The sequence below is a fragment of the Colias croceus genome, chromosome 11, assembly GCF_905220415.1.
Source record: "Colias croceus chromosome 11, ilColCroc2.1".
NCBI classification, from domain to species: domain Eukaryota; kingdom Metazoa; phylum Arthropoda; class Insecta; order Lepidoptera; family Pieridae; genus Colias; species Colias croceus.
This window is the reverse complement of record NC_059547.1, coordinates 2556790-2700968: the sequence shown is the minus strand read 5'-3', so window position 1 is coordinate 2700968 and position 144179 is coordinate 2556790. Positions and strand designations below refer to the sequence as shown.

The 144179-nt window shown below is 33.0% G+C and overlaps 4 protein-coding genes and 1 long non-coding RNA gene across 5 annotated transcripts; 4 read left to right on the top strand and 1 right to left on the bottom strand.

The window, feature by feature from the left end:
• Positions 1 to 20917: 20917 nt before the first annotated feature.
• LOC123695512 lies at positions 20918 to 22359 on the bottom strand. Its single transcript, XR_006751942.1, has 2 exons — positions 22086 to 22359; positions 20918 to 21330 (listed from the first exon to the last, which is right to left on the bottom strand). It is a non-coding gene; the product is annotated as an uncharacterized LOC123695512 (long non-coding RNA).
• A 34586-nt stretch (positions 22360 to 56945) lies between these two features.
• On the top strand, positions 56946 to 76996 carry LOC123695579 (ETS-related transcription factor Elf-3-like). Its single transcript, XM_045641473.1, has 2 exons — positions 56946 to 57903; positions 74915 to 76996. The coding sequence occupies exons 1-2, from the start codon at positions 56993 to 56995 to the stop codon at positions 75159 to 75161; spliced, it is 1158 nt and encodes a 385-aa protein (XP_045497429.1). The 5' UTR covers positions 56946 to 56992; the 3' UTR covers positions 75162 to 76996.
• A 12738-nt stretch (positions 76997 to 89734) lies between these two features.
• Positions 89735 to 103134, top strand: LOC123695572 (cytochrome P450 9e2-like). The gene is made up of 11 exons (XM_045641462.1): positions 89735 to 89799; positions 90160 to 90362; positions 91389 to 91552; positions 92774 to 92911; positions 95461 to 95663; positions 96741 to 96876; positions 99889 to 99984; positions 100311 to 100532; positions 100922 to 101022; positions 101431 to 101599; positions 102577 to 103134. Exons 2-11 carry the CDS (start codon positions 90163 to 90165, stop codon positions 102741 to 102743), a joined length of 1596 nt encoding a protein of 531 aa, XP_045497418.1. The 5' UTR covers positions 89735 to 89799; positions 90160 to 90162; the 3' UTR covers positions 102744 to 103134.
• A 5332-nt stretch (positions 103135 to 108466) lies between these two features.
• On the top strand, positions 108467 to 128160 carry LOC123695650. Its single transcript, XM_045641556.1, is given in 22 exon segments — positions 108467 to 108528; positions 109656 to 109858; positions 110407 to 110570; positions 112498 to 112635; positions 113559 to 113758; positions 114324 to 114459; positions 115485 to 115583; positions 116240 to 116461; positions 116687 to 116787; positions 116865 to 117033; positions 117315 to 117477; positions 120310 to 120319; positions 120602 to 120804; positions 121058 to 121221; positions 121504 to 121641; positions 123026 to 123225; positions 125049 to 125184; positions 126294 to 126392; positions 126809 to 127030; positions 127265 to 127365; positions 127457 to 127625; positions 127913 to 128160. Coding segments are annotated over 21 exon segments (3282 nt in total). The 5' UTR covers positions 108467 to 108528; positions 109656 to 109658.
• Positions 128161 to 131010: 2850 nt separating this feature from the next.
• Positions 131011 to 142910, top strand: LOC123695571 (cytochrome P450 9e2-like). Its single transcript, XM_045641460.1, has 11 exons — positions 131011 to 131147; positions 131666 to 131868; positions 132264 to 132427; positions 134807 to 134944; positions 137207 to 137406; positions 138763 to 138898; positions 140178 to 140276; positions 140609 to 140830; positions 141058 to 141158; positions 141248 to 141416; positions 142243 to 142910. Exons 2-11 carry the CDS (start codon positions 131669 to 131671, stop codon positions 142407 to 142409), a joined length of 1596 nt encoding a protein of 531 aa, XP_045497416.1. The 5' UTR covers positions 131011 to 131147; positions 131666 to 131668; the 3' UTR covers positions 142410 to 142910.
• Positions 142911 to 144179: the final 1269 nt, after the last annotated feature.

Sequence of the window (144179 nt, the reverse complement as noted above, 5' to 3'; positions counted from 1 at the left end):
AGGGACACACCGCGCGCCATCTATTGAGATGATTTAACAACCATTTCAACCAATATGAAGCACTTTTCAGTGAATACAATATTGTAACGATGGAACACGACCTTTTCTTGAATTTATATTTTTTGGTTTTTATGGCATTCAAATGCTTTATAAATATAAATTTATAAAGGATAGAAAAAATTCGATCACGAGGCGGGACCCGAACCCGCATCCTTCGCGCCATTCCGGGGCGGATGCCTAACCAACTCAGCCACTCGTGACCCGCCTGAGCAATCGAATTTATTCTATCCTTTCAGTTTTATGTGTCTTAAGGGACACACCGCGCGCCATCTATTGAGATGATTTAACAACCATTTCAACCAATATGAAGCACTTTTCAGTGAATACAATATTGTAACGATGGAACACGACCTTTTCTTGAATTTATATTTTTTGGTTTTTATGGCATTCAAATGCTTTATAAATATAAATTTATAAAGGATAGAAAAAATTCGATCACGAGGCGGGACCCGAACCCGCATCCTTCGCGCCATTCCGGGGCGGATGCCTAACCAACTCAGCCACTCGTGACCCGCCTGAGCAATCGAATTTATTCTATCCTTTCAGTTTTATGTGTCTTAAGGGACACACCGCGCGCCATCTATTGAGATGATTTAACAACCATTTCAACCAATATGAAGCACTTTTCAGTGAATACAATATTGTAACGATGGAACACGACCTTTTCTTGAATTTATATTTTTTGGTTTTTATGGCATTCAAATGCTTTATAAATATAAATTTATAAAGGATAGAAAAAATTCGATCACGAGGCGGGACCCGAACCCGCATCCTTCGCGCCATTCCGGGGCGGATGCCTAACCAACTCAGCCACTCGTGACCCGCCTGAGCAATCGAATTTATTCTATCCTTTCAGTTTTATGTGTCTTAAGGGACACACCGCGCGCCATCTATTGAGATGATTTAACAACCATTTCAACCAATATGAAGCACTTTTCAGTGAATACAATATTGTAACGATGGAACACGACCTTTTCTTGAATTTATATTTTTTGGTTTTTATGGCATTCAAATGCTTTATAAATATAAATTTATAAAGGATAGAAAAAATTCGATCACGAGGCGGGACCCGAACCCGCATCCTTCGCGCCATTCCGGGGCGGATGCCTAACCAACTCAGCCACTCGTGACCCGCCTGAGCAATCGAATTTATTCTATCCTTTCAGTTTTATGTGTCTTAAGGGACACACCGCGCGCCATCTATTGAGATGATTTAACAACCATTTCAACCAATATGAAGCACTTTTCAGTGAATACAATATTGTAACGATGGAACACGACCTTTTCTTGAATTTATATTTTTTGGTTTTTATGGCATTCAAATGCTTTATAAATATAAATTTATAAAGGATAGAAAAAATTCGATCACGAGGCGGGACCCGAACCCGCATCCTTCGCGCCATTCCGGGGCGGATGCCTAACCAACTCAGCCACTCGTGACCCGCCTGAGCAATCGAATTTATTCTATCCTTTCAGTTTTATGTGTCTTAAGGGACACACCGCGCGCCATCTATTGAGATGATTTAACAACCATTTCAACCAATATGAAGCACTTTTCAGTGAATACAATATTGTAACGATGGAACACGACCTTTTCTTGAATTTATATTTTTTGGTTTTTATGGCATTCAAATGCTTTATAAATATAAATTTATAAAGGATAGAAAAAATTCGATCACGAGGCGGGACCCGAACCCGCATCCTTCGCGCCATTCCGGGGCGGATGCCTAACCAACTCAGCCACTCGTGACCCGCCTGAGCAATCGAATTTATTCTATCCTTTCAGTTTTATGTGTCTTAAGGGACACACCGCGCGCCATCTATTGAGATGATTTAACAACCATTTCAACCAATATGAAGCACTTTTCAGTGAATACAATATTGTAACGATGGAACACGACCTTTTCTTGAATTTATATTTTTTGGTTTTTATGGCATTCAAATGCTTTATAAATATAAATTTATAAAGGATAGAAAAAATTCGATCACGAGGCGGGACCCGAACCCGCATCCTTCGCGCCATTCCGGGGCGGATGCCTAACCAACTCAGCCACTCGTGACCCGCCTGAGCAATCGAATTTATTCTATCCTTTCAGTTTTATGTGTCTTAAGGGACACACCGCGCGCCATCTATTGAGATGATTTAACAACCATTTCAACCAATATGAAGCACTTTTCAGTGAATACAATATTGTAACGATGGAACACGACCTTTTCTTGAATTTATATTTTTTGGTTTTTATGGCATTCAAATGCTTTATAAATATAAATTTATAAAGGATAGAAAAAATTCGATCACGAGGCGGGACCCGAACCCGCATCCTTCGCGCCATTCCGGGGCGGATGCCTAACCAACTCAGCCACTCGTGACCCGCCTGAGCAATCGAATTTATTCTATCCTTTCAGTTTTATGTGTCTTAAGGGACACACCGCGCGCCATCTATTGAGATGATTTAACAACCATTTCAACCAATATGAAGCACTTTTCAGTGAATACAATATTGTAACGATGGAACACGACCTTTTCTTGAATTTATATTTTTTGGTTTTTATGGCATTCAAATGCTTTATAAATATAAATTTATAAAGGATAGAAAAAATTCGATCACGAGGCGGGACCCGAACCCGCATCCTTCGCGCCATTCCGGGGCGGATGCCTAACCAACTCAGCCACTCGTGACCCGCCTGAGCAATCGAATTTATTCTATCCTTTCAGTTTTATGTGTCTTAAGGGACACACCGCGCGCCATCTATTGAGATGATTTAACAACCATTTCAACCAATATGAAGCACTTTTCAGTGAATACAATATTGTAACGATGGAACACGACCTTTTCTTGAATTTATATTTTTTGGTTTTTATGGCATTCAAATGCTTTATAAATATAAATTTATAAAGGATAGAAAAAATTCGATCACGAGGCGGGACCCGAACCCGCATCCTTCGCGCCATTCCGGGGCGGATGCCTAACCAACTCAGCCACTCGTGACCCGCCTGAGCAATCGAATTTATTCTATCCTTTCAGTTTTATGTGTCTTAAGGGACACACCGCGCGCCATCTATTGAGATGATTTAACAACCATTTCAACCAATATGAAGCACTTTTCAGTGAATACAATATTGTAACGATGGAACACGACCTTTTCTTGAATTTATATTTTTTGGTTTTTATGGCATTCAAATGCTTTATAAATATAAATTTATAAAGGATAGAAAAAATTCGATCACGAGGCGGGACCCGAACCCGCATCCTTCGCGCCATTCCGGGGCGGATGCCTAACCAACTCAGCCACTCGTGACCCGCCTGAGCAATCGAATTTATTCTATCCTTTCAGTTTTATGTGTCTTAAGGGACACACCGCGCGCCATCTATTGAGATGATTTAACAACCATTTCAACCAATATGAAGCACTTTTCAGTGAATACAATATTGTAACGATGGAACACGACCTTTTCTTGAATTTATATTTTTTGGTTTTTATGGCATTCAAATGCTTTATAAATATAAATTTATAAAGGATAGAAAAAATTCGATCACGAGGCGGGACCCGAACCCGCATCCTTCGCGCCATTCCGGGGCGGATGCCTAACCAACTCAGCCACTCGTGACCCGCCTGAGCAATCGAATTTATTCTATCCTTTCAGTTTTATGTGTCTTAAGGGACACACCGCGCGCCATCTATTGAGATGATTTAACAACCATTTCAACCAATATGAAGCACTTTTCAGTGAATACAATATTGTAACGATGGAACACGACCTTTTCTTGAATTTATATTTTTTGGTTTTTATGGCATTCAAATGCTTTATAAATATAAATTTATAAAGGATAGAAAAAATTCGATCACGAGGCGGGACCCGAACCCGCATCCTTCGCGCCATTCCGGGGCGGATGCCTAACCAACTCAGCCACTCGTGACCCGCCTGAGCAATCGAATTTATTCTATCCTTTCAGTTTTATGTGTCTTAAGGGACACACCGCGCGCCATCTATTGAGATGATTTAACAACCATTTCAACCAATATGAAGCACTTTTCAGTGAATACAATATTGTAACGATGGAACACGACCTTTTCTTGAATTTATATTTTTTGGTTTTTATGGCATTCAAATGCTTTATAAATATAAATTTATAAAGGATAGAAAAAATTCGATCACGAGGCGGGACCCGAACCCGCATCCTTCGCGCCATTCCGGGGCGGATGCCTAACCAACTCAGCCACTCGTGACCCGCCTGAGCAATCGAATTTATTCTATCCTTTCAGTTTTATGTGTCTTAAGGGACACACCGCGCGCCATCTATTGAGATGATTTAACAACCATTTCAACCAATATGAAGCACTTTTCAGTGAATACAATATTGTAACGATGGAACACGACCTTTTCTTGAATTTATATTTTTTGGTTTTTATGGCATTCAAATGCTTTATAAATATAAATTTATAAAGGATAGAAAAAATTCGATCACGAGGCGGGACCCGAACCCGCATCCTTCGCGCCATTCCGGGGCGGATGCCTAACCAACTCAGCCACTCGTGACTGAATTTTTTCTATCCTTTATAAATTTATATTTATAAAGCATTTGAATGCCATAAAAACCAAAAAATATAAATTCAAGAAAAGGTCGTGTTCCATCGTTACAATATTGTATTCACTGAAAAGTGCTTCATATTGGTTGAAATGGTTGTTAAATCATCTCAATAGATGGCGCGCGGTGTGTCCCTTAAGACACATAAAACTGAAAGGATAGAATAAATTCGATTGCTCAGGCGGGTCACGAGTGGCTGAGTTGGTTAGGCATCCGCCCCGGAATGGCGCGAAGGATGCGGGTTCGGGTCCCGCCTCGTGATCGAATTTTTTCTATCCTTTATAAATTTATATTTATAAAGCATTTGAATGCCATAAAAACCAAAAAATATAAATTCAAGAAAAGGTCGTGTTCCATCGTTACAATATTGTATTCACTGAAAAGTGCTTCATATTGGTTGAAATGGTTGTTAAATCATCTCAATAGATGGCGCGCGGTGTGTCCCTTAAGACACATAAAACTGAAAGGATAGAATAAATTCGATTGCTCAGGCGGGTCACGAGTGGCTGAGTTGGTTAGGCATCCGCCCCGGAATGGCGCGAAGGATGCGGGTTCGGGTCCCGCCTCGTGATCGAATTTTTTCTATCCTTTATAAATTTATATTTATAAAGCATTTGAATGCCATAAAAACCAAAAAATATAAATTCAAGAAAAGGTCGTGTTCCATCGTTACAATATTGTATTCACTGAAAAGTGCTTCATATTGGTTGAAATGGTTGTTAAATCATCTCAATAGATGGCGCGCGGTGTGTCCCTTAAGACACATAAAACTGAAAGGATAGAATAAATTCGATTGCTCAGGCGGGTCACGAGTGGCTGAGTTGGTTAGGCATCCGCCCCGGAATGGCGCGAAGGATGCGGGTTCGGGTCCCGCCTCGTGATCGAATTTTTTCTATCCTTTATAAATTTATATTTATAAAGCATTTGAATGCCATAAAAACCAAAAAATATAAATTCAAGAAAAGGTCGTGTTCCATCGTTACAATATTGTATTCACTGAAAAGTGCTTCATATTGGTTGAAATGGTTGTTAAATCATCTCAATAGATGGCGCGCGGTGTGTCCCTTAAGACACATAAAACTGAAAGGATAGAATAAATTCGATTGCTCAGGCGGGTCACGAGTGGCTGAGTTGGTTAGGCATCCGCCCCGGAATGGCGCGAAGGATGCGGGTTCGGGTCCCGCCTCGTGATCGAATTTTTTCTATCCTTTATAAATTTATATTTATAAAGCATTTGAATGCCATAAAAACCAAAAAATATAAATTCAAGAAAAGGTCGTGTTCCATCGTTACAATATTGTATTCACTGAAAAGTGCTTCATATTGGTTGAAATGGTTGTTAAATCATCTCAATAGATGGCGCGCGGTGTGTCCCTTAAGACACATAAAACTGAAAGGATAGAATAAATTCGATTGCTCAGGCGGGTCACGAGTGGCTGAGTTGGTTAGGCATCCGCCCCGGAATGGCGCGAAGGATGCGGGTTCGGGTCCCGCCTCGTGATCGAATTTTTTCTATCCTTTATAAATTTATATTTATAAAGCATTTGAATGCCATAAAAACCAAAAAATATAAATTCAAGAAAAGGTCGTGTTCCATCGTTACAATATTGTATTCACTGAAAAGTGCTTCATATTGGTTGAAATGGTTGTTAAATCATCTCAATAGATGGCGCGCGGTGTGTCCCTTAAGACACATAAAACTGAAAGGATAGAATAAATTCGATTGCTCAGGCGGGTCACGAGTGGCTGAGTTGGTTAGGCATCCGCCCCGGAATGGCGCGAAGGATGCGGGTTCGGGTCCCGCCTCGTGATCGAATTTTTTCTATCCTTTATAAATTTATATTTATAAAGCATTTGAATGCCATAAAAACCAAAAAATATAAATTCAAGAAAAGGTCGTGTTCCATCGTTACAATATTGTATTCACTGAAAAGTGCTTCATATTGGTTGAAATGGTTGTTAAATCATCTCAATAGATGGCGCGCGGTGTGTCCCTTAAGACACATAAAACTGAAAGGATAGAATAAATTCGATTGCTCAGGCGGGTCACGAGTGGCTGAGTTGGTTAGGCATCCGCCCCGGAATGGCGCGAAGGATGCGGGTTCGGGTCCCGCCTCGTGATCGAATTTTTTCTATCCTTTATAAATTTATATTTATAAAGCATTTGAATGCCATAAAAACCAAAAAATATAAATTCAAGAAAAGGTCGTGTTCCATCGTTACAATATTGTATTCACTGAAAAGTGCTTCATATTGGTTGAAATGGTTGTTAAATCATCTCAATAGATGGCGCGCGGTGTGTCCCTTAAGACACATAAAACTGAAAGGATAGAATAAATTCGATTGCTCAGGCGGGTCACGAGTGGCTGAGTTGGTTAGGCATCCGCCCCGGAATGGCGCGAAGGATGCGGGTTCGGGTCCCGCCTCGTGATCGAATTTTTTCTATCCTTTATAAATTTATATTTATAAAGCATTTGAATGCCATAAAAACCAAAAAATATAAATTCAAGAAAAGGTCGTGTTCCATCGTTACAATATTGTATTCACTGAAAAGTGCTTCATATTGGTTGAAATGGTTGTTAAATCATCTCAATAGATGGCGCGCGGTGTGTCCCTTAAGACACATAAAACTGAAAGGATAGAATAAATTCGATTGCTCAGGCGGGTCACGAGTGGCTGAGTTGGTTAGGCATCCGCCCCGGAATGGCGCGAAGGATGCGGGTTCGGGTCCCGCCTCGTGATCGAATTTTTTCTATCCTTTATAAATTTATATTTATAAAGCATTTGAATGCCATAAAAACCAAAAAATATAAATTCAAGAAAAGGTCGTGTTCCATCGTTACAATATTGTATTCACTGAAAAGTGCTTCATATTGGTTGAAATGGTTGTTAAATCATCTCAATAGATGGCGCGCGGTGTGTCCCTTAAGACACATAAAACTGAAAGGATAGAATAAATTCGATTGCTCAGGCGGGTCACGAGTGGCTGAGTTGGTTAGGCATCCGCCCCGGAATGGCGCGAAGGATGCGGGTTCGGGTCCCGCCTCGTGATCGAATTTTTTCTATCCTTTATAAATTTATATTTATAAAGCATTTGAATGCCATAAAAACCAAAAAATATAAATTCAAGAAAAGGTCGTGTTCCATCGTTACAATATTGTATTCACTGAAAAGTGCTTCATATTGGTTGAAATGGTTGTTAAATCATCTCAATAGATGGCGCGCGGTGTGTCCCTTAAGACACATAAAACTGAAAGGATAGAATAAATTCGATTGCTCAGGCGGGTCACGAGTGGCTGAGTTGGTTAGGCATCCGCCCCGGAATGGCGCGAAGGATGCGGGTTCGGGTCCCGCCTCGTGATCGAATTTTTTCTATCCTTTATAAATTTATATTTATAAAGCATTTGAATGCCATAAAAACCAAAAAATATAAATTCAAGAAAAGGTCGTGTTCCATCGTTACAATATTGTATTCACTGAAAAGTGCTTCATATTGGTTGAAATGGTTGTTAAATCATCTCAATAGATGGCGCGCGGTGTGTCCCTTAAGACACATAAAACTGAAAGGATAGAATAAATTCGATTGCTCAGGCGGGTCACGAGTGGCTGAGTTGGTTAGGCATCCGCCCCGGAATGGCGCGAAGGATGCGGGTTCGGGTCCCGCCTCGTGATCGAATTTTTTCTATCCTTTATAAATTTATATTTATAAAGCATTTGAATGCCATAAAAACCAAAAAATATAAATTCAAGAAAAGGTCGTGTTCCATCGTTACAATATTGTATTCACTGAAAAGTGCTTCATATTGGTTGAAATGGTTGTTAAATCATCTCAATAGATGGCGCGCGGTGTGTCCCTTAAGACACATAAAACTGAAAGGATAGAATAAATTCGATTGCTCAGGCGGGTCACGAGTGGCTGAGTTGGTTAGGCATCCGCCCCGGAATGGCGCGAAGGATGCGGGTTCGGGTCCCGCCTCGTGATCGAATTTTTTCTATCCTTTATAAATTTATATTTATAAAGCATTTGAATGCCATAAAAACCAAAAAATATAAATTCAAGAAAAGGTCGTGTTCCATCGTTACAATATTGTATTCACTGAAAAGTGCTTCATATTGGTTGAAATGGTTGTTAAATCATCTCAATAGATGGCGCGCGGTGTGTCCCTTAAGACACATAAAACTGAAAGGATAGAATAAATTCGATTGCTCAGGCGGGTCACGAGTGGCTGAGTTGGTTAGGCATCCGCCCCGGAATGGCGCGAAGGATGCGGGTTCGGGTCCCGCCTCGTGATCGAATTTTTTCTATCCTTTATAAATTTATATTTATAAAGCATTTGAATGCCATAAAAACCAAAAAATATAAATTCAAGAAAAGGTCGTGTTCCATCGTTACAATATTGTATTCACTGAAAAGTGCTTCATATTGGTTGAAATGGTTGTTAAATCATCTCAATAGATGGCGCGCGGTGTGTCCCTTAAGACACATAAAACTGAAAGGATAGAATAAATTCGATTGCTCAGGCGGGTCACGAGTGGCTGAGTTGGTTAGGCATCCGCCCCGGAATGGCGCGAAGGATGCGGGTTCGGGTCCCGCCTCGTGATCGAATTTTTTCTATCCTTTATAAATTTATATATGTAGCTTTGTGAAGACATACGTGATTGTGTGCCGTGATTTTAAAATTGTTAAAGTTTTTCAAATGACTCGAGTGTACATGTACTATTTTTGTTTTATTAACATTTATGACAAGACCCGCGTCGTGCGACCACATTAGGATACGCGTAAAATCTTCCTGTAACTGTTGAGCTGCAGTATTAATATTTTTGTCTGAGGCTATTAGACAGGTGTCATCAGCATATTGATAGATAGAACAGTGGTTGATCACATGTTCCATATCATTTACATACGCCAAGTACAATAAAGGTCCTAACACAGAGCCTTGTGCTGTACCCTCGGTGACGGTCATTTCATTGCTCATTTCATCGCCTACTTTTACACGGAATTTTCTATTAGCAAGATAATCTTTAAACCATCCCAGAAGAGGTCCACGAATACCAGAGTTGTCTAGTTTATGTATAAGAGTGTCATGCCTGAGTGTATCGAATGCCCTACTATAATCGATAAATAGTAGCAGTACATGTTTTTTGTTATCGAGACATGAGTTTACTTCATCTGTAAATTTTGACAAAAGTTGTGAAGTTGACTTACACGGTTGAAATCCAAATTGGGAGACAGATAAAATTTTATTTTCGGCATAGAAATTCTGCATTTGTTCGGCTATAAATTTTTCCACGATTTTGTCTAATACCGGAAGAATGGTTATCGGGCGATAATTTTCATACTCACTTCGCGTACCCTTTTTGTGAATAGGTCGGATTATTCCAGTTTTCAACTCGACAGGATATTTAGCATTAACAATAGATGCATTAATAAATTTAACTATTATGTCTACGATTTTAGTGCATATATTTTTTATGTCAATACATCGAATGTTGTCGAATCCGGGAGCATTATTGGTATTAAGTTTTTTAATTATACTACATACTTTTTCTCTGGTAGCTTTTTTAAGTAGCATTGATTTATTTTGTGGATAATAATAATCATTTTCACATAATAGACGCTTATTGCATTTAGGAATAATTTTTTTGATACTATAATAAAATTCTTGTGCAAAATTATTAGCAATTGTTTTAATGTCTATGTTATTTTTATGAAATGCTTTTAAGATACAGTTGTCTATTGAATTTTTGCAGCGACCTGTTAGTGAATTCAAAATTTGCCATAAAGCGTGACTGTTGTTGTAGTTTTGATTAATTTGATTATGATAGTAATTATTTCTTGATTTTTCTATGAATTTACGCGTTTTATTACGTAATTTATTGTATTTTAATCGAAGTATTTTATTAGTCGGGTCATTTTTCCAGTCTATAAAAGATAAATCTTTTTTTTCACACATAGTTTTTATGGTGTTAGTAATCCAGGGGTCTTTGTTTCTTTTACTTGATGTTGAAATTATTTGTTCAAATTGTGATTGATTATAACAATTTTGGATGGTATTTTTTAAGTTATTATATAATTTATCTGGACACTCTGTATTCGTAAAGTCATCCCAGCTAACATGATCAAGCAAATTATTAAGTTTAATGTTATCTATTTTTCGAATGACTTTAAAGTCATCCTGTACATGTGTTAATGATTGTCCAATGCACGACAATACGATCATGCGGTGATCAGCCATTGCAGTGCCGAGCGCGCCCGAGTACACGTCTAACAGTTGCGTCCTTACAAAAATGTGATCGATTACGCTACGCGTTATCATTTGGTTTCTTATTTCAATTCTTGTATAATCGGTTATAACACTTGTTAGACCGCACTCGGCCATGCTATTTATGTAAAAATCTTGAATGTTACCCTTTATTTTTATATCTATGTTCATGTCTCCTATAACAAAAATATCTAAGTGTTTAAAAGGCTTACTAGATAAAAGATCCTTTATCTCCCTTATGAACAAGTATTTACTTTCGTTGGGTGGCCTATATATTGCACAAATTGTTGCAGCGTATTTGTGATTAGTCGTTAAATGACCTATGATTGATTCACAGTGGTTTAAAGTGTGATATTTGGATGTAAATACGTGAACGTTCCGTATGTATATTATAATACCTCCACCTTTTTTATTCTTACGTAACTTTTTGTGCATTATATAGCCATTTACATTGAACATATTTGCGATATTATCTGTAATGTTTACTTCAGTTAATATGAGAATATCTATTGGTGAACATGAACTGTTTATTAATTCTAAAACATAGCAAAAATTTTTAATTAGTGATCTTACATTTATATGGACTAAATTTAACTTAAATTGAGATTTCGCTAACGATGGAACCTTTTTACAAAATGAGTTATATGTACTACAATTAAAAAGTTCTAAATTATTGCTTGGGATATTCGACTGAACTATAGTGACCTACTTAAAATACTATATCTATTACCGCCGATGATGTGCTGGTCCTGCCTGGTTGAGGAGATTTTCAATGTCTGTTTCGCTTCTGATCACAATAGGTTTATCATTCTCTGATTTACGGATTAATATATTCCCATTCTGGAACCACACATATTTATAATTTGGTGTTAATTTTTGCTTAGCTTGCCACAGCAGGGTTTTATTTGTTTTAGTTAGGGCTTTGCGTACTATCACTTTGGTTTTAGCTGCTGGTACTGCTGCATCACATACTACCTGTCCCACGAGTACCTCTCTGCGTCTGGAAGCACGTATCCACAAATTACATAATTCCTCCTGTTTGAACTCCAGTTGGATACATCCATCCTGTCCGTTTTTTTCCTTCCAGGCGCTTCATGTTGGAGATTCCTTCTTTGGTTAGATTTAGGTTATCAGCTAACTTGTTACATGAGTCATGAAGGTCTTCATTAGGACGAGACGGAATGTTGGCAACTTCTATGACGGTATCCAGACGCTGCTGTTCCATATAACGCACGTGTTGTTTTAATGCATTTATTTCTAGATCGAGGTGTGATTTTTCGTTTTTGAGGTTAGTATATTTTTTCTCTAGTTCTTTTATTTGTTTATTTTGGGCTTCAACAGTTCTCGTTAGTTCGTCGATTTTGTCACAGCAGAAGGTTAAGGATGTTTCGATGGGCTGAAGCTCCTTCTTAAGTATTCTTTTCATTTCTAAAGTAATATCTTTTAGGAATTTGTTAGTGTCTATACAACTTGTACCTTGGTTCCCTTCTGAGATGTTATCATCTTCTTCCTCCTCTAAAGGTATTATAAAAGATGATTTTTTGTGAGGCGAGTTAATTTGACACTCCTCACAGGTCCATTCAAGGCTCCCGGCGCCACGCAAGGCGGAGAGCTGTTTGGAGGACAATCCGGTACATGATTGGGTTGCATGAACAACCTTTCCGCATTTGCTGCATTCCAATCCTGGTGTTCTTTTCGTTAGGCCCTTGTTACAGTTATCGCACTTTGACATTGTAGTTGTAGCACGAGATGTATTGCACAGCAGAACCGGTCAGCGTGACGGCGCGTACGCGACTGATCTTATTGGGGTATCTATTAACCAATATGAGGTCAAAACTAAAATCCAAGATGGCGCCGACGAAAATTTTACATCTTTTCGACACTGGTGTCATTTTCATGGTTTTTGGGGTAGCTATTAACCAACATGAGGTCAAAACTAAAATCGAAGATGGTGTCGACGAAACTTTACATCTTTTCGGCATGGGTGTCATTTTCAAAGTTTTTGAGACAGCTATTACCAAATCCCCAATGTAACCGTCGATAATTAGGTATATTTTTCTTACTCCTTTAAAGTAAACTTAAATAAAATAACAAAAACGTTAACAACCACAGTTTTGTAGAAAGTCTTAAAAAAAAAACAATTTTAAAGAACATTGAAATGCATATTTAGAAATTTAGTATAAAACGCAACTCTGTGGCAATAATGTTAATATTCTGACAGATATTTTTAACTTTAAATATATTCGCTAAACTTTATTTAAAAAAAAAATTATCTAAAACATTTAAACAAAGAGAATAAAATAAAAAAGAACGTGTGTGCCGAGAAAACGTGTCAGGAGTGAAACTTCTTGGGCGAGATTCATAGATACCAAAATCGCCGCCTTGCTCCATAACGCGACAGTATTACCATGACGCCATCTTGAAATTCGACGACCATCTTGGATTTTAGTTTTGACCTCATATTCGTTAATAGCTACCCCAAAAACCATGAAAATGACACCCATCACGAAAAATGTCAAATTTTCGTCAGCGCCATCTTGGATTATAGTTTTGACCTCATATTCGTTAATAGCTATCCCAAAAACCATGAAAATGACACCCATGATGAAAAGATGTCAAATTTTTCGTTGGCGCCATCTTGGATTTTAGTTTTGACTTCAAATTGGTTAATAGCTACCCCAAAAACCATGAAAATGACACCCATGACGAAAAGATGTAAAATTTTTGTCGGCGCCATCTTGGATTATAGTTTTGACCTCATATTCATTAATAGCTACCCCAAAAACCATGAAAATGACACCCATGACGAAAAGATGTAAAATTTTCGTCGGCGCCATCTTGGATTTCAGTTTTGACGTCATATTGGTTAGTAGCTACCCCAAAAACCATGAAAATGACACCCATGACGAAAAGATGTAAAATTTTTGTCGGCGCCATCTTGGATTATAGTTTTGACCTCATATTCGTTAATAGCTACCCCAAAAACCATGAAAATGACACCTATGACGAAAAGATGTAAAATTTTCGTCGGCGCCATCTTGGATTATAGTTTTGACCTCATATTCGTTAATAGCTACCCCAAAAACCATGAAAATGACACCCATGACGAAAAGATGTAAAATTTTCGTCGGCGCCATCTTGGATTTCAGTTTTGACCTCATATTGGTTAATAGCTACCCCAAAAACCATGAAAATGACACCCATGACGAAAAGATGTAAAATTTTTGCCGGCGGCATCTTGGATTATAGTTTTGACCTCATATTCGTTAATAGCTACCCCAAAAACCATGAAAATGACACCTATGACGAAAAGATGTAAAATTTTCGTCGGCGCCATCTTGGATTTCAGTTTTGACCTCATATTCGGTAATAGCTACCCCAAAAACTATGAAAATGACACCCATCACGAAAAAAAGCCAAATTTTCGTCGACGCCATCTTGAATTGTTTTACCCCACCAATCTATTCAACAACCCATAAAAAAGAGGATCTCAGGCAAGGTAATTTTAAAAACATAATTTTAAATTACAAATAATTGGAATATGAAACTTATACAGAACTTTACTCATATAAAGTATCAAATATTTCAAATCACGAAAAAGACAGTGCACGCACAATAATCTTTTTTATTTCGTTTTTATTTTTGGCACGAGGAGCGATACACCCGTCCTTCCAAGAGCGCTTCTGAGCGCGGTCTGACGAACCGCGAGAACAAAATGTATGAAGAAATCGACAAGTATTTTTAATTTAGCTCATTATTGAAATAAAATTTTGATTTAGATTCATAAAAATTACACCATATATAAAGGACTATATATCCCTCAATAAGATATAGTTAAGAAGATAGATTAGGCTCTTAATTTTCCTAAAATGGTACCGGTTTAGACCCCATTTTTTTGCATTTTATGCGTTTATTGTGATGGAAAAAACGTATTTCAGCGACAATTTTGTATGACGTCGTACAATTTTTATAAGATGAACGTAGAGCTGAATATATTATCTTTAAATTAAGATATTACTATGTTCTCACGTGTAATTGCTTTAAGTTAAAATGGTACCGAAAAACAGCGTGTTTTTGTAAAAATACGTTATAGCGTCCTTAAAGTACCTACCTAGTACCTAAGTACTACAGTATACAGATAATTAAATTGCTTATCTCAACGCTGTTAACATGTAACAATTATATTGATTATGGTTGTACTTTACATTTGCAGCACGCATTTATGCACCAGAGATCATTCAAGGAGCATCAGGTGATTACACTAATTACATCAAAACCTGTTTATCCGGTCTGATGTATCGTTTAAACCGTGAGCTTTGCTTGATAAATCGTTTTTAGGGTTCCGTAGCCAAAATGGCAAAAACGGAACCCTTATAGTTTCGTCATGTCCGTCTGTCCGTCTGTCCGTCTGTCCGTCTGTCACAGCCGATTTACTCGGAAACTATAAGTACTACAGTGATGAAATTTGATGGGAATATGTGTTGTATGAACCGCTACAAAAATATGACACTAAATAGTAAAAAAAAGAATTGGGGGTGGGGCCCCCCATACATGTAACTGAGGGATGAAATTTTTTTTTTCGATGTACATACCCGTGTGGGGTATCAATGGAAAGGTCTTTTAAAATGATATAAAGTTTTCTAAAAAACATTTTTCTTAAAGTGAACGGTTTTTGAGATATCAGCTCTCAAAGTCGTAAAAAGTATGTCCCCCCCCCTCTATTTTTATAACTACGGGGTATAAAATTCTAAAAAAAATAGAGGTGATGCATGCTAATTAACTCTTTCAACGATTTTTGGTTTGATCAAAGTATCTCTTATAGTTTTTGAGATAGGTTGATTTAACTGTAATTTATTATATTTGCTGCTACGGAACCCTTTGTGCGCGAGCCCGACTCGCACTTGGCCGGTTTTATTTGTTATTTCATAAATCCAGTAAATAATAATGGTTTTGGAATTATATATTGTATTTGTTTTGATATTTATTTGCATGTTTTGCATGCTTAGTTTTTGTTTAAATTTTCAACAATTAGTTTTGAATATGACTTTGAAGGACACGTTTCATAAAAGAGTTTTTGATAGATAAAATCTAGGTAGTTAGCTAGGGCCGCGGCCCCATCAAAGCGGCTCGACGGAACACAGTGGGGTTTTAGTCGGTAAGAATCCGACGGCTCCTTCCCCGGGGGCCGTGGGACGTGGGTATCTTTGGAATATTTCCCCACTATAAAAAAAAGGTAGTTAGCTAGGGTCGCGGAAGAATTCCAACCAATACCCGCGGCACGGAACACAGTGGGGTTTTAGTCGGTAAGAATCCGACATAACCTACGGCTCCTTCCCCGGGGGCCGTGGGTATCTTTGGAAGATTAAAAGGTAGTTAGCTAGAATAACTAGAATAAGCTAGGTAGTAGCTTTTAATAACTAGGTACCTACTCGTACTTCTAATTTTAGGAGAAATTATAAACAAACACTGACAAATACACACTTATAAGAGGTTATAATTAAGTAATCTGAAATCTAAATTACAAAAAACTATTTTGTTTAAATATAAATCTTATTAGCTAAATCTTATTAAAATTTAAAATAAATGATTATAATATTTTGTTAAACTGACATGATTTAAAAGAGCAACTATGAAGTTTCTTGCCGGTTCTTCTGCGTAGATAGGGTCATTGCGCTGGTTTTCGTCCAATTATAGGAGTTGCCAACTTTGTGATACGAAATAAATATTTTGGAGCACCCTTCCTTAAGAGTGGGCATAAAGGCAGAGAATTTCTAAAGTTATGGGCCCCGCCCTAGCGCGCCATGCCGCGCGCAATCTTTCTTCCATCATACACTCCGCACCCGGCTCATCGTACTTACGTAAAGTTCATCGGACGCTAAATTAAACACAATATTCTTCGCTCGTTCTACGCGTATTTTCGGTAGTTAGTATATTAATGAAATAATTATATAAAACAGTGAAGTTGAAATCATGGCAAATTATGTAATATGATAATTTATTATTATTTTTTATTTATAATTATTGATGATAATCTATACGTATATAATAAAACAGTAAAAAAGTGTAAGTATGTATGTAATATATTCAAAAAAACAATATTAGGGAAACAGTATAGAGCACGAATCCGTAAAAAAATTCTGCCTGTGTGTTTATGTCTGTTTGTTTGTATGATTTGAATGAATGTTATATTGTTGTGTTTATATTATATTTATTATATACTAGCTTTCCGCCCGCGGCATCGCCCGCGCAGTCAAAGAAAAACCCGCATAATTCCCGTTCCCGTGGGATTTCCGGGATAAAACCTATCCTATGTCCTTTCTCGGGTATCAAAATATCTCTATACCAAATTACATGCAAATTGGTTCAGTAGGAGTGATTGAGTAACAGACAGACAGACAGAGTTACTTTCACATTTACAATATTAGTACAACATTAGTATAATATTAGTACAAGGTAAATTAGCTTGGAGAAATATTTGCATATCTAGTGGTGTGTATGTCGTGGTCATATTGTAGATTTGCTCATTTCATGAAATGGCCAACATAGTTTGGTCAGATCGTTAAATCGTCAACGTTTCACGATTTGATCATCGACATTTGGCCAGAACGTATAAAATATAGGTTAGGTTAGACTTTAATAAACAACGCACGAGCCGAGCGAGCAAAGCGAGCGTGCCGCGGCAGCGGCCGGCGAGTGCCAGAAGCGAATCGCTTTAACAAAAATGGTCGAATTTCGTGAAATGGCCATCCACGTTTGGCCAGATCGACGATCTGGCCAAATGTGGATGACCAAATCGTGAAACGTTGGCAATTTAACGATCTGGCCAAACTAAATTGGCCATTTCATGAAATGAGCAAATCTACGATATGGCCACGACATGTATATTACTCAGATCTTAGAGCGCGTTTCCACTATAACGTTCAGGCCTATACAAAAATGTTTCGATATCCTAACATTACTATTTAATGTTATACTTATTCCTAGCAACACTCTGATTTTTGTTTTCAATAAAAACAAGTTTTTATTTGAAAGAAAATGGTTTTGACTTTATAAAAAAAAAATAATTATCATTCAATTTCACGTTCTTGAGCAAACGACAAGACGACTACCGTGAAACAATAAAATATCGAGTCCATAATAATTTGTTTCGTTATTAATATTTGACCATAATAATTACGAAACATAACAAATAAATAAATCGTCACTTGATAGTTGAAAGTGGAAACACGCACAAAACCAGAATTTGCATTCGCGAGTGTATTCATACTTAGGGTTGCCAAACAGTATTCTACTGTTTTTCACTAAATTATACTTTTTACTGTTTAACAAAAAAAAAGTACTTATACAAAAGACTGTTTTCAGCATCAGTGAGAGAGTGCAGACACATTATTATGTGTTACATTTAGACGCTCACAATTTTTTTTATTTAGTCAGAGGGCACACACTACAATAAATAATGTTTGTTTTGCTAAAATACTGTTTAATAATCTTCATAGACCTGAATAATGAATTATGAATATACGTACTTTATTTCTTGTAAAAAAAGTTGGCAACCCTATTCATAGTGTTTGTCTACACTCTACACTAATCTACACTAATATTATAAAGAGGAAAACTTTGTTTGTTTGTTTGTTTGATTGTAATGAATAGGCTCATAAACTACCTACTAGACCGATTTTAAAAATTCTTTCACCATTCGAAAGCTACATTATCCACGAGTAACATAGGCTAGGTTTTATCCCGGAAATCCCACGGGAACGGGAACTATGCGGGTTTTTCTTTGAAAACGCGGGCGAAGCCGCAGGCGGAAAGCTAGTGAATGATATGTATTTTATTTGTAACTAGCGGTCCGCCCCGGCTTCGCCCGTACATATTTACGTTTTCTCTACATGAGAACCATCCTTGTACTTCAAGGGATACAATAAAAAAAGAATTGAAAAAACACGTGATAACGTGACAACGCGAAACGCGAAATTTTATTGACACTAATTTTACGATAGATTTCAAATAATGAGCAGGTATAACTTTATAATTATTTATACATACACTAATATTATAAAGAGGAAAACTTTGTTTGTTTGTTTGTTTGTTTGATTGTAATGAATAGGCTCATAAACTACTAGACCGATTTTAAAAATTCTTTCACCATTCGAAAGCTACATTATCCACGAGTAACATAGGCTAGGTTTTATCCCGGAAATCCCACGGGAACGGGAACTATGCGGGTTTTTCTTTGAAAACGCGGGCGAAGCCGCAGGCGGAAAGCTAGTGAATGATATGTATTTTATTTGTAATTAGCGGTCCGCCCCGGCTTCGCCCGTACATATTTACGTTTTCTCTACATGAGAACCATCCTTGTACTTCAAGGGATACAATAAAAAAAGAATTGAAAAAACACGTGATAACATGACAACGCGAAACACGAAATTTTATTGACACTAATTTTACGATAGATTTCAAATAATGAGCAGGTATAACTTTATAATTTACTAGAGGTCCGCCCCGGCTTCGCCCGTGGTACATATTTCGCAATAAAAGGTAGCCTATGTCCTTTCTCGGGTATCAAAATATCTCCATACCAAATTTCATGCAAATTGGTTCAGTAGTTTAGGCGTGATTGAGTAACAGACAGACAGACAGAGTTACTTTCACATTTATAATATAAGTATGGATTATAATAATTATTTATGGGAGTTCACTCATCACTGCACCAGTGATTAGTAATACAGATTGTGAATATATTATATTATATATACCTACTATTCACAACCTATTTACGTTATTTACTGGAACAACCATAGGAATCTACAAATAGGTAGTAGGTAATCATAGTAGTAATGGTAATAAGTAATAATATAATAATTCATAAAAAAATATACCATAAATCTTTCTTGATTTTATTGATGTAACACTATGAATGAAATATTTGTATCCATATAATATATATATATGTTTGTATACCTAAGATCGTCGCGTCAATACTCAGCCCACGGAAACGAATTTATGCATAAATTCGTGTGAGTGTGATTAGATATTACATATTTATGTAATATCTAAACTCACCTGCATAAAGTTTCTGAAATGAATCGAAAGTCGTATTTTTTATTAATACATATTAATAAATAATAATTTATTATTTATTATAAATAACTAATAATTATTTATTAATAATATGATTACAATACTATATTAACTTATCTTCGAAAATTAGTTAGATATCATTTAAATGTGAATCTCTTTTAGTTCTCGTTTCTGAAGTTTCAATGTTCTTTTGTTGTGTACCATTTTCAAAAAAACAATATTGAAACAATATTATTAAAAAATCGGCGCGCGGCACAGCAATTTGAGCATGGTCTACTCGTCTCAACGGAGCGATAGCGTCTGATGTATGAAATAGAATTATGTTTTTAGCTCCCGGAACGTGCGATGCAAGATGATTTCTTGCGTAATTAAAAATATAGTAAGCGCCAAAAGTGTTTTATCGTGATTAAACTAAAACTATAAGTAATTACAAAAAAGTGGTCGGACAAAGTTCTCACAAATGTTTCAATATAATTGTTTATGAAAAAAAGAACATAATAGGCATTACCATGTCAAGTAAAAAACTTAAAAGTGTGAAATTTAGAGGTAACTTCGTGAATTTTTTCTATCGAGTCAATTTCAATATTTTATGTTTTTGATCTGACAGTATTATCGAAAATATCATCAAGTTTTACATATATTTTATTTTTTTATATTTGGTCTTGAATATTACACGTATCAACTAAATGTTGATTGGTGATTTGACTTTATTCGCGTTCTTAAACATATAATATTTTTTTTAAGTCCTTATATAGTCTTCTTTAAGATAATATTAAGGGAAAATAAATCATTTTGATGTATCTTTTTACTTAAATTATTTTCTGCAAAAGTAGGGTAAAAAACTGGTTTTCGTCCTAGTGTATGCTAGTTTTCGACCACCGTGTAGAAAAAGGAGGGTAGGTCAACTATTAAGTTAAAAATCAATTACAGGTAAATATATACGTTTATTTAATTAACATTACAATTTCTCACTACCTTACAGGTTTAGTTTTACTTGTGGTTTTACTAATAATAATCAATATAACTAGTCAACACTGAGATCTATGTAGCACTTGGCAGTCCTTATAGGCGTTAGTGATGACTGTATAATCATTCGTAATAAAGAAAGGAATGCGTTCCTTACAATTTAAATGAAACAAGTAATAATTACAGGACTAAGAAATAACATCAAAAAACAGAAATATTCATTCTAACAACAAAAATTTTCATTCTAATACTTTCTTTATCAAATGAAACGTACTATACACACACAGCCATAATAATAAGTTTTAGCTACAGAATCTTCAGTGTACGCAGCGTCTTTTTTTTCTAGATTTCTTAGACTCCTTCGAGGCCATCTAAAAACAATAAGATCTTTCTGAGGATACGTTGAGTAAGTATAATAAAAAAATACTGCATTGGCAAAACAGACCTAGAATAAAAGATGATACTCAAGTGAATGATAATCAAGAAAAATACAGTGTATTATGTCTGACCTACCCCCATTTATGCTACGAATAATTGACTCTACTTCACATAAGGAGAATGATACATGACTGAATGAATGACAATATTAGGTACCTACAACACTCTGGCCCTCACCAATTATTTATAAGGAAGATACTGAATAGAAAACTTTTCAATACGTAAAAATAGACGAAAAGTAATGCAAAAGAATAGCTATATTTAATTTTTGTCTACTCCAATACTCATTCATGGACGAAAACTAAAACATTTAAAGCTTAATTTAGTTTTCGTCCACTTCTTTAAATATTTTTTTATTTTGGCAGCACTGACATAGCAGTGGACGGAAACCAAAAAAACTAAACTAATAGCAATAAAGATCACTTCGGGAGAAACTATTCAGTATTTTAAAGGTCCGATAAAGTAAAATGACCCTAACAAATATTCACGTAGCTGTTTGAGTTTCCGTCCACTTGGACGAAAACCAAATATTTTGAGAATTTGGTAACCTAGTATCCGTCCACTTAATATTTCGAAAAGTATTATAAAAAAGTATGATAAACACTTATAATTGCGTTTATTATGCTTATAAATAAACATACGTACCAAAAACATTACGTAAACTAGCTAAAACAGTGATTTAGCTTACCATGAACTTTTCTCGCCGGCAAATTTTTCTCTCGCGCGATGACATCTGCAAGGTACGGATGCGAAGCGGCCACTTTTACGTTAATTTTTTGAACTCTCTTCTAGTCAAATCAAATTTTCATGTTGATAGTACTGTTGCTTAAACATTATGGACCGTAAAAAGTGCAAACTTGCGCGGGAAGGTAGGTTTGTATTCAAGTTTTACGCACGTGATTGTAGCAGGTCAGTCAAATGGACGAAAACAGAAGCTGGACGGCAAACCAGCGCAATTACCCTACTGCTTTCCGAATCGGTGGTAAATGTTAAAAATATGTAATGACGTTTCAAAAGTGCTTCTAGAAGAAGTCTAATTGAATAAATAAATGTTTGAGTTTGAATCTCTGATTACTAGTAATTAATATCCTGTGACATATTTCCCATCTGAAACATAATTTATGTAAATGTAAATGCAATTATTATTCTAATTTTAGGTAGATTAAAAATATATATGTTTATATGTATACCTACCTGAACGTGTTGCTAAGCCCCCAAATATTAATGAGCTCCTCCCATTAATTTTTTGTGCAGCTACTTTTTATAGGTATATAAATGATAAAACAAAATGGCGTCCAGTAGGTTTTTATTTAACCACTTTTAATAGGTACGTTATTTTAAGATTTATCGTTATTATTCTTTTAGTTTTTAGAAGTAGATATTGACAGGTAAAACATAATATAAAATATATGTGTCGATGTTTTCGAAATTTTCAAAATTAATATTATCTAATTTGAAAAATTTCTTATGATTAAGCGATATACGAATAATAAAGAAAACGCACAAGACCAGTTGGGCAACAATTTTAAAGGTAAAATTTTGAAGCAAGCATTTTGAAGGTTGCCGGTTTCACAATTTCTTGAAAAGTTTTATTTACCTTTCGGTCTGTTAAAATCACAAGAACTGTATGAAAATGTGCGCCATAAAGTAACAAATGGACTTTCATTTGGAGACTCTATACCTACATTTCAAAATCGATTCATGGAAATTTATGGACGTACTTGCCCATTGAGAAATTCTAAATCTTTATATACTAGCTGTGCCCCGCGGTTTCACCCGCGTGGCTTCGCTCCTGTCGGTCTTAGCGTGATGATAATATATAGCCTTCCTCGTTAAATGTGCTATCTTACACTTAAATAATTTTTCAAATCGGACCAGTACCTAGTTCCTGAGATAAGCGCGTTTCAACAAATAAACAAACTCTTCAAAACAAGCGTTTGTCAAAATTGTCATGAAATATTATTTATTTATTTAATTCTGTTCAGCTGAAAATGGTAACCGCTTATACCACTTGGTGGTGGTGGAAAAGGTGGATATCATTATGTCTTGAAGCAATATTATCACCAGTGTGGAAAAATGACAGAGCTATATAGACCGTCTAGCGCCATTTCTTTACCACAGTGGAAATAAAACAGCTGTTTTAAGCATGTTTTAAGACATCATCATAACTGATATGTTAAACGAATGTCGTGGGCACTTTTATTCGTTTTATATTATCTATGATATGACTAATATTAAATCATGTAATTTATTTAAATCAATCACATGTTATCACCTCCCTTGTGGAGATATCATGATAACTTTGGCAATTAAATTGTTAATCACTGTTTTGTTATTATTTTTATAAATTTCTCCTTGTCATCGTTCCGAAACACATAAAACATGAAATGCTTCTGAATCTGAACTGAACCCATATTATTAGAAGTGAGTAAAAATAAATAATATTATCTGTAACCATGTAGAGACGTGGCTAGACTTTGATTAATTTATTCCTATTCAAACACAGTAAAAAGCAAAATCTTTTTAGCAAGTTAAAGTTTTAATAGTAGGTACCTAAGTGTACAAATAATTTTCGTACCTCAGGGTGTCCCACTGTTGGTATAAAGCTCAAAGGAGTATGTAAAAATACTTTTAAAATTCCAGACACATTTTTTTTCAAATAGATGAATTCGTAAAACTCTATGTTGTACACCCATAACAAGCAACCCGCCCAACTTTGCCACGATAGCTCGATTATGTTTTCCTAGACAAAATCTGTGGACAAAATGCTCACATTAGAGAAGCGGTATATGCAGGCTGCGCGAAGATAGAGAAGAAAACATGAATTTTCAGGAAAAATTTAGAAAAAAAATTTGACGTAATTTTGTTGTTTAAGTATTTTTTACGTGAATACACTGATCAAATGTTACGTGAAAACTAATTGGGATGTGTGAACATTTTGTCTCATTATAATATATGATAATCCTTAATTTTGTTCATGTCGTAATTAAATGAATGTAATAGACACTACCGAAAAATGTTAAAATAAATCACCAAAAATTTGTATAATTATGGTCGATAATTTTAATACTAGATTTTCAAATTTACTTTTTTCATTGCCTACCATACATTTAAAATCGCTATTATAATCGAATAGGTATGGGTTTCATTTAAAAACGACTCATATTTTAACAGTCTGGGAAATACTTGTTACTATTCGTTGAGTTAAACTAAATTAAATCTTATACTATTCGAGTAAAGTTGGTTTTAGAATAATGATCGTGGTATAGGTGTTTTAGAATGTTATTAGTCTGGTAGGTTGGTGTCTAAATTGACCAATGGGAGACGTATAAAATCATCCGAGTGCATAAAATTTAATTTATTATATTTCACACGTGTTTGTAGCAGGATGTACGCTAATTATAATATTTAGCCTTTAAACTGAGATTTGTCTGCGTAATTTTTTACGTGAGTTTTTAATTTGAAGGCAGAGGCGTATAATGTTTTCATAACTAGAAATATTTGGCGTAATAAATAATACGCCTTATAAAAAATTTAAAACTGGAATATTTTTATCTTTACAGGTACCCATAGTGATAAAAACGGCATAGGACACGGCATATACATTAGGTACCATTATATTATGTATTAATTATCACCATTAGGTACCATAGCTAATAAAAATTCATGAAATGATTCACTTAATCTAGTTATAATCTAAGTTTTAATTTTGAAAAAAAAAAACAGGCTAGATACTTTATTACACTACATTTTATTCATGTATTCAAAAAAACTTCAATAAATGCAAATATTACCTCGCTCCATAATTAGTAATTAACATAAATAACAATACCATTGTTTGAATAGACAAAAAATTAATAATAAAAGTAAGAAAAACGAGGAAGTTGCATTTTTAGAGTCTTATTCCATAAAACAGACGCACACACATACAGATCATTTTTTATGTGTGATAAAACTACCCTTAGATATTATGTTAATGAAAATTCACTTTTTAAGCTATTGCAAAGCTTCTATCGCGGGCCTTGAGCGCGGGGACCAAATCGAGAAATTCCGTAGCGAAAAAAACCTCTCCCCCCCACGGGGACGGGCATGGAGGTGTGGCATGAAGGCATAGCATGCAATAGCTTTACCGCAGCAGTCCCCGAGTGCCATACGTCTTTTTTTAAGAAAGAAAGAAAGAAAGAAAGAAAAAAAGCTTTATTGCCACAAAAACTTAGATTAACTTAACTTAAAAATTATATATAATATTAGGCAATCGGAACAGACTCAGCCATGCTGTGGGCTATAGCACCCGAACAGCGCTGATTTTCAGTCTGCCCGCGTATTTTCCGAGGTCCTACATTTATATAAATACTAATGATAAAATTACATCTATAACTGTTCCTATCACTAAAAGTAAAAATTTATAAATACGTCCGCATATTGTGTACATATAATATATGCATATACCTAAATACTATAAAATAAACAATATTATTATACTTAACTACATAAATATTTAAATAATTCGGATAGATAAGTGGGTATTTATATTATTTATGAATGAGAATATATAATATATGTATTGTAATATGTATATGGATGGGAATATTTGTAATCAACAATTTTTCTACCTGCGTGATGATTCTGCTGTCTGTTTGTTCAAGAGTATCCTTTTGTATTTATACTTGAATGAAACATAAGACATACTAAGCTTTAAGGGTGGTGGAAGGTCGTTCCAGATCTTTGAAGCAGAATACTTGAATCCACCCTTAAAACCTGATGTGTGGTGTTTCGGTATGATTAAGGCATTGTTGCTTCTACCTCGTGTATTTTTCGTATGGTACTCTTGAGTCCATATTAGTTTTTTATAGAGGTAGACAGGAGTTCCCGTGTGCACCACCCTATGTACCAGACCTGCTAAATGTAACTGCCTACGACCCGCCATCTTGAGGATTTTCTGGCTATTCAGGTAAGGTGTGATATGCGCACGCTTTGGTATGGCGAAACAGAAACGAGCGCATGCGTTCTGTACTCGCTGAATTGCTCGCTCGGTTTTGGCGTATAGGCGGGGGCCATAGACGGTATCGCAGTAGTTAACGCGAGGTATTTCAACGCGAGGCAAGATTTTAGGATGTGAAGTGTGGGGGGCCGTTCGCGTGACTCGCGCTCCTCGCGCTCCTCGCGTCGTTTGTTTTTCGTAACGTGCGCTATGCCACAGTGTAAAATATATCAAAAGTAAATTGTGATCAATTTTTATTATGTAAGCAATGTAAAAGTGTTTGTGTCAGATTGTAAATATAAAAGTAAATAAAGTAAGCATTTACAACTTTATAAACTGAGATAAGTAGGTACTAGGAATTTATTAATTAGCACAACATAATTATGGAAGTACTTGGTGTAACTAATAAATATTACTTGCTGCTACCAGTAGAAGCTTAGAGTATTATAATATTAGAATAGTATAGAGCGCGTGTATTGCACAAATTGCTTAGTGCGCATCGAAGGCAGATGAGCTATAGATACTATATAAATGTGTGTGTGACAAATAGGGATGGGTAGGTATCAATTGCGTGTTGAGCTATCGATAAGTTATGTAAATAAATATGTAACATAAGAAAATATATTGTTCAATATGTTATTAAAGGAGAAATGTATGAAGAAAGTATAAATATATGTAATTTTAAATAATAATGTAAAGTCTTCTATTAATTATAAGTAGTTTAAAAAAAATGTATAATTGAAATATCTGAAAAAACGTGTGGACTTCTTAACTATTAAAATTAAGAAAATAAAAGATCGGGTTTAGTACTATTTTTTAATAATAAATCAAATAATAATAGTATTTAATGTTAAATAAAAATAAGAATTAATTAATAATTTAAAATGAAATAATATACAATATAAATATATATCAATTCTATACCTACCAAAACCTTCAAAAATCAATTTAGCGGTTAAAATATAATATCGTAACATTACATACTTTACATTTACACTATAATACATTCGCATTCATAATATTAGAAAGTGTATGATACAAAACACAACACAAAATTATTTTTAATATATTTTTAAAAGAGTTTTAATATTAAAGTCAAATATTAATATGTTAAAATATAGTTTTTCTTGTAAACTATCGAGTACAGCGTTGGTCAAGTCACATCACTACGATCACGTGGCGGCAGTAAGGTGTGCGAAGGGTGCGCGAGCGAGCCTGCGCGTGTCCGCCTCCCACTTCCCCTTGTATTTATTATCTAATATCTATTTATTTAATCAGGCATAGTATGGTGCTGAAACGAGACATAGAAGGAGCGTAAATAAACAGAATGGAAGCAACCTTATAACTCAATAAATAAAGTATATTTTTAAATGTAGTTCCGTTTATAGTAAAAGCCGCTTTGCGTGTTTTATTGTTTCGTCTTTCACATTCGTTACAAAAATTGTGATCGAGTAACGTTTACTGCACTCTTCCTAGTTTATAATGTCAACTAAAAAAAATGAGACACGAAAAAAATCTCAATCGTCACCTAGGAACGTATAACGTAGAACCTATAATCCCATATAATAATTACGGTTTCTGTATTCGAGGCATATATTTTATGGAACATATACCCCGCCAATAAGGAACTTTTACTGTAGTGATTAACAATTATTATAAGTCAATAATCATTATTATTTGACTATTATCAATTATTTTTTAACTAATAATCATTATTGTTTTTTTCCTTAAAATAAACAACTGTAATTAATAATAATACCCCAAAATTATGCAAATAATACACCAATTACGTAATAATAATCCATACTAATATTATGAATGCGAACGTAACTCTGTCTGTCTGTCTGTTACTCAATCACGCCTAAACTACTGAACCAATTTGCATGAAATTTGGTATAGAGATATTTTGATACCCGAAAAAGGGCATAGGCTACCTTTTATTGCGAAATATGTACCACGGGCGAAGCCGGGGCGGACCACTAGTATTATATATATAAAACAAATTATTATTTAAAACTAAACTCTTATTTCACAGTAACGCAGCTTTTATCGTTTTGAAATAAAAGCATACGAGGTGAAACTTTATGACCAACTGATATTTTTATTCTATGTCATCAAGTAACTACGTTTTTATCATATTACCCAATTTACATAACGTTTCTTATAGTTTACTCTTTTTTTTGATACTGACACTGCTTTCTTCCGAATTTTGTTTGTTTTGTTACCCATTTTCAATAATTTATCGTTACTCAAAACGTAAAATCGAGCGGAGATAATTTGACACAGGTCCTACGTTAGCAAGCGCCTGATCAGGACTGGCGGGGTAGCGGGCAGCGCGGTTTGTAAAGAAAACGCTGGGCAACGTTAAGTTCTGAGATATAATATGTATTTAATAATTACAGGGCTTCAGTAGAAAACCAAAATTTAGCACGTTTTCTGCAGTACATCAAAATACATATCCTTATATAAAAATTATTTCCAAAATCAGAAATTTCATTAATAAATAATTCGTTTTCGATCTTTATTTTAGCCTATTTTTATGATTTTATATGATCGATCAAAATACACGTGGTTGTGTAACAAATTAGCACACTTTTTAGGAAATATCTTGAAGTGTATTTGTTATTTTTTCTAGAAGCGTCATATAATTGCAAATACATGAAAAATTTGATCTTGCAAACCAATTTTACTCCGCTTCGCTGAAAGGACTCCCCTTAAGATGTGATAAAACTAGTGATTTTGTCAGCATTACTTTAACGCTCTCTGATAGATCCTGCCTAAGACCATACAGTACTTTCAGTCTGTAGAAGGCATTTCTAATTGTGATGCTTATGTGATCCTCATATTTAAGCTGCCCATCCAGAATCAAGCCGAGATTCCTAACCTTATCCACTCCAACTAATGGTACATTATTAATTTTTATATTAAAATTAAGATTTTTTATTTTTTGAATTTGATTTTTTGTACCAAGAATTATGTATTTAGATTTGGACGCGTTAAGTACCAGGGCGTTTTGTTTAGACCATAACGATACTTGAGCGATACTTCTCCTGTATCGTATCCTTTTTGACCCCAAGACCCCCTCCTATCTCAAAATGAAATTTAACTTCCTGCATTGTGAAAGCTATTCTCTTCGTTCGGTCGATAGGCTTGTTCTGTCTACTCCTTTTCATCGAACACATTTCTTTGGTAATTCCTTTACAGTCACTGCCATAAACCTCTGGAATGAACTGCCGATAAACATCAGACAAGCTCAATCCCTAACTTGTTTTAAAAATCTCATCCGAAATCATTACTCAAATCTGGCTTTTGACTCGGTATAGCATATTTAGCTCATTATAATATGTATTATTATATGTATGTATATTATTTCTCTAATGACTCCTTGTTCTTTGTCTTTTATTATTTTATATGTATTATTGTATATGTATTTATAATATGTATGTACATATATATATTTTACATATGATATGTTTATTTTTTTATGTATGTTTTATTTTATAGTATTTAGTTTATAATCTTTATTAAATAATATTTTTATTATCTTTGTATAACATTATTATTTATTTATCTTTGCGTATACTTTCTACCAACCTACCTCCTATTTCTAGTTTATTATTTATCCTTCTATCAGTTGGTTGCCTGGAAGAGATCACTCTTGAGTGATAAGGCCGCCTTCTGTGCTGTTTTTCTTTTAGAATAAGTTTTGTTTTATTGTATGTATTTTGGCAGCACAATAAAGAGTATAAATAAATAAATAAATAAATACTTGTTCTAAATCCTCGTTAATGTGGCGTTCTGTGACTGTAGAATTGTTGGAATCTATAGGATAATATAGCTGTGTATCGTCGGCATATAAGTGTACCTTACCGTGTTTAATGTGTTCTATGAGATCGGCAGTATACAACGTGAACAAAACCGGGCTGAGTATAGAGCCCTGAGGACAGCCACGCAGAGTCGGTTCTGTTCTCGAGAATTTCAATCTACCCTCATTTTCGGTTACGACAAACTGTTTCCTATCCGACAGATACGATTTGAACCAATCACAAGAACTTGAGTTGACCCCGTAATATTTTAATTTAGCTACAAGAAGTTCTTTATCGATGGAGTCAAACGCCCGAGTGAAATCCAGTAAAATCATAATATTACCCATTCCGTTGTCACTATCTGATATGATGTCATCCGTTACGTGCGCCAAAGCTGTAGCTGTGCCATGCTTCGCTCGAAAACCAGACTGAACATTTGGTAAAATTTGTTCACACTCTATAAATTTGACTAATTGATTAGATACAACTCGCTCAATTACTTTTGATAGTACAGGTAGTATACTGACAGCGCGTAAATCTTTCAGTTCCTTTACCACAGATTTTTTTGGCAGAGGTTTTATTTTAGCGATCTTCCAATCATCCGGAAATGTTTGGATGAATATAGAACTGTTCACCATTAGCGTAATAATTGGAAGAGTTACCGATAGAGTCATCTGTATCATATCAACAGTAATTGTGTCATGGCCAGCCGCGTTAGTTTGAATACCTGATATTATTTTTTTAACTTGATCTATTGTGCATGGTTTAATATCAAATTTATTGCGGCCAAAACTATTATGTTCATAAAATTTAATTAAATTTTTATCCATAGTTGGTTCTCCGGGTACTTCTAGAAAGAATTTATTGATTGCATTGGCGTCGTTTAGATATTGCGGTATGTTATCTGTCTCCCTATTTTTGCCAGTAATCGAAATTTGACGAAGAAAATTCCACATTGCTTGTGGATTACGTTTATTATTATTTACATATTCATTGAAGAAAGCAGTTTTTTCTCGTCTCATTGCACTAATGACGGAATTACGTAAATCTTGGTAATAGCGATAGTGTGCGGCATTTTTTGTCTTTCGCGCTTTTATAAGAGCTCTGTCTCGCAGTAACATCATTGACCTGACCGTATTTGTGACCCAAGGACGCGGCGATGCATTTATCTTAAATTTCTTCAATGGAGCATGTTTATCGAACAACTTATTTAATAGTTGGTTATATGTTTGTCATATCGTTCACATCTTTCGCATATTGTACAGAGTTCCAAGGTAAGGTAACTAAATCTTTATTAAAATCATCTAAATTTATATTTTTTAACAATCTCGTATATTTATATTTGAGTGGCGGTTTTATTTTTTTTATTTTACATTTAAAGAAAATGAAAGCATGGTCACTGAGGTCTTGATTGTGTACAATGTTGATACTTTCACAGATGTCTGGGCTGTCGGTAATAATGAGGTCCAAGAGAGTTTGAGAAGTTTTTGAAATCCGAGTGGGTTCCTTAACTAGTTGATATAAGTTTTGCTGTGTCAAGAAAGAGAGGAACTCATTCGCTGCTCCCTTATCTACTCTCGCTAAATCAAAATTAAAGTCGGTCAGCAAGAAAATGTGAGTGCAGTATCCGAATGAGCTCACGGATTCACTAAGAGCATCGATAGCAGCTGCAACTCTCACGCTCTCAGGTCGGTAAGCAGTACCAATTGCGATTCGCCCCACGCCAGCTACCGTCAGCTCGACCCACATCTGTTCCAACACAGCAGGAGGGTGTGCTCGAGTTCGCACTCGCAAGCCTTCACGGATATAGAAACCCACCCCTCCCCCTCGGCCTCCGAGGGGCCGAGGTGTGTTTAAGAATTTGTATCCAGGCATGGTGGGTGCAAACTTCTCCATTCCCTCCTTGGTCCATGTCTCATTGAGAGCTAAAATGTCCAGACCGTGAGTTTCGAGCATCACCTGTAATTCCTCACAACCGGTAAAAAGAGACTGCACATTCAGTAGTCCCAAAATCAAATTGGTGTTCCGTTTATTATTCATAACAACAATAAATCATAAACAGAATAAACAGAAGATAATAAGACCGGGGTTCTTGGAGTGTATATATATGTATAATATGTATTATTATTTTTTTTATTAACAGCAACCGAATTAAAACTTTGTTTGGCAAGCGTGTGGAAGCAATAATCATTAAAAAGTATAATATGTTGTGGTGTTTACTGTGATTTGATGAATTGCAAAAAGTTAAAAATTTATAATAAAACATATAAAAAAACATAATATTATAGCTTTTAAGTAAAAAGTTGCTATGGTGATTATTTGCTAGGAATAGGAACTTATGTTTTGTCGATAGTATTCGAATAATTAATTGAATGTACATGACAATATAATACATAAAATAGATATACATATTATATAGAATAAATAGTAATAAAATATAATATTTTAAATTAAAAATACATAAGGTTATATCCAACCTGCTACGTGAACTTATCATTATCATAATAAAAACAAAAGCTGTGAAACTGACCAAAATGTAACATAATAATATCTTAACAACCAGGCTACAATAGACACATTCTACATTATTATTTAGACGATTTCTGACAGTAAGAACATAATAACATAATAATTCTACCAAACAATAATCAGTACAAGTTAAAAGTTTACATAAAAAGAAAGACAAAATGTAACATAATATCTTAACAACTAAAGCACAATAAAAACATTCTGTATTATTATTTAGAAGATTAAGAGATAGTGATGATTCCAAAAGATAGACTACCTTACTTCTAACAATGTAGAGCCTATTGCTTTGCTAAATGCTTTTGCTGTATTAATTTTTATGTATATTTATATTGATTGTGTGTGACTGTATTAATTTTTATATATATTTATTTCTTATTACTTTTTATGTATTAATCAGAGATCCACACATAAATGTATAGGAAATAACGAGTCAAAAATGAAAGGACAAAATTAAAAAGCACAAAAGTAAAAATACTGTTATAGGAAACTAACTTAAAAATATAATACTTACTAGCGGTCCGCCCCGGCTTCGCCCGTGGTACATATTTCACAATAAAAGGTATGTCCTTTCTCGGGTATCAAAATATCTCCATACCAAATTTCATGCAAATTGGTTCAGTAGTTTAGGCGTGATTGAGTAACAGACAGACAGAGTTACTTTCGCATTTATAATATTAGTAGGAATGAGAGTAAAAACATGTAACTTTTATTTAAATATTAATGAATAAACAGAAACTTATCGCTCAACCCATTTCTTAAGTGTATAAATCTAAAATGTATAAATATTCTCCTTTTTTTTTCCATTTTCATCCCACAAAAATCAATATTAAGTAACAATTACGTGCTAAAAGTTCAATTTCATATTTCGCGACATCAAAAGGAAGGTAAGCCGTTAAATTACGCAACACTAAGTTTCCTCAATCAGAAATATGTCGCTTAGGATTTCCTCGTGCAATAATTAAATCGACTGCTACCTACTGATTTATAGAAGTATAATTATTTATATGTGTATGGTAATTATAATGGGTATTGTATCACGTGGCCCTTTGAGCACGCGTCTTTATATTTTTTTATAATTTACAATATCTGAGTCATCTAAATAATAGTAATTTGTTCTACAATGTTTTACACTTGAGTGATTACGATAAGGTGATTTGATAAAGCCGTGTAATACAAGATTATAGAAGCTTGTTGTTGTTAATTATTTATTAGATTCCCTCCCTTTTTCTTAAATTTAATATGCTAAAAACTTCCTAAAACAGCTCTCTCTCTCAACTCAACTCACGCTCTATCAAATTCCGTTGTGTAGTTTCAAAGGTTTAAACATACCTACATAGGGACGGATAGACAGTGACAGCGACTTTGTTTTATATACTATGTAGTGATTTCATAAACAATTTATTGTAACACCAATCAAACATTTAATTCATACTATCCATACTAATCCATACTTAATATTATAAATGCGAAAGTAACTCTGTCTGTCTGTTACTCAATCACGCCTTAAATACTGAACCAATTTGCATAAAATTAGGTATAGGGATATTTTGATACCCGAGAAAGGACATAGGCTACTTTTTACCCCGGGACATAGGATAGGTTTTATCCCGGAAATCCCACGGGAACGGGAACTATGCGGGTTTTTCATTGACTGCGCGGGCGAAGCCGCGGGTGGAAAGCTAGTTATTAATATTTACAAAACAGGGATTAATAAAATTCGTATGCTCGTGAGCTTGACAACAAAATTTAATTACCAAAAAAAAAGAAACTGGTTTTATATCCGGGCTGAATTTTGAATTAATGTTTTCAAAAAAATGATATAATGATAATATCTATAGTAGATAACAGTATACATAGATAAAGGATGTCAAATATTTATAGGGAATTTCAACCTTTCTACTTTATTGAAAAACAAACAATTACTTATACTAATTTGAAATATTCCAGTACCTGTAATAAATATTGTAATTGTATGTGTTTTACATATTTTGCTTAATTCCCACAGTAGAAGTTTTGTTAAGTTTGATAATAGATGGCGCTATATTAAATATCAGCGTATATTTCTTTTTATGAAAGAGCCAAATGATAATAATATTATAAGTTACTAGCTTTCCACCCGCGGCATCGCCCGCGCTGTCAAAGAAAACTCGCATAGTTCCCATTCCCGTGGGATTTCCGGGATAAAACCTATCCTATGTCCTTTCTCGGGTATCAAAATATCTCTATACAAAATTTCATTCAAATTGGTTCAGTAGTTAAGGCGTGATTGAGTAACAGACAGACAGACAGACAGAGTTACTTTCGCATTTATAATATTAGTATGGATTATGTAGCCAGCCAGGAAGATTTCAAATACGTTTTGAGGTTTTGTAGTGGAGATTTCTACCAAGTACCTTCTTACGTTGTTGTTGCCATATAATTAGGAATAAAAATGATTTAGAGATCGAAAATGATAGTGACCATATAAATTCTCGAGAGCTCTTTGCAGGAAAAAGTTAAACAATGGATCAATTTCTACCATTTTCTACCATAGCTGTGTCCTGCTCTTGCTCACATGGAACCTTCATCATAAAAACAAGACAGGTTATTGCAATAACTAATTCATTGCATAGCGAATGGGTAACATTTTATAGGTAAGGCCGTTAGTATATAAGAAGTCTTGCAAATTGCTGTACACGTACAGTGCTACCATGTCCTTTGCACCACTTATTTAATTATAGTTTTTTGTTATACATAGTAGGTATAAAACAAATTGTCGCTTTCCACCATCTGTGCGTCTGTATGTCTTTCAAAATTAAGCAACAGATTTGGATGGTGTTTTTTTAATAGATAGAGTGATTCACGAGGGAAGATTTAAAATATAATTTGTTAAGTTTAGATAAAGCGAAAGAAGCTGCGGGCGGGAAGCTAGTTTGAATGCAAAACAATATGTACCATAAAAATGTTCTTTATTTGCGTATAAGATAGCGTTTTTTATATCGATCAACTTACACGTGGGCTGTCAGATTTGGATCGGATGTGTAACTGCGTCAATGGAGTAGGTAGAGATTTCTTGTTCGATGCGCAGTTTGTTTTTTTGCATCTTTTGTTTGCGTATATTCAATAAGTAGGTTGGAGTATATGGGATGGAATGGGAAGTTATATTTTAAGGTCTAACGATCTAATTATCTTGTATTAAACTATGTCTGAGCGTCAAATTACAATCATACAACCACGGATGATACACTTCAAAGCTGAAATTACACGAAAAATGATATCTGTATCTCGTAGAATAAATGAAATAGAAAAAATATCGAAATACTAATAAACATTATTATTACATGTTCCTATTCACAGATCTAATTTCTATGACTGTTCCTTTACGGTCCGTGCTATCAGGCTGTGGAACAGTTTGCCCGACAAAATCAGAAGGGCAGGGACATTAAATGAGTTTAAAAAGCAGCTAAATATTTACTATTTATCTTTATAATATCCGTATGTATGTATATGTATAATATATGTAGTCTTATACTTATTTATTTAATGATTTTTGTGTTCTGCACCATCAACCTCATCATAAAACGTAATTCTCATGATCCTCGACTAAAGGTTGCCTGGAAGAGATCGCTGCTTTAGCGATAAGGCCGCCTTTTTGTACGTGTTTGTTTGCATGTGTTTTTTTCATATTGTCTCCTTGTGTTGGTGCAAATAAAGTATTTTCATTCATTCATTCATTCATTCAAACATAAGTCATATTTAACACCATAACAAACTTTCACGTACCTATGACGTATTAAATATAACATAATATCTATCTACGTCATAATAACGTGTTTGATTATCCCAAATAATTATCGTTACGTCCATATAATGTAGGCGTGGTCTAACTGACGTCCATTTTAAAGGTCAGAGGATAGGAATTTCGATAGAATACCTGTTTGGAACTAATCTGAGCGTCATCAGCGTCCGTTTTGCAAAATCAAAAATATTCACTTTAAATTCGTATACGCAATTCGCGATCAACATTATACTTTTAAATGTTTTCGAGTTGTTTATGATTTGTAGGAATTTATGGAATTGTTACATAATAATAATATGATGATGCATGCATAAGGAGGCAAGGTTGATAATAAGTTTTTGAGTAGGCATGATTTAAGTTGATCTGCCTAAAAGTTTCACAGCTCCGTTCCTGCTACCCAGAAAATCTGTAATGACCAAGATGCTTGTGGTATGCGATGACACCCGCTTTAAACAATATTACTAACTTTTAACAACTCTAATAAAAACTCGAAAAGGAATGAATATCTTTACATACAATCAAAAATTTTGAGAAAATAATTCGACCCTAGAATATTCTCAAAAAATTATCTCATAGGATATAAATCTAAGTCGTTAATTAAACATCTGCATACACATGAATATTTAAAAATATTAAAACAAAGCAATAACAAAAAACTGTTTCATATTCGCCAACACATTTCGATGTCTGCCGACCTTAAAGTGGTATGAAGTCGCGTGCCAACTATAAACGTGAATGCCGCTAAAATGCCGCTTGATTATTCATTTTCTTAAGTACCATCTGTTGCTAGAATAATTAATTTGCCCTCCTGACAATCGGCAGTGTTGGGCGAGAAAAGGCAATCACGATAGTGTAGATGGCTTAAATGTCGTTAAATGGTCGGCCGTCATTGTATGATTATTCATAATCGCCGAAATGCCGGCTAGCGTCGATGATGATGAAACAAATGTGTTTGGCCAACGCTCTCGATTGTGAAGATGACCCAAAATCCATAGCATGATGTTGATTATAATCAGCGTCAAGAATATAAAAGCAAAGTTGAATATGCAAAAATGTTTTGTAATTTACATTGATAATAGTATGAAATCATCACGGATGTATATTTTTTTCCAAATGCTTGATAAAACAAGCATTATGTAATTTTGAGATTCGGTGAACGAATATTTTACATAAATTTATTTTTATCATACTCAAAAGCTAGTCTTATTCTTCTAAAGTAGCACAAGAGTGTTACTATGGAAAATTTTGGTTTCCTGATATTCTTATATCTAATACATTAATAATATTTAAAGTTTTAAACATTAGTACCTAGACATATCGCTTTCACACACCGGACACAAAATCCTCATAATTATCTTTCAACAAGCTGTGCCTTCCTCGATGAATGGGCTATCTAACATTAAAAGACTTTTTCAAATCGGACCAGTAGTTTCTGAGATTAGCGAGTTCAAACAAACAAACAAACTTCAGCTTTATAATAATAGTATAGATTATTCTTATCAGCATGAGAACACAACGCTTCTGATTTTTGATGCGTGACCTTATAGGCCCTCATTAAAAATTGTAATAAATAATAATAGTAGAGCGCAATTTTAGCGCTACACCGGTTTGACGGTAATCCCCCCGTAGCTGTATACTAGGTTTTTCCCGCGTTTTCCCTTGAAATGTTATCAAATGCTTGAGTAAGGTAACTTTCATAATAGTGATATAGTTGCTTATATTATGACCTTTATACATTAAATCCGTATTATCTCATTAATTTGTTTCCATTTGCATTTAGTTCTTTTTAGCGATAGTGATGTCATTAAAGTTTCTTCGACTATGTTTCCGACTCATATGGCATATTAATTATAAATGTTATATTGAATAAGGCATAGCGGTTATATTGCAGTAAATTAACAAGTAAAGTAAAAGAGAAATAATATTCAATAGTATTATGGGACTGCCTCGTCTAGATCCGTTAAGTTCGCAAAAAATAAATGGAATCTCCATTTTCAATTAATGGTTTCTGTAAAGAAAATCTATGAAATCTGGCTGTCTTTAAGTCATAAAAATAATCGTAGAGTCAAATTATAATATATTTTTACTGGATTCTTGCTCTACTAGATTAAGTTGTAAAATGTGTGATTGATAATTAAAATTAAACACTACTATTTATTCTTGTAAAGTCGTCATTATAAATATTTATCAGAACAAATGCAATATTTATGAGCAGATGGACATATTGTAATATATTTTAAATGTAATTACGTCGCAAATATCTTAACAAAACGCAAATTTTAAAATTGTTCTCTATTAAGCAGTTTTGTGGTTTCTGCAAGTAGGAGAAATGCGAGTAAATAATGAAATGGTTGCATTGAATCCTAACCAATATATTTTACATATCTATACAACGTTTGAACGCGCTAATCTCAGGAACTACTGGTCCGATTTGAAAAATTATTTCGGTGTTAGATATAAGAGCGGAGCACTGCGGGTAAAACCGCGGGACACAGCTAGTTGTAAATATAATAGCGTATCATGTAGATAATAACCCTAAAATAATTTATTATGTATTATATTTATTTAATAAAAGTTCAAAAGTCTTCAATATTAGGTACGTTGTGGCTTTTATGCAATCTGACGAATGTCAAAATGAATTGTGCTGATTCATTATAAAACGAAAATTTTATGAAATGTCATTGTTTTTATGCTATAATATTGCTTATAATTTAATCGACTAACTATTAACCGCGGCTTCGTTCGCGTGGTCAAAGGCAACAGTAAAGTAGTAACAGTAAAGTAAGACTCTCTAGCCTCTAAATTATCTAGATACAAGAAACACAACATAAGAATTATTCCATACAAATAATTTCTTCGATACGAAGGTGAAGAAAGACAAACAAACATAAACTTTCTCATTTATAATATTAGTAAGAATAAGGATGAACTTAGGTATACATAATAAAGATAAACTCATACTTATTTAATCCATGTAAGGTAATTGTGATACTAAACTTGATATAAAGCTATGGCCGTATAAAACATGCAAAAAGTATAAGTAATAAATAATTAACAATCCAATCTATGGCATTAATGGCCGACAATAGTTTAAATTCTTTAAACTAGGATTAAAATGTAATGAGGTTTGCAAAATAAATATGTCAATCTAAGTGGTGAGTAAACTTGTATAAAGACTGAAAAAATGTTTTTATGTATATGTTTTGCACTTTTGATCAATGTTCCCAGACGATAATTGTTATCATAATGGGGTCGCATTTCTCCTATAAGAGTTTAGGCGACAATCAAGATCCTGCCGATGATATTGTATCGATAAAATAAAAGTAAATAAAAGTCGAAATAGTGAATTGTGTGCTTCATTAAAATATATATATACTTATTATACGTACCTACCTATAATCAAGAACTTTGGCAAAGTACGAGTTGTTCTTAGTAGTTTTTAGTTTTTACTATGATAGTGTATGTCTTGTGTTTTGTGATTGACATGTCGTCTAACATTTTAATTCTTGAAGATGCCGATTTTGTATTATTTTTCTTCACCAATTTGAAGCATTGGTAATGTAGCTTAATAATCATAATAATTTTGGCACGCATATCAATTTTCGAAGTATCAACTTGTTATTTAAAAACGGAGAGCCTAACAACAGCATTTGTTATTTTTGATTCAAAACGAAGGTCACAGTATAACTGGGCAATCATTGGTTGGTTCGGAGGTTCCCAAAAACGACGATTCATTTTCAACCTGTAATTTAGTGTTATAAGTATTATGTGGTATTATAAAAAGTGTTTTACTCTGGGTTCCTTTTCATGTCTTTTTGGAAAGACCGAAAAGGTCATTATTTGCCGAATGAATTAATTATATTGTACACCAAGAAAAACAAATAAGCTGAACATAACATAGAGTTAGAGGAATAATTATGAGATACTGTTTGAATACAGACAACGATTGGGCACTTTAAGATGAAATATTAATGAGGGTACTTCTGTGTACGTAAATATTCGAAATTATAAAACCAAAAATTTAAATTAGATTGTCCTGCCTTGATTATTTGCACTTATTGAAAGCTTCACTACAAAGTATAAAACAAAAGTCGCTTTATCTGTGTACGTACCTATGCTTAAATCTTTAAAACTACGCAACGGATTTTGATGCGGTTTTTATTTAATAGATAGAGTGATTCAAGAGGAAGGTTTTAGTTTATAATTTATTAGGTTTTAGACAAAGCGGGCGAAGCCGCGGGCGGTAAGCTAGTCTTAATATATATAAATCTCGTGTCACAATGTTTGTCTTCAATGGACTCCTAAACCACATAACCGATTATAATAAAATTCGCACACCATGTGCAGTTCGATCCAACTTGAGAGATAGGATAGGTTTTATCCCGGAAATCCCTCGGGAACGGGAACTATGCGGGTTTTTCTTTGAAAACGCGGGCGAAGCCGCGGGCGGAAAGCTAGTTTAGTATAAAAGTAGGTATACCAGTTCAGTCTAGAAGCTATTTTGTAATTATACACAAAATCCAAAAGTACCCCATTAAAACCACATACATACCCATAGTGTTGATTATTATTATGTAAGGTATTCGCACGCTATAGTAGTAAAAAAAATTGGCACGTGTAAACTTCGTGTAAATTTAACAGTACCATGCTTGGCGAGTTATGAACCGGTTTGAGATGATTAATCTCTAAGGTTAATCTATTTTATATTTAAAATATATTCGATTACATTATACCTACTATAATTTATTTTATACTAGTCATAAAAATGCCCATGACTTTGTCTACTGATATAGTACGTCTAGGAACAAGTTGATGATTATGTAAAAATAATCTGAGGAATAAAATTCTTTCTTCATGTCTGTCTGTGTCTTAAAAAATGCTGAACCAATTTTGGTGAAACTGGGAAAAATTTTATAAAAAAAAAAAACATTTACTAAATTAAAATATGCATGAAGAATACTCGACTCATTTAAATTAAATATTAAAAATAAAATAATGTTTTTGTTTTAATTATAAGTTATAACTAATATTAAAAGGACTTGAGAAGTACAAAATTGTATATTGACATGAGGTTTAATCGATTACGATTTTTTTTACGATGTACGATTTTCACTACTGTTGCAATAATGGTAATCTATGGCATTAATAAGCTACTATATAAACCGAAAAAAATTAAGAAAATTAAACATATTTAGCTCTACATTTTTGACATCTGTACATAATATTTCAATTTAATATGAATGATGTCATTTTTGGGTATTTTTTACTACCAAAAAACGACGGAAAGTTTACAGTTGTTATGTCCTTCGAATTTTTAATAACCTTTGTATTCAAAATGGTCAAGTTTTTGTGAATTAAACATTAAGGAACGCAATTAAAAGACAGTAAACATTTTATTGTTTTTAACTTCACTTAGCTACATACCTAATCATGTCTGCGGCTAAGCGAAATGTAGCTTTCTTAACGAATGCATAAATAGGCATACTTAACTAGACGTGCCCCGCGGTTTTACACGCTATTTCCTATTGCCCTTAGCGTGATGATAATATGTAGCCTATAAGCCTTCCTGATCTATCTAACAGTGATATAATTTTTCAAATCGGATCCGTGGTTCCTCAGAATAGCGCGTTCAAGCAAACAAACAAACTCTTCAGCTTTAGAATATTAGTATAGATGCTAAAGCAATAAGAAAAGGGTCTAAATTGAAAGGGATTTAGAAAAGAGCGTCAGAAGTGAAACTTCTTCGGCAATATTCAAAGATTCCAAAATCGTCGGCTTACTCCATGACGCCGGGACGGTATTGCCATGATGCGACCTTGAAATTACTCTCAACGCGCTTAGAAGTTTCACTTCAAAATAATTAATATATTTTACATTGCTAGTGCAGTGATCTTTCAATTCACAGAGGTCATGTCACTCCCTTTAGTATATACATAATATTGTGTTTTAATTATATTATTATCCTTATTATTTATTGAAAAGCCTCTAACTGTAACCAAAACACGTCATTAGTTATTGACGCAATAACAATAATATCGTCTCATAGTGTATTTGCAGATTCCTTTTGTTTTAATCATGTTTTGTTGTTTTTATATGGAACAAACATGTTGCTGAAAAATAATGTATTTTATGAGCATTTAACCTGTTTAAAATCAGTAGTAGAGCAGAAATTAGGTTATTAAGATCTATGAATATTAATCTATTTGCCAAATTTTATTTAGATCCTATTAATGGTTACTACTTATTTAGAATGTGAATGGAACTCTTTTTCACTTGTGTGAGATATTTGCATAAACTTTAACCTTAATGAAGCAACTTCATTTTTTTCCAAATGGGATGCACTTTCATGCTGTGATTTTAAATACTTGAATACAAAAGGTAGATTACGCATGCTCATGTTATTTCTTTAGTGTATAAAACATGTTTAGTCACAAATTGGACCAATTTCGCGACAGGGTACTATTTATATTCTCGATTCCCACATTCAGTTACGGGAATCCCAAATTTCTGATGACAACACGCTTTAAACAATTAGTGTTGTAGATGTTTCTAGGTTATTATAATATGTGTGTTTAAATAGGCGCAACGACTTCTTATATTATACAAATATAATTTGTTTTAGTACTTCTAGAAGACTTCTAGTCAATGTTAAAATTTAAGCATCAAGGTCACGTTTCTAATTGGATATTGGGCAGATGCACTTTATGTTATTTCACTTTTCATTTTTTAACACGATTTTATTAGCTTTACCTGTAAGTTTGTATGACCGAACTTATATAACCGAATGCCTGTTTTATCCGACTGTCTTTAGACTCGATTTTCACCCACTTTAAATGGACAGATATGTTCGACTTAACTATATGACTATAATACAAGTACAACAATTGGATTAACCCCGGACTTGTTTTATTTCTATTATTGAGCAAGTATGTATTCCTAAATTTAAGTCATAAGAGTCAATAGTAGTCAGTGGGCTGAATGTAAACAAACTTATATTATACCTTTATATATACAGATTTATATAGAACTAGCTTTCCACCCGCGGCTTCGCCCGCGCAGTCAAAGAAAAACCCGCATAGTTCCCGTTCCCGTGGGATTTCAGGGATAAAACCTATCCTATGTCCCGGGGTAAAGAGTAGCCTATGTCCTTTCTCGGGTATCAAAATATCTCTATACCAAATTTCATGTAAATTGGTTCAGTAGTTAAGGCGTGATTGAGTAACAGACAGAGTTACTTTTGCATTTATAATATTATGGATTTCCGATGTGCTATTTGTTATATTTCATATTAATTATACGATATAGCATAAACATTAAACATACCATAACCGTACATAACATAGTCTATCACGTGCGAAGAGCAGGAAAACGTAAAGAAATAAGCACGTGCCTAAGAAATTTAGTTATTAGCTGCATGTTATGTTTTGTTATAAATTATAATTGTTTAGTTCATTGTTATTATAATGGTGATTATAATGCTATCATCCTTGGCATGGGTTTGTAGGATAGATAGGCGTACCTATCACCAAATAAATAGTCCAACTAGATTATTATAAACGACTAGCTTATACCGCCCGCGGCTTCACCCGATTTGTCTAAAACCTAATAAATTATATACTAAAACGTTCCTTTTGAATCACTCTATCCATTAAAAAAAACCGCATCAAAATCCGTTGCGTAGTTTTAAAGATTTAAGCATACAAAGGGACATAGGGACAGGGAAAGCGACTTTGTTTTATACTATGTAGTGAAGACTCCATAATATAGGTTGGATTAATTACAAATAAATATTTTACCTAGATTTTCTTCTCAAATACTAATCCTCGTTCGCCCAATATTTAAATAATTTATAACCTCACATAAATATGTGTATTTGACATGGAGTTGGGCAATATAACCCGCATGCTTTGTTTCTGTACTAAAAATCTAATCGACAGAACAGTCAAGGTTTCTACTCGATTGTTACGTTGAGAAACAAGCATTTCTGCTAGTAAAAATGTTTTTTTAAAGATACATGTTAGTTCTAATCGTTAATGAGTACATTTTCATAGAAATGTTCCGCAACTACAGCTCATGTATTAAAGATTTTAGAATTAAACGCGTACGAAGTCATGAGAAGCAGCACGAAATAATTAAAGAGCTTAAAATTAAAATACTTAAAAAGAGAAACAGGTTTAATTAAATTTTTTGATAAAATATAAATGAGGAACCAATTAGTTTACAAATTCACATTTATGGTGGGGTCTATAGGGTAAATTTTTGAAAATTAAAGAAGTAACTGAAATAAAAATCTGTGTATTACTTTACTAAATTATTCTTAGCGTGTTCAAATATATAATTAATGTTCTGGACATATTTCTATGTACTGTATTCCAATGAGGTAGGTTGCTTTCCGTACCTTTTAATCAAGTATAAACCAAAACATTGTACTTGTCAATAAGGAAAATCATTATAGTGTTTTATAGAATAATACGTATAATAATTATAACACTTGGAAACTATAAATAGAAAACAACAAGAGAATTTTAAATGCGTTGGGATTTGCCCACTTAGTAAAGAGTGGTAAGCTCTATGACACATAGTAGTTGGGGATTTTAGGCAATGATGTGGCAAGAAAGCGGGTTTGGACGCGTTTTATAAGCAAAATTAAAAAAATGTGGACTAAATAATTATAATAAAGATTTGTTTTGTTTATTTAACTTGCCAATTTCAGGAATAATTCGTTTGAATACAAAATTATTTTTGTATTTTGTATAAATAATTATAACAACCTATTTATTATTAACTAGCTGCGCTCCGCAGTTTCACCCACGTGGCTCCGCTCCTGTTGGTGTTAGCGTGATGATATGTAGCCTATAGCCTTCCTCGATGGGCTATCTAACACAGAAATAATTTTTCAAATAGGACCAGTAGTTTCTGAGATTAGCGCGTTCAAACAAACAAACTCTTCAGCATTATAATATAGATAAATAAGACTATGTATAAAATAGAAGACTATTTTTCTTTAAAGGAATGCTCTACATTCTACAACATCATGCTATGACAAATAGGAGCGGGGTAGATATTTTTCTATGAAATATTTTTGAACCCTTTTTTTTTTTTTTTTTTTTTTAAAGTGGGGAAATCTTGCATAGATACCCACGGCGTCCGGGGAAAGGGCCGCGGGTTATGTCGGATTCCTACCGACCAAAACCCCACTGTGTTCCGTCAAGCCACATAAACGACGGGGCCACGGGTATAGGTAGAATTCTTCCGTGACCCCATCAGCAGCTGCCCGTCTCCAGGCCGACACAAACTATGAGCCCGCCAGCTCTAACCTCATGGGACGGCGTGAACGGAGTACGTCTCACGCCGCCTCATCTCACCGGACGATGGACTAAATCCCCGCTCCATCGCCCGGTGCCCCTCGAACCTAAGAATACCTTGATATTAAAACGGATGATGAATGAATTAAAATTTATTATTTTATTGAATTACTGCGACTCCGCACGCGGTTTCAAAAAAAAAACTCGCATAGTTCCCGTTCCTGTGGAATTTCCGGGATAAAACCTATCCTATAACTCGTGGATAATGTGGCTTTCGAATGGTGAAAGAATTTTTAAATTCGGTCCCGTAGTTTATGAGCCTATTCATTACAATCAAACAAACAAACAAAGTTTTCCTCTTTATAATATTATTAGTGTAGATTATTAAGGTCATAAGAGTGAAATTCACAAAGAGTTAGAAAAATTCGCTGCTGGTTTTATAATGATTTCCGACCGGAAAATATATTGATATATTTTCCTTAAAGACACGTGGTGACTTCTTTCTACTTGCCGTTATAATTAAATTCAATTTTGAGGAATGTTAACAATATTATTTTTTTATTTTTTTATAATAAGACATATTCTGTAGAGGTTGGCATATAATATTGGTATTTAGAACTAACCGCTTGACCCAAGGTAAAAATATACAAATATTTGGAAGACTATCCGGAATCGGCTAAGTAGCTTTTTGAGCTTTTCTTTTTCGTATATTTTATGAAATTTGTAAATCAACCCTTTGCTCTTCATAAGGTCAGTGTAGTTTTAATATTTACATATATATAATCCACATAAATTGTCTCTTCTTGCGTTTTTTTATTTATTTAAAATAATTTCCCAAACGAAAAGCTTGGTAGCAATGATCTACTTAAAACAAATTAATTAAGGTTTCATATTTTTGATTGCAATATGTTTTTTTTAATTTCTAGAATTAGTCAAAAAGTACCAGGGCATCATAAACGATCGGAAGTTAGAAGGAAAAAGTAAAAATGCCGTGTCATCGTGCAGGTAACATGCTTATTTCGTCAGCACGTTTCCTCGGCCTAACAAGTTCTTAAGATGAATATATGTTGTTTTATTTTTGCAGACGTTGTTTGCAAAAAATCCGAGGACTTACATGCAATTGTATCACGGTCGTTGAAACCTCGTTTGTTAAGAAAAGGTTAAATGAGTTTTTTAGGTGACTGATGCTTTAGTGTGAAGTTAAATATTGTATTATTTATTATAATATGGTTACAATCTAGCGGCGATCCTAGAAAGTTGTGGCAAGTTATAAATAGTATCTGTGGAAACAAAACCCGAACAATCGACACACAAATTGTACGTGCTTTCACTCCACTAAACTGTAAAGAAATCGCGGAAAAATTCGCAATGGAATTTAAAAATTCAATTAAAAACATAATGCCAAATTGCAAAATTGACTTAGCTCTTAAGAGAAACAGTAGGCCGGTGGATGTTAGTATGCGATTTCAGCCAACCACTCACAAACAAGTACAACATATCATTAAAAACTTACATAATAACAAGGCTCCAGGCATGGATAAAATAAGGGCAATCGATATTAAGTCTATAAGTGATAAGATATCTGCCGTAATAGTAAATCTCATAAATACCTCAGTTCGGACTGGTAGATATCCGGATGCACTGAAGACTGGCTGCATAAGACCGGTTTTCAAAAAAGGTGAAAAAAATAATTGTCAGAACTATCGTCCAATTACCTTACTTTCCTGCATTAATAAAATTGCAGAAAAAGTAATAAGCAATCAAATTCACTCTTTTCTAAGGAAAAATGATATTCTTTCTCCGCATCAGTATGGTTTTCAATCCGGCAAAAGCACTACGACACTTCTATCAAACTTTACTGACGAGGTTAATACTTACCTTAATGATAAAAAGCATGTACTCGCCCTTTTCATAGACTTCTCGCGTGCTTTTGATACGCTAGACCATCGCAAACTCGTTGACCAACTCGACTATTGCGGAATAAGGGGCAATCTCCTTGAGTGGTGTAAAGACTATTTGCATGGACGGAAGTCTTGCGTCAGAATAGAAAACAGTTTCAGCGAAATGAGTAGCGTTGAAGTGGGTACAGCTCAGGGTTCGGTGATGGGGCCGTTGCACTTTTTAACGTATGTCAACAATATGAGTGACCACCTCAGTCATTGTAAAATGTTTCAGTACGCTGATGATACCTGTATCCTTATAAACCATGAGAATGCGAATTTAGCCCTTAAATTTCTTCAATACGACTTCGACAATATATCTAAGTGGTGTCATAATGCGGGATTAGTCATCAATGCAAATAAAACTAAATTATTGTACATCAAGTCTCCATATATGAAACAAGTTGCCTTGCCGCAGCTTATCTGCCATTGTCACTCATGCTTGCATAAACAATGCTCATTATCGTGCTCTAACTGTAGTCAGATCGAACCTGTGAATCATTACAAATATTTGGGACTAACTATAGACCATAATTTCAACTGGGGCAAACAAATTGAAGCCGTATGTGACAAACTCCGCGCATTCGCAGCTAAAATATATGCAATAGGGAACAGACTAACATACAAGGTAAAATTATTACTATACAACACCTTAGTTGATTCGATTATATCCTACGGCCTTAGTAGCTATGGCAGAACGTATAAAACTTATTTACAAAATATACTCAACCTTCAAATCCGCATCTTAAAACAAATAGTCCCAACTAGAATAAAAAAGAAATACGAAAACGATATAAGCAAACTTTTTAAGCACTGCAATGTGTTACCTATTTTCGAAAAAGTAGAAGTACATCTCTTAAAAGAACAACTTTTTAATAAAACATTTACTGAAAAAGTTACATCTCACAACCTTGGCACACGAAAAGTAACACAAAATAAATTATGTACTATCAGAGCCAATAACCGCTACGGCGAAAGAAGATGCTCATACATAATTCCACGTTTAATCAATAAATTAGATAATAACATTAAAAATAAAATAAACTGTAAAAATGTTAACCGTCAATTAAAATCATACTATATATCACGTTTATAAAGACTCGGCCAGCACAGTAGGTGATCGCAAAAATTTTTTTCCACAAGTACCCTATTGTACATCATATTTTTTCTGTTGTGTAATTTACTTGCCATCTTAATGTATTTTTCAATGTAATTTCATATGTAATGTAACAAAATTTATATTAATCTATCTAGTATTTGTTTAACGTCTAGAATGCATGTGCACCACGATCAAATCGTGTCGATTTATGTGGTGTTTATTCTGTATGCCCAATGTATGTTTATTTTTCTATCAATAAATGGTTTAAAAAAAAAAAAAAAAAAAAAAAAAAATCGATTATACATTACAATGTTATGTAGTACATATCTATAATATTGATAATAATTAGTCTTAATGTCATGTTTTATAAAATTACTAGCGGTCCGCCCTGGCTTCGCCCGTGGTACATATTTCGCAATAAAAGGTATGTTATGTTTTTCCTCAGGGTCTAAAGATTGTCTGTGCCAAATTTCATCAAAATCGGTCCAGTAGTTTATGAGCCTATTCATTACAATCAAACAAACAAACAAAAAAAGTTTTCCTCTTTATAATATTAGTGTAGATACGTTTGTCCTATTTGAAGGAATAAAATTCAACTTTTAAAAAATGCCTACATACAATAGTAATACACAGAAAACTCTTGAATACCGACGGATCATGGAGCGCCGGTTTCAGTGTTATCAATTTTAAAATTATATTCATCGTCAAGTGGATAGATATTACAATTAAACACAAATCACTGGCCTTATCTATAACCAAAAACTGGTTATTAAAAAGCGGAAAGCAAAACATATCTTATTTAAACTAAAATAGTTTCTTTCGTTACAATTATGAAAAAATAACGGGAATTTTACTTCTGTGATTTTACTGGTTATAATATTATATAGGGTGATATTTTACGGTGGTTTAAATTAATTACACGATTGTTTAACACAATTCAGCATATCACGAGGAAAACGCCATGAACCTATTTAATTACAGTTTATAATATTTTATGTATCACTGATTGTACGAGGAAACCCGGTTATATGTTGCTAGGATACATTTTTGAGTTTTGTGTGTGTATTTCCTTAATATTTTATAGTCAGGATATTTATGCACTTACTTTAAATTGAGTTAATTCGGGTAAAAATTAGGTTACAATTTAAAAGTGCTAAAATCCTGTGATTAGGAAGACACAGAAAGTTACAGCTTAAAGTAAAATTTAGAATAACTGCGAAATAATAGCCTACGACAACTTGTAAAGGTCATGTCATATATTATGTTATTTTAGTTGTAGTTTTATAGTTAATTATATATTCATTATTGCACACAATTTTTAATTTTACAATACCAGGACTTAAGAAGCAATTGGCGGCTTTATTACTAAATAGCAATTTCTTCCAAGCAAGCAGTGCCAAGCACTTTGATTAACGTATGTCATAGTTATCCTATTTCTGCTCTGGACCAGTCCACTGGATTACACTGGGGCTCTGGAAGTTCTAAAAACAAATTCACAACTCAAAAAATAGGTCAATATTATATAAAAGAAAATTGTACTATTAGCACAGCTATTAGCCTAGTATGGATAAATAGGTCATACCTATATCTATTTACATACAAAATGCAAATCTAAAGGTGAAACAAGGATAATAACCACGATATTGTTATTTTGAACAAGGATAATATTATAATATATTCTACTGTATTTAAAATACTAAATATGTTGTATTAAACGTTTCGAGAGCTTTTACCTACAAAGTTAGGGAAATCTCAAACTACAATTTTTATTTGTAAATTAAAATCATTTATAAGCAAATATAATATCTATGACATAATTAATTTTCACCTTCTAATAAGTTATTATAACATAACTTGATCACGGGATTAGTAAAATTGACAGTCTAATTACACAATTAATCCATATAGGTACTAATCTTAGAGTACTAATATTATAAATGCTATTATATGGCTGCATGTTGATTTTAAAGACCGCCCTCGTATATATGCATGTCTTTACAGACCCCACAGTGGAAACAATGGGATTGATCAGCTCTTTGAGCACGTCCAATCAATGGCTGATGAGGTATTACATCAGTTTCCCTCTGCAGAACTTATTTTACTAGGTGATTTCAATGCTCATCACGCAGATTGGCTCGGATCACGGACAACCGACTACGCAGGGAGAACTGTGTACAATCTCGCCTTAGCCTACGGTCTGACACAGCTGGTCTCCTCGCCCACGCGATTACCAGATGTGGATGGTCAATTACCCTCTCTGCTGGACCTAATACTAACTACACACCCTGATAATTATCAGGTGACGGTCACCGCCCCTATCGGGTCCTCTGACCATTGCTTGATCAGAAGTGTGGTGCCAATCGAACGTGCAAAACGGCCGGAACAGGCAACCTGCCGCCGAGTCTGGCATTATAAGTCGGCAGATTGGGAGGGACTGCGACTTTTCTATGCCTCCTACCCATGGGGTGGTGTTTGCTTCTCTCACGATGATCCCAGTATCTGTGCAGACGCTGTCACCGATGTGTTGCTGCAAGGTATGGAACTTTTCATTCCATCCTCTGTAGTACCCGTCGGTGGCAAGTCAAAACCCTGGTTTGACCGTTCTTGCATTAAGGCGTCTCGCCGCAAGCAAGAGCAGTTCGAAGCCTGGACCAATGCACTGGCTACTCGTGATCCCAACGTAGCAACTTATAAAAAGAAATATAACTCCGCCTCTAGGGCCTACAAAAAAGAAATCTCCGCAGCGAAGGCTGCCTATATTGAAAGGTTAGGTCATAAACTTGCGCAACTCCCATCTGGATCTCGAGCATTCTGGTCACTGTCCAAGGCAATCCAAGGCAACTTCAGTCAGTCGTCATTTCCACCTTTACGCAGGGGTGACAACACTCTGGCTCACTCTGCCAAAGATAAGGCCGATCTCCTGGGCGCAATCTTTGCGAGTAACTCAACATTGGATGACGGTGGAAAAACACCGCCTTCGATTCCTTGTAAACTAAGCTCAATGCCAGAAATTCGGTTTTCACAACGAGCTGTTCGTAAGGCACTCTGTAACCTAGACACATCCAAGTCGAGTGGGCCGGATGCAATCCCTGCTGTAGTGCTCAAAACGTGTGCTCCCGAGCTTACTCCAGTGTTAGCGCGCCTATTTCGACATTCCTACACAAAAGCAGTAGTACCGAATTTATGGAAAATCGCTTTTGTTCACCCGATTCCTAAGAAGGGCGATAGATCTGATCCGACAAACTACAGACCCATTGCCATAACCTCCTTACTCTCCAAAATAATGGAAAGCATTATCAACAGCCAGCTCTTGGGTTATCTAGAGAAAGACCAGCTATTGAGTGATCGCCAATATGGTTTTCGCCGCGGTCGCTCAGCCAGCGATCTCTTGATCTATTTAACCCATAAATGGGCGGAGGCTGTCGAGAGTAAGGGGGAGGCCCTGGCTGTAAGTTTGGATGTCGCCAAAGCTTTTGATCGGGTCTGGCACAAGGCGCTCATCTCCAAGCTCCCCTCCTACGGACTTCCTTCGGGACTTTGTAACTGGGTTACCAGCTTCCTCTCAGGCAGAAGCATAGAGGTCGTTATCGACGGTTTTCGCTCTGCTTCTTTGCCTATTAATGCCGGTGTCCCTCAAGGCTGTGTGCTATCCCCCACGCTGTTCCTACTGCACATTAACGACATGTTGCAAATATGCAACATACACTGTTATGCGGACGACAGTACGGGGGATGCCTGTTACTCCGGCCATTCACAAGTCTCTAGGACATACGTGGAGGAATGTCGAAATAAACTTGTGAATACTATCGAAACAACGTTAGATCAAGTTTCTGAATGGGGAAGGCTCAATTTAGTTGAGTTTAATCCCAAAAAAACACAAGTCTGCGTATTTTCTACCAAAAAGTCCCCATTTCTTGTTTCTCCCCGGTTTCAGAACACTCCCCTTAATATCTCACCGAGCATTGCAATCCTGGGTGTCCAAATATCGAGTGACGTTCAATTTCGAGGCCATCTAGAAGACAAAGCCAAACTAGCTTCTAAAAAATTGGGTGTGCTCAGCAGATCTAGGAAGTATTTCAAACCAGCTCATCTACTCCTTTTGTACAAGGCACAGGTTCGTCCACACCTGGAATACTGCTCCCATCTGTTTGCTGGCGCCCCAAAATACCAACTTCTCCCTCTAGACCGTATTGAACGTCGGGCAACTCGAATAATTGACAACCCTAAAATATCCGACAAGCTTGATCCGCTCTCGCTCAGAAGAGATTTAGCATCGCTCTGTGTTTTCTATAGAATTTATTATGGGGAGTGTTCTGAGGAACTCTTCGGTCTAATCCCACCCGCTCAATTCCACTACCGCACCTCCCGCCAGAAAAATAAGTTCCACCCTCACCACCTCGATTGCTGGCGGAGTTCCACAGTGCGTTTTACGCGAAACTTTCTCCCGCGAACTGTGAAGCTCTGGAACGACCTACCAACGGCGGTATTCCCGAGTTCTTACAACATGGAGACTTTCAAAAAGAGTGCCTTTAAGCACCTGAAAAACCGGCAGTAATTTAAATAAATTCCCGTGATATCCCTCTCTTTCCTTTTTGAGGACAGCAACACATCCTCTTCCCAGTGGATGCTTATGGGCGGCGCGTTTCGCTTAACATCAGGCGACGCGTCTGCTCGTTTGCTTTCCTATTGCATAAAAAAAAAAAAAAAAAAAAAATGCGAAAGTAACTCTGTCTGTTACTCAATCACGCCTAAACTACTGAACCAATTTTCATGAAATTTGGTATGGAGATATTTTGATACCCGAGAAAGGACATAGGCTACTTTTTATCCCGGGAAAATGACACAATGCCGGAAATCCCACGGGAACGGGAACTATGCGGGTTTTTCTTTGACTGCGCGGGCGAAGCCGCGGGCGGAAACCTAGTACTTAATAGGCGGGTTCACGCAGAGCGAGCATCCTCGCGAAGCAATTGCTACACTAAGCAGTGTTAGTGTGGACCTGCCTTATTATTCCACGCATTTTCCTAGGCCGTGTCACGTCCACAGAGAACGAGCTGCTTCGCGCGGAAAATGCTTCGCGAGGCTGCGCGCTCTGTGTGAACCCGCCTAATTATATTCGCTGTTATTATGCACTACTTTGACCTATATTTTCAAAGGCTTTGCGTATTCCTCAAGGTGTACGTCAATAGAAATACCTAAATAATATAATCCACACACATTATTTGTTAGTCGAGGTGTTTCAGCCGTCATAATTTTCCAATAAAATCTTATGGAATTGTTTTTTTCCTCGTGGATAATATGGAGTAGAATTGCATCATATATCTTCTATGACGACTGTAGGAGTCAATCAGTCTGTCTGTATGTGAAACCCGCATTGATTCATACAATTGCGTACAATGTAAAGTTCAATAAACGAAGTACTTTTCGCGGTTTCTATTGTGTTAAGGTAATTTTATTAAAAAACAACAGATAATTTTTTATTTTGCCCAAAAACTAAAAAAAGGAATCTGTCTTCTGTTGGTTTCATAATATTGCCCTAAAGAAAATAAAATATATTTTCCCTTTACGTTTAGGTAACTAGCGACCCGACGCGACGCGGACACAATGTGAAATTAGTTTACTACAAAGTATGAAAGTAAAGTTCAATTGATTTAGTTTTAAAATTTGATTATTTTCACATACTTAGGTACTTACTACGCAATTTTGAATAGATGTTTTGTCTTTACTCTTTACTGTGGTATATATTTTAAAATATTTAAAAGTATGGATTATTGTAACGATTCACCGTTATTAAAGAGACATGATACATTGCAACCATGGATTAACAAGATGCGTTTAATTATCGCAAGTTAATATTAGATGTAGTAATTACAATTTCACATTTCTCCCTTCTATATTTAAAGGAATTACAAACAGATTAATATAAACTTATTACTCAACATGTTTACTCGATCAGGCGAGATATGAGTTATATTTATACAAGCAGGAACCATTAAAAAACTTTCTCACTAGCCGGCGCCATTTAATTACCCGGTTATTTTGCGAAATGACCACTTGCGTTAAGTGTACGTAACACGGTGACAGAATGATGATTAATTGCGGTTTAGCCGTAACGAAAACGTGACTGTATAAGCATTAGCCTGAACAATGAAAGGGGCGATAATGGCCTACTTTTTAATCTAGGTTGAATTTTTATCGTTCTGCCTATATTTTGTCCTTTGATGTCTATCTTATTAACGTAAGAATTGAAATTAATAGACTGATTTTAGATAGAAGCTGTGGATAGAAGCGCTTGAAGGGAAGTGAAGATGTTTAATTTCATTTTTCTATTGAACTTATTAAAATGTTATAGTTAGTTAAATAAATTATTTTTGAAGATATAAAAATATCGATCAAAACTAATACAAAAAACCTTTTTTTCATTGCGCCTTTGCTAGCAGCTGAAAATTGAAGCCAAATATTACATAGAGTTCAGAGCTAGCATACTATTAAATATTTTGATTAAATGGTGTAAAATACTAATTTTACAATAATATGACTTTAAAACGCAATCATTGCAGTCTACAATAGGTAGTAAAAAGAAATTGATAGAAGCGTCACGATTGTGGATTTCGTTTCGAATGAGAAAAAAATAATATGACGCAGAAAGAAAAACGAGACACTTTAAAAGGTTTTATTCTAATCACGTGTACAGTGCACGCATTTTTTGAAACAGGCCTGTAATATAATATTAAAAAACGAGCGAGAGAGTTTGGGCCGAACACACGTGTCAGAAGTGAAGTCACATTACTTCATGACGTGACGGCATTGCCATGACGCGATCTTGAAATTATACTTACGCGTCTAAAGAAGTTTCACTTGAATATATTTCTTATAAATTCATTTAGTCAGCAACCTAATGAATTTTTCACTCTCGACGAAGTAATTTCAAGAAAGTAACCGTGATTTTTATAAATAGTATCGAAATTCCGTAGATAAAAAAATGGAAATTATAAAATAGTCTTAACTTATAAGTATTTATGCCAATAACATTGTTAACAAATGAAAGCGAGTTTCCGTAGATAAAAAAATGGAAATTATAAAATAGTCATAAGTCATAACTTATATTTATGCCAATCATAACATTGTTAACAAATGAAAGCGTGTTTCCTTATTTTTTTTACCTACGCATACCTACAATATATCATCAAAGCTCTAAATTGCTTGTAGCACAGGAACTTCGTGTTTTGACTATTTTTGTATGAAGGAATAAAAAAAATGGAATTTCAGTTTGCGGCAGGGAAAGTTGTAATTTCTACTTTTTATGATTTGAACAAGAAAATTTTAGGATCTTCTATAAACGTTTGTTATGATTTAAGAAAAACTAACTACTTATCATTTTTTTTTAATTAAATATTTAGGTATATCGTTAAGCATCAATTTACTTTACCCAACATTTAATTTAATAAATATTAGACACAAGAAAATTTTATTTTTGTGATGTCATGATGCTTAATAATGTAGAGTCATGTAGAGTCAGTCAGAAAATATTTTTATAATTTCAAGTTCTTAATTATATATTATGTATATTAATTGTTGTTGTATTTTAAAATATAATTTATATGTACTTTGACTCATTTAATGTCACACCATAAAATTTTGGACAGTTAAAATATAGTCATACAATTAATTTGGTATCGTAGTCTTTAGAGGCATCTCAATAGGTATTGCAATTATGTTCTTATTAAGTACCTAGGTAAAAATATTTTTTTGCAATGAAAATTAGTTTATTAAGGAAAATATAATAACATAAACATAATTTTTAATTTTTTTCAATACCGATAACGAAATAGTGTCTCATCATCTCTATCAAATTTTATACAATACAACAATTCCATATCTAATCAAAGTATATCCGTTATTACTTAACACGAGTGTATCCTCTAATAATCGAGGATATCAAAACATTTATTCATTGACATGTTTGCCAAAATTGAGTGCCTATTCGTAAACAAAAACAATAGTACAAGAAAAGCGTGTCCTACTAGCGTACGCAGCACGCAGATCACGAGTAGCGAGAGTAAACAAAACTGGGCTGAGATATCGCGGTATGAATAACGCGCACCTCGCTCCCGCCGCCCATTCTGTCGCGAACCGCCGGCAACTCCGCACGTTGCCATGATTGACTACGCGCGCCCTTACGATCAAAACATGTGTGACTATTATCTGCCGCAGTCGCCGGCGCCCGCGCGCCTCGACGACTTCCAAGTTTTCAAAAAGGGATCCGCTACGTGCACCTACGGGAACTACTACACCACTTACGATGTACTAGCCGAACCCGAAGTTGATTCTGCCACCAATGTATACCACAATCTCGTCAACCTCCGCGAATCTTACCGCCAGGAGGATTGGAGATACAAAGGCGTCATCGACTGGTCAGCTGATGATACTTTCTCTTGGATTTTCGATTGCGCCGTCAACGAGGGATACAATGGCTATGATATACCTTTTTACAACTTGAGAATTCCCGGTATAGAGTTCAAAAACTTTGGACGTGACGATATTCTTCACAGAATGATGCACCCCAGCATTGATCCCATCGTATCACGGAGGATAGCCGATATTTTATATGATAAACTGCAGATTCGCTTGAGTGAAGAAATGTTGCGGCACTCCACGGTGTTGAAATATGCGGATCCTTACCAAAATCAAGAATCTGTGCAAACTATGTTGGATTTGGACTCTATTGATCACAATAAGAATAGGTTGTATGCGTCTGATTACAAGCCGAACGACGGCAGTTTTATGCAGCCAGCTGACTCGAGTGATGACGCTGAGGATGTTTTTGGATCAACGGAAACCGCATCACCTGAATGTGCCTACGGTAGTGATGGAAGCAAGTCAAGTGATGACGAAGACAAGCGGAAATTGTTTAAGAGACCCCCCGGCAGGCCGAAAGGCAGCGGCAGAAAAGTTGGCAAGCGTCCACGTAGCGTGTCCGTCCCGGAGTTCCTAAGAAACTTATTGTTTGATGAGAAATATTGTCCTTCTATAATAAAATGGGAGGATTACTCGCAAGGAAAATTCAGGTGAGTTAGTTTCTATGAATTTAGTGTTGTTGTTTATGTATGTGATTTGCACAAGTGTTCGTGACTGGAATTTCTGCTGTTGAATGCATTTAGGTCCTTTAAAACACGTGGGTTGGCACATGCTAATTGCAATGATATTATGAAACGTTGGAACAATACCTCTCGTACGTGCTGATGGCTGCGATGAATGCATTTTAGGACCCATTGTTTTATCATAGAAAACATTAACTCGACAATAAACTGTAAATACATATTAATTACTTTAGAACAAATAACTAATGAAGGTGCGAAGTTGAAATGTGGTTGAAATTGTAATGAGCAATTTTTAATTTATTAAATTGAAAAGGAGTAGTGCTCTACTACAAATTACAGTAAGACTATCTAGGCACCTCATTACGTTTAACTACGAGAAAAAAAATATTAACTGTTTTCTTCAACTTCTTCATAAGGAATATAAGTAAAGTGACTTGTTTTGCCTTTAATCCATATAATGTAGTTATTTATGAAAATACCTAACTGCCATTAAAAAATGCTATAAAATTCTTAGAACTTGACAATTCCATTAAGAATAATTAGATTCGATTAACTAGTAATTGAGTAGATACTTTTAAGTGTAATTTGTTGTTAAATAATAAATTTTTAATTGGTAGAGTCGATGTAGAGTTTATAACATAATCACATGTGACTGTTTATTCTTCAATCAGTTTAAAACAAAAGGCTAGAATTGAACAATTTTCTTTATTTTCATATTTTATAACATTCGAAGAACTAACTCTATGAAAATTAATAAAATGATTTTTCTCAGTTATGATGTTTTATACCTGCTTGCTGGATTGCATCATCGAAAATTAATTATAATAATTGAAGAACTAAGACTTGTTATGTCAAGATTGAGACTTGTTGTTTACTCTTTATAATTTTTTTAAAGCTCTACATAAATTCAAACAACATAGAGCGATTTGAGATATGTAGAGTTTATTTATAATTAGTAAGTGGATTTACATTTTACACTACATATAATATGAACGTTGAAAATTATTGAATAACTATACTTTTTAAATGTTTCTTTATTTAATGTAAAGCTAGGAAAGTGTTCCATGAAATGAGTTATATTTTAAACATTGCGAAAGTAATTGAACATCTCCATGAATTACTATTATTTCAGTTTTCTAAAAAAACCATGTTAGGTATAATGAGATTTTCGGTATAAATGCAACAAATTAACGATTCTTAGTTTTGTTGTATCTTATAGTTTTTACATCTTTTGCTTGTGATTCTCATGCCCACGTTTTTATGCTTGCCTTAACCTTGTGGATCTGTCCTTGCTAATGGCTCACACGTTTGTGATGTACACAATATATTGAGTTTTATTACAATGGTATAAAGTCTAAAATGGTGTAGCATCATCCGCTGTGGGCAATTGTGTTCCAACTTCGCGATTCTGACCTTTATTTTTATTTTATTAGGTTTTACGTTTTTTTTCATTGATCACATATGCAAAAGCTTAGTGTTCAATATGGATGCATTTTCATTTATTTCTGGCACTATTTTTAATCATTAGATAATCAAATGTCAAATTCGTTGTAAGGTTTATATTTATATTTTCAGCTTCGTGTTTTTTAATAATTTTTGTTAAAAATACTGAGTTTTTAAAATTATAATATGACATGTCTCAATGAATCAACGTTAAAGATATTTGGCGAATTGGTATTACACACACATATACATAATACCTCTACATACACACACATACTCAAAAGAATCATGTTAAGATTCCTCTGCTTACAAGAAAAAATGAAGGAATATTACATAACTAGGACACACCTACCGAATACTATATACAAATGCTCGTATATTGAATTGTGCGCGTGTGTGCAATATAAACATTATTTTCTATGTATGGGTTGTATACGTAGTATATTATTATTAGTCTGTGGTATGGGTATTTATTAACTCGTATTGTAACCGGTTTTCGACCTAAGTGTTCTAAGAATATAGTACATAATCATGTTTGTGGAATACACATAGTATGGTTATTAAGTTCAATTAAAATTGTTAGCTTTTAATGTTGTGTATGTTATTCTAAAAATTATCATTGAAATCAAAGTCGACTTATTGCTAATAATTCAATATTTTTATGAATAACAGACAATACATATCCGCTTATTGGTGTAACTTATTAGAATTAATGTGATATAAAATATACATATTAAATATAGTGTATACTTACTATAAAAACTTTTAAATTTACAATTTGTTTCGAATCGATCATAAAGATTCGTGTTTTAAAACAAAGAAAACCTGTTCTAATGCCAAAATTTGATAAAGGATTTTTCGAAAATACCTAACTACTACAAATTAACATTTTTTATGCTATGCCAACGGCCAAAAGAACGATTATTTACACAAACAATTTTGGTAAAGGAAAATATAATAGGTATATAACTTAAAAGCTTTTGTACACAAAGAATCTTATATATAAAAATGAATCGCAAAATGTGTTGGTAAGCGCATAACTCAAGAACGGCTGAACCGATTTCGATAATTCTTTTTTTATTATATTCCTTGAAGTACGAGGATGGTTCTTATGTAGAGAAAACGTAAACAGGTACCACGGGCGAAGCCGGGGCGGACCGCTAGTATTATATATAATATAATAAATAGTATATAAGGGCGCGTAGATATTATAATCCATTGCAAGCGAAATAAATAGATAAATTATTATTATCTGTGAGTTTAAACAAAAATAAATAATAAACATCAGAGTTAAATTTTTAATAAATAAGAGCTTTATTACATACTCTACCATAATTATTTATCTATACACATAATATGTATATTGTATATTATTAACTAACTTTAAAACAGAGTAATGAATACATAGACTATACAAAATAATACTAAATACATAGGAAGGAGAAGAAATAGAGTACAAGCCATGTCTCCGGGCTAGTATAGTAACTAGGCCACCCCTCTTGTTATAGATTTTTTTTTCGTTGCCACGGAGCCTCAAGGACGCCTCTCCACTTCCGGTACCGCTTTCTTTGGCGTAGGTGTTAAGAAATTTTCCTATAGATAAAATTACCAAATGCTTCTTTGTTTTTCTTAAAAATGTTTTTAAAGAATTCTCTGAAGTGCGGTAGGATTTTTCGGTATTTCGTTTCATATATTTTGGGTTAAAAAAGTTTGAGGTTTTATAGTCGAGACATTTAAATAGAATAAGAATGTATAATACGTTTTGTTTACCAAATAATACTACTTTTACCGTAATATATTTTATCAATGGCCCTACATAATGATATGTATGATAAAAAATTACGTTTTCCTTAAGAACACTGAGCATATACAATAGGTTGAATAATTTTCCTTTTACGGTAAAATTTAGGGTAGGTCATTTGAGTTATACAACTTTATGATTTACAACATTCAACTATTAACTGCATGCACACAGCATACATACAACACGAATTCCCAAAAAACACACTTTCATACGCAGAATATTTTTACCGAAATGTGGATAAAAATAAAAAGGGAGCGGTTGCCATGGCAACCCCGGGCAGCATCGAGTCACGTGTCGCCGCTTCCGCTCAGCGCGTTTTTCTCTCGCATTTTTCCCCTCACGGGGTGGCGCACCCCCAACGGCTCGTGTACGCTAGCCTTAATTGCGTCTGTGAGAGTGTGGTCCAGAGAAATTAGAACGAGACTAATGCGACACAGAGGCAACCGAAAAACTTATAGACTAATTAATGTTTTTTATGGGTCTTATTCCTTATGCGTTATAATATACATTAGATAATATACAGTGCGTGCAAGCGCTATAATATATGGCATTGGATTTTTTTAAGTTCAGGAAGTAAAATATTTTAAATGATGATAATTGTGTGACTGTGTGTGTTCTTTTTATTTAATCTTCTGTTCATTTTATTCTGTTATTTATATAAAATATACCGTCTGAAACAGATAAAAGTCGAGTATCAATTTCAATATAAAACATTTCTCGTGATACATATAGCTAATATTATATATCACATTAATTAATTATCAGAAAGATGCTCCTTATCGTCGTCATAGAAAAGACAATAACTTTAGCGATAAATAATCAGAATTAATAATCAGTTTTTTAGTTAAAACTGAAACGTTCAAATGTGATAATAATGACACATCAAAGATAATTTATCTAGACTGATTGATATTTAATAATTAAAGTCATTATCGACTTTAATTAGTAATATTTATATATTTACAGAAGTAAATTTGCAAATCTAATATTTTCATCAGTTTTTCTCTTAATAAACAACAAATTTTCAAATTTTAATCATCGTTCAAGAACAGCGTAAAAATAAGAAAACATTATTTATTATTATTATTTATTAAAGAAGCCTATTTATGTAAATACAATTTTATTTTGATGTTACTTTATTCGAGCTACGTGTATAACTGCCCCGTGGTTTTACTCGCATTGCTCCTCTAGCTCATAGCCTTCCTCGATAAATTGACTATCCAACACTGAAAGATTTTTTCAAATCGGACCCGTGGTTCCTAAAGATTATCGCGATCAAACCAACAAACTATTCAGCTTTATTTTATTAGTATAGTACATACGAGTATGGTAAGACATGGGTAAGCTTATCGTGCTGTAACTTTGACATAAAACATTATCATTTGTCCTTGTTTACACGGCCTAATAATAACCAATTAGTACAATAATATAAGCTGACCATAACGCAAACAATACATAAATATATATAATGTAACGCGTCAGTTCATCCGGTGTAATTAATTTAGTTCTGTGCTTAATTGGCTCTCGTGTAGTAATTATTATGATTACTTATTGAAGTCATACATTAAAAATGGTGATTTGTATACCGTAATGTTTTCTAGGATTGTAACATAAAACATAAATAGCTTTGGGTGATATATTTCATCAGTAATTTCTAAAAAAACTTTATTTTCAAATCAAAAATATATTTGTTTAAGGCCGTGTACGCGGTCCGTGCGCTGTTTGGCTCTAATATGTGATTTTTCAAACCAGATTGTCCATCAACCACTTATCTTACAAACATATGAATTACTAATAATTTTAGGAAATTTTATTGTCTATATAGTTAGTTAAGAGTTTTTTTCAATTAATACATTATTTGTGAATACCATCAACATAACTGAGCCGATGATTACTTGATTTCGCTTTTAGTGTCAATTTCGAAGCTAAAAATATCTGAAATCGCTGACAGATCTAACACAAAATTTTTTTTAACTAACTGCAAAAATCCTTATTAAAATAGTTAGTTAAAAGATTTTTTTATTTTGGACTCCTAACTTACGAAATTAAAATCCGAACAATGTGAATTTTTTTAGAAATTATAGTCGACAAAATGATTATTTTCACCAAGATATTTGACTTAGTTTAATATAATTTTTACATATTGCAATAAAAGAACGTCTTACTTATAAGATAAAATTTAAAAAATCAACTAAGGTACCTCTATTATTTTTCTACAATTTTTTTTAAAGTACTATAAAACACTGCGCGCGACCCGATTAAAATCAGTCGGCAGCGAGCCTTTCCAGAGAGAGGACATGTTGCTCGGCGCTCTCCTGTGGACTTATGCTGTTCATAGTAAAAGGATAGCGCAAGCCGCGATCTATCGTAATAGATCGCGGAGATTTTGACTTGCGTTAAATTGAATAAGCCCTCTTAACACGACCAGTGATTAGAAAACTCTCTGAACATTTTTACTCTGTACACAGCTTGCACCAAAGTCCCTGTAACATTTCTTTTTCGTGAAAATCTATTTATAACTAGGGCAGCCGCGTGTAGAGTGATCCTTTCCGATATTGACTCTAGTCCTGTAGCAACAAAGTCGAATTTCACTTGCACGGAAAGATGCGTAAAACATCTACATAGGTATATGTATCAACATTTTTTTCTCATAGTGGCTCTATTATATTGATTAGTAGACCCCCCTTCCGGGTAGGCTTGCTTCAATCGGCCTTAAGTTTTCTTTGTTTTTCGGTCGTTCGTTATTTTGTTAGATGAATGAAATCTTTGAAACTAACAGTTTTTCTCCTTAATTTCCGTAATAGGTTTATAATTGCTTTAATTTTATTTTCTAATTCATTGCGAGTCATTAATGTTTGGGATGTTCAAATGTCAGATTTGATTTTCTTGTCGGTTAATTATAGGATATTTAAAGGACATAATCTTGTTTTTCAATTTTTTTTTAAGAAAAAAATATACTAAATAATAATACAACTATAAAATAATTAAAAAAACATGTCCTTCAAATGAATTCGCATCCTCCATTTCCGGAAAGTCATTTCCATACTTCGTAAATATATAATAATATAAAAGAAGTACATAATTAATATCTTTGCCAAACAAACTTATGAGCTAACAAAAAACCGTAAATAAAAAACATTTATGACCCATTATGTCAAAAAAATCTACACGTGTAAGAATTGTAGGTATTTGAATACAAAATATGTACGGCGCGATTTGAAAAAACTTCTGATTATAAATATATATTTTGGAATAGGCTTCTTTAATCATAATTATATTTTAATGTGAATTGACATGACGTGTTTATTGTTGAAACGTGTAATTATTTGTATAAATTAGGAATATGTGATGATTAATTAAACTTGTTAATTTTGTTGTAAAAGATTGTATTGAGTATTGACTATAATATATAAAATATATAAAATACTAGCTGCTCCGCACGGTTTCACCCCCGTGGCTCCACTCCTGCTGCCCGTAGCGTGATGAAATATAGCCTATAACCTTCCTCGATAAATGGGCTATCTAACACCGAAAGAATTTTTCAAATCGGACCAGTAGTTCCCGAGATTAGTGCGTTCAAACAAACAAACAAAAAAACTGTTCAGCTTTATAATATTAGTATAGATTACTTTAAAAACGTATCTTTATATATTTATCGTTTATATCATATTATATACTAGCTGTGTCCTGCGGTTTTATCCGCATTGCTTGGCTTCTAGTGGTCTAAGAATGATGATAATACTTATATGTATTATAATAATAAGGCCTTAGCCTTTCTTGATAAACCTAACACTGAAAGAAAGTTTCCGAAATTACGGAGTTCAACCAATCAAACAAACAAACTCTTCAGCTTTATAAAATTACTATAGATATGATTGATGTTTGACAATGAAGTTAATAAAAAAAATCACAGAGAAATTTTTTCTAAATTTTTCAAAGAGCCCTTTGTTTTTACCTAAATATATATAAAATAAATAAATAATTGTTATGTATATAAGATACTAGCTTACCGCCCGCGGCTTCGCCCGCTTTGTCTCAAACCTAATAAATTAAACACTAACCTACCTATTGAATCACTCTATGTATTAAAAAAAAACCGCTAGAAAAGATTTAAGCATACAAAGGACATAGGGACAGAAAAAGCGACTTTGTTTTATACTATGTAGTGATGGTTTATGTAATAAACATCTAACAATTACTGATCTGAATAATATATTGATTAGGTAATAAACAAACAAAAAGTCAGTATGATTGAGGACTGAAGAGATTGAAGATTCCTCTAAAACTACCTATACAATATAGGTACATACCTACATACATCTAGTATCTATATATTATATGAAAGTAAACGTTTAAACGCCCACAATGTTTTGGGATTATTATTATTTCTATAAAAAATGTTTTATTTTCTTTCCAAGAGCAGCAAAGATTCTAATAAGGCATCTCTGTAGAAGAATTCTAAATTTCTAAAGCGTTGAAATTATTGTTATGTGATCTGATGTTTACACAGAATCAAAATTAAGTGTTGTGGATTCTATTTTTCTAATTTTAAAGACCAGAAAATCATTGAATTATATCTTAATAATTGCTGTATGAACGCCTAAATTTCTTATTAATTTGATTTATTTATTAATTATCTATTAATAATTATTTTTCTCTATGTTTATACCGTTTTTCTATGTGAAATACTCCCTTCTAAACCTATGTACCTATATTGCTTCACAAGCCGACTTTGGAATAAAATACACGCTTCATTTGTTCTTGGCATCATTTATATCGATTTCTTGGAACTCTGCACAATATACTATGGCAATATAAATTAATGTATTTATTCATGTGTTTGTGTTACATTTATATATTTCTTATAAGAAAAATGTTTCAAAAATGGAGAATTTTCTTTTACATTCTTTCTAGACCTGTAGGTAAAATTAAAATGTTCTTATCACAGGCAATATTATATAGATATAATATTTATTTTTAAAGTAAAAACAATACCTAAATCAAAATGTAAAAAACCACTACTGAAAATCCATGATAGGTAATAACGACATTGTTTACAATATCACACGAGTTCCGAGGAACCCTGAAAATAAAGTGATACAACAATTTGCACAGCGGGATTTCCCTGCGTCGATTCGCACACATACACCCTCACTCACACTGATATAGTACTGTATAGTACACAAGTGACGTATGCCACTGGCATGTGTGTGAATGGGTTTATTAGAAAATGATTAAGGTTTTTTTACGTAACATCAGTATCAATTAGTATGATTCATTCGATTGTTCGGTGGTTTTTGTTTTTATCGCTAACTGATGACATATAGTTTACAGATTTTGTATTGCAGATGTTATCTATATTTCAGGATTTCGAATATTATCTGCTACGCGATTTCACACACACATGCTTGTATGCGCGGACGCATTAATGAGATTAACGCTGTGTTCACACTTGTTTTAAAATTTTATTTAAGTATATATTATATGTAATATGCTTACATACATTATACAAAATATGAATTATAGTTTTGCATGTTTTTCAAAAATCTAATTATTTAAAAATGATTCAAATTCTTATTAGTATCTGCTTCATTCAGGGATTTTCTTTTCTCGTTTTCATTTTATTGACACTAAAATCCGTTCGAGGAAACCACAAATGTTAATTATTAATTTTTGTGTTTAATGATGTTATTTATGAATCCAAGATAATTATTTTGAGGTAACAATTTATGAAAAAACACTGATATGACGCGACCTTATCGCGCGATAAAAATAGCGTTGCAATTATAAGAAGCGATGGCATCTGACTGGTGCGAGCGAGACGGCATGAGGAAAACGTGAAAAAAATTGTAAATGTGATTTATCTCGCGAACGATCGATCTGCACAAATTGACATTCGAATATTTTGACATTTGTAGTGTTGGGGCGTTCTTTTTTCAAATTCCTTTTTTTATTCGATATCTGTGGCCAGTTGTTTTTGCCTTGCTCATAATTGGTTGGATGAAATATTGGTCATTTTTTTTTTAATCTATCAAGATTCTTATTGGTCTGTATTTATAGATAAAAAGGCCACATGCAAAGTTATTTATCCAAAGAGGAAAATATAGAAAAAATTCTATCGCAATTATAAATTGGAATTAACTATAATTTTGATTGGCAAAAATTATCGTAAAGTTTTCTAATTTCTTGTTAATATAATGCGGTTAGTAGGTACTAGGTATAATAAGTAATGGGTATTTTAAGTTTTAACTATTATTTATTAATTATTTATTCGATTTATGTTAGTAACATTAAAATTTAAATGTTCTGAAACCTATAAGAAAATCCGTTACACATTTGTTATTCCTGAAATTCAAATTACGAATTTCAGAACTACTCAATTCTTAAAAACATTTAACATAAAATGTAAACCATAATCTCCTTACTATAAAGTTCAATTTTGATTTTTCGGTCCACAGTTAAAAAGGGAAACAATGTTCGAACGAATAATCGGTTCTTTGAACTATAAAAAATAAAAATACAGTACTGACGTAGAGACACGAAAATTACTGCGTAATTGATTTGTTGGGCTTATAATTGCACATTTTTCTGAGATGGGTGGATTTCTTAGAAGCTATTAGTAGATACTGTATTAGTAAGAGTTTTATAAGTTAATTTGTTTTAGAAATAACAAGTCAATCATTAAATTGATTTTTCCTAACAAGAGAGCATTGTATTTTGCAGTTGGATTAAGATAGGCTTTTACTTCATGAAACGAGTAGGTAATGACAAACATATTATAGCATTTTAAATACATAGCTATCTATTTTTATAAAAATAACTCTACCTTAATATAAACCCTGAAGTAAGTGATATTTTTTATTAAATTATAGACCTACACTGTTAAACTATGGTTTCTAAAACACTATATAGTTTTAATGATAAGGTTATCAGCTGTTCATTACAACATAGATAACGTATACTCATAAACTATTTTTAAACCAAACGTATTGAAGAGAAAGTAATTTGTAACAAAATTAATTATATTTTAGAACAATTCTTATGTAAATTGATTTGTTCCATTTAATAATGTTCTATTTTAGCACGTTTAATCTAAGTCAAAGCTTTGAATCAATAATTCCTATATTTTTTAATTATTTTGAAACTTTATTGCAAAAAAAAATTCTTTTAAATATTTAATTTCATGAATATTTACATGGTAAATGCTGCGAATAGCTACACAATATACATATTATAAAATGGTATCTAATTTATATAACAAACTAACGAATTTAACAAATATCTTCTTTTTATAATACAAGAGCAGAAAGGCGATATTATTGCAAGTTGCAACACAGATTTATTACTTTGTGCATAAGAGACAATATTACAAAAAAAATCCCCCAAATTTACACAATTGTTTTGATCAAATGAATTATAACGAATTAATTCCATTTTCTATGAATAAGGTAGTTACGTGTTAAGTATTTTAATTCTTACAATTTGCATAAGCAAGGGGATTTTTAGCCACGGGATTTCACTCATATGCAAAGTAGTTTCAGAAACTTTATCGGTACTTCCCTAACTCAGGTACCAAATGTTACTCATATATATAATTATCATACAATCTGTATATATAACCTGTTTGAGGTTTGATATATGAACTGTAAATAAAATGGCGCATGTTCGCCTTGTTTGGGCGTGCTTCGTCCGTTGCTCTGTGGAGTTCGAATATATTATGGTTTTTATTTAGGTTTTTTGAAGTGAAACTTCTTTATCGGGTTTGGAAAAAAATTTAGTGTAACATTTTTTCGTTGCGCGTGACATTTTTCCGTTACGCGCCATCTTTTTCTTATCCCTACCACGCGTGATTTCGTTTTTCTGTAAAGTTGCATATAAGTTGTAATTTACAACTTATATGCAACTTTACTTTTTATTTTTTTTGAAAAATAAGGTCATAAAGAAGTTTCACTTCTTACGTGTGTAGGTACACTAGTACTTACAAGCACACATTTTTTTTATATATTGTTTTTTGTGAATATTGTCTATGCATGCATAATGCATATCTATCCTACTAGTTCTACTAATAAAATAAATGCCAAACTTCTTAAGGATGGTTGGTAACTTGGTAGCATCTTTGTTGCTGTTTCACGAAAAAAACTACTGGAAGGATTTGCACGAAACTTTACAGTGTCATAACATAACATAATATTTAAGACTAATTTACCGTGTGTGGCTTGGCCTGCGTGGTCAAAGAAATTAGATGTGAAAATTAGATGTTTCACCGCGGTAAAAACTAGCCTATGTTGATTATCTAAAATCGCTTGCGACGTGACGATTTATGTTCCTAACCTACGCTACTATCGCGCACGTTATTGCATACAAAATACTCCACAGTATATCTAATCAGTTATACAAATAATACAATCATGGTAACACTAACAAAAATAAATATTGATCTTGCGGTGTAATTCAGGAATATGTCAATATTGTTTACTTTGGTGATAACGGTTAAGTAAAGAGTATCAAAAAAATGATGTTTTATTACCCATTTTATGCCGAAGAGAAAAAAAAACAGTAACTAAGTAGTTATATTTACAACCAGAATGTCGTGTCTCTGAAAGATGAACCTAAAAAGTGGCGAAAAAAAATTCCATGGTCATCGAAGTAGGACTTGACAGAGAATCATAAAGTTTTAACATAAAAAGCAACACATTGCGAATTTTGTTATAGCACAGAAACAATCTTAAAGCAGTGAATACATATAAAAATATGCCCAAATAAAGCAATAAACAGATCCTCCACATAACCTCAAATATTTCATTACGATAGGCGTGGGATTTACAAATTTACACCAAATCTGTGACAACGCAATTGAAACCGTCATCCCTTGTAATAAATATGACTATCGCTTGACACTTTCATGGCTGAATGTCACTATACCAGCAGAAGTCAATAATTTGCATTACGCATCACTTGATACGAATCCTTGACCGACAAAATGAAAAAGAACAAAAACTTTGTAATACATGTTCCGTAGAAATGGTTATACTCACTCTTACATTATTAAAATAATAAACATAGTTAAAAACCCGCTTTAATATGATAAAGTCAGGGAATTATTGTATTGTTATTTGTCACCGATCCATCTTTGATACCTAGTGTACAAATTTTGAGTTAAAACTGTCCGTTTGAAGTGGGATGAAATCGAGTCTAAAGAGTTATATCACAATATACAGATACAACCAGTAGGGAAACTTCATACAAACGTTCAAAATGGCTCACGAACACAACCAAGACAATCGTAAAGGGTATTCTTATATAGCTGTCAATTGTCATAATACCCTTACGTTTCTCGACTCTCGTAAAGCTCGCATGTGTGCGTGAGCCATTTCGAACGTTTGTATGAAGTTTCCCTACTGGTTGTATCTGTATATTGTGGTTCTATACTATACTTATGAAGCTAATATTATAAGCGTGTTACAAAATTCACTAGGTATTATCACTCGTAGGTATCAAAAATACCTAGATTCACATTTTCCTCAACCATGCTCTAAGAAATTAATCATTGAGATAGGTTTGTACACTATTATTAGCATTGTAATGACAACAATAACTTGAAGTTTACCTATTTTTATCCTACTTATCAGATTTCCTTATTTATTTATTATAATAGATACTAAATAAATATTTTCAGGATTGTTTTCAGGACATTTTCCTACACGGCACGATCATCATCGTATGGGATCACCCATACTTTTCGCTTGTGTCATGGAGACAAATGGCTGATAAAAATTTATCTACATAATATATAATCTTCAAATAAATACTTATATAGATAATAAAATTGTTAACTTAAATTGATATCTAGACACATTTTAAACAAACTCTCAGAAGTAAACATTAATCTTGAAAAGAAGCCCGTTAAGATACTAAAAAGTTTCATTAAAGATTTTGACATCGCACAAAGGCCAGGAATCCTTAAAAATTGCAAAAACATGTTTACGACTCTGTCACGTTGTAGCAACCTCGAATACAAATGAAACAGTGTTGATACTTTAAACAATAATGTACAGTTAAAGGACCAATATAATATGTCAACTGACTCATCGTATAGTTTAACTATATTGCAACTGTTAACCGCTCAAAGAAAACAATATACTTAGTAAAGAACAGCAAAGGTTCTATCAATGAATTAAATTGCTAATTATAAAAACCATTATTGTTTTAAAACACAAATCTGTTCTATTACTCTATACTCATAAATTTCACATAAGTAAAAGTGAAAAGTATAAAAGAAAGTACGCGTTTTAGAACCAGATTTAGCTTTTTGCAAAATATAATTCTTTATATAGAAGTATTTGCTAAGTTATTTAGCTGCAGATTGTATCTCAGACGTCATTTAAACCATAATAGACAGATTTTTTAAATTGAGGTCATTTTTACATCTACTAACAACATAATGTTTTATTAAGTTGTTTTTCATGACACCTTTACGGTAATCTGTGTTATATCACTTAACGGATTAGCATGAGGTCAATTTAGAGTCATGTGGAATATAAATACGGTAATAATAAAATGTATATTGTTTGCCAACTTTTGCTTAATCCAGTCTTCGCAGTAAAGAGAAAATCCTTGTGTAAGAATAACAAAATGTTTTATTGTTAAAGCTTTAACAGAAGACATTTTAAAAACTCAAAACTCAAAACAAAGTATGGAGAAATGTTTCTGCTAATAATTATGAATTGACATGGAAAATACGATTGCAAAATGCTTCTGAATCATCAATTTCCAATTTAATATCAATAACATGTCATATAAAAGAAATTATATTATTATGGACAATGATATACGTTTGAGGGTCATAAAGTTGAAATTGTCGGTCACAATGCCAAGTTGGATGCTTTTATATGCAGTTTAATACTTTACATATTAAGGCATCAAAATATATTGAATTGCATAATGAAACTTTGTTTACTTGAACAGATGGTCATGCAAATAGGTCATGATAATATTGAAGTCCTAATATTTCTTTGACAGAAAAGAACGCTAATAAACATGGAAAAGTTTTACAAATATTTTTGTTAGAATATGTCACTAAGGAATGTTAAAAAATGTTGATAGACCTAGGCCTTGTAAGACCTACCAGTAATTTCGTCAATGTACACGAACAAGTTCACATTAAGATTTGTCAACTGTTCTTAGTAATCATATCACAGTATGTGATTCATACAAATTTGGATGCTGGCCGCGCCTCTGCGAGGTCGAGGTCCGGCCTTGTGGTATATCGCACCATCAGTTGGGCCAAGGAACAGGCCTACGTGAGACGCATCCTAGTACTTTGAAATGGCAGGTATCCAATGCACTGAAACGATACAGTTTAAGGACCATGAGAATTCCGATGCAACTGATGTAGTTGATGTACAGCTCGAACACTTAGAAGATACATTGACTCGTACACATTAGGATATCGATTTGTTGACGGTATCGTAGAGTATAAATACCGTTCAAACCGAACGTGACCACAATATTGTGTACAAAAAACATACAATACAATAAACGCTTTAAGTGCCAATCAGATATAACTTTAAAAGCATTTGCAAAATAAAGAGATATCGTTGTTGATAGTAATAACTTCGTACTGAGAAATGTGGACTATAAACACTGTTTGCATACTAAACGCAAAGCCATAACAATAAATGACGACCATGTAACCTTACTAGTCCGTGACACTTCAACAATAAACCATTTGACGACTCGTTTAAGCAACGACCAGGATGTGACTAAACATGATCGGTAATGAATGAAAAAAATCTAATTAGCCAGCTAATAGAACTAAAAGAATATCAGTCAGTCGTAATTGAAACCGCGTCTTGTGTTTAAATTAGTGGTAACGCGACACTAAAAATATGTGTTTAAATATGTCGGAATTGATTTGAAAGCATTAATGAGATATCGCAAATAGCTGTGTTTCACAAGTAACTGATAGATCAATTAAATATGATACTCATTTACTGTTTAAATTACTTTAGAGTCTTTGACGAGAAATATGAAATGATTGCAACAGCAGCTATAATGAAAGAATCCGCATTGCCTGCAAATGATTTTGTATTCCTAACCTCATTAACGTAATTGATAATGAAATAAACAGACAAGAATTCAATGCCATGAGTGGTGAGCAACAGCTGTAGCTGATTTTACGATCTATAAACCACGGCAGTTTGTTGATAAAGCGAGTTCCAATCGTCCTAGCACTTCAATGCTAACTATGGAAATAAACACTAATCAACAATTAATTGTTGCTTTTAGCGATGTTGGGGACGTTATTGATTTTATTTAGATTTCAATGCAATCCTGGCTTTTATCTTCTTATTGTTATTTATAAATTTGTTATTTTATATTTTTACTCGACGTCAATCAATCATATTTTTTAGGCTCTTCGTCTGTTCTTTTTTTGTAGTTTTGATTCATGATATTGTTAGCCTTTTTATAATCTTCTCTTGCATCTTTATTTGATTCATCATTAGTTATATTATATTCAAATATTTTTAAATTGTCTGTTCAGATACAAATTTAAATTGATATTATATTTTTAAACATTGTTCATATTTGCATACGAGTAGTCGTCATTCATCTGCTTGAAGTTTTTATTTCCTTCAAGACAAGGTCAGATTTTTAAGGCTTGCACTTGTGCTCATCATATAAACTGCAAGTACTTGTTAAATTATTATAATCAAATAAATTCAGTTTGATCAACAAGCATATCGTTTGATACTAAACAAAATGAGCTATTTTTCACAGTCCAAATCTCCGAAACTCCCAGTTAGCTATACTGTTGCTAACCACATCTAAAACCCATTAAACATTCCTGCTACAGTACATACAAGCTGTCTAATGTAACGTAATTAAAAATATTAAAACCAAGCCTGCACGTTTGCTATCGTCACGTTGTTCGCTGATAATGGCTGCAACACGTTGCCCTTGACTCCGATCACAATTAGCTGGACATTTTGCATCATTACTCGACACTATACCTACTCATATTATATACCTTAAGCAGACTACCTGAGAATTCATTTAATGATCTGCAAATTATATGCAAGGTTGTATTGGATGCACGTCGAACTTGACTCTGTTATGACTTGTCTAGCTTACGCCTCGTTTCAATACTTTATTATTCGCATGTACTTGAAAATTATTATTCCAATGGTAATTTGAAATCATCTGTTTTTATGGAGTAAATATTTCATTATCTGTTGGCAAGTGCTGGAAATGATAGAGTCTCTAGACTCTAGTTATCATTCGAAAGCAAGATTTGGTAACGAAATAATACACCATACCCGTTTTTGATATTTGATAATTTTGTTTATTATAAAGTAACACTTATAAGAATCACCATGAAATATATTTGTAATGCACACTTCTTTTAACAATGTTTTAATGAATTTAATTGCATTGTTTTCTAATAACCGATCAATCGTCGCGTGAGTCTTATTATCATCAGTTTTAACCTTGTCAAGTTGCTTTACAAACCTTGAATTAAAAATGTACCAGAAAGCAAAATTACTCTTACTTTGTTTATGAATAATTACGGCCACGGTGGTTTAGAAACAGAAGTCATTATTTGATAAGAATGAATGCGGAAGGGTGTTGCTGTCTAAATCGTTAATGCCTTATCAGCGGCAGAAACACGGGAAGCACCTGTCAAGAAAATCAGAGCAATTGTACTAATGTTCTTTTCTATCTTTGCAGATTCGTGAAACCAGACGAAGTTGCGAAGCTTTGGGGTCAGATGAAACAGAACGACAACATGACATTCGAGAAATTCAGCAGAGCTATGCGGTACCACTACCGGCAGTCAGTGCTCGTGTCGGTGCCCACGGCGCGCCTCGTCTACCAATTCGGCCACAAAGGACCAGACTTCAGAACCGACAACCCCAACTTCGTTAAAGTCAAATCGGAATTGGATGTTCACGATATGACCTTCTCAAATTCGTAGTTAAGCTTCGGAATGGTTAACATTTTGGTCAATAATTTGATTCTCAGAGGAGGAAGGATTGTGTTATGTTAATGTACGCTCTTGGTACAATTCTTTCTAATGCTGTTCGTAGTTAGAGAAGTATTGAGTGCGCTACGTGGTGGGCGTCGAATGGAAGGATATTGTTTGGTTATGAAAAGAGGATTGTCCAAGAGCTTAATTGTTTTCAATGATAGAAAGAATTAGGGTATTATGGAGGAGATTAATTAGATAGATATTACGAGAAATGTTTGAAAGGTCACGTAAGCTCAGAGTAGGAATCGGAATAGTTTCAATGGTTGTATACAGAACAAAGATTGTTAAAGGTTAGTCCCGTCAATTAAAGGTTGTAAAACCGATTTGTTGAAGTGTCCATATTATTTTTTTAAGTGTTTAAGTGTATTTTCTGACGATGTACACTTTACGTCTTAGTGATTTTTCAGAGCTACGAATTTTTGATAAAGTATTTTTGACGTTTCAATAATTATTGTTGTTACCATAATATTAAGGTTTAATAATAGTTATTAGATTAATCAATTATAAAAACATTCCAGTTTTATTGTAAGACGTATTTGAGAATTATTTATATCACGTTGTTTAAGTCGAATTTTGTAAGTTTATGTTGCCATATTGTGAAGTGGTTTAATGTACTTAATGATATTTAATTATTTGACATTAGTTTTTTTCTAGAAAAATACATAAGTGATAAGACACGTCTCTCAGTGTTTAAGATTATATTATATTTTATAAGATAAAAAGGCGCGAATGTGCAATAAAATTTAGAATGACAAGTGTAAAGATCTGTAGGCCAAAGATAATGTAGTAAACAAAAAAAAAACATGTTTTTTTTTCTTGTGAAGTTCTCTTAATATATCTAGGTATTATACATTAGTATTTAAGTTTATAACTCTCAGGCAATTGCTGTGATGTAAAGTAAATTTGTAAAATTACTTTTATTTATGTAAATACTAAGTTTTAATTAATCTAAGTGTTTATTTTTTAAGTCCGAATTATTATTTTTGTTTTTTAATAATGGCTTCAAGGTACAACTAACATTATTCATCGCCAGAGGAGAAAACAAAACTAAAACACATAACTAATGATTTATTTATTTATTTTAATTGAATGTAGGTACCTATTTTATTCTAAATAACACGCCTTTGTATCAATATATCGTAACGGAAGTACAATTTTTTTTTAAAAACATCACATTTTAATAGTTGTTTTTTTTCTAGCATTTTTACATTTTAAACCATGCATAATAACTGCGGTTATTTATAAAATATAGACGTACCTCGATTATAATTAAAGATCAATTCGTATGAGATTTTAAGCTTTTTTTAAATGTTAGATATTATAATATAATATACTATTATGCTCTGTAGAACAAATTCATTTGTACGTATTATAAAATTAATTTTTCTTACAGTAGGTACTTTCAAGTTATATAAAAAATATCCGAGACGAACTTATTTCATTTCATTAAAAGAAAAAGTAAAATAATAATTTGATATGCCGAATAATTCGGCAATTATTGTATAATTAATTGATTGCTTTCCTTATTAACGTTTTTTTTCATAATATGGACTTAATACATATATTACTAAAATTAACCTTGTCCGAACTGTTTTCATTATATTATATAATTAGGTATAAGAATTTATATACATAAAATTGTGCTCAATTACCTGTCTTTTATGTATAATTTTAGACGTTCAGTATCTATACAGAGTGTCCCACTATTGGTATACTTAGCGCGAAGGGACTTATAATTATTTTGCATACACTGATCACGTTGGGCGGGTTGCTTGTTATGGGTGTACCTGTACACATAAGACTTTTAAGAATTCATCTACATATTTGAAAAAAAAACTGCTCCTGGAATTTTATAAGTATTTTTTACGTACTCAGCGTATGCAAAACTATAACATCCTTTGAGCTTAGTATACCAACAGTGGGACACCCCGTTTATGTAGGTATATTAAATTTTACTAACCTTTGAATTTTAAAAAATCTGTTCAGGATTGCAATGTTTATTTTTGAGCAGAACTAAAGCCTATTTTAGTTAGTTAGATAATAATACCTAATTGAAAAGGCAAAGTAGGTGCATTTTTAATTGAAATGAGTAATTTTTTTTAATTATTTATTTATACATAGCAGGTGTCCATTATCATGGCATAATTTTTTTTTTCATAATTGCTAATTAATATTATAACGTTATCAGTTTATTCGCTTCTACTAACTTCGGCTATCAAACAAGGAAATTAAAAATATAATGCTCTATGACAATATCCAGTATGTATTTAGTTGTTAGTTTGTTTAGAATTTTTTTTAAGTTTATCAAAAATTGTTTTTATAATCTATGGTACCTAGTTTTAATACTGTTGAACGTGCAATTTTAAACAAAATATGTGAATTTTAAAGAATACATGAAATATGAATGTGAATTTTATGGTTTTATTTATAATTTATCCCTATTTAACTTTTATTTACAATTGAGTATTCCTGAACACATTTTGAGGAAAAAAAAAATGATATTTATAATTAGATATTATTTAGTCCAACTTTTGTATTAGCTTTCAAAATCGTATTAAATTAAAAATTGAAGTACATTAAAATACCTAAAATTAAAAGCTCATAATAATATAATTAAGTATCTAGTAAAATATCTAGTAAAATCATATAAACTGCAGGAATCGAATTCAAGACCTAAAACATCGCGTAGAAATTCACCAATACTAACATCGCATCTAGATAACATACCTGTAAATAATGACAAACAGATAATACCTACCTAGGTATGTAATAAGTCCTAATTAATAAAACATTTTTTAAACACAAATTATTGTTTACTATTAGAATTTTTCTTCGAATGAATACCTACAGCACATTGAGATTCCTAAAAATTACCTATAGATAGGTACATATAATATTACCTAGATAGATTCACTTAAAAATGTCCTGCATTCGGATATTTTATATTCTTTATTAGCTCTGTCCTGTGGTTTTATCCGCCCTGCTTCGCTTTTGATCTTTAGTGTGATGATAATTAAAAAATTGTCTAACCACGTCTATATCATCGAATTTTTTTTAATACCTAATTAGGTAGTGAATTTACGTAGTATTTGTAGGTACTCTTTGAAGTGAATATACAGAATATATAAATCTCGTGTCACAATGTTTGTCCTCAATGGACTCCTAAACCACTTAACCGTTTATAATAAAATTCGCACACCATGTGCAGTCCGATCCAACTTGAGAGATAGGATAGTTTTTATGAAAAAAAAAACGTAAACATGTAGGTACCACGGGCGAAGTCGGGGCGAACCGCTAGTCCAATATATAAATATCATCTACCGCATACTAATAGGTATACTGTTTAGATCTTTTTTAGATATTGACCATTGTTTTTAAATACCTACCCATTATGTTTTAAAAAAAACGTAACTATTAATATGCCGTTGGCGAACTTATATAATTATAATATGATGCTGCTTCTTACCCTAAAAATGTAATACCTATGACAATTATATTTCTAAACTTTAAGGTTTCCTGGTAATTTTAAAATATAATACCTAATTGATAAATAAAAATATATTTACGGCGATCGATTGTACAAGCTTATTATCAGTTATTTTTTACGTTACGGTGAACTTTTAGTAATTTCAAGTATTATCACATTTTCTTTTAATTGACCATTGTGTTGAGTATGGTCAGTAATAAGAATGCAAGTGTAACAATGTTACACTTGCATTCTTATTGGTACTCTAAGGTATAGCTCTACTAAAATATTATGTAACGACATCTATTATCACATGAGGTCAAGTTTTGTTGATTATAGCGCCCTCTCTTATTTCACTTATCAAAACTTAATTGGTTACACTGCCATCTAGTGGCCAATAGCTGAACCAAAGTAAACTCTTAACTAGTTCAAATATTCGTTCATAGATGGCGTTATGTTGATTACAGCGCCGTCTCTTATTTATTTTATTAAAATTGAATTGGTTACACTGCCATCTAGTGGCTAATAACTGAATCACGGTAAACTCTTAACTAATTCAAATATCCGTCCATAGATGGCGCTATTACAGAACTTGCCATTAAAATTATTACAGTTTACTACTTGTATTTTATTATTTTTATAGCAAGTTTAAATAAATATTAATTTAAAAAATATAAAAATGGAAAGTTGCAATTTTTATTAAAAAATATATTAGGTATGTTGTCTATGGTTACTTAATTGATTTTTTCAGGCGACCAAAAATTTTAAATTAAGAATTTAGAAATAAATAGGAAAACAAAATTCTGGTAAAATCTTGATAAAATGCATTGAAATTCGGAATATTACTAACTTAACTAATAATTACGTGCTTCTTTATTACGTAATGTTATGTCTTATTACAGTGAACCCAATAAACTCATTATCATTACATTATTGTTGAATTTTTCATGATTATTAATATGATTTCCAATTCTGAAATGGCTGCAGATTATTATTAAAGGTACGTTAATAATACTTTTACACATAATAATATAACATAACACACAGCCCACAGGTCAGGTTTAAAGGGTAAGTAAGCCGTGGTATTTTAATAGTTAAATACCATTAAAAGAGTTTCTATATTATTATGCAGATGAGTCAAGGCTTCTGAGGAAGTAGGAAATAATATTGTAATACTGTGGAGGAAGAGTGTGGCAGGATGAGCAATTGTTTTGAATAGGCTTCAATCTTCCTAATAATATGATATCCTATACCGTTACTCTAGTCATAGGAAAGGAAAGGTAAGTGTTTTTTATTGGTTTTTCTTTAGTAAATAGACGTACTCATTTACTTTATATATAAGATACTACATGGCAAGTATATGAACTATAACTTATGTATTACGGTTTACCTATTGTTTATGTTTGAATGATTGTATGGGTGCTTCTTTTATTTGAACTAAACTGCAGTGGTAAAAAATATATTTCGAATGCTACATTGATTAACATAATCTACATAATATTATGTAGCATTCATTGATCACCTGATCAGAGATCACCATCACATGATTATACAGATTTTTTTTGAAATAAAGTTTATTGTTTATAAAGTGAAGTTAGGTAGGTGGAAACGAACGACGCAAGTTTGCTTACGATGTTCACCTTGGATAGTTCCTCCCTTTGCTGTAGAGTACAACCCTTGTTGAACATTTAGTCTTGTACCTAAAATCGCAATCTAAAATCTTCATTAGCTAGGTAAATCACTATCTACTATTTGTAAAAAGCTACGTTATCGGTACCAATACAAAAAGTAGTTAAATTAAATCGTGTGTATCTCACGCGAGACAGTGGCCTCGAATCAAATCATTATGATACACACAGACGACCTTCATGATCTTGAAAATTATAAACAAGACTAGCTTTCCGCCCGCGGCTTCGCCCGCGTTTTCAAAGAAAAACCCGCATAGTTCCCGTTCCCGAGGGATTTCCGGGATAAAACCTATCCTATCTCTCAAGTTGGATCGAACTGCACATGGTGTGCGAATTTTATTATAATCGGTTAAGTGGTTTAGGAGTCCATTGAGGACAAACATTGTGACACGAGATTTATATATAATATTAAGAAGAAGATTTAGTTTTAACTTACTCTATAGGTAATAGATATAAGATAGGTAGGTCCCCTGTCTTTTTAACAAATGCTTTATGTATTTCTACAGAACACAACTTTAACACAACTAAGGACACAACCATTCTATGTTTTTCGAATGCTAGATGTACTTATATATTGTCTGTAGGTTTGCCATATTACGTACCTATTGGTTATAATATAAAAGCTGTTGGTCTTGTGCATAGTATCTCTGGTCCCGTCGAATTTCCTTATCATAACCACAGTATTACAATATTATTTCCTAATTGTAATTATACTATGTCATAACTATGAGAGTGATGGTGTAAAACGTGCAATCGTTATCGTCGCCTGAAACAAAAGCATAAATAAATATAGGTATAATACTTAATTTGTATGCATCCTTAGGGATTAAACTAATCTATTTAAGCGAACCAGTTCATATTTTGTTACGAACACTTTTTTGTAATACAATAATAATAAGATCACATGCGATAGTATCTAAATATCTACACAATTACAAATAGAGCTATACATAATAATATTATACCGTATTAGTGGTTAGTCGTAAAATATTATTCAGTCTGTTGTAGATAATTCAAATACAAATTGAAATGAAATTGTCCGTGCCTTTTGCTTGTTTACTTTCAGACAAAAAATTTCATGCTCATAAATTTCTGTTTCTTGTAGTTTAATTAACGTATTTATGGTTGTGCTTTCGTCAAAAGAACTGCTCAAAGGATCCAATCCTTCAAACTACCGTGTATTACATAAAATAATATGATAGTCTAATATTATTATGTACTACCTAGAATGGCTGGCGTCAAATAATACGAGCATCGCTTTAGCATACTTGCAACGAAACTATGCTATATAATATTATCTTTTCTCCATAATATTTTTGTTGAGAGAATGTGATAAATAACAATATTAACGACTTTAACAAATGAATCTAAAGCCGACCTATATTTTACACAGAATATTATACTGCTGATTAGGTACAATCCTTTGTGCAAACGCAATAAAAATGACCGAGGCACAAAATTAATGTCAACTTTATTCAATTTTTCTATTATATTTCATTTTAAAATTTCTCCAAATCTCAAGTCAAGAAAGAGCTAAATTGAAATATTTTTATAAAAAGTCACAACTAATAAAGAAAGAAAACAGACACGCTATAACGTGCCATCTAAATTCAGAACTAGCAGCACAGTGAGACACTCCTACGACGCCGTGAGCAATGTTAAACAGTGGACATAGGAGACTATAATATAAACGAGGGTTCAGTACATTATCTGTACTAATATTATAAAGCTGAAGAGTATTTTTGTTTGTTTGTTTGAACGCGCTAATCTCAGGAACTACTGGTCTGATTTGTGAAAATTATTTCGGTGTTAGATAACCCATTAATTGAGGAAGGCTATAGCTATATATCATTACGCTAAGACCAACAGGAGCGGAGCCATGCTGGTGAAACCGAGAAGCGCAGCTAGTATGCAATACCTATAAGTACCTCGTTATTTGATGTTTATTAACAATTATAAATTTTAAAAAACGGAACCTACAATTTTTGTTGAAGATTTTTTTAATATTATCAACCGTACTCATAAATGCATCATTCATTTTTTTTATTTATTGTAGTTAGTTTTCAAAGGTTTCCACTTAACTTATTTTAATGAGCGATGCTTTACAAAGATTGAAATAGTCATGTATAAATAATATTTTGTATCATATTTTCAGGGATTCATTTATAATTTCTTATTTAACCTATTTTATTGATTTAATACAAGAACCAAATCTCATTACATCAATCACATTACCTACATTAATATTTTCAAAATTGAAAACCAAAAACTACAAAAAAATATATCGAAAAACAAGACAAGGAACCCCAAAATTCTAAAGCGGCGAACTAAAAACATTTCCACGAAAAGTCACTGAAAATTTCAAGAGTGTTTGAGAAACAAAGCGACTCCAACAGCACAAGAGGCACAAAGCCGGAGCAATTAGCTATAGACAATATGATTGTTATAACTTCAACAGAGCTGTGATAATGAGATACAGGCATTCAGACGAATGTTTGATCTTACGCATGTGTAGAGCTTTTGTAAAGAGAACACATTTAAAGAGCAATTATAATTGTGAAGAAGTGTGTTATGACAGCGTAAAAAAGGGCGTGTGTGCCGAGCTCACGTGTCAGAATTGAAACTTCTTTGGCAAGATTCAAAGATACGAAAATCGTCGCCTTACTCCATGACGTGACGGTAGTGCCATGACGTGACGTCGAAATTTTATTTAAAGAAGTTTCACTTGAAAAAGCCTTTTCTTGTAGAGTAACTAGAGTTATACCATGTGTTTACGCATAGCTAAAGTTCCAGGGAAAAAGATTCTGGTCACTAACAGTGGCATACTGGCAGGCAGTGGATTAACAAATAAACTCCAATAATAAATTCCTCAGTAACATGATACGGATTATGGAATCCCAAGTGCAATTCTTCAACAACAAACTGAAAGACTACAAAAATTAATAAATATCTATCTGTCATTTTCCATTAACTTACCACGTTTTCACTTGCCTGGTTCACCTAAAAAGGTTTTACCTAATTCAGACTAATCTGTGCCAAATTTCATCTTAATCCACTTACATGTGTTAGTTAATCAATGTCCAGTTTCATTAGTCATGCATTTCGCGTCCGGTCTCGAAGTGACCTGATTCTCCGATATTCGTTAGCAAACAAAGGTAATAATCGAAGCCAAAGTTGGGGGCTAATTCAGAACTGAAACTAAATTCAGCGTCACACATGCTGGATATGAGATTATTGCTTTGTATTGTTTGTAATAAGAATATTGATTTGGTTATATAACTAGAGTGTAGTTTCGAGATGTTAGTAGTACCTATTAATTATTATTGTTCATTATCTTTACAAGTTGTTGCATTATCGTACAACTTGAAATATCATTGAAAGACATTGTTTTATGATTGCTGAAAATGTCATGATGAATATCCTGTAAGCTCTAGTAACAATATATATATATATTGTATTTATATACACAAATTCAATTCTAACTAACAAATTATGCATTTTAAGCTCCCAATACCTAACACATTGAAAATCCTACGAATATCTACCAAGTTACTTTCTACATTATGTATAACTCAGGGTTTACAATTATTATTTAACATCTAGGGAGGTAATAAAACAATACCACAGAATGCTTAAAACATTATCTACTAATAAGAAAATCTTACCCAGAAATGGACATACCACATCTCACAAAATACTTAACAGTACCAATACGAAAATATACCGGAAAATCTTGCCCAGAAATGGACATAGCACCTTTAACTATGAATCTCTCGAGTTACCTAATATTAAAGCTACATAACACCAACTTCAAAACAACCTACAAAACCCAAGGAAACAACGTGTTCACGTGAATTTATACGTGCTAATCGTATCCCAGTTTCCGGATATGCCTCTATTAATTAAGCTGAATAATTCAAACCATTTAATATTGCTGTATAGAAAATTATTAAAGCAGTACTGGGAACATTCGAACGCTTAATATGCCAGGTATTTGGTTCAACTCGTTGTTATTTCGGAATATTAGTGCGTTTATGATTATAACTCGATAAATGTATTTGGTAATGTTGTTTAGGTAGAGAGCCTACTGCTCTTTGTGCAAAGCTTATGTAAATATAGGTTGCGGGATATTCTCGGATAATTTTCATGGATTGATATATATTTTGTTGTTGTCAATGCGTAGCGTATTTCACTCAATCAAAACCATATCAATTTAATATTTACTAACTACAATAATACTACTAATATACATTTAGTTAAATATTATTCGAAGTGAACAATCTTCACCCTTTATTACGTGCCAAATACCAAAATCTTAAATCACCACCACTGAAACCACCGATTTTAATGAAATTTGGAATGAAAATAGTTGAAAGATCAGGTCAGGTAAGCTTTTTTTCTAACAATCCAACTCCCGAGTCAGTGCTTCACAATAATTAGTAATAAATTACGGTGTTATTTTTATCACTTTGATACATTTAAATTCATCCCTTGTAATTAAATACTTATTACCCAAGCTATATGGATAAATATTCAATTTGACGATGAAATAACGGACTAAATGACGCGTGTTAATATCGGAAAACGTTGCAAGCGTCTGATAATTTGAGTAAATTGAATTAATTATGAACCGCATCACCTGTATTCATTTTTATCGATGTTTTCACCAATTTAAAAAATGTACAGTATGTTTTATAAATTATGTGTTACGTTTTGTTTATTTATGAAATCTGTATACCTAATAATTTTAAGGCCTAACTTTAATGTCAATATTGAATAATACATCAGTCAGAATCGACATTCGAAATCGAAAATTTAACAATAATTCCAAAAGTTTTCAAACTTCGGTCAAGTGTTTCTGTGATCTGTGGTCAAGTGAATGGTTCATTGGGACGACAATAAATCTCATTTTGCAACCTTGTCCGCAGTCCGGAACATTGTTAAAATTGCAATTAAATTATTTTTTTGCTGTATGAGAGTGAAAAAAATTCCAAAAGTTCTGCGAACTTGGGGAAGTTTTCGATATAATATTTCATATCACGTATTAAATTTGCAATCAATCTAAGTGTACGGAACATTGTTAAAATTGCAATTAAATTATTTTTTGCTGTATGGCCGTGAAAAAAATTCCAAAAGTTCTGCAAACTTAACACAGATATCGGAAATATATACCGAACGGTTGTATAAATTTGCAACCTTTTGTTGACAGGACATGTTTATTTATAATTAGTTTTAATTCGTGGTCATTTTTTTGAGTAAGGTGGTTTCGGAATTTAATTACAAAAGTTTTGGAACTTGGTTGCAAACTTCGAAAACATCTATTCCGGTGCATTTACAAATTTGCAACCTCATTCAGTTTAATAAAAAAAAAAAACATTAATATTCAATATTAAAAGATGTTCCGTACACTGAGACTGGTTGCAAATTTAATATGTGATATGAAATATTATATCGAAAACTTCCCCAAGTTTGCAGAACTTTTGTATTTTTTTCACGACCATACAGCAAAAAATAATTTAATTGCAGTTCCGAACTGCGGACAAGGTTGCAAAATGAGATTTATTGTCGTCCCAATGTACCATTCACTTGATCCAAGTTTGAAAACTTTTAGAATTATTGTGAATTGATTGTCTTGACTGACTGATACTAGTGCATTATTATAGTTTACACAATAACAGTACTAAGTACATAATTAATATCCGGTTAATTTTAATGTGAAAATGGTTTAACAGTCGTACGAACACATGAAATTTATCATGTTAACAAATATGGTTTTTACAGTAGGTTTAGTATCCTCTACTAGACGAAATCTATTTCCAGACGCAATAAATTAAAAACTCAATATAAGCTTGTCATTTATTTCGAGAAAACCAATTATTCTTAATGTAGCAAATGATAGAAAAAGGTGAGTAAAAAAAAAAACCAAATCGGTTTTTCGCAAAATTTCTTTGAGCGTTAGTTATCGGACGCCCCGTTCTTGTCGCTCGTCACGGGTAGCGATTGTGGCGAAGTCATGAGATGTAGCGGGAATTAATAATGCTTGTGTTCAAAATGTTTTACAAAATAGTATACGACTAATATAGTAATTCATTTAATTATTTTTATAATATATTTAAAATATATATAATTAAAATTATATTTAAAATATTAAATAATTTATGATAAAAACAATATTAAATTGGATTTAAAAAAAACAATATTAAAATATTTAAATTCCTCGACCGAGCCACTTCCATACTGATCGAGCTGTAATTGCCGAGCAGTAATTGCTTGGCGAAGCTGCTCGCTCTGTTGCAGGTCTACAGCCAGCATAATAACAAAAGAAGCATCAATAAATCATCGGAGAGTAATACTGGCACAACACATAACACAAAAAAAAGGTATCTTTAATTTTCGGAACAAACAAATGTTTGTTGAGTTTGTTTTATTGCATATATTTTCCTTAATGACCCCAGAACTGATAAATTAATAAAATACTGTAACAAATACAAATACCAGTTATTTTATTTAAAGAGATTCAACACAACTCCATAACTTAAAATATACAAAGTGTGTTCAAGATCAACCTAATTGCTCTTCAGTAGAAAGTAGAAACGGCAGACTCTTCCTGACAATATCGTCACTCCTTATCCCCTTCACCTGAAATTGCTTTAATTTATATCTAGCTGCTCCGCGCCATTTCAACCCAGTGGCTCCACTCCTGTTAGCCGTAGCTTGATGACATAATAGCCTTTCTCAATAAATGAGCTATCTAACACTGAAGGAATTTTTCAAATCGGACCATTAGTTCCCGAGATTAGCGCGTTCAAACAAACAAACAAACTCTTCAGCTTTATAACATTAGTATAATATATAAAAAAATATACAGTAGCCGATGCTTGATTCCAGCCAGCCAGTTGTTCAAAGCATACATACAATTAATTTGCTACAAATGTACAAATACAAAAATAATTGTTGTTGTCACAGATTATATTATTAAACTAATAATCATCTGTGACTACAAAAATATTTTTTTTAAACGCCAAAGCCTTTGCCCCACACCCCCAGCCGTTAGATTCAAGCGTGTCCCCAGATGAAGTTGATAAACGAGCGACGTAATCCCGCCAGTAATCTTGGCCGATGCGTCGTATAATCTTTTACCTTCCAAATTTTAAAAAAGAGCTTTTTTTAATTTCTTTTTCTCTGTACCTAAACTTCAAATGTGATACAGATATCATTCGATTTTTAAATGTTCTTTAGTTTATGTTTAGTTTTACAGAAAGAGCGGTGAAATGTTTCGAATTTCGAAAATTTTCGATTATTATTTTGTTTTATCTATGGTCAATAATAATTGATCCGATAATAATTTATGCTATAGTGTTTTGTTATGTTGTCAATTAGATTAAATTGACGTTAATTGATATATTTTAACATTATTTTATGTGTTGGCTTCTATCCCATTTTCTTAGCCAATTTAAATAATATAGGTTCGTTGTCTGCTTGACATGTTCGTTAGTAAATATTTTGTATCTCAGATCATAAATTGTTTATTTTAATCTTCCATATTGTGATTGTATTCTACTAGGTTTTTGATATATATAAACTACATATTATCTACACTAATATTATAAAGAGGAAAACTTTTTTTGTTTGTTTGATTGTGAATAGGCTAATAAACTACTGGACCAATTTTAAAAATTCTTTCACCATTCGAAAGCTACATTATCCACGAGTAATATAGGCTATATATTATCACGCTAAGACCAACAGAAGCGGAGCCACGCGGGTGAAACCATGCGGTAGGTACAGCTAGTGCTAAATATAATATGTTGGTATTGATTGTAAATACTATGAAATCTTTTTCTTTTCTCTGTCACGACATAAAACAAGGGACCTAATAATCAAATACATAATAAAACAATTTGTAACCAGCTGATATAGCACGCGGCTTCGCCCGCGTTGTCTTGTCAAATCGATTATTAAAAATTTAAATAAACATATTTTTAATAAACATGTTTTAAAACAAATCGATTATTAACAAGGATGTAATACGCAATTGATAACATTAATTCATAAACAATATTTTGTTCCGGTATATTAGAAAGCTGAATAAGTATTGTGATTAGATAATAAGATAAAATGATAGAATGTGTCCGGGATTTTCAAGTGGAGTGAATGCGGATCCTGATATGATAATTTTCATAATAATTACTACAAGAAGATTAAAATAATATGCATAGACAGATAATTAAAAATAAACTTGATTATACATATAGTAAATAAACGTAAACACTTTTATCTTAGTATATTTTTATCTTACCTCTTTACCGAAATTGATTACTTCACACAACAATTCGACTTGTTGTTTTAGAAAAATTCATGACAAAATAAACAATTAATTTACAATCTATCAGTTTATTTAAATTTTAAAGCAATAGAGTATCAACTACATATATGTATATTCTGTTTATTATAATGGATTTTTTTGAAGTTAAATTTTTAAGGTAACTTCCTTTTTAAGAGCTTATTTACACTTGAATTATTCCGGTGGGTTTTTAACATTAAATCGATAATCTGATATACCTTTGAGAATTTAAATCAATAGCCTATCTTGTTAGGCATTCAAATTTAAATAGGGCAGAAAATATTGATTATCCCTTTTAGCTAATGATATTATGTAGTTTTAGAAAGAAAACTTGATGAGTTATCAGTAAAGAACTACGTAAAGGAAACTAATTCATACATCACACATACCTAATATTTACGATAGGAGCAGTTTATTTACTTCAATGTAAAGACATGATTAAACTATGACAAACTTCATCATAAGGTAATTATTTCAGTTTACAATCATCATCATCATCATCACCAGGAACGTATATTCCCACTGCTGGGACACGGCCTCTTGTGAGGGTACAGGACATAATCCACCACGCTACCCAAGTGCGGGATGGCGGACGACACAATATGTCGTCGAACTTTTGATTCTTCGACATGTCGGTTTCCTCACGATATTTTCCTTCACGGTTAGAACAGTGATGATGTTACAACATGCGCAGATAAATTGAAAAATCAATTTATTTCCTGCGCGCTCGCCTGGTCTCGAACCCTGGACGATTCGAAGTCCGAGGTCTCACCACTGAGCCATCACTGCTCAGTTTACAATACGTATATGCAAATATTAAAATATAATAATTATTCAAAAAATATTATAAATGTAACATACAAACTACTACACTTATAATTTTTATAATGAATTCTATGGTTACAATTATATCGAGTTGTAATTGTATAGACTAGATAAACATCTCTACAAACAGTATACATATATTTATGTACTTCAACGTATAAAGTAGATAATGATAGCAGACATAATATATAAAACTGTATGTCCATAACGTAGTACGTAATCAGAGCTTGCGCTTGTTACTCCGTATATAAGATAAAAAACGTGAGTGATTGTTTACGTTTTGTTTATTTTATTTGTTATTATTATGTGTATTTAATATTACTAATGAGTAATGTAATTGTTTTTTTTGAGTAATTGAAATTAAAATATATAGTTAAGCGTAGTTTTTAAAACCTTGTTGTCTCTTTGGAATGTATGTACTATTTTACGTTCGTGTTCATGGTTAAAATATTTAAATTCGTAAAATATTAATTGCTACTATTATTTTAGTAACAATTTGAAATATTTCTTAAGACGTAAATGTTTTTTTCTGAATTATTCTATTTTATTACTTGAAGTCTGCATTTTTAATAATTTTCAAGCTATTTATTCCTATTCTAACTACATATTTTTTTTCCACAGATAATGATCCTCCTAATATGGACGGTAGTGTTCCTTGGCGTAGTGTACATATACCTACGTCAAGTATATTCAAAGTTTCCAAGGTATGGAGTGAAACAACTTGAGCCCGTGCCTTTGTTTGGCAATATGTTGCCTATATTGATGAGAAAATACCACTTCATTTATTTGATTGACGACTTGCATAAACGGTTCCCGAATGAGAGGTAAATATGTTTTACTAGATTTCAGCCCGCGACTTCGCCCCCGTTTTCAAAGGAAAACCGTATATTTCCCGTTTCCGTGGGATTTCCGTGATAAAACCTATCCTATGTGCTAATCCAAGTTATCCTCTATATTATGTGGGCTAAATTTCATTGTAATCGGTTAAGTAAATATACGGCATACATACTCACATACTTTCGCATTTATAATATTAGTAGGATTTTATTTTATCACCATCATCATCATCAGCCCATTATGTTCCCACTGCTAGGACACGGGCCTCCTATCAAATGGGTTCACGTCATAATCTACGCTGGCTAAGAGCGAACTTTTGATTCTTCGACACGTCGCGGTCGGATTTCTTACGATATTTTCCTTCACCGTCCGATTTTAATTTTATAAGTGATCCCAGATATTTTTATACATACAAATAGTACTTATTGGAATCATAAAGTATCAACAAAAGACTGAAATTAAAAAAAGGACTTTTTAATCAAAATCTAGTTAGTAGGAAGATTGTGTAAAGCTTGCGTAGAGCGTCAAAGTAAAATCTAGTTTATCAGGCCTTAACCTACTTCTGTACCAAATTTCATTAATATCGGTTCAGTGGTTTAGGCGTGAATAAAAGACAGACAGACAGACACAGTTATGTAATAGGTATCTAGTTATTGTCCTTGAACATACAATAGTGGGTTCCATAATATTATTGCATATAATGTTTCCGAAGTGTCATGGTATCTAATTATAATGTATGCCGTGTATTTATTTATAATTTACATTTAAATATGTAAATCTATGTTAATCAGTTATCTAACGCCTATGTACAATATGTACAATAGAAAGAAAGATAGGTTTTATCCCGGATATACATGAATTGCGTATAATATAATTAAAAACTGGTGAAATTCGAATTTGTTAAGCTTGTTAGGAAGAAAATTGGATAATTTTCAAAAATTTAAAAGTACGATATTTATAATGGAGCAGTGAAATTAATTATATTGACTTATATTTTTAAACTTTTTTTACAGATTTGTAGGTAGATATGAATTTTTAAACCCGGTCGTTGAAATAAAAGATCTGGAATTAATAAAGAAGATAACAATAAAGGATTTTGAGTATTTCCTCGACCATCGAGGGTTCACTGATGAGAAGGTGGAACCTTTGTTTGCTAGAAATCTATTTACTTTGAAAGGTAAGTTTATATTTCTTTACATTATATTACATTTTTTGAAGTGAAAGTTCTTGAGGCGCATTAAGAGTAAAATTCAAACAGGTCGCGTCATCGCAATACCATCACGTCATGGAGTAAGGCGACGATTTTGGTATATTTGAATCTTGCCAAAGAAGTTTCACTTCTGACGTGAGTGCTCGGCACACACGATTATTTTGCCATATAAAAGTAGTTACCTATATTACATTCTGTTTACGATTAGAATAAATATAGCATTGCAAATATTTATTTGAGTTAACAAAGATCTATTTCTCGGAAACATTACATGCACAGTTTCTTTGTGAGCTCTTGAATAAAAATATAAAAGACATTTTTTATCATTAAGAAAATATAAATTCTGTTTCAATTCTAATTAGGCGTTGCGATTTCCACGAATATCATAAACGTTTCCCGCGGTATCCACTTTCGTACTTGGAAACATCGACAACCATTATGAAATATTTATTCAATACGGTATAATATATTTTCTAAACTTTTATATTCTTTATATCTATGACTAGATTTAAGCCCGCGGCTTCGCCCGCGTTTTCAAAGGAAACTGGAAAACCCGCATAGTTCTCGTTCCCGTGGGATTTCCGAGATAAAACTTATACTACCTATGTGTTAATCTAAGTTACCCTCTATATGTGTGCTAAATTTCATTGTAATCGATTCAGAAGAATTTCCGTGAAAGAGTAACGCAAACACACACACACATATCCTCACAAACTTTCGCATTTATAATATTAGTATAGGATAGCGTAGCGTCATTTTATACCTATTTACACTTTTTTTATTTTAGTAAGATTATTAGAGTAGTTGATACCTATTTGCAAAGAATATCGTGATTCCCGCCCTTCTTAGATAAGATGGATTTTCATAACCAGGAAAGGAATAATTTGTTTCCTGTACTTTGAATTTTCTTCATTCACTCCGTTTAATAACTCAGTATATTTCATGCGCTAAGAAGAGGCAGAAATCTGTTTTAATAATCATCTTCTAGAATTATTATTTGTTTCTTAACAACCGACTTCAAATAAAGGCGTAGTTCCTCAATTCGACTGCATTTTTCTGTTTGTGTTACCGTTTTAATGTTATCCAGTTTTTACCATTTGAACGATCTAGGAATTGGTTAAAATTTGTTCAATTTTATTATTTTCAATAAAATTATTTACTTTTTCTAATGAGTTTAACTTTTATCAGGAGAGGAATGGAAAGACATGCGGTCTACATTGAGCCCAGCGTTCACCAGCTCGAAGATAAAAGTGATGGTTCCCTTCATGGAGGAAGTCGGGAACCAGATGATACGCGCTTTGAAGAAGAGGATTGAAGCTGCTGGAGGTCAGTTTGTGAATGTTTGTATGTTTAAAAAATATTTGGGAGAATATTGCCAATTTCTATTTCGTCATCACTACATAGGTAGTATAAAACAAAGTCGCTTTCTCTGTCCCTATGTCCCTTTGTTAAGCATACAATCTTTAAAACTACGCAACGGATTTTGATGCGGTTTTTTTTAATAGATAGAGTGATTCAACAGGTTTTAGTATATAATTTATTAGGTTTTAGACATAGCGGGCGTAGCCGCGGGCGGTAAGCTAGTTTCTAACTAAAGCAGAAGTCAGGAATCTCTCCTGCGCGTGTGTTCTACTGTACAGTGCATATATCGCGATGCTAAGTTTAATAAATTTGAATTGTACAAAACCAACTTTATAAGTATCATTAGGATACGTTAAAGGTCCCTCTAAAATATCTAAGAACCGGTAATGGATGGATGGAAGGTAACATTGGTATGTTCCATTACCGGTATGCACTTGCATTACCGGTATAAATTAAATTATTACTTTTTCTAATAGGTAGGTATTAAAATGAGTGAAGTCCCGTGTCCCCGTAGTGGGGTAAGGGGGAGATGCATTATGCATTATGTATACATCTGTTTCACTGATCGATTTTCTTTAGGGACAAGTAAGTGATCAGCCTTCTGTGTCCTACCAGACCGATACAATTTTTTTTCTTCGTCTCCACCGGGAATCGAACCCAGGACCCATCGGTTCTACGCTCACGCGTCAACCACTGTACCAAGGAGGCGGTCGGAGGTATTAAAATGAAGGTGGTTAAATTAAAAATAACCTGCATTCATAAAAACATTAAATGCCAACTTCAGCCATTCCAGCACTCGACATAAAACACAGAATGTTACAAAATACCAGAAGTTTTACAAAAATATGTTTGCTATAAAAGTTTGCAAAATATAAAGTTGTAAAAGTGAGCGAGACTCTCATTAGTAGCTTTGTGCCAGGTAACGATATAATAACTGCCTTTAGGACTTGACCCCTGGAGCAGGTGAAAAGCGAATTTAATGTTTACCTATTTTGATTTTAAAATATGATACATCTATTTGGTTTTACTTGAGTAGGTATTAATTTAGAACAAAGAAACTACACGAGACCGTGTAAAGATTCATTCGAAGTGAAACATCACTCAAAAACTATATATTAAGAGATCTTGTGTAGATTCGAAATGAACCGGATTGATAATAATATTAGGAAGGTTATTAGGAGTTCTTTCTTATACAGTACGGTATTAGGAATACAGAATAGAGATTTAATTTAGTTTTTTTTTTAATTCTAGATAGGGAAGCGCATGACCACAATCTCGCCTGATGGAAAGCTAAAGTGTGGTCTAAGATTATTTATTTATTTATTCTTATGTTTACTTACTATTTATGTTATACCTTTTGCTTTCATTGACTGAATAACATAAACTATGTAGTAAATTTAACATTGACCATTATTATTAGCACGGAATAATATAGCTTCAAATCAATAAACGTTATAAGCTAAGTTAACAAATAATTTCTGTTCATTCTGGTAATGTATTACGACTGGAAGGTTCTCCGAAATTCGATCCAGAGGACACTATTTATCAATTAAGTCAAGTCATTCACTTGATCGACATTTGGATAATCTACTTCACTGTATAAATAAATCTATATATATTTCTGTTTCAACCTTTAAATTAATCAACTAAGTGTTGTTCCAACCAGATCTATTTTTAATTTAATTTATTTTTAAAGCGTAATCACATACTTTTATCTATATCCTCTTCATTTAGCTGATAACGTTCTTTTGTGTACTCAAAATACAACGCGTATGATTAACTAATGTCATGATTGCTGAACAAAAAAATTGGTTGTCTGTAAGTGCTGATTTACACAGGGTCAGTAACTGACTACAAATTCGAGGCAAATCAGTGCTGACCCGAAAAAAAAACCCTGTGTAAACAGATTTGAAGTCAGTACAGAGGCTTGAAGTCTAAGTAAACAGTTATCGGCGCCGCGACTGACTTGTCTACTGACCCTGTGTAAATCAGCACTAAAGTAAAGTCGGTTTACTGACGATAGTTGAACGTGACAACGTCCGATTGTGCTTCTTTGTCGCTCGTTCCGCGCTCTCGCTTGCACATGGAACGCCTCAGAGCGAGGTAACGCCGCATGAGTCATGTTTTTTCGTGCGTGCAGCCGGCTCTATCGAATTATAAGACGTTGTCACGTCAAAAAAAATAATTACAAAACTCTCTTATCTCGACGAAAATTCTACTTAAAGACAATATCAACCCGAAAAGAGCTTTATGGTTTCTTCCTATGCTTTTGATTCTGGTTATGCCTTATGTAGTGTAGTTGCTACAAAGACCTTGTCTTTAAGACAAGGTCTTTGTAGCAACTACAAATCTGTGCTTACTACCACACTAACTGCTTATAGTACAACTTCACAAGTCACATCGGCGCTGTCATTAATCTTTGGCACTATGAGATTGTTTGATCATTGACACCCCCCACATTATTACATACATATATTATAATCATTGTAATCACAAATGTCTTTTTGTCTTAGGAAAGCCAATAGAAGTGGACTACAAAGACTTGACCACACGTTACGCGAACGACGTCATCGCGTCTTGCGCGTTTGGTCTAAAAGTAGACTCTCATACTGATGTTGACAATAAATTCTATGAAATGGGACGAACTGCTTCTTCCTTCAAACTTCGGCAAATGCTCATGTTTCTTGCTTACAGCGCTTGCCCTAAGCTTGTTAAGGTAGACTTAGTTTATAAGGTAGTAAGCTAGTTATAAAGTAGTAAGCAATTTTACCAAATAGTAAGCAAGTTTATAAGGTAGTTAGCTAGTTTATAAAGTAGTAAGCAAGTTTACTAAAGAGTAAGCATAGTTTATAAAGTAGTAAGCTAGTTTATTAGCTTGTTAGGTCGGAAGGAAGCTTATTAGCTTGTAAGTTTGTTTATTTATTCCTGGAATTGTGAGCTTGTTCTTAATTGTCCTAAATATGTTTATGTAAAGACGTTATTGTTTCTATTTCTGGAAGCTTAGAGCATTAAACCTGGGAGCGTGGGAAACGGTTTTATTTCCTATTAGATAGTTGATGAGACACTTTTTTTAATATAGCTACTTGTACGAAAATATTATTTAATGAAATTGAATCTTGGAGGCATAATACGCTGGTAAATCTATTTTTAAAGTTCGGTATAAGTATTTTAAGTTTGTATGACTGGCGTATGATGAAGAATCAAGATTATTTAATTAAAACAATATAAAAATAAATGTTTAATAAATAAATGCAAAAATCAGTACTACTACTTACTAATTTAAACAATTGACCAATGTCTGACCATCAAAGAATAATTGAACAATTGTCACAAGTAGTTGTGCCAATGTTCAGGCAATTGAAATTGAGACGTCATAGAATAACAGTTGAACTATTTATTCAATTTATGAATTGCATTAGTTAATTTATTTTGTTAAATTGTATCTATTCACCAATGTCACGGTTCTAGAACTGGCTCTGTTTATTTATACTAATTTTAAAAATAGATAGTTTGAGAAATAATGAAAATGTGACGTTGTTGGGGGAATTCTTTAGATTTACTTATTAAAAAAAGATGCCAATAGTGCCATTTTATATGTGAATGCTATATTTCATTTACTTTTTATCCTTTTTTTTAAGTCGGGAAATCGAAAGGAAAGGCCCGTGGCTTATGTGGCCACGGGTATTGGTAGAATTCGTCCGCCACCATTTAGTTTATATCCTAGGCTCGTCTATAATATCGCTTATATTATAGACGAGCATATTATTTGTATTAAATTATTTCTTTCTTTCAGTGGTTAAAAATGACACTATTTTCAAAAGCTGTTACGAAATTCTTCACTCGACTTGTGTTAGATACAATGAACAATAGAGAAGAAAATAATATAATACGACCAGACATGATACATCTATTAATGGAAGCAAAGAAAGGTAATGTTTATAATAAAGCTTTATGTCAAGCTTTGATCCAAATTTTTTTACAATATAAGAATAGGTATAATGTTATGACTAAATTTATTGTATAAAATTTTATAAATTTAAAATAAAGATAAGGAAGATATACCTATCTAAGTAATATTATTATTTTCATCTAGTCACGAAACTGCTCTTGTTTACTTTTATTGTAAATTTTCTGTTCTGACGTTTGGTGTGAAAGTTTGTTTGAATCAATTTAAATTCCATACAAAATAGTTAACCACGATAGATCTGTGTTACAAATGATAAGCTAAGTAGATTTACCGTGTTTCTACTACATAATATAGTGTAAGTATCCACAGTGCTTGAACAGGATTCAGTGTTTTAAAAGGACCCACTAAAGTGACTCATTACGGTTTGAAAATAATCCTAGAACTAACAGTTAACTTCTGTAATTATTCATAATAGTAATAGTAATCTATATATCAAGTGCAAAAATATTAGTATATTATATGTATAAATATAGAAGCACACGTTTCGTAAGTTTGAAAAAATTATCGTAGTGCCATCTAGTGATAATTCATTGAAACATTATTGATTTACTATCAAGTTTGAAATGGCTAATTACAAGACTGTACTAATTGTGATAAATTCTTTGCAACGCCAGATGGCGCTAAGTGCATTAAATGTAATGTGATATATATATATATATCACAAGCAATGTACCTAATAGCTTAAGCCCAGACGCGCGTCTTAATCCATAAACATAAACATGTAAGCTATGCAAAGGAAAAACGACAGCTAAAATAACTGCAGATACACGCATTCCAGACGAGTATTTGTGGATGTAGACACTGCTCATTCTGATACTCCTTGACTGGCTCAGGAAATAAAACTGCTTTGCACGGAATAATCATCTTTTAGATCGGAGATGTCTAGGCTGCCATCACTTGTATAAGAATTTGGTACAAAGTCTTATACAAAGTTGTATAGAGGAGCGGGTGACCAAGCTCGAGGTATAGTTCTGTGCTCGAGGCCGCCCCCTGTGCAGTGAGCAGTTTAAAACTTTCTCAACAAAATAAAGAGATCAATGACAAAATTGATGGCAGAAACCATCACAGGCAAGGATGGTTACCCACTGTATCAGCGTCGATCGCCGAATAATAATGGTAGAATTATTATCAGAACTAAAGTGAAACGAAACGATGGTGTGGTGAATAACAGTTAAAGAATGAAAAGAGTTAATCCATGCAGCACAATTTATTAAAATTCAATCATTTTTCTCTGGGACGTGTTTGAAGTAATAAAATAAAATACTTATATCATTCTATTACGTTCATCAAAGCCTAGATTAGTTCAGCTAAAAGGTAACACAACATTCAATGACAGGGCGGTACAAAGTTCGCCGGGACAGCTAGTTAAAAATAATAATGACAATTTCCAAAAGGGTTGCCTAATCTAGTCATATTGGAACTTATCTTGTTCTCTAACATGATTGTTATCTGGTAATCAGTTCGGTGAAGGACGATTTTAGTACGGATCCTCTACTAATAGTAATAACACAGTTTTACAATATCATAATAATGTCTGCTTATCAAACGCTGTTATTTAAATATTCAAAATTAAAAAAAGATTATTATTAGTGAAAATCGTGGGAATGCCCCACGATTTTCAATGATAATAATATGTTGCTATTAACGTGTACCTAATGTAATAAGTATTTACTTCTTTTGTTGATTTTCCACTAGAGTTGTTAAATTTTAATAATTTAAATGAAATCTTAGATGCTGGGTTTTTCTGTTTTATTTACTTTCATTTTAATATTTTACATGTTATTTGCAATTACTTTTACATATTAACTATGTATAGTTTATTTTCTCTTTATTATGATTTATATTTATCACTTTAAAAAATGATGGGTTATAAAAATAAATTATCTTGCACCATAAGACTTGATGTACTGACATCGTTCCATGAAATGGCTGAACCACGGATGGAATTTGTTTTTCAACTACGTCACGTTCTGATACATAATTATATCAATTTTACATTTTTTACTTTGCTCTCTACACTTGTCAAAATTCTTCTAGGCTACCTTATACCTATGTCTCTACCCAACCGCACCATTTGATCTGCGGTCCTCTTTAAAACAGCTCCAACACCATCCGTTGCCCCCTTACCGTGTCCTGCTTCTAAATAATTCAAAGTAATAGTTTTGAGTTCCGGAAAATCTAAATTTAATTGACTAATCACGTAAAACATGTTACTACTTTATACAAACAAATTGATAATAACACAGAAATGTACATAATATTTATGTTATTGGCTTACAACTACCAAAAATCGCTATTTAGGCAGGTATTTTAAGTAAGTATAATATATATTTTTTAAAGTCAATGACATTGTTTTTTTTCAGTGGCAAATATACATACGGATATAGAATTAAAAAAATATATATTTTTGTCTAAGCCATATTTAGTTCTAGTCACTGACACGCGTTTTGCACGAAACGGTAGAAAAACCCAAGAAACCGTTATCGGTTTTACAATTTACCATTATCATCTGCATCGTGATAATTGTGATATTGGTGATTTTTCGGGTTTTTCTACTGTTTCATGCAATTAATGAGTAATAATTTAAATTGATATAATTATTATTAATTAGTATCAATAACAATAATAGGATAATGAATATCAAACTAGGTATTTAACGATTGTTAAATTAAACATGATTTATTTAAATAGATGTTCAATATTTAAATTATAAATACATTGAAAAATGTTAATACGCATTTTATATGCAAAACACGTATTTACTGTAAATATTTTTTTATATAATTTATTGAAGAGAGATTTATTTATGCGCGTTCAGAGTAAAATTTCAAGGTCTCGTCATGGCAATACCATCATGTCTGGAGCTAGACGATTTTGGTATCTTTGAATCTTGCTAAAGAAGTTTCACTTCTGACACGTGTGCTCGGCACACACGCTATTTTTTAGAATGAATTTTTTTTGTTTTTCGTTTTAGGAAGATTGATTCACGATACCAATACGAAGGAGAATATCAAAGCAGGTTTTGCGACAGTAGAAGAATCTACTGTAGGCCAAAATAACAATAAGAGAGGTATTTGATGAAATCATTTTTATTATTTTATACTAACTAATAATAATAATCTTAGATGGAACCCTTTATTAATAAATGTGCACATAAAATTGACTCGCACTGGTACACAGAAGATTGGCATCAAATAGTACCATTTTGAAGCCGGGTACTTTTCTTTCTTCCTTCAACAATAAGAATACAAAGATAACTTTATCATTTTATTCCTTCTATCATCTTTTTATTTATACCACCTAACTACAGTGACATAATATTATTATGATGTGTATACTGTATATGTCTTATAAGGAGTATACTATTTATGTATGAAAGTAATTATTATCTTCTAGCTTGGACAGACAACGATCTAATCGCCCAAGCAGTTTTATTCTTCATAGCTGGTTTCGAAACAATTTCTGTGGCTATGTCCTTCGCGTTATATGAACTAGCTCTGAATCCTGATGTCCAAGACAAATTGGCTAAGGAAATTAGAGAAACCGATTCGAAGACTGGAGGAAAATTGGATTATAATGCTATTCAGAAGATGACGTATATGGATATGGTTGTTTCAGGTTAGATATGGTCCTTTTTTTGGTATAGCTTATGGAAAAAAAAATTGGCGGGCATGGGAGTAGGGAGGATGGGAGTGGGGAGTCTGGAAGGTAGGAGGATGGGAGGTGGGAGGTTGGGAGGATGGGAGTTGGGAGGATGGCAGTGGGGATAACGGGAGTTGGAGGATCGAAGGATGGGAGTGGTTAGGATGGGAGTTGGGAGGACTATATTGGGGAGTATGGTAAGTGGGAGAATGGGAGTTGGGAGGACGGGAGTGGGGAGGATGGCGGTGGGAGTGCATTTTCTTTTTCTTTATAAAGGGCTAATGTAATCTAGATGCTATACAATTACTATGTGTTTGTGGAAAAAAAAATGGTAAATTTCCATTCATCTATTTGATTAATTGTAGAGGTTGTGAGGTTGTGGCCACCCGTCGCGTCGTTGGACAGAATTTGCACAAAGGACTATAATTTGGGAAAGGCTAACAAGGAAGCTACTAAGGATTATATTGTAAGTTCACATTATTGCAATATTGTACATTAAGCCATTAAGAAAGAGTAAGAAAGAGTAAGAGTAAGAAATTAATCTATGATAAACCTATTGTAGAATTTGAAAACATGTAATAAATAGTTTTAAAGAATCTCCTTTTGTCAAATAATTTAATTATCGCCTTCAATTTCTACTTATTTCCAAAAATCATTTTAATTATTTTTGAAGTGTAACTTCTTTAGGCGCGTTGAGAGTAAAATTTCAAGGTCGCGTCATGGCAATGACGTCACGTCATGGAGTAAGGCGACGATTTTTGATATCTTTGAATCTTGCTAAAGAAGTTTCACTTCTGCCACGTGTGCTCGGCACACACGCTCTTTTGTATACAGTAACACATATTATATTGTTTTATCTATGACGTTGTCTTAGATTCGTAAAGGAGAAGTGATCGCCATCCCAGCATGGGCAATACACCGTAATGCTCAATATTACCCTGAGCCAGAAAAGTTTGACCCAGAGCGATTTTCCGACGATAATAAGGACCTGATCAAACCTATGACCTATATGCCTTTTGGTATTGGCCCTAGCAACTGTATAGGTATGTGTTCTTACGTAATCCTATATACCTACTATGTTTATGAGGTTGGATGTATGTATGTTTGTTATCCTTTCAAAAAAAAACTGCTGGATGGAAATAGTTGAAAATTTATAGTAATACTAGCTTACCGCCCGCGGCTTCGCCCGCTTTCTCTAAAACGATTTGAGATTTAAACTATCCTATCTCTCAAGTTGGATCATTCTGCAAATGGTGTGCGAATTTTATTATAATCGGTTAAGTGGTTTAGGAGTCCATTGAAGACAAACATTGTGACACGAGATTTATATATATAGTATAATATAGGCCATCAGAATAACATTATTGAAATACTTTAATTTGCAAGCGGGTGAAAACGAGTGGTATAACTAGTAATACTATAAATGAAAAGTGTGTTTGTTTGTTTGGAGATAGTTTGCTAGAAAGTGATAGAGGCTTTTTGATTGGTGATCAATTTCATTCTTTGTACAATTTTCTTTCACTATGTGGGTGAAGTTTAATTTTTCCAAATTTTTCCTTTTCATCTTGAATTGTTGTAAAGTCTTTTAACGTCCTTACTAATGTTTATAGTAACATATGTTTATAAATTTATTGTAGTAGTTATATCAAGTTTCTAGAATATTATCTACAAACATACATCTATATATATAAAACTCAAAGGTGACTGATATAGTGATCTATCAACGCACAGCCCAAACCACTGGACGTATCGGGCTAAAATTTGGCATGCAGGTAGATGTCATAACGTAGGCGTCCCCTAAGAAAGGATTTCCCGAAATTCTTGCGGGAACGGGGAAAAACCGGGATGCACGTACAAAGTCGTGGGCGGAAGCTAGTTAAACTATAAATACATATCTTATTATCTTGCTACTATGACTATGGTATCTACTCTCTTATCCCTTTGTTAATTTCCACATTTATAAACCAAATACCAATATTATAATTTTTTTTAAGTGTCAATCTTTTTTTGTATGACGCAGGTTCAAGATTTGCTCTGTGCGAGCTGAAAATGTTGGTCTATCAAATTCTGCTGCATTTGGAATTAACCCCATCAGGGAGGACTCCTGTTCCCGCTAAAATTTCTTCAGAATCTGTTAATATGTGGATGGAAGGAGGCCATTGGCTAAATTTTAGCATACGGAAATAAATTGTAAAAATAATTAACTATGAAGACGAAAAAAATCATGTATCAACGTGATGCCAAAATATTTTTAATATTTCATGAATACTAATTTGTAAGAATATATATTAAGGTTTTAGGAATGAATGTGAGAAAACTGTATCAATAAAAGAAGTATGTTAAAAATAACATTATTAAGTTAGAAATGATGCCACATTTATCAATTTTAACAATATAAATGTAAAATTTTGTCATTTAGAAAAAAAAGAGAAGATGAAATTAAAAAAAAAAAACTCATTCCTTTTTAGTTATTTTGTATTTTGTATGCAAATTTAAGAGACAAAATTAATGAAAAGTAATGTCTGCGGATAAACCACTGTTACTATCTCTGCTTATCAATAAATCGTTGTTAATAAAGTTTCATTGTTTTATTTTTAGATAGTTGCGACGTTTACGAGCTAAATTAAACAATATCTACTCTAATTCCATATCAAGAGTGTTGACACTTGTTTAATACATCAGCATGATGCAGCTTTGTAGCATTTTTAGGGTTCCAAACCATGTTGTGTTGTGTTAAATATTATATAACATTTTCCTCTTATAGTTAAATGAGAGTAAAATTTGTTTACGTTGTATATCGATCACTCAGTACGCAAAAGTAGTCCTAGAGCCTTTTTTGGCAGTTAATGTTGTAAGTAACGTTCATTGGGCTCTCTTCTGTATGTGATTTCAGTCAGTAGGTCCACGCACAGCGAGCAGCCTCGCGAAGCATTTCAGTCAGTAGGTCCACACAGAGCGAGCAGCCTCGCGAAGCATATCACTCATTGGTCCACACAGATTGAGCAGCCTCGCGAAGCATTTCAGTCAGTAGGTCCGTACAGAGCGAGCAGCCTTGCGAAGCAATTCAATAGGCGGATTTTCTCAGAGAAAACAGCCTAGTTAAGTAACTCAATAGACTCTCAAAGCATTTTCTGTGTGCCGCTGTTTTCCACTGCTGAAGCACGTCCACCAAGAGAATTTGTATTTAGATTGTTACTCAATAATTGTGTAGCGAGTAAGAGCTAAAACTAGTTTTAGTAAGGGGAGTAAGGAGATTAAAATCTTAACCTAATGTAGACGTTTAACGATGAAATTTAGGCGAGGCAAGGCAGTCTTTGACAATAGGCGGGTTCACACAGTGCGAGCAGCCTCGCGAAGAAGTTGCTGCGCAGAGCAGCTCGGTGAGCGTGGACATGCCTCAGCCCTCAGTGGAAAACAGCGGCGCGAGGAAAATTTTTCGAGTCTATATAAAATATTATACATAGTCGACTCCGTGCGGCTGCTCGCTCTGTGTGGGCCTGCCTATTGACTTACTTCTAGGGGCTGCTCGCTCTGTGTGTAGTTAACGCCTATTGAGATGTTGCGCAAGACTACTCGCTCTGTATGAACCCGGCCTATTCGTCTTCATACAATTTTACGGGTCAATTTGAGCTAAGAAGCCTAATATAATATTTTATGACCTAACATAAACCTAACCTATTAAATCCCTCTAAATCCTATTAGGGGACATTCTCTATTAGGGTTAACCTTTCGTGTTGCGCAACGAAATATTATTTGAAGAAACTATTTAGAAATTTGACGACGCGGTTGGCGCAGTGGTAAAGTGCTGCCTACTGAGCCGACGGTCCCGGGTTCGATCCCCGGTCAGGGCAAATATTTGTGTGATGAACTCAATTATTTGTTCTTGGGTCTGGGTGTTATTATCTATATATGTATTTATTAAATATTATATTTATCGTCGCCTAGTACCCACAACACAAGCCTTAATTGAGCTTACTGTGGGACTAGGTCGATTTGTGTAATAATGTCCTATAATATTTATTTATTTATTTATTTAATTGCAATGAAATTGTATATGAAGTGCTAATCCATACTAATATTATAAATGCGAAAGTAACTCTGTCTGTCTGTCTGTTACTCAATCACGCCTTAACTACTGAACCAATTTGCATGAAATTTGGTATAGAGATATTTTGATGCCCGAAAAAAGACATAGGCTACTTTTTACCACGGGAAATAGGATAGGTTTTATCCCGGAAATCCCACGGGAATGGGAACTATGCGGGTTTTTCTTTGACTGCGCGGGCGAAGCTGCGGGTGGAAAGCTAGTAAAGAATAAAAAAGAGAGCTTTTGTGTATTGCAATATGCCATAGTGTGGAATAGCTACGCCCTTTTAGATATTGAACCAATTTTTTTATATGTTGGCTGGTAGATTTCGTTTTTACCGATGAGGTGACCATGAACAATCTCTGTTAAATGTTAACTATGAACATATTTTCTTACATTTATAATAAATACATTTTCATTCGTTTATTCATTCATTATTATGAAGTTAAGGAAGCATATTAAATCATAAGAAAGGTCCATTATAAAGGAGTGATGGTGCAATAATTTGATGTATATCCTCAGCCTTGACTTTGTCGTTATTTATAACAATTAATAGCTGTTGCCCGCGACTTCATCCGCGATTCCGTAGTTTTACGTCATTCGTCGTTTTTTTTTAAAAGTAGCCTACGTCCGTCCTCACGGTTTAGTTGTTTTGATGTACCTAACAGATATAAACTTTCATATTTTAGTAGGGAAATATTGTACCTAATATGTCAATCTACAGTACTGTTGAAAAATATCACAATACGGAACATCTACATTCGTTGATGGAGCCCGGGCACAGTATTACAATATTTCCTGCAATAGGGCAATGCCTTAGATATCGCACGATGCCGCCGGCAGTTAACTTTTGCTACCCAATGCAAAATATGCTAAGGTTGCTTAGTGTTGTCACCAAATCTATACATATGATAAAATCGTAGAAAAGTCAAAACTGTACATTGAATATTTTTTTTATTGAATAGAATACTGAATATTTTTGTGTTTCTGAATGCCGATAAAACTGTATCGGCGCATCGACGTAATTTCAGGTGGCATTGATGCAGGTAAATGAAATTAAAACTTAAAAAAAAAGAACGTAAATTAGCCTTACTTATCGAAATCTTTACGTACTACATAATATACTAACTACTACTTCACCTAAAATAAATAAAATATAAACTACTAATAATTTGAAATTTGAACGAATAGTTAAACATTACCAAAATATCTAATACTTATTTAGTAGTTCCTTCGTAGTTGACATCCCTCGAGTGCGCACCAAGCGTTATCAAAACACTTTTCTGATTAGAACTGCGAAGGAGTGGAATTCCCTTCCTCCTACTGTATTTCCAAATGAGTACAATCTGGATCTATTCAAGAAAAGAGTGAATAGGCTATACCTCTCTGATCAGGCATGCCAACCAAGTGGACCGCATCGAGCTTAACATCAGGCGAGATCGCGGTCAAATGTCTGAACAGTTGTTGAATAAAAAAAAATAAAAAAAAATTTATGAAATGACAACAAAAGGAATCTTATTATAAAATAATTATCAAAGACTAAGAGTGTTAATATCAATTAATGTTACCCGTCCATAAGGTCGATCGAACAGTTAATAATGTTAACTTTTTTAATTAGGGACGACTCACGACTGCGAGTGTTATAAATGTAAGAGTAGACAATAATACATAATAATCAGAAAGCTTCGCATTCCTAAGCTATCGGGAGTTACATTTTTGTCATACATAATTTCTGTGTAGCTTTAACCATTAAGGTTGCACACGCGACGGAAGCTTAAAAAATGGAATTTTCCCGTTTTCGCTTCAGTTGCCTTCATTGCTCTGCTCAGAAATATGAACAAAAAAATTGTAAAAATTATTTTATTACTTACTTACACTACTAATCCTATCTTAAAATAAATAAATGGTTGTGTCTGTGAAAAATAAATGCAGCTAGTTTCCTGAAATGATGCCTGAAAAAGATCACTGCTGAGTGACGGCCGCCTAATAAATATACTGTGTTTATGTATTAAATCGTAACATAATTTCCTTTATGTACAATATTATGTATATTTCCTATTAAAACATAGATATCTTCCCAAGGTACTAAATTTTAATAAAAAAGTTGTTTTGGTTATTGAAGTGAAACTTCTTTATCGGGGTTGCAAAAAAATTGAGTGTAACATTTTTTCTTTACGCGCCATATTTTTCTTATCCCTACCAGTTACCACGCGTGATTCGACGTATTTCTGTAAAGTTGCATATAATATTTTTTTTTTGAAAAAATCATAAAGAAGTTTCACTTCTTACGTGTGTACACTAGTACACGCACACATTTTTTTTTATATCTAAAAAGGAGCTTTTATATTAGATAAAAATAAACATTAAATTTTTATAAGTTTTATAGAAGCTGAATTTCAGGAGCATATTTTACAGCGCTAGCGCCGCGCCGCTCCGTTTGATCTACGTGCATCCGCAGTGGGATGCGCGTAGAGTTTATAATATTCAAACGGAAAATTAAATGAATATTTATTTGTGTATGAAAATAAAATCTAACAAATTATCAAAAGTCGTAGAAAAATTATTAATGTTGTTAATTATGATTTTAGCTTATCTTGTCCTGCGAGGTTGCTATAGTGTTTTACAAGTAACCATGAATATGTTTTTGGCTCCTATATCGATTATAGATATCGGCCCAAGTATTCTTTAAAAAAAATATGTTCAGTTTTGACTTTCCTACGATTTTATTATATGTATGTATAGATTGTTTAAAAGAGCAACTATGGAGTTTCTTGCCGATTTTTCTCCATAGATACATACTGCTTTCCGAATCGGTGGTAAATGTTAAAATACTTATGTAATGACGATTCGAAAGTGCTACTAAATAGTAACCTAATTGAATAAATTAATGTTTGAGTTTTAAGTTTGAGTTTCGCTTATTAAGTTCATCGTCTGGTTATGTGGCAAATATTAAATTAAATTATATTATATTATATATTATATTATTACATAGTTCAACAACAACTTTGCAATAGCCAAGATCAACATATTATAAAGTCCTTCTAAACAAACAGGCACTTAGCTAAAAGACTTGTTAACAGACTGATCTTACTACAGGTAATTGTTTATCGACGATATTGACATCTCATTGTTTATCGACCATATTGATAAGAAAAAATAATAAACCCAGATATAAATGTAGGTATATACATTATACATATAACGAAATATATACATGTACGATTTTACTATAATATGTATAGATTATTTATAAATTATTTTCGCTTATCTATTGATAAACTTCTTGATCCTTTTATGTATATAGAGTGTTTTTGATTATATTCATTACAAAAAAAAATATAATATGGTTGTATTATGTTAGCATAATTTTCTTAGCTGTGTCTTTTCCGCATAAATATAAATAAATTTTGGGCGTATATTAACGATAACGACATTGTAACGAATTAACATTCGTTACAATATCACGAAATCGAAATCGAACCGTTAGTTTTCACGTGATGTTAGCATATACAGACAGACAGACAGACAGACAAAAAATTTTTTAATCACATATTTGGGTTTGGTATCGATCAAGTAACACCCCCTGATATTTATTTTTTCAATATTTTCAATTTACAGAATTGACCCTTCTACAGATTCATACCTATATGTTTATAGATAATGCAAATAAAAATATTTAAAATCAAGCACCCTGTACTACGATTCGTTATCGTAGTACAGGATTTTTTGAATGAATCACGTCGACTTCGGTCGTCAACGTGATTCATCTCATTCAAATAAAACAGGTTGTCGTTGTCTGGTTTGTATTATTTACGTGTTGCAATTCATCGCTAACGTGTCTCGTTGGTTCTATTTGTGTAAACAAACATAACGTACTCATAGGCAGTAAGTGTTCTATGATTATTAATTAATGTATTGTTTTATTTGTAAACTGATAGGACTCTTTATATTTTAGCATCCCTTATAATCAAGTAATTAAAAACTTTATTTGCTATTATACAGGGTGATTGGGAGATGGGTGCAAAGCTTTAAGGCGAAGCTAATAGAGACAATTTAGAACCTTTTAAGTCATCAAGTTTAAACTATTAAAAAAATTATGATACAGACGGTCAAATCTTGTTTTGCGGGATTGCTCACACATTATTTAAATAAAATAAAATAAATAACAACTAAATTATCATTTAATTTGGCCATAATAGCCGAAAAATGTAAAATAATGGCTATTTTTTGCTAAAAAGACATCAAAATTAGTTTAAAAAACCAGTCAGACTTCGTCTAAGACAACCATGGCTTAAAAAGTTCTAAATTGTCTATGCTAGTTTCGCCTTAAAGCTTTACACCCTTCTCCCACTCATCCTGTATTTTGTAATCGAGCTGTATACTTTTTAACCTTACTGGGGAATGCTTGAACAATTTGTGCCCCACAGTTTCAGAAACAAGACCTTAGAACAAGACTCATAAATTATTTGCAAAACCGTCTATACGAAAATCATATAAAAGCTTTTGTAAACTATTCAAAACATAAAAAATTAAATTAAATTAAATCTCTAGATCTCTAACTATCAGATCAGATTCTATTTCATTACTACCACATTAGGTACTACTGTTACGCACAAGACATTGGTCACAGAAGGTCACCTAATTTATTTTTCACAAGATACGTCGCTCTAGCATATTTTTTTTTTATAATACTAAGAGCTAGCGCGCAAGAGTAACTTTTGTCTCCGCAACTATTTTGTCACTCTCATCAACTCTATGGGCTAGTATGAAAGTGCGCGCACGTAGCGACGCAACTCCCCATAGAGTTGATGGGAGAGACAAAATAGTTGCGGAGACAAAAGTTGCTCTTGCGCGCTATAATAAAAAACATACTATGGGTTTGACACCTTTGATTCAGAAAATCTAATTGTCTTCCCATTATTTCGTGAGGTGCCTGCCACTTAGACACGTTGGTCTTTCAGAATTTTTGTACAAATGTTTCACAAATAATTTAAGTTTTCTTATTTCAACAGATCATGATTTTTCTAATATGGACGGGTGTGATATTGGCCACAATTTACATATATCTTCGGCAAATTTATTCAAGATTCACAGCAAATGGAGTTCGCCAAATCGACCCGATTCCCCTTGTTGGGAACATATGGCCAGCTATAGCGAGGAAACACCATATTGTTTATGAATTGGAGAAATATTACAATACATTCCCTAATGAAAGGTTGGTTACGCTATTTATTAAAAGTGTATAATATAGGGTTTAATTATAACGTTAAGAGTTGTTTTCATCCTTTGTGTCCACTGTTTAGATTTTGTCGACTTTTTAAGTTTTTTTTTTTTTTTAATTACAATCAAGCTATTTGTACAAATGTAAGCTAAAATTTTTATAAATGAAATATACTCAAATATAAGCACATATTATTAATAAATAGTTACTTATTAGAATAAAAAAAAGTTACAATTTACATTTAAAGAATACATTACAATTATTGTGACAACAAATGTAAGCTAAAATTTTTACGAATGAAATATACTCAAATATAAGCTATAAGCACATATTATTAATAAATAGTTACTTATTAGAATAAAAAAGAAGTTACAATTTACATTTAAAGAATACATTACAATTATTGTGTAATTGAGAGAAAAAAACCTGTCCTATATTTTATGTTACTCTCTGCTATAAATATTATAATTCATATATGTGTTTATTACATTAGTGAAAAATTGCATGCTTTTCGTTTATAAAAATTGTTTCTTTTGTTACAGATTCGTTGGTAAATTTGAGTTTATGAATCCAGTAGTACTAGTGAAAGACATTGAATTGATAAAGAAGATAATTATAAAAGACTTTGACTATTTCCTCGACCACCGCGGATTCACGGATGAGGAGGTAGAACCTATATTTGCGAGGAACCTCTTCTCTTTGAGAGGTAAGATATAATTGTTAAATAAGCATAATACATACATATTAACTCAATGAAACCATGCAGTATTTTATGATATCTATACTAATATAACGCGATAATCTTAGGAACTTGGTCGGTTTTGAAAAATTCTTTCGACCTTATAGATAGCCAATTAATCGAGGAAGGCTATATATCATCACGATTCACGCTAAGACCAACAGGAGCGGAGCACTGCGGGTAAAACCGCGAAGCACAGCTAGTAATAAATAGTAAGCAGGTCCCCACAATTGCTGCGCGAAACGGTTCGGTCTGTGTGGTCGTGGCTTTGCCTAGGAAAACGCGAGAGCCGCCATTTTCCTTAGTCGAGGTACGTGGCACACGGACCGACCTGTTTCGCGCGGAAAATGTTTCGCGAGGTTTTTGTGTGGACCTGTCTATTAAATGGGCTATCTAACACTGAAATAATTTTAAACGGATCTGTAGTTTCCTGAGTTAAGCGCGTACAGCCAAGCAAAATAAACAAACTCTTCAGATTTATAATATTAGTACAGAAACAAAAATTAATTTATTTGAATAATATTCCCGTTTTATTTCGCTATCTAAGTTTGAGACAATAACTTAACAAACAAAATTCAATTTAGTGATCTTTTATTCATAGATAAATATTAAATTATATTATTATTATATAAAATTATATAAAATAATAATAATTATATAATTATATAAAATAATATTATTATATAAACTATTATAAATATTGAAATACTTTACCTTTCACTTCTTCAAATAAACTTACAGATATAAAAGTAAATCTAGGCATTATTTACTTTGTAGAAAGAACCTTTTAAAACTTTTACAATAATTTCTCATTATATTACGTTTATTGCCCATTTACTCTGGAAATATCATTTTTATGAGAAAAATTGATTAAAATTTTACTCGAGGCACTTAAGTGCTCTTCAATTTTGATCGTGGCTTTGACCTAATTAAGTCGATAATTAACAAGCTATAAAAACACAGTATAAAAAGCAATAAAAAGCATAATGAAGTACTTATCAATTTTCCAAAAAGGTGTCAATTACAGACTGTCAATAATTATTTGCTACTTTAGTACGCTCGTGAAATTTTCAAGGTTTTGCATTAGTGGAACCTTAGAGTGGTACTCATTTTATTTTTTTTCGCTGTGATATTTTCATAGAAAGTCGTAGGCTTTTGTACACAAATATAGACAACTCTTATCATAAATTGAAAACGAGAGACTTGTACTCAATATTATAATTTCTCACTCGACTTTTCTTCACCCGCATTAACAATTACCTAATTATTATTATTTATTTTATGACCCAGGCCAATTTTGTTATGTTATAATAAATTGCTCAAGAAGTGAATGAAGCTTTTAAAAAGACATTATAAACAAAACAAAATTGATGTTAGCTATTTACAATAAGATTAATAAATAGTACCTATATAATAATATTTATAATACAGGTATATATATGTATGTAAATACTATGTAGTTATAGTATATAAATATTTTATTCTGATTCTTGCACTTTTATTTATTATGCACCACCATGATTAATAATATAATTATTATTGTCCTCGTCTTTTTTGGGTTGCCTGGTAGATATCGCTGCCAGCGATAAGGCCGCCTACTGTACATTGATTAATTTATTGTAAAATTTATAAAATGTTATATAATAAAGTTTAAAATGGCTCTATCGTTTTTAAAAATTATTTTACAATTAGAATGGTCTTAATAACATTCGCTGTTTTGTTTATGTCAGGCTGAATCATTAACTCAACATTGGTAAATGGTAAAACTGTAGTAAAACAAAGTGCTTCAAGAATAAGTCTATTTTTTATGTTACAGTCAAAACCCTAACCAGTCAACTGAGAATTCGATAAAAACAATTACAATAACAACAAGTTAATAACAATTTTGTTACAGGCGAAGAATGGAAAGATATGCGGTCCACAATGAGTCCAGCGTTCACCAGCTCGAAGATAAAAGCGATGGTTCCCTTCATGGAGGAAGTCGGGAACCAGATGATACGCGCTTTGAAGAAGAAGATTGAAGCTGCTGGAGGTAAGATCTGTAAATATAGGGAAAAGCTTGGAATTCATGGTAAACATTTTTTTTTATGTTATGGGATAGCAAACGAGCAGACGCGTCGCCTGGTGTTAAGCGATACACGCCGCCCATAAGCATCAACTCCACTGGGAAATGGATGTGTTGCTGTCCTCAGAAAAGGGGAAGGATATAAAAGAGAGGGAAATCGTTAGGGATAACTTGGAGAATCCTTAGCTAGCAGTCGGTTTTTAGGTATTTATATGTGCTCTTTTTGAACACCTATAAATACCTATAACATACTAACATTTATAGCAATAGATCAAGAATGTTGTCGTAGTTAACGGTACAATTATCTTGTAATCTAGATTTAGTTAGGTAAATAAATAAATAAATAAATCCTTTATTACTTACAATATAATATTACAGCATGTCTAGCCGTTATTTAACAGCGTGCAAATTATTTTATTACAGATCTATAATCAAAGTGTTTAATTAATTTGGTTGGTATTTTAATTACATATATCTTTGTACAATTTACATCCCTGGTTATAAATTCCGATTCGATTCCGAAATTTGGCATGCAGGTAGATGTTAGGACGTAGGCATCCGCTAAGAAAGGATTTCCCGAAATTCTTGCGAGAACGGGGAAAAACGGGGATGCACGTACAAAGTCGTGGGCGGAAGCTAGTGTACTTATTTAATGGGAACGCGCTTATCTCAGGAACTACAGGTCGGATTTGAAAAATTATTTCGGTGTTAGTAAGCCCATTTATTAAGGAAGGCTATATATCATTACGCTAAGACCAGCAGGAGTGGACTGTGGAGCCACGCGAGTGAAACTGCGAAGCATAGCTAGTTATATATATGATATTCTATGAGCAGTACCTACCAACATCACATCAAACTTGGTCATAAATAATGTTTTTCTTCATCTTTAGGTGGTGCAATAGAAATGGACTGTAAGGACATCACCACACGTTACGCCAATGACGTCATTGCGTCCTGTGCTTTCGGTCTTAAAGTGGATTCCTATGAGGGAAACAATGAGTTCTATGAGATGGGGAAAACAGCGTCCCAATTCAAGATAAGTCAGAAGATGATGCTCTTAGCGTACCACGCTTTCCCTGGCCTTGTTAAGGTGAGACATTCAATTATTGTTGTACAAGTCTTTTGCGTAATATTGTCGATTCATTCAAGCTCAGCAACATTTAGCTCTTTTGGTATGAATAAATGTTGTTGAATGGATTAAGAAAATGGAGTTGGAAAATCTGTTTTGTGGTTATTTATTGTCAATGAAATACCGGAATATAATTGATGATAAAATTAAAATTATATAACAAGAATATTTTTTATTCATAATAAGTGTAGTAAAGTATCTACAGTAGGCAATTCATAATAGAGTGAATGAATACCTTTTGAATAACAAGCAGAAAATGATAAAAATAAAATGCAATGAAAGGCGATGTTTTCATTACGCTGTTTTTATTATTTTCAATGCCACGATTGTCAATATCATCAGCCCACTATGTTCCCACTGCTGGGACATGGGCCTCCTATGAGGGAATAGGCCATAATCCTCCACGCTGGCCAAATGTTAGCAGATGTCACATGTCGCGAACTTTTGATTCTTTGACATGTCGTTTCCTCACGTTTTCCTTCACCGTTTCATTGTGAATTATACAGATACAATAACGATATTTCAGAGGCTGAAAATGACGGTGTTTTCAAAAGCAACTACACGTTTCTTCACACAACTGGTGATGGACACCATGCGCAATAGAGAGGCTAATAAAATAATCCGACCTGACATGATACATCTCCTCATGGAAGCCAAGAAAGGTACACTTACATTTTACCATACATATTTTTTGCAAAAAACTAATCACATCAAATTCTCTGAATTATTTTAGACAAAATTTGTATGGGAAGTAACAGCTTTCCAACATCAGTAAATAATCAAAACTGGTTCAGAATCTTCTAACGCTCGCGACTCTTGAATTTTTTTTATTGATGAAATCACAAAATAAAACGAGAATATTGTAAACTGTGAAGAATTAGATACCTGTAAAAGGAAAAGTTGCAATTTTATCAAGCAATATCATATTATGTGAGACAAAACTAATGTAATATGGCAGCATTATTTATAAATAACTCCGATACGAGCTCCACATAATTTGTATGAAAATAAGCTGTTCAACTCTTAGTTTGAGCCAAAGTGAGCAACTAGTAGAAATAGTACTTCAGTACTTGAAGTTTGCGGTAAATTCACTTTTATATCTATTGTTATAGGACTGCATTACTACACTTACGGCATATTTTAATGTTTCTTGTATAAGACACAATCTAAGATATTCCCAAAAATTTTTTTTGAAAGTTTGGTTGTATTGGGTAGAAATAGACGAGTCAAATAGATGTCTTTGGTTTAGATACGTAAAAGTTAGACTCTGTGACTTTGAAATAGAGTTTATAATAAATTGAAATGAGAAAGTCGCTTTGCAACCACAGTTGCACGAAATAACTTTTCGCAACTGTGGTTGGGTTGCAAGGAACAGAGCAGCGGGCTATTTTTTTTCTCAAGCAATCGAGCGGTTAGAGTCATTATAAGATAAAATGTATGTTTGGGTTCTATATTGGTGATATATTACTGCTATTTTCAGCAATTTCATATAGTTCAATTATTACTATTATATACGGCCATTTTTATTATGGATTTTTTTTAAACCGTTAAAAGTTTTTAATGAACTTCAAATATGTACAATGAACATAGAGCTACAGCTATTACAATTAATTAAAATTTAAAATTAGATTTCGAAAAAATATATAACGTTAAACTCGGTAATCATTTATTATTGTTTTATTCAAAGGTCAACTGAATCATGAAGAAAAGTCTAAAGACGCTATCATTGACGCAGGCTTTGCTTCTGTGGAGGAATCCTCTGTTGGAAAGAGAATAATAAAAAGAGGTAAATAGTTAACTAAATTATAATAATATAAATACTACAACTAATAACAAAGAATACTTAATGTTTGAAAAATAATGTCTCACTAGAAAGCTCATAGGAGTCAATATAGGCCCAATTCTCATAACGCATTTAAAAGACTTTATTATTATTATTTTATTATTATGAGCCATGGCTGTCCCACTGCTGAGCAAAGGCCTCTCTTCCCTCAATCCATTTCTCCCTATTTTGAGCAATTTTGCTCCAATCTGCTAAATGGGAATGGCTGCTAAATAAAATTAAAAGACTAGCAAACTTAAATACTCCTTACCTAATTAGAGATTAGTTATTTTTTCAACAATTAACTGTGAATAAAAGAAGCATAACATTCACTCCAATAACATCGTTTATTTGAGTTCCAAGAATCGATATGGGACGTTTTAGCTCCTTTGTCCGAACTAAATACTTAAAAACAAACAAAATAGTTATTGTATTTTCTTGTGTTTTATTTTACGCGAGTATTTTACATTTAGAAATTAAATCGCGTTTAAAATCCGTTAAAATCTTTAATTTCTGAACAAGATATTCAATAATTCCTTCATAGGAGGCCCGTGTCCCAGCAGTGGGATCGGATATGGGCTGACGATGATGACGATGATTCATTGATATTCGTTTTGCAGAGTGGACAGACAATGACCTGATTGCGCAAGCAGTGCTCTTCTTCATAGCTGGCTTCGAAACCATATCTATTGCTGCGTCATTTACTTTGCACGAACTCGCTTTACACCCGGAGATCCAGGATAGACTGGCGAAGGAAATAAGAGAAGACGCACTGAAAAATAATGGCAAAATAGAATACAACACCATACAGTCCTTACCGTACTTGGATATGGTGGTTTCAGGTAATTTTCTATTTGTAAGCGAATCAGTTGATTGTATAATATTATGATGATACCTAACAAAGTGGGGTGGTTAGAGGAAGAAATACTTGCAAAGTAAAATACTAGTCTCATATGTAAGCATTACTGGATGCAAGTTTAGAAGCTTCTTTAAAAACAAAATTAGTTTTAGTTACTGGGCGTTAAATTTTCATTTTCTTCTAATTAAAACTTTTCTTAAAATTGCAGAGGTGCTCAGACTGTGGCCTGCTGCTTTACAGTTGGACAGAGTTTGCGCAAAAGATTACAACATGGGAAAGCCTAATAGCGAATCAACCAAAGATTTCATTGTGAGTACAGCTTTTTCATACCTTCTTGGGCATAAATGGAATATTCGTAATTATGCCAAAATTCTATTTTTTTCTAGATCCACAAAGGGGAGTTAGTGATAATGCCAATGTGGTGCATTCATCGTGATCCCAAATTCTTCCCTAATCCTGAGAAATTCGACCCCGAACGCTTCTCAGAGGAAAATAAAGATAAAATTAATCCAATGACGTATATGCCGTTTGGTGGTGGACCCAGGAATTGTATTGGTAAGTTAAATATTGATTGCTTGGTAAATAAAGCATTCAGAAAAGATTAGGCGCCCTTATTCTTAACAAAAACTCATCAGTACCTAATGCTTTAACGACTTGAACTATAATATTATTATAAACATTCATAACATTTGTACGATAGCAAGAAGGTTATCTTAAATCTTGATGCTTAAAAATATTTATAATTGCTTGTATATCATTTTTAAACAAACAATAATATTGCAGAAAGCACTGTACTTTAGGTCGATTACTTTAATAACCATATTCGTTCATTTCAGGTTCAAGATTTGCGCTGCTGGAAGTAAAAATGCTAATTTATCAAATTATTCTACACATGGAGGTATCACCCTGCAGTAAGACGTGTATACCAAGCAAGCTGTCAATGGCAAGCTTTAACATTAGTCTTGATGGGGGACATTGGCTGAATTTCAAAATAAGGCAGTGAATGGAAAAATGAACTGTATTGATAAGTGCGGAAAGTTTAAATTAATTTTTCATCGAGCAGATTAAAAAACAAGATATTGGTTATAAATAATAAATAAATATTGTTGTTGCTAATGTTAAAGCTTTTATATGGATGTTATTGTTAAAATGTAATAATTTATTTGTAATAATTTGTTCAATTTTTACGAGTAAAGTATTTTTTATTGTAAGTAACTTATAGAGGAAATAAATGACTACATGCAATACAATATTTCGTCTATTTATTGAACTTTAGTGAATAAAAACAACGTGTGCGTGTACTAGTGTACACACGTAAGAAGTGAAACTTCTTCATGAACTTATTTTTCAAAAAATAATTTACTATATGCAACTTTACAGAATACGTCGAATCACGCGTGGTAGGGATAAGAAAAAGATGGCGCGTAACGGAAAAATGTCACGCGTAAAGAAAAAATGTTATTTTTTCCAACCCCGATAAAGAAGTTTCACTTCAATAATGAAAATTATTTTTTTCGTAAGATTAAGATATTAACTACTTATAGTCAATATTAATATCTTAATAATTATTTATCCCCATCCGATTCCTGTTAAATTTAAATATTAAATAGACAAAGGAGCTAATTAATTATTACAAGGAAAGGCACGGAAAGTATTTTTATAAACTCAAACTCAAACATTTATTTATTCAATTAGACTTCTTTTAGAAGCACTTTTGAAACGTCATTACATATTTTAACATTTACCACCTTACTTACTTATAATAGGTACTTATTATAAAGACTAAAATCATATCTTTTGACTTCCACCAGCAGTTACGAACCAATAAATAAATTATTTGTATGAATAACCACATCTCTAACGTACCGATCATGTGTGAAAGATTCGTTTTCAAAGATTGGGAAAATCTGGCAAAAGAAATATGGCTGCTCACCATCTTTCGCTTTTAGAAAATCGGTCGATAATAATTTAACAAAACGCATTTGGCCCATATCGTGACTTGTTATTTAGATTTTTATGCCCATATCTCAGGGATTTTTAAATATGAAAGGAAAAATTCTCAGTGTGAATAAAAAGTGCAGGATTGCCTTAGGTAGTAGTGTGGAATCCAATATAAAACTTTACCGAAATCATTTACTTTGAATATAAATAAGTACAAATGTTTTTCAATCATGTCTACTATTAAATGAAATACAATCATCAACGGGAATTTAACTATAAGATAAACTAACACATAGTACCACAGTAGGTATTACAATATTTATAGATATTGTAATACTGTGCATTAATAGTACATAGTATAAAACAAAGTTGCTTTCTCTGTCCCTATTTCCCTATGTCCCTTTGTATGCTTAAATCTTTAAAACTACGCAACGGATTTTGATGCGGTTTTTTAAATAGATAGAGTAATAGATCTTATATTATGTTGGGCAAGAAAAACTACAAAAACGCAGGTATTCAAAATCGATTACAATGGCATAAAAAATTAACTGAATAGGTTTTGAAAATAAGAAGGTTTATAATTCGAGGTCAACCAAACTATCTTTATGATCATTTGGATTGTTTACGATTGAAGTACCTAAATATTAGCTTTGTATATACAGGGTGTCTCCCTGTTGGTATACTAAGCTCAAAGGAGTTTATAGTTTTGCATACGCTGAGTACGTAAAAAATACTAATAAAATTCCAGATGCAGTTCTTTTTTCAAATAGATGAACCAGATACCTAATTATACATCTTAGATTTGAAAAAATATATTTATTTTTTTACAGATTTACTTAGTTATATCTGAAAAAAGAAAATAAATAAATGTCATTTAACATGTAACATTAACAACCAATCGTATCTAATAGGTAACTATTAAAGAAGACTGTTACCTAGTGGTAATTATTTCCTTTATTTTGTGAAACATCACATCCCACTTATTTTGTGTAGTGGGGAGTGAGGATAAATGTCAAATCGAATTAACTGACTCTATATAACGAATGATCTATTAAAAATAATGTAATAAAAAATATTTAAAATCAAGCACCCTGTACTACGATAACGAAGTCAACGTGATTCATCTCATTCAAATAAAACAGGTTGTCGCTGTCTGGTTTGTATTATTTACGTGTTGTACCTAATTCATTGCTAACGTGTCTCGTTGGTTGGCAGTAAGTGTTTTATGATTTACCTATTAATTCTTTGTTTTATTAGTAACTAGCTTACCACGTTTTATTAGTAACGGCTTCGCCCGTTTTGTCTAAAACCTAATAAATTATATACTAAAACCTTCCTCTTGAATCACTCTATCTATTAAAAAAAACCACCAGACCAGAATTAAAAAACCAGAATTAAAAAAAATCTAAATCCGTTGCGTAGTTTTAAAGATTTAAGCATACAAAGCGACATAGGGACAGAGAAAGCGACTTTGTTTTATATTATGTAGTGATCTGATTGGACTCTTTATATTGTAGCATCCTTTATAAGTAATTTAAAACTTTTATTTTACCTAAGTATATTTTGTAATCGAGTTGTTTACTTTTTACCCCTACTGGGAACAGCCAGATCAATTTGTGCAAATTTCCAACAGTTTCGAAACAAGACTCTTCATTTTCAAAATTGTCTACACAAAAATCGTCTAGCAGAGCTATTATAAACATAAATTAATATAAACTGGTATTAGGAGGTAGCAACGTTGACAAGAGAGAATTTTAGTATAGTTGGTTCTTTGATATACTCTTCCTCTTGCTATTTCGGTTAGAGTCCGGGCTTTTTAAAACGTTGCTAGCTCCCGTACTGTTATGTCAGATTAGATTCTATTTGATTACTACTGCGAACAAATCACAGGTCACAGAAGGTCACCGAGTTTATTGGTCACACGATACAGCGCTCTTACATAAACTTTTTTTTTATAATATTCTAAAGAATAAGTATAGATAAGACGTATAGGAATGAAAGCAATAATTGAGAGAATTTAATGATCACATACTATGAATACGAATGAAATCCAATAGGTAGGAAAGCACTAAATGAGAAAATGTAATGCTCTCTTTAAGTGAGGTGCTTGCTACCTTAACGTTGGTGTTTTCAGAAATTTTGCAAATGTTTCGCAAATACTAAAGTATTATTTTTTCAACAGATCATGATTTTTCTAATATGGACGTGTGTGATCCTGGCTATAATTTACATAAATCTTCGGCAAATTTACTCAAGATTCACAGCAAATGGAGTTCGGCAAATCGACCCGATTCCCCTTGTTGGGAACATGTGGCCAGTTGTTGCGAGGAAATACCATTTTGTTTATGATTTGGAGAAATTTTACAATACATTCCCTAATGAAAGGTTGGTTCAACTATTATTATGTAAAATTGATGCAGGGCTAAACAGGTTTATAAGTGCTGTTTTCATGGTTTTGTGTCTGTTTAGATTTTTTCGACGTTAAATTATTTAAGCTATAAGCAGGATAACTTAACTAAATAGTTACAGGAACTTGTTAGTGTGAAATAAAATAAGTTGTAAAAGAGGTTGAATACATTATAATTATTGTGCTTTACAGAACAATCCTGTCCTATAAAAATTGTTTCTTTTGTTACAGATTCGTTGGTAAATTTGAGTTTATGATTCCAGTAGTACTAGTGAAAGACATGGAATTGATAAAGAAGATAATTATAAAAGACTTTGACTATTTCCTCGACCACCGCGGATTCACGGATGAGGAGGTAGAACCTATATTTGGGAGGAACCTTTTCTCTTTGAAAGGTAAGTGTCAATTGCGCATATATGCAGAATTTGATAATTATAATATTATAATTGATGGCGATTAAATAGATAATACTAATTAATAAACAAAATTTATAAAAAATATGAAATTATCGTAAAAAGATAAAAATTATAATAACATATAGCCTAGCGGCTAGTCTAAAGACAACGTAAATTCTAATGTGAATCTGATTATAACAATTACAATAACATCAATTTATCAAATTCTAATTCGATTATAACAATTACAATAAAACCAAGTTAACAACAAATCTGTTACAGGAGAAGAATGGAAAGACATGCGGACCACATTGAGTCCAGCGTTCACCAGCTCGAAGATAAAACTGATGGTTCCCTTCATGGAGGAAGTCGGCAACCAGATGATACGCGCTTTGAAGAAGAGGATTGAAGCTGCTGGAGGTAAGATCTGTAAATATTAGAAAAAGCTTTGAATTCATGGAAAACATTGGCAATAGATCAACAATCTTGTTGTAGCTAATGATGGTACATTACCTGTAATCTGGATATGTAGTAATTTGAACGACCTTTGCCTTACATACTACATGCATTTGGTGTTGTACAATGTACATACACCATGACTTACTATTTATATTCAGATTTAATAACGCTAATGTACAATAAATAAATCTAGCTTGGAAATGTTTAAACGGTGTCATCCTGAAAACTTTTCAACATGCGTTATCAACTCAGCATTCAGAAAGTTTTAGCGTTGCCAGTTACAGCACATTGCAGAGTTGATATGTTATGTTTCTCTAGGTTGATGCAACTGTGCTGTTAAACAAATGTTTACCTTGATTACGGGGCTTTAGTGTATTCAATAATCTATAAATTAGACCACGCTATTACTCGATTGCATTCCATATTACTTAGAGCGAGTCGTTCTTTAAACAAATTAGCAACCATTGTTTACCTTATACATTTTATGTACAATTAAAAAACTGTGGGTGTTTTTGTGTGTGTTTGTGTGATTCTTGTATATTAATCATTATTTTGTATAATTATGATGTATAAACTAAAATGCCAGTTGGACGGTTTATGCCTCCAACGCAAAAACTGCTCATATTTTAAAAGAATTGAATATGTTTACGGACTAGGTCTGTTTGTATATCTACTAAAATGCAGTAGTTAAAAACCTTTTGAATACATATGTATTAATAGGAGACCAGCAACCTCGCAGGAAAAGATAGCTAACATCATACGTAACAACATTTGTTCTAAAACCAACAGGAGCGGAGCCACGTGGGTGAAACCGCGAAGCGCAGCTAGTGATAATAATTAATGATATTCCAACGATATATCAGTTTATGTAGAGGTGTCAATTCCAAAAATAAAATGTTTGATTTGAAAAATGACGGAGACTAGAACAAACAAAAAAATTGGTTGTCTGTAAAGTCGGTTTACTGACGATAGTTGTCCGATTGTGCTTCTTTGTCGCTCGTTCCGCGCTCTCGCTCGCACTTCAAGCCTTACATGGAACGCCTCAGATGAGTCAGAGCGAGGTAACGCCGCATGAGTCATGTTTTTTCGTGCTTGCAGCCGGCTTTATCGAATTATAAGACGTTGTCACATCAAAATCTAAGAGATCCTACTTATGTTATTTTTGCGAAAGTTTGTGAAGATAGCTGCTGTATGTATGAGCGTCACTCTTCATGAAATAACTGCAAACTTATCAAAATATTAAGCAATCACTTTATTAAAACTTTGTAAATTGTACTTAATTGTGAGCAGCACCTACTAACATCACATCAAACGTGGTCATAAATAATGTTTTTCTTCATTCTAGGTGGGGCAATAGAAGTCGACTGTAAGGACATCACCGCTCGTTTCACCAATGACGTCATCGCGTCGTGCGCTTTTGGTCTCAAAGTGGATTCCTATGAAGGAAACAATGAGTTCTATGAGATGGGGAAAACAGCATCCCAATTCAAGATACGTCAGATAATGATGTACTTGGCGCACACTGCTTTCCCTGGCCTTGTAAAGGTGAGACATATTATATATTCTGTACACAAGTCTTTTAGGAAATATTTTCAATCATTCACGTAACTTTAGGCTCTATTAATGCGTTGTGTATTTAAGTAGTTAGTTTGTGTAAAATTTGCATAAGTTTTTTTACTTATTGTTTACTAGCTTCCGCCCGCGACTCCGTCCGCGCGGATGTCGGTCTTCGCGTGGATGGTTTATTTATCCATTTTGAGTACCTCTGACAATAACATCTTATAAATATCTATTGGACCCAATTCCCAAATACGGCTAGGCCTATAATAATACGCAACGTGTGTTCGCGGTTCTACGGAACAACATCTATGGATAAAACTGAAAAATTAAGATTATTTTTTTTCTACGTATTTTTCCAGGATAAAAAGTATCCTATTTTACGCCCAGGATAATAAGGTATAATTATACCAAGTTTCATCGAAATCGAACCGCTAGTTTTCACGTGATGCCTTCACATACAGACAGACAGACAGACAGTCAGACAGACAGACAGACAGACAAAAATTTTTTTAATCACATATTTGGGTTTGGTATCGATCCAGTAACAGCCCCTGCTATTTATTTTTTCAATATTTTCAATGTACAGAATTGACCCTTCTACAGATTTATTATATGTATATAAATGTAAAAGCAATATATTAACTTTAAGTTGAATTCAAATCATTAACTGGGTATTAAAATATTCCAATAAAAATCCTGACAGGAATACGCATGATGAGGATCGGGTATGAATCTTCATAAAGGTCTTTGACCTTTCAATCGCGATTTCGACCGCCAAAAACTGACGGTCTCGTAAACAATACAGATACATACAATAGGGAAACTTCATAAAAACGTTCGAAATGGTTCAAGCAAGCGTGTTTACGAGAATCTTAAGGGTATTATGACAATTGACAGATATGTGAAGATACCTTGATGAGTCATTGACCCTTGGGTACATAAATAAAACGCCAAATGAATACGAATAATTGGCTGAAACGAATCTGTTTGTAAACATTTCCTTGAGTTTTTTTTAAATAATAATTCTTGAAGTATGAGGATGGTTCTTATGGAGAGATTAGAGAATATGAACATGTACCACGGGCGATGACGGGGCGGACCGATAGTTCGATATAATAAAAATATTATTTTTTATTATAATCGTAAAGTATCTACAGCTGTAGGCAATACATCGTTGAAATTGCGATTCATTCAAATGGCTTAAATTTCCTATTGAACTTGTTAAATTTAGAGAACTAAGTCTTATTAAAGATAATAGTTATGAAAAATGAAAAGACGAATAGTTAGTTACCTTTAGAATAATTAGTAGAAAGACGTTATATAAAAGCCAAAATTATAAAAACAAAAATGCAATGATAGGCGATCTTTTCATTGCGTGGTTTTTATTATTTTCAATGCCACGATTGTCAATATCATCATCAGCCATCTCATCAGCAAATTTTATTTCTACTGCTGGGCCACGAGATATCCCATAAGGATAAGGCCATGATACACCACACTGGCCAAGTGCGGCTTGGCAGATGCCACATATCGACCAACTTTGATTCTTCGACATTTCGGTTTCCTCACGATGTTTTCAGTCACCGTTCATTTTATTTAACACTTTATAAAATACTTTTATATAATGAAAAGGCAAATAACAATTCTCATACAGCTATGTGTACTAACTGGGCGGTCTTATCACTTCAGAGTGATCTCTACCAGGCGACCCCTTAGGCAAAATAGAAGTGTTAGCTGTGTAAGGGGGCATCAAAATCTAATTTGTATATTAAAATACAAAACTTTCATTGTAAATATCACTATTTCAGAGGTTGAAAATGACGATGTTTTCAAAAGCAACTACTCGTTTCTTCACACAATTGGTGATGGACACCATGCGCAATAGAGAGGCTAATAAAATAATCCGACCTGACATGATACATCTACTAATGGAAGCTAAGAAAGGTAGGTAGAAAAATATTAATCCGAATTCTAATGCTCAAAACTGTATCCAATTTATTTGGGAACGCAAGGGTAGCTTTCCAGAATAAGCTAAAAACAAAACTCAGTTTAGAATCATCTAAATTCTAACGCACGCGATCCCTGTAGTATGAAAAGTTGCAATTTTATCCAGCAATATCATATTATGTGGGACAAACGTAATGTAATAAGATGCCAGCATTATTTTGAAATACCTAACTCCACTGCGAGCTCCATACATGCTCCATATAATTTGTATGAAAATAAGTTCGGCTCTCGTCAAGTGAGCAACTAGCAGTACTTTAGTGGTTAGAGTTTGGGGTAAATTCATTTCTATTGCAATATTAGTGCATTTATAAAAATAACATTACATTTACATACCTAATCTATACAAATCATATTTAATGGTATTTTTATCTTTGAGTATTTTGTTATCATCTATTTGAAGTGTATAACAATATTTACAATGATAATAAATCTTGTTGCAAAAAAAATGTTTTAAGTGCTATTAGAGTAATTATGTGATAAAATGTATGTTTGCGTTATAGAGTGGTAATATATTACTGTTCAATAATATTAGATACCATATAGATACCTATTTTCAGCAATTTCATGAAACACGATTACTCTACTTATTATGAATCGGTTTCAATGATTGTGATTGACTGCTTTATATGGAAAAAAACATCTAAAAACTTTTTAGTTAGTTTTAAATATACATCAAACATAACGATACAGTTCCGTAAGATTTACAGTTCCAGTTACAATCCATACTAATACTAATACTAATTATATTAATATTATAAATGCGAAAGTAACTCTGTCTGTGTGTCTGTTACTCAATCACGCCTTAATTATAACTGTAGGTACCAATTTGCATGAAATTTGGTATAGAGATATTTTGATATCCGCGAAAGAACATAGACTACTTTTTACCCCGGTACATAGGATAGGTTTTATCCCGGAAATCCCACGGGAACGGGAACTATGCGGGTTTTTCTTTGACTGCGCGGGTAAAGACGCGGGTGGAAAGCTAGTTTTTAAATAAGTTTTACATAAAAGTCGATAATTATTAAGCATTGTTCTATATAAAGGTCGACTGAATCACGAGGAAAAGACAAAAGATGCTGTCAGTGACGCAGGCTTCGCTACTGTGGAGGAATCATCTGTTGGAAAGAGAACAATACAAAGAGGTAAAAAACTAAATTATAAAAAATGTGTGCGTTTACTAGTGTACACACGTAAGAAGTGAAAATTCTTTACCTATGACCTTATTTTTCAAAAAATAATTTACTATAATTGCAACTTTACAGATACGTCGAATCACGCGTCGTAGGGATAAACTTTCCCACGGATCGATGGGAAGTTTTAGCACTTTTGTCCAAACTAAATACTTAAAAACAAACAAGATATTTATTAAATTTTCTTGTGTATAATTTTACATTTAGAAAATTAAATCACGTTTAAAATCCGTTAAAATCTTTAATTTCTGTACAAGATATTCAATGATTCTCTCATAAAGAACACAAACTCTTCGCCTGTGTCCCAGCAGCGGGAACGGATATGGGCTGATGATGATGACGATGATTCATTGGTATTCGTTTTTCAGAATGGACAGACAATGACCTGATCGCACAAGCAGTGCTCTTCTTCATAGCTGGCTTTGAATCAATATCTATTGCTACATCATTTGCTCTGCATGAACTCGCTTTACATCCAGAGATTCAGGAGAGACTGGCGAAGGAAATTAAAGAAGACGCAGCGAAAAATAATGGCAGAATAGAATACAATTCCATACAGTCCTTACCGTATTTGGATATGGTGGTTTCAGGTAATATTCTATTTAAAAACGAATCAGTCGATTGTATATGTTAGCAACTAACAATTTGGGGTAGTTAAAAGATGAAATACTTGCAAAATAAGATACAATAGTCGCATGTCAGGCGTTACTGGATGCATATTGCATAAATAGAAGTTACTATAAAAACAAAATTAAGTTTTAGTTACTGAGCGTTTAATTTTATTGTCTTTTTCCTTTTAATTTAAACTTTCCTAAAAATTGCAGAAGTGCTCAGACTGTGGCCCGCTGGTTTCCAGTTGGACAGAGTTTGTGCAAAAATCTACAACATGGGAAAGCCGAATAGCGAATCCACCAAAGATTTCATTGTGAGTACATCTTTTTCATACCTTCTTATCATTCTTCAGAAAATACAAATAAATTATTATATATTCTTCAAAATTGTTATCATAATTCCAGATCCGCAAAGGGGAGTTTGTGTTAATACCAATATGGTGCATCCATCGCGACCCCGAATTCTTCCCTAATCCTGAGAAATTCGACCCTGAACGCTTCTCAGAGGAAAATAAAGATAAAATTAAACCAATGACGTATATGCCGTTTGGTGGTGGACCCAGGAATTGTATTGGTAAGTTAAATATTGACTGCGTGGTAAATAAAGCATTCAGAAAAGATTACTTAGGCGCCCTTATTCTTAACAAAAACTTTGCCATTTGTTGTATCGGACTATCAGTACCTAATGCTTTAACGACTTGAACTATAATATTATTATAAACATTCTTAACATTTGTACGATAGCAAGAAGGTTATCTTGAATCTTGATGTTTAAAAATGTTTATAATTGCTGGTATATCATTTTCAACAAACAATAAAACTTAGGTCAATTACTTTAATAACCATATTCATTCATTTCAGGTTCAAGATTTGCGCTGCTGGAAGTAAAAATGCTAATTTATCAAATTATTCTACACATGGCTGTATCACCTTGCAGTAAGACGTGTATACCAAGCAAGCTGTCATCAGCAAACTTTAACCTTGATCTTGCTGGAGGACATTGGCTGAATTTAAAAATAAGGCAGTGAACGGAAAAAGTTTTAAATGTTTCAATCAATTTTCCATGGAGCAGAAATTACTCTTTATCTAGGGATATATATTTTAAGTAGACAATATTTTAAGTAGTTTTAAAATTTAGTTTAAAACTAGGTGTATTTTATGCTTAAATATAGTTATATAATATAAGATCGTTCATTAATCATATGAGATTCGAATTTGCAAAAATCACGATAAATCTAAAGGGTGAGAAAGGTGATAAGTAATATTATATTGTGACGTGTTTTATTTTTGTTTAAGTATATTGTTTTATCAATGGATGTAAATTTATGGAAATTGAGAGTAGTCTAAAGCCCCAAAAGAAAATAGTGGATGAAATATTATGTACTATATTAAAAAACAAGATATAGTTTAAAAATAATAAATATATATTGTTATATTAGGTTGTGATATGGATGTTATTGTTATAGTTTAATAATAATTTCTTCAATTTTTGTATTTATTTTTTTCCGTGTGTTATGAGGAATAAATGATTGTGCAGTATACCTATTTCGTCTACTCATTGGACCTTTGTGAAGATAAAAATAAACTGATTTTTATTTATAGGATCCGGAGATAAGTCTTAGTTAAAAGTCTAGTATGAAAAAAAGAAGGTTTATCATTCAAGGTCAACCAAAATATCTTGATGATCATTGTCATCACAGGATTGTTTATGATTGAAGTACCTAAATATTAGATTTGTACATACCTACAGGATGTCCCCTTGGTATACTAAGCTCAAAGGAGGTTATAGTTTTGCATACGCTGAGCACGTAAAAAATACTAATAATAAAATTCCGGACGCAGTTTTTTTTCAAATAGATGAATTCTTAAAACATATTGTAAATATGGGTGTACACATAGAGTGTAAATGGGTATAACCGCGAAAAATTGTACATGAGTCATTTTTTCAATGTTCCCATTTTATTTCTCATATGGCATCAACATTTTTTGACAATAAGTGCTTTTTTTAGATATGTAATAAAAGGTATGCTTGTGTTCTTTTAGATTATTTCATAAAACTCAATTTATCTCTTGCAGAAATATTTTATTTTATATTTTTTTTACTGGCCTCACTTTTATTTCCATACAAAAAATATTTGTCCACCTAACACCCTTGTGACAAAAACTGATAACCCCTACGAAATGGTATGACTGCCTCGCATTTTTATGAAAAATTTAAGTTATTCGATTCTTATTCAACATGTACATAAAAATCTTTTAATGCACAAGGCCTTAATGGATTTTTTATGATTATTTTAAAAACTGTCCACTTTTTTTATACGTGTGTAACGTCACGTATGTAACGTCTCTAACTGCCATAATATAAGAATTATCAGAATCCTTCTCTAATTTTCTTGAGTGGCAATACTATTGGCATGCTGGCAACATTTAAAAAACAAAGGCAGCCTTTTTTTTCTTTGAGAGAAATGATGTTTTGTGTTGATGTGAGATTTGTCGCTCGAAAAAAGTGTTTTTAAAGTGTTCGATTGCGAGGTAAGTATATATATTCTGTCTTATTATTATAAATCTTTACGTAGGTTTACTATAAAACTAAAGAATCAGACTACTTCGTGGGTCTTAGCATTCACAATCGAGAAGTAATTTTAATTTAAGGTTATGTCGCACGCATTTTTTGTCATGATTATAACGATGTGTAACGAAATGTGTTACGTTACAGTCATGACATATTGTTAGGCTTAGAACACATATGTCTATTAAAAAATTTCGCGAAATATTTTCAAATCTAAACGGATGAACGGATTTTGATGCGCAAGATATCATTGGATTGGTCTAAAATATCATTGTCTATATATATATTTTTTATATTTTACCCGTCTGCGCATAAAAAAAGGATAACGTTTTCAAATCTAAACGGCTGGATAGATTTTGATGTGCAAGGTATCATCGGATTGGTATTTATCTCTAGAATATCATTGTCTATATAACTATATATATATATATATATATATATTATAACCCGACTGCGGTTAAAAGGAGGATAATATTTTGTAGCCGTGTAGCCTCCGACTGCGTGTTATGAATTTGCAGTGTCAGTCGGGTTTTTTAATTTTTTTTTTTCAGATGAGAAGATCAAATTACAGATGGCGTTGACGAATGCCGAAAGGCAAAAAAATATCGAGATTTTGAAGTTACAAGTTCAAAATCCCGAGAAATATAAAGAACTACAAATGAAAAATGCAGAAAAGACTAAATAGCGGGAAAAAATTCAATTTTTTTCAATACAATTTTGATTTATATGCATCTTTTTGTTTTAATTCTGTCGTCCTGTCGTGTGAGTGTGAGACACCGAGTCGACGTTAATTTTTTAATGCTAGGAAGAAAAGATGACTGTTATATGTACTAAGCTTTATTATGGTCATGTAAGTAACATTCAGTCATGTATGTAACGTTTGTTATGATGTCATGAATGTAACGGTACAATTTTTCGCGATCATACCCAAATGTCATTTAACATGTTAATCCAATCGTATCTAAAAGGAGAAGACTGTTGGTGGTAATTATTTGCTTAATTTTGTGAAATATCACTTATTTTGTGTCGTGGGGAATGAGGATATTAATAATTTCAAATCGAATTAAATAATTCTATACAGGGTGCCCCACTATTGGTTTACTAAGCGTGAAGGGACTTGTAATTTAGCATACACTGATCACTTAAAAAATATTTAAACAACAAAATTACGCCAAAAATTGTTTGTGTACACATAGTTTTAAGAATTCATCTATTTGAAAAAAAAAAATGCATCTGGAATTTTATAAGTACTTTTTATGTACTCAGCGTATGCAAAACTATAACCTCCTTTGAGCTTAGTATACCAACAGTGGGACATCCTGTATGACGAAAGATCTATTAAAATAATGCAAATAAATATATATAAAATCAAGCACCCTGTACTACGAGAACGAAGTCAACGTGATTCATTCAAATAAAACAGGTTGTCGCTGTCTGATTTGTATTATTTACGTGTTGTACCTAATTCATCGCTAACGTGTCTCGTTGGTTCTATTTGTGTAAACAAACATTACGTACTGATAAGCAGTAAGTCTTTTATGTTTATTGATTAATTCTTTGTTTTATTAGTAATCTGATAGGACTCTTTAAATTTTAGCATCCTTTATAAGTAATTCAAAACTTTATTTTTTTCGAGTTGTTTTCGAAACAAGACTCGTCATTTACAAAATTGTCTATAAAACAATCATCCAGCAGAGCTATTGTTAACATAAAATATAAACTAGATCTCTAGTTATAATATCAGATTAGAATTTAGATGCTATTTGATTACTACTGCGCACAAATCACAGGTCACAGAAGGTCACCGAGTTTATTTGTTACATGATACAGCGCTCTAACACAAGTTTTTTTTAATAATATTCTAAACATACATACTTACTTTGAATACATACTTTGAATACGAATGAAATCCAATAGGTAGGAAAGCACTAATTGAGAAAATGTAATGCTCTCTTTAAGTGAGGTGCTTGCTACCTTAACGTTGGTGTTTTCAGAAAATTTCTGCAAATGTTTCGCAAATTACTAAAGTATTATTTTTTCAACAGATCATGATTTTTCTAATATGGACGGGTGTGATATTGGCCATAATTTACATATATCTTCGGCAAATTTACTCAAGATTCACAGCAAATGGAGTTCGCCAAATCGACCCGATTCCCCTTGTTGGGAACATGTGGCCAGTTATTGCGAGGAAATACCATTTTGTTTATGATTTGGAGAAATATTACAACACATACCCTAATGAAAGGTAAGTTAAGCTGTTAAATCTGTATAACATTAAAAGTTTATAGGTATACGGTTTATAACTTTAAGAGTTGTTTTCATGATTTTGTGTTTGTTTAGATTTTATAGACTTTTTTAAGTTGTTTATAATTTTAAAATTACAATGACGCTAATTAATGTCCTAACAAATGAAAACCTAGAATTTTTATGAAGGAATTAAATAATTTCTTATAAGCTTAATATCAAAATGGTTGGAAAAAAGTTGAATACATTACAATTATTCTGCAATACAGAAAACACTGTTCTATATTTGCTTATACCTTATGCTATTTCGATTATAATATTTGTGTTTATTTCTGACATTAGTTAAAAATCGCAAGCTATTCGGTTATATAATTTTGTATTTCTACATTGTTACAGATTCGTTGGTAAATTTGAGTTTATGAATCCAGTTGTACTAGTGAAAGACATTGATTTGATAAAGAAGATAACTATAAAGGATTTCGACTATTTCCTCGACCATCGTGGATTCACAGACGAGGAGGTAGAGCCTATATTCGCGAGAAACCTATTCTCTTTGAGAGGTAACATAATATAATTTTATAAATTAGGTATAATATATGGAGTATTTTATGATATCTACGCGTACATCCAAAATAAACAAACTCTTCAGAATAATAATATTACTTAGTACAGAAACAAAAATTAATTTATTTTGTAAGATATATTTATTTTTGAAAACACAATGAATAATATTCCCGTTTTATTTCGCTATCTAAGTTTTAAATATAGCAAAGGTTATCTAATCATCATTGTAAAAACATTTGTAAATGTATTATTAAAATATAACTTAGTATATGCGACACTGCAATATCTAGTCTAGATTCTAACTTCTAGACGATAAGTAATAACTAAAAAAAACAAATTCAAATTAGTGATGTTTTTATTCATAGACAAATAGCTAATATAAATATTGAAATATTTCCTTTACCTTACCTTGCACTTCTTCAGATAAAATTTCAGATATAAGAGAAAATCTAGGCTATTTTTAAAGTGAAACTTTTATTACATCGCATCGTCTCAAACTTTTTGGTCTGTGTAGTGCATGTCGCGTGACGGTGGGTACTGTACGATAATTATCGTACAAATACGATAATTTTTAGTTAAATGTCTATAGTGTGAAAAAAAGTTTCACTTTTACCGTGGTTTCATAAAACCACACAACATTTTCTTTGTAGAAGGAACCTTTTAAAACTTTTACAATAATTTCTCATTATATTACGTTTATTGCTCATTTACTCTAGAAATATCATTTTTATGAGAAAATTGATTAAAATTTGACTCGAGGCACTTAAGTGCTCTTCAGTATTGATCGTGGCTTTGACCTAATTAAGTCGATAATTAACAAGCTATAAAAAGCATAATGAAATGTCAATTTTCCAAAAAGGTGTTAATTCCACATTGTCAATAACTATTTAGGTACTGCAGTAAAATAAAAAGTGAAATTTTCAAGGTTTTGCTTAAATGTAGATCAGTAGTAGGTAGATAGTGTAGTTACTACACTGTAGTAGGTACCTAGTTATTATATATTGTTTTCGTTGTGTTATTTTTATTAAAAGTTGTAGGCTTTTACTACACAAATATAGAGAACACTTATTATAATTTCTTATCACCTTTTCTCCAGCCGCATTAAAAATTACATAATAATTATTTATTTTATGACCCAGGCAAATTGTTATGTGAATTACTGTAATAAACAGCCCTAGAAGCGAAGATTTGAAAAATCTTTTAAAAATACATTATAATCAACACAAACTTAATGTTAGCTTTCTATTTACAATATGTATTTAATTTGTAATTAATTTAATTACAATATTATTTATACCGTATGCATAGTTTAAAAATAATTTTACAAACCTACTAGTTTTATGAAGCAATAATATTTAAGATTTAACATAAGTGCTGATTTACACAGGGTCAGTAACTGACTACAAATTCGAGGCAAATCAGTGCTGACCCGAAAAAAAACCCTGTGTAAACAGATTTGAAGTCAGTACAGAGGCTTGTAGTCTATGTAAACAGTTAAAGTCAAACTGACTTGTCTACTGACCCTGTGTAAATCAGCACTAACAGTGAGAGTGAGGATTTATCATATTCATAATTATTTGATAATAATAAATATAATATCTTTGATAGCGATTAAATAGATACTACTAATTAATAAACAAAATTATTATTAGCTATAAAATTATCGTAAAAAGATAAAATATGTCGCGATAGTCTTTCGTGTGCTGAATAAAGGATGTTTTCAAACGCATATCTTCACTATATACAGAGAGAGAGAGAATAATAGAAAGACTTTCAATATAAGTAACGAATAAACTTTAAAATCACTCTATCGTTTTTAAAAATGATTTTTCAATAAGAGGGGTCTTCATAAAAATAAAATTTGCTTTGTTGAAGTGAAACTTCTTTATCGGGGTTGGATAAAAATTTAGTGTAACATTTTTGCGTTACGCTGTAGGCGTGACATTTTTGCGTAACGTCGTAAGCGTGACATTTTTGCGTTACGCGCCAACTTTTTCTTATCCCTAAGTTCTTACGTGTGTACCTACTCTAGTACACGCACACATTTTTTATCTCAAGCTGAATCATTAAATAGTAAAACTATTAGTTAGAGTGGTTCAAAACGCTTCAAGAATAAGTCTAATTGTATATGTTATAGTCAAAACCCCCAACCAGTCAAAAACCTTATTGACCGGTAAAATTAGTCGATAAGGTTATTGACTAAGGGCGTCGGACAAAATCCCTATTGACTGAATTTATCTGACAAAATCGATTGAGGGTTTTGACTGTGACATATACATTTATTCGAGGCAAGTGGTTAGTTTTACTACATCCTTAATTATATTGATTATTGAGAATTCGATAATAACAATTAAAATAACAAGGTTTTATTAAAGGTGAAGAATGGAAAGATATGCGGTCCACAATGAGTCCAGCGTTCACCAGCTCTAAGATAAAAGTGATGGTTCCCTTCATGGAGGAAGTCGGCAACCAGATGATACGCGCTTTGAAGAAGAAGATTGAAGCAGCTGGAGGTAAGATCTATAATTAATATCTGTATGCTTTTTATACCATGTTTGTGAGCAAATAAATAATTATGACACTCTCTTTGTAGTCATGTTGGTAGAAATTCTTTATTCAGTAAGGCAGGTTGTTAAGGCTCTGGTTGGTCTTTTCGACATTTCTAGTTTTGTATCAAAAATATAGTTTTTGAATTAAATAAAGTACTCTATTCTTTATCCAATAATAAATAAATAAATCTAGCTGGAAAATGTTTAAACGGTGTTCCTCAACTTTTCAACATGTGTTATCAACTCAGAAAGTTGCAGTATTGCCAGCAACAACAAAGTTGACATAATATTATGTTGATATACATGTTGTTGACATCCATACAATATTATAAATGCGAAAGTAACTCTGTCTGTCTGTCTGTTACTCAATCACGAAAAGCTGATCTTTTAAAAAGCTGTGTATAATTTGGTAGTTTAATAAGAACAATTGCAAAAATAAAATAAAACACTTATATTATACGGTATTTATTCAAAATAATTGAAATTAAGATTCAAGTCTTGTATAGAATAGGTGAAATATGTGCATATATTTATAATTAATAAAATTTGTATGCTCATGATCGCAGGCTCTGATTTATGAGACAAACATGCATCTATTGTCTTTAAATGACATCATTCAGAGGAAAAATCACCTAGATTCATATTATGTAATTTATATAATATTATGGTGAACTTCATACAATTTTCAAAATTATCGTGTATCTACTATCATTAAAACCGGTTTTTTAAAACGTAGTACTCTTAAACAAGTATTTTTTTAAACGTAGTACTGTTGCCACCGCTTATAAATAAAACAAAAATTAAGTGAATCTAGGTGAAAATAATTGGCCCTACTGTCACGTCATGGAGTAAGGCAACGATTTTGATATCTTGAATCTTGCCAAAGAAGTTTCACGTCTAACACGTGTGCTCGGAACACACGGTCTTTTTTCTTTTTTAATCCAATATGTAGGTACATACTTTTTAAGATAAGTTGAGTATGTTATTATTTTTATTGATATTATTATAAATTATGCAAAGTCATTGTATAATTACGTTAAAGATTAGTTAACAGGTGATTTTATATTAATTATGTTGTAGAGCCGGTTTGAAACAAGATTCCTCGTAGCGCTTGATCAAGTTTTTACTACGATTAATTTTTTTTAACTAGGTTTCGAGTAAAGAGTAAATATAAACACATATAAATCTACAATGTATATTAACATTAAAAGTTTTGTGTCATACGTCATGTACAAACATTAAAATTATAAGTAGGTATTGAGTGTTCAGATGGCAACTTTAGATCGATCGCGATATAGTTTGTGTTTGTCTCCGTCAATTCTTCAAGTCAGACACTTTTTCTGGGAATTGAACACCTCTTCAATCTACATGAACTGATATTGTCGTTTTATCATTATTTTTGTTAGTTTTATTTTATCATAGAATCAAATCATTGAATATTCTCTTTTTTTTGCTATACAAAAAAAAAACATATATACAGAATTCAGAAGGTTCATATTACATGCGAATTTGAGCGGTAAAAACTAATACGTGGTACTGTTTTGAACAAGTCGTTGATAAATTTGACCTTTGAATTAAAATAAACATCTACGCAGTGGACAAATCATATTATTAGTAGGTAGGTATCTAAAATGAATAATAATGATAATTGACGGACATTTTGTTTATACATATACAAATTATGTTTATTTATTTCCGGTTGTTGCATTCGCATGTAATTATATTTTTTGTGAACTTACCCTTAGCTGCTCACAATATGTTGCCCCCTTGTCGCACTATTGCAGCGACTTGTTTCGGGGGCCCATACAGTGAGAGGGCGAGTCACCACCTGCCAACATATTTTTACTTTCTTTTAGTAGAAAGGCAGGTGCCATAGTTTCCCATAGTCCCCAGTACCAGTCCATTTAGCATCCCAATCCATAGCCCAATTATTAAATTTCCATACCCTGCAATAGTCCTACATGGCCGCGGACTGCCTAGGGCTGTATCTCTATAGTGCAGTCATGGGCAGGCTGCGGCTGGTGTCCCACAACACATTAAAAGTCTCGAAAGGGCCTCTGCGTGTTGGATCCGTGTCCCCACGTAAGCCTTCCAAAGATCCGGGTACCGTCCTTCTGGTGGTACCCGAATATTATGGAGAAGAGAAACATTATAATATTATGTTCTATGGGCAGTACTAACATCACATCAAAGGTGGTCATAAATTATAATTTTCTTTGTCTTTAGGTGGTGCAATAGAAGTCGACTGTAAGGACATCACCACACGTTTCACCAATGACGTCATCGCGTCCTGTGCTTTCGGTCTCAAAGTGGATTCCTATGAAGGAAACAATGAGTTCTATGAGATGGGGAAAACAGCATCCCAATTCAAGATACGTCAGATGATGATGTTCTTTGCGTACACAGCTTTCCCTGGCCTTGTTAAAGTGAGACATATTTTAGATATTATAATATGATAGATTTTGTACATCTTTTGTAGTTTACAAAGTATAATATTATAAGAAATTTTGTTCAGTATTTCCATTTTTGGCTGATTTTGAATGGAGGAAACCTTGTTATATGGAGTATTAGGTAGTTAATTTATTTCATTTTTCAAGTTTTAAACATCATGTTTATTACTTGCATAAAAAAATGTGAACCGAAATTATTCAATTCAATAGAATTCAAATCATTTACTGGGACTTTTTAAATATTCCAATAAAAATCCTGTCAGGAAAACGCATGATGAGGATCGAGTATGAATCTACATAAAGGTCGTTGACCTTTCAATCGCGATTTCGACCGTCAAAACAATCCGCCAAAAATTGACGGTCCCGAAAACAATTTGTCCGTTTAACCTTGATGAGTCATTGACCTCTGGGGACATTAATCAAACGCCAGAATACGAATAATTGGCTGAAACGAATCTGTTTGTAAACATTTTCTTGACGTTTTTGTGAATTATTAAGGCGAAGTTATTTATAGCGTAGCTAAAGAAAATAGGTAATTATTGTCAATGAAATACCGGAATATAATTTTATCTAATAAGGATATTATTTTTTATCATAATAAATTTAGCCGCAAAGTATCTACAGTAGGCAATTCATCGTTGAAATTGCAATCCAGTTAAATGGCTTTTGTTGCTATTGAATTTGACAAATTTAGAAAACTATAAGTACCTATATTAAAGATAGTGATGGTAAAATGAAAAGAAAAAATGAATACCATTAGAAAAAATTTGTGGAAAGTTATATATAAAAGGCAAAATGATAAAAATAAAAACAAAAAGACCAATGAAAGGCGATCTTTTCATTAAGCTATGTTTTAATTATTTTCAATGCCACGATTGTCAATATCATCAACCCATTTCCCACTTTGTTTCCACTGCTGGGACACGGGCCTCCAATGAGTGTTGAGGCCATAATCCACCACGCTGGCCCAATGTAGGCAGTTGTCACATGTCGCGAACTTTTGATTCTTCGACTTTTCGGTTTCCTCTCGATGTGTTCCTTTACTGTTTTATTGTAAACTAGCTTTCCACCCGCGGCTTCACCCGCGCAGTCAAAGAAAAACCCGCATAGTTCCCGTTCCCGTGGGATTTCCGGGATTAAACCTATCCTATGTCCCGGGGTAAAAAGTAGCCTATGTCCTTTCTCGGGTATCAAAATATCTCTATACCAAATTTCATGCAAATTGGTTCAGTAGTTTAGGCGTGATTGAGTAACAGACAGACAGACAGAGTTACTTTCGCATTTATAATATTAGTATGGATAATGGTGATACTATTGTATAATATATTTCAGAGGCTAAAAATGACGCTGTTTTCAAAAGCAACTACTCGTTTCTTCACACAATTGGTGATGGACACCATGAGCAATAGAGAGGCTAATAAAATAATCAGACCTGACATGATACATCTTCTTATGGAAGCTAAGAAAGGTACCATTACAATCAATATTTTTTTTTAAACTAATCCTCTTTCAAATTGTCAGAACTATACTAAAATTATTTGGACTTACAAGGCTATAGTTTTTTACAATCAGAAATAAATCAAAATCGGTTCAGTATCCTCGAACGCCCGCGATTCATGTTTTTTTTTTTATTGATGAAGACACAAAATAAACCGAGAAGGTGGAGAATTGTGAATGATAAGAATTAGATCGCTGTAGTAGGAAAATAGCAAAGTCAACCAGCTCAATCATATATTATGGACAAACGTAATAATATGCCAGCATTATTTTAAATAACTCCGCTACGAGCTCCACATTATTTGTATGAAAATAAGTTCAACTCTCATAGATAAGTGAGCAACTAGTAGAAATAGTACTTCAGTACATTAAGTTTGCGGTAAATCCACTTTTATTTCTATTGCAATATGACTGCATTTATCAGAATCGATATTTATAATTTTCTTTACATGTTCATCTATATAAATACTAGCGGTCCGCCCCGGCTTCGCCCGTGGTACATATTAACGTTTTCTCTACATAAGAACCATCCTCGTACTTCAAGGAATATAATAAAAAAAGAATTATCGAAATCGGTTCAGCCGTTCTCGAGTTATGGAATTACAACGAAAAGTGGCATTGATTTTTATATATTAGATTAGCTAATGGTATTTATTACCTATCTTTGAGTATTGTCGTCATCTATTTGAAGTGTATAAAACTATTTACAATGATAATAAATCTCGAAGCAAACACTTTGTTTTAAGTGCTATAAGAGTAATTATGAGATAAAATGTATGTTTGTTTTATAGAGTGGTAATATATTACTGCGCAATAATATTAGATACCTATTTTCAGCAATTTCAATAAATGCGATTATTCTTCTTACTTATATGCATCATCTTAAACAATGATTATTAGAGTGAAACTTTTATTACATTGCATCGTCTCAAACTTTTTGGTCCGTGTAGCGCATGTCTCGTGACGCACGATACGTACGATAATTATCGTACAAATACGATAATTTTTAGTTAAATGTGTATAGTGTGAAAAAAGTTTCACTTTTACCGTTCATAAAACCACACAACATTTTTATTATTTACACCTCTTTTTCCATTTTTCAAAATCTTTTTTAAAGCGTTGAAAGTTTTAAATAAACATCAAATAGAGCTACAGTTAAAATGACATTCAATAACAATTTAAAATTAGATTATTCTATGAAAATATATAACGTTAAGCTCGGTAATCATTTATTATTGTTTTACTCAAAGGTCGACTGAATCATGAAGAGAAGTCTAAAGATGCTGTCAGTGACGCAGGCTTCGCTACCGTGGAGGAATCCTCTGTTGGAAAGAGAACAATACAAAGAGGTAAATAACTTAAGTATAATAAAATAATATTACAATTAGTAACTAATAATAATGCCTTGCTAGAAAGCTCATAGGCCGAACTCTCAAAACGCATTTAAAAGAGCTTATGCGCTAAATTGAACACTCCTTACCTAATTGGGGATGAGATTTTTTTCTACAATTAACTGTGAATAAATGCATTACAATTACTTCATTAATTCTACAGAATAATTACGACATTACAATAACCGTTTAAGGGACCAGGGGATCGATGGAACGTTTTAGCACTTTTGTCCGAACTAAATACTTAAAAACTTGCAATTATAATATATTCACGAATTTGCCAATTCCAGAATGGACGGACAACGACCTGATCGCCCAAGCAGTGCTCTTCTTCATAGCTGGCTTTGAAACCATATCTATTGCTATGTCATTTGCTCTGCACGAACTCGCGTTACACCCAGAGATTCAGGAGAGACTGGCGAAGGAAATAAGAGAAGATGCAGCGAAAAATAATGGCAAAATAGAATACAATTCCATACAGTCCCTGCCGTACTTGGATATGGTGGTTTCAGGTAATATTCTATTTAAAAACCAATCAATCGATTGTATGTTAGGATGGCACCCAAAGGAGTAGTAAGAGGAAGGAAGACTTCCAAAGTAAAAGACTAGTCTCATGTGTAAGCATTACTGAATGCAAGTTTAGAAGCTACTGTCAAAACGAACTTAAGCTACTAGGCGTTTAATTATCTCTTCCTTGTGATTTTAAAGTTTTTTATTTGTATTTTTTTTAATATTTCAGAGGTGCTCAGGCTTTGGCCCCCTGGTTTCCAGCTGGACAGAGTTTGCGCAAAAGACTACAACATGGGAAAGCCTAATAGCAAATCCACCAAAGATTTCATTGTGAGTATACCTTCTACCTTATACATACTTATACTTCTTGGGCATAAATGGAACATTCGTAATTATGCCAATATTCTACTATCTTCTAGATCCGTAAAGGGGAGTTTGTGTTAATACCAATGTGGTGCATCCATCGCGATCCCGAATTCTTCCCTAATCCTGAGAAATTCGACCCCGAACGCTTCTCAGAGGAGAATAAAGATAAAATCAATCCAATGACGTATATGCCGTTTGGTGGTGGACCCAGGAATTGTATTGGTAAGTTAAATACTGATTGCGTGGTAAATAAAAGATAAGGTACCCTTATTCTTAACTAGAACTATGTCATTTGTTGTATTGGGCTATTAGTACCTACTGTATTTTTTTTTAATTTTAATGTTTGTATTGTGTGTGTGGAATCAAATAATTGATCTTTCTTTCTTCTTAATGCTTAGTTAGTCTTAAACTATAACATTATTAACATTTTAACGATAGCAAGAAGATAATCTTGATGCTTAAAAATGTTTATAATTGCTGATATATAATTTTTAAAAACAATAATAATAATTGTACTGGGATCGCCCCATCATCACAGACAGGACTATTCAGGACCTGATATTGTGATGCCTGATGACCTAGCAACTGCCAGGATTTTCTTGGTAGACATCACTTTCCCACATCACGACAATCTCGTTAAGGCCGATTCAGATAACGGCTCAAATATTTGGATCTGGCGCATGAGGTTGTCGAGATGTGGGGCGGTGTGTCTGCCGAGATAATCCCCATAGTTGTGTCCACCGATGGGCTGGTTCCTACCTCCTTAAAACAATATTTAACCCATTGAGCCCCAATCTGTCTGTGGTTCCGGGGCTTGAGTTATTACGGATGTTGGATTTACCGGTGAAGCCCACGACAGTGGGGATACAACGGGCTGTCCTGCTGGACAACGCTCGGATAGTCCGAAGGTTCCTCACTCAGTCGAACTAGGCTCCGGCCGTCTGGCCACTCAGCCGGAGTTGTTCATAACACCGTTGCGAGGCGAGATACTTGCCCCCCCCCCCCCCCAATTACTTAACTTCAATGATCATTAATTCCTTCATTTCAGGTTCAAGATTTGCACTGCTGGAACTAAAAATGCTAATTTATCAAATTATTCTACACATGGATGTATCACCTTGCAATAAGACGTGTATACCAAGCAAGCTCTCGTTGGCAAGCTTTAACCTAGGTCTTGATGGAGGACATTGGCTGAATTTCAAAATAAGGCAGTAAACGGAAAAATTAGTAAAACTTTAGATAAATTTTCATGGAGCAGAAATTGCTCTTTATCTAAGAATATAATTTTAAGTAGACATATTAAGGACAAAATTTGTTTTGGAAAGTTTTAAACGTTAGTCTTAAACTGGGTGTATTTTATGCTTGGATAAAGTTAGATAATATAAGATCGTTCATTAATCATAATTATGAGATTCTAATTTGCAAAAATCACTATTAATCTAAAGGGTGAGGTGATAATATTATTTTTTGTTTTTGTTTAAGTATATTGTTTTATCAATGGATGTATATTGGTGGGCATTGAGAGTGTAAAGCCCCAAAAAGTAAAAATCACCAGGGGGTGAAAACTAAAATTAAAATAAAATTTTACTTGATTAATAAAAAAGATATTTTTAATAAATACTAAATAAATATTTTTATATTATTCTGTGATATGGATGTTATTAGGTATAAGATATTATAATGTAATAATAATTTCTTCAAATTTTAAAATATATGAATGTTATTTTTTACTATATGCATTATGAATAAATGATTGTACTGTGAATTTGTCTACTTATTGAACCTTCGTGAACTAATAAATAATAATTATAGGATTTTAATTAATGTTAAAATCATAATTAATCCCTGTTACGATTAATGTAAAATTTAAATATAGATAAGATATAGACAAAGGTATCTTCTTTTTGAAGTGAAACAAAATAATAAATTTGGTGTAACATTTTTTCGTTACGCGTAACATTTTTCCGTTACGCGCCATCCTTTTCTTATCCCTACGCGTGATTCGACGTATGTCTGTAAAGTTGCATATAGTAAATTATTTTTTGAAAAATAAGGTCATAAACAATTTTCACTTCTTACGTGTGTAAACTAGTACACCGCACATTTTTTTAAGCTATTGCATAGCTTTTATCGCGGGCCTTGAGCGCGGGAACCGAATCGAGAAATTCCGTAACGAAAAAACCTCACGCTCCCCACTCCGACGGGCGGAGGTGTGGCTTGAAGGCATAGCATGCAATAGCTTTACCAGTCCCCGAGTGCCACACGTCGTTTTTTTATTAAAAGGAAATTCAAGGAGAGTATTTACTATTTATATAAAGAACATAATATTCTTTGACTTCTAGCAGCAGTTACGAACCAATAAATAAACTTAGTAGTTGTTTAGATAACCACATCTCTAATGAACGTGTGAAAGGTTCGTTTTCAAAGATTAGGAAAATCTGGCCAAAGAAATATGGCTCCTCACCATCTTGACTTATAGACTTTACCGGAATTATTTCACACAGTTTTTCAATCATGTCTATTAAATAAAATACAATCATCAATGGGCAGACATCGAAGGCATTTGCGATGATTTTATATTTATAAATTTATATGTCCTTTCTCGGGTATCAAAATATAAAATTTCATGAAAATTGGTTCAGTAGTTTAGGCGTGATTGAGTAACAGACAGAGAGACAGAGTTACTTTCGCATTTATAATATTAGTATGGATATAAATACATAATATAACCAAATCAATAATTATAAAAAATGATGAAACTAAAACTTAGAAAAACGACCATAAATCAGTGGTACTTAAAGTTATGCTATTTAGCTAAATATTTATTTACCTTTGATAATAAGAAATATTAAGACTATCTTCTACATTGCTAGTTAAAAATCACAAGGAACAATGAATTTTAGAACAATAAAAGCAATGACGTATTGAAAAATTCACTATAAATTTTCCCTGTCTGAAGCTGATAGCGTAGCAGGTGCATTTCTC

Excerpts from the sequence above, each read along its gene's own strand:
- LOC123695571 (XM_045641460.1), top strand. The coding sequence starts at position 131,669 with ATGATTTTTCTAATATGGACGGGTGTGATATTGGCCATAATTTACATA. Across the intron at positions 138,899-140,177 it reads TCTTATGGAAGCTAAGAAAG|GTCGACTGAATCATGAAGAG; the intron begins GTACCATTACAA and ends TTTTACTCAAAG. Across the intron at positions 141,159-141,247 it reads AATCCACCAAAGATTTCATT|ATCCGTAAAGGGGAGTTTGT; the intron begins GTGAGTATACCT and ends ACTATCTTCTAG.
- LOC123695579 (XM_045641473.1), top strand. The coding sequence starts at position 56,993 with ATGATTGACTACGCGCGCCCTTACGATCAAAACATGTGTGACTATTAT. Across the intron at positions 57,904-74,914 it reads TACTCGCAAGGAAAATTCAG|ATTCGTGAAACCAGACGAAG; the intron begins GTGAGTTAGTTT and ends CTATCTTTGCAG.
- LOC123695572 (XM_045641462.1), top strand. The coding sequence starts at position 90,163 with ATGATCCTCCTAATATGGACGGTAGTGTTCCTTGGCGTAGTGTACATA. Across the intron at positions 95,664-96,740 it reads CTTGCCCTAAGCTTGTTAAG|TGGTTAAAAATGACACTATT; the intron begins GTAGACTTAGTT and ends TCTTTCTTTCAG. Across the intron at positions 96,877-99,888 it reads ATTAATGGAAGCAAAGAAAG|GAAGATTGATTCACGATACC; the intron begins GTAATGTTTATA and ends TTTTCGTTTTAG.